The sequence below is a fragment of the Lygodium microphyllum genome, chromosome 29 (assembly GCF_053477565.2).
Source record: "Lygodium microphyllum isolate KBCC chromosome 29, Lygodium_microphyllum_v1.1.10, whole genome shotgun sequence".
Classification (NCBI taxonomy): domain Eukaryota; kingdom Viridiplantae; phylum Streptophyta; class Polypodiopsida; order Schizaeales; family Lygodiaceae; genus Lygodium; species Lygodium microphyllum.
Genome location: NC_141163.1, coordinates 12,711,107 through 12,855,285, shown reverse-complemented (window position 1 = coordinate 12,855,285; position 144,179 = coordinate 12,711,107). Strand labels below are relative to the sequence as shown.

The following is a 144,179-nucleotide window of genomic DNA, read 5'->3' as shown; positions in this document are numbered from 1 at the left end:
ACGAAAAGGAAAAGAGAAGGTTGATCAGCCCATGTTTGATGTGAATGCAGGTCACTCTTATGTGGATGGTGAATCCAGTGGCTCAGAACAGAGCATTGATGATGAATTGGGTATTCCTTCTATTGTTACACTTGGAGTAAGGAAGACCAGGGATGTTTTGAGAGTACCTAGGAGTGAACCTACTTTGCGCAGGTCTACGAGAGCTAGGTATCCTGTGGATAGGCTGAAATATGATGGATTTACTGCCATTCACTATGCATATATGGTCAAAGTGATACAGGAACCAGAACCCACTTCTTTTGAGGAAGCCATGGGAAAAGAAAAATGGGAGAAAGCCATGGATGAAGAAATGGATGCCTTGGAAGCTAATGCTACATGGGAATTTGTACCTTTGCCTAAAGGTAAAAATGCAATTGGCTGTAAGTGGGTTTATAAGGTGAAGCACAATGCAGATGGTTCTGTGAACATATACAAGGCAAGATTAGTAGTCAAGGGGTATGCACAAACATATGGTATTGACTATGAAGAAACATTCAGTCCGGTTGCAAGGATGGCAACCGTAAGAGCGGTCATTGCGATGGCTGCATCAAAGGGATGGTCTTTACATCAGATGGATGTAAAGAATGCCTTCTTGCATGGTGATTTGCAAGAAGAGGTCTATATGGAGCAGCCACCAGGTTATGTGCATGCTGTTCATCCTGAGTTTGTTTGCAGGTTGAAGAAAGCTTTGTATGGCTTGAAGCAAGCACCTAGAGCATGGTCTGACAAGATAGGACAGTATCTTGTCACTATTGGCTTTCAGATTTCCAAGGCAGATTTCTCACTTTTTGTGAGAAAAACAGAGAAAGGTATTATGCTACTTGTCATTTATGTTGATGATTTGATTATGACAGGTGACAGTGATGAAGATATCCTTCATGTGAAAATGCTATTGAAGCAGAAGTTTGAGATGAAGGATTTGGGAAAGCTGCGTTATTTCTTGGGCATTGAGGTGATTAGATCACCAAGTGGGATACAGCTCTTGCAGAGGCAGTATGGATTGGACATGCTGTCCAAATATGGGATGACAGGCTGTAAGCCTATTTCAGTTCCTTTGGAGCAGAATATGAAGCTGAGCATAGATGTAGGTGAGCTTCTAGAAGACCCTACTATGTACAGACGCATAGTAGGAAGTTTGATTTATATGACTATTACCAGGCCAGATTTGAGCTATGCTGTTGGATTGGTAAGTCAGTTTATGCAGGCTCCAAGGAAACCACATTTGGATGCGGCTAGACGCATACTCAGGTATGTGAAGTCCACATTGCAGTATGGACTATTTTATGAGACTGGGATTCAGATACAGTTGCATGGATACACTGATGCTGATTGGGCTGGTAGTATTCATGATAGACGATCTACCAGTGGATATGTGTTCTCTTTTGGGAGTGCTGCAGTCACTTGGAGCAGCAAGAAACAGCCTACAGTTGCCTTGTCGAGCACAGAGGCTGAGTACAGGGGTGCAGCAATGGCTGCATGTGAGGTAGCTTGGTTGCATAAGCTACTTTATGATATGCATCAGTCTATAGATGGGCCAGTTGTCATTTATTGTGACAACATGAGTAGTATACACTTGGCAAATAACCCAGTCTATCATGCTAGAACAAAGCACATTGAGGTGCATTATCACTATGTGCGAGAGAGGGTTTTACTAGGTCTTATTGATCTAGTTTATGTCAGCACAGAGGATCAGGTAGCTGACATATTCACGAAGGCATTGGGCGCAGAGAAACTGCGCAAGTTCAGAGACCTGCTTGGTGTGCAGGAATTGGGATTGAGCTCGAGGGGGAGTGTTGAGATATCGAGCTCCACTCGTGATACGCCAGGGTGACCGTTGTGTATTTATGTTACCGGCTTGTCAGTTGCAGATGCGGTTGGTACACCGCCCCTGAATAATAGCTACATGATAGCTATCCTTATCTACTCTAGTTCGTGGCTCAGTTAGTATGCCACCTTAGTTAGTTGAGTTTGGTTTGAGACCCATATCTAGGGTTCTTCTATTTCTTTGTACTTGAGTTCTTTTGGCTTACACAACTAAGAAGAGGAAAACTGTTTTCAGCCTCCACCCTTGTGTGTTTTCCCCCATTGTGCAAGCAAGAAAGCTTCAAGCGAGACTCCTTCCTTCTCTCCCACAATCTTGACAACTCCACCAACAACATAACTTGTATTAACAAATCAAGAGTGGATATAACATTGTCACAATAGGGAGAAAAATCTATACCAGTCGCATCCAAGGAGAACCATGATGCAATAACAACAAAGCCTTAGGAGAAACATGGAAACCCCGAGGACATAAGCAATCCTAGAGTTGACCAATCTTGCTCATCTAGTCCTGAGCCCCCAGCTATGCTAAAGCCTAGGGAAACTCCTAAAACCTTGCATGAGATAGCAATCGAGCAAGCCCTCATTGAACATAGAAGTGTTGCAGAATGCTTAATTGAGTTGGATGCTAAGCTCAAAGTGATCGCACATGTCTATATCCTTGGAGACATGGGAGCATTCCCTAGGGAGGAGCTTGAAGAATACTTGCCATTTCCCCTAACTTGGGAAGAGCAAGAACATCTTGATGAGCACTATAATAGGCTCCTGTGTGAACGCATGTGACTCATCTTTGACGAGGAAGCCAACAAACTACGCTTAACTGTGACATTCAATGATGTGCTTTGCCAACCAAATCTCTTAGAGATAGAGCAATTAAAGCGACAATCAGAGGGTCGAAGTCAATTTGAAAAATGTTGGTTTGAAAACCGCGTTACAATGACCAAATTGTGAGCCCAGATTATGACAGTCTTAGAGGAGCGATTGGCCAAATGGTGATCTCAAAGAGACCCAACCTATGTGGCGCCAACTTCCTTTCGAGTGTGCTAATTACCATTCGGGGTATGGACTTAGCCAAAACTAGCCAAGAAAACTCTCTAATTGATAAGGTTCTCACTCAGGAGGAGCTACATGTTCCGAGTAGGCTCGGACAAGGTACCATGCTACTTGATGTTGCAAAATATCTATTGTTGTTGAGTAAGCTGCCATGAGTACTGGATGCGCGTGCCACATTCCAGGATAATCCTGAGTTCTACAATTGGTTTTTATCCTCATGAAGTGACAGGGATGCATGAATTATACATAAATGAACAATATGTTTTATGACTGTGAATAAATAATACCCAAGCAAGCACACACACAAGCAATGATAGTTGAGAGGAGAGAGAAAAGTTTGGGGGTTTGACAGGCTGAGCTCCTAGGGTCCTCCTCTCACTACACATCTAGAAGTCATGTGACCGTTCCTGCCTCCACATGGAAGGCATGCAGCCCTCATTGCCACCATAGGAAGCCTTGATCAACACCTTCCTTTGAGGGTGTACACGGGGCACTGTCCCTTTCTATGGGCTCTCCCTCTGCTTTCGATCTCCCCTTCTAGAAATGAGTTCTACCCCATCTCATCACAACTAGTCCATGTGATTTGGGGTGAGTAAAGATCTACTACTAGCTGGAATACGCCCCGTGGTTGAAGCAAGACAAATATTATCATGAGGGCCATCCCTCTACAACAACCATTGCATGCCTCACCACACCCTTTGTCATATATGCTTGATAATCCACTGTTTAATCTCTTTCATGTGAATAATTCTATCCTGCCTCAGGGCCTAACCCTTGGTTCACATTTTGTAGGTTCCCCCATAGTAGTTGTCATGGATCATGTAGTGTAGTTGGCGTGCAAGGAAGCCCTCCGCCGTCCGAGGGAGCATAAGGCACTGGCGCCTCCACCAGAATGCTACGTACCTACTCTAAAGAGGTACGCACCAAAAAGAGGCCCGAAGTGACACCGCCCATGACGCAGATCGAAAAGTCCCCAAGCCAAGAGGACGAAGGCTCAAGGGAGCACCCAAGGTGTAGTGACACCGGCTGTGTAGGCCCTCACTAGACACTCGGGCACCAAGTGCTCGAAAGAGGATAAGGTAGCTAGAAACAAGAGGGAATTCGATGAATTATTTAAAAGTATTCTTGAAAGAGTTGTGGCCAAGGATTGTACCATTTGGGTCCCAGCCAATATCTTCCTTGCCCAGCCTGATGGGAGCCCCTCACTAGCACAGCCCTAGTCGCCCGACCACCCGAACTCACCCCGCCTCATATAGATAGAATAGCCCCTATGTTGTACAAGTTGCTTAACAAAGGCCATCTTGCCATAACTTTTTGTCCTTAAGTGGTTAAAGGGGCAGGCTTCCCAGCTGTACAAACCTCCCTTACCTACAACTAATACATGACATGCCTTTAACAAGTGCCGATGATATGCATCACAGTCAGCATCATAGGATTTTGATAAAGTGATATCTTTTTGTGTTGCATCTGTTCATTATAATTGATGCATGTGACTTGCATATACTCTCACGAAGTGTTGAGTGGATGCAAGACGACACATGTCTTTGTATGAAAGTGTTCTCAAGGCCCAAGTCATTGCAAGACCACCAACCTCACAAAGAGCCATGATAAAGCCTCACTGCCAAAAGTGAAAATCACCCTTGCCGATCGCCCATATCGCGTGGCCCAAAGCACGATCATGGCCACTCTCTCTTTCTGGGTCAAACTCTACACCTAGCACTCACGGCAACTGTTATCTCAATTGTACCAATATCACACGTGACAAAGAGGTTTTGCAAAATCTCTAGTGTATCTCCTTATCTCAACAACTATTCCTCTAAGCAATGAGTCTAGGACACAACCATTGCTGTAATATCCATTTTCATAGCCTTTGAATCTCCACATTTCCCAATCCAATTGAAAGGTTGACAGCCTCAATATATTGCAACGGTTGTACTCATGTTATTCTTTATTTTTTTTAAAAAAGGGGAAAGAAAATGAAAGAAGAAAAAGAGAAAGAAAAAAGAAAAAACAAAAACTAAAAGAAAATAAAGAAAGAAAGAAAGAAAGAAAGAAGCACTCACAATCACAACACGATACCTAGAGGTCCTCAAATTAGGTACACCCAATGACCTTGGTTGGCTGGCTCCATCCCTAGTTCCCTAGCCCTCTACACATCCCCCACAATTGTTCAGGGCACATCAAGGGCATGACATACTTAGGGATCTTGTCTCGCCTATGGTTAGACCTGTCACCTTGACCCAATTGCACAATTCCTTTTTGCACTCTGCCTTAATGTCATTGCAATCGATCATGGTAAGCACTACACGAATGGCCATGAAAAATACACTGTACTCGTCGAGCAAAGCCCAATAGCTACCAGCACATTGACACCAAAATTTTGGTGTCAATGTGTTCAATTATGTTATATCGTGATGTCACAACGCAAAGGATGTCTCATACACCTTCATGTGTACTTCTCCTCAACATGGACAACTTTGCTTCATCCACACATTGTTACGAGGAACTAGACCCGCAGACTTCTAACTACGTAATATCTAAGTATGTACAAGCATTAACATTATATCTACACCAAAATATATACACAGTTTGGGTTCTCAAGTGTAGGACAATACTCTCAGCTTGCTTAGAGTTCGACATGTCTCCCAAACTAATCAAACTACGTCTTGTGCATGATAAAAAGACTAGCACTACCCCGAGGGAGAGACCACATATGAGAGGTTTTCAATTGCAGGTATTGAAGACTCCAACGAAAGTGTCGTTTTCCCTTCATCAATACTCAACTTTGAATTCTTATTCTTTATCATCATGCAAGCCCACAAAGAATCGTCGGTTGTAGAATCCCCAGAACATCAACACCTGTGCCCCCTATCACCAACCACATGCCCCCAATGACCTTCATCCACACCACCACCAAAACTCCTCCATGGCAAACCACAGCTGTCCCTTCCACCCACATCTTCAGTGCATGCCAAAGCTTGCTACCTACGACAATGAGTGCCATGGGACTGGCACTCGTTTAGGAGGGGGGTAATGTTAACCCTCAAACAAACAAGGTGGAAAATCCAAAAAATCTAAAGCAAAAGATAAGACCAAGGAAAAAGTGAAACAGAAGACGAAGGCACGCCAAGAAGAATCTGGAAACACAAGAAGTGTAAAAAATTCCTAAATCAAGGAAAAAGGCACACGAGAAAAAGTGCAAGTCTATACTTTTGTAAAAAAGCACAAGCCACACCATGATTTATTTTTAAGAGTGCCAGGCTCTCACCCGTGCAATTTGTAAAGGTGGATGGGTGGTAGGAAGGAAGCTAGGAAGATAGAAGGACAATGGAAAAAAGGGCCTAAGCCACGGCCAACCATGTAAAAAAGGGGATAAGGGAATGACCACCCAAAAGGGATTTAGGGTTTTGTATATAAAGTTGAAAAGTGAATGAGAAGCTCATTCTTGTGTGTGGCCAAAAGTAGCTCTCTTCTTCTTCTTCTTGTTCTTGCTTGCTTGAGCTTGTGCTTGACAGAGGGAGTGTGAAAGTGTGAGGGAGTGAGTGTGTGAGGGTGAGGGACCGTGGTGGAGAAGCTCTCCTTCTTCTCCTCCCTTCTTCTCTTCTTTTCTCTTCTCTTGTCTTGCTTGCGGCAATGGAGCTTGGAGCGTGGAGCTTGAGGATCGAGCTTGCTTGAAGCTTGCAATTGGATCGTGGAGCTACCGGAGTGCTTGGGAGAGGAGGCAACTCGATCGGGCATGGAGGTAAGCTCACTACACCTGTAGAGATGGATGGTGTGTCGGCTATGTGAGAGGCAGCCATTAGTGCTCGGCTTGGAATGCTTGAAGCAATAAGCGGTCCGCGTATTTCTTGGGCAAGTCATTGACAATGATAACAAGTGCTTTATATTCAAAATTCAACAACTAGGCCAGCCTTAGGGGTTGACTTAGTGAATTGTATGCGAAGGAATGGCACTAGGGACCTATGCAATAGTTGGATATGCTTCGACCACCTACAATGATTGGACCACCATGGCAGTACATGTGTATGACCTAAGGTAGTTTCTCTTACACATAGTTACCATCACAACACGAACTTAATGAACATAGTTCTCCTTAAACTTTGATTCTTGTCTTGTGTTTTTGTAGTGTATAAGAGTTGATAACTCTAGAAATATGCGAGATGAAGGAGGAGAATACAAATGCACAAGTATTTTCTGGACAAAGATGAATCAAGTGAGGACAAGTGTGGCCATCCAAGTACTAATTTTTGAGGATTCATGGCAAATGAGGCATCCACCAGAACTGGAAGGCCATCCACACAATGTTTAATGGTGGTTTGGACAACATAATGCAAGGAAGGGAGAGATCTTGCTTATTTCATTAGGAACAAAGTCTCCAAATACACGCATCATAGTATGTGCACAAGAGTTTTTGAGATGAGCATAAGCATTTGTGTTGTAGGTGGAGGTGTGCAGCCATGGAAGATTATGCAACAGCCAATGCATACAAGCTGGTTGGTCAAGAAGGGATTCAAAGAATCTATTAAATTATATGATGCATGTGTGAGGGATTTTGCTAATGCTTTACTACAGAGCATAAAATGTCATGCATTCATTAGTGAAAAGTTTCATGGTGCAGGATCCAATGTGTAGAGAAGCTTTTGATTCAACTATAGCAAGGACTTATGTTGACACCTTGGCAACAACAATGATAGTTGAGGAGGTGGCAATAGTAACTGAATTGCATCAATATCTAATTTTAGAGGGGACAATGTGACTGTAGCAAGGAAACGAAAGGTTGATGGGAAAGTGGGGTTAGAAAGCAAACGCCTCTCACAAGCTTGAGTATGTGGTTGAAAACATACCTAGAAGAAAGGGTACATGAAAACTAAACTTTGAGGACTCTTTTCCTTCCAACTAGTCAAGGGAAGTATCACCAAATTCTTCGAAGGAAATGGTGGTGGAGGTAGTTCTTCACGACACCATTTGGTCTTCATTTTGGGGCATCATGGAGTGGTTCGGCTCAAGAGGAGAAGCTAGCAATTAACATGGAATGCAGCACCAGTTCATGTGGTTATGTAATGATAGTGTGGATCATACATGGAGCATTTGTTTTTCCATTCATTACGCACCACCCAAAGTTCCACAAGTATGACCAGTGGCACAAGGCACAAATTTGCCAGTAGACGAAATCCATATGTTGGAGAGTGGTGGGTTAGTTTTTATAATAGCTGGTACATGAAGTGGATTCTAATGAGGGTTTATGTAGATACTGGAGAGGTGTTTCACAAGTAGTAAGAAAAAACATAGACTCCACATTAGCTCTAAATGCAAATGTGAAGGGCCACACATTGGCGAAGCCCTTGAAGCATGAGGTTTTCAAACTAAAGCCACCTAGCTCAAGTGTCTTGCAAGAGTGTTATGATGTGTACATTGCAAAGAACTCAAGATGTAATTGTTGAGATTTCATGGACCATGTAATAGAAGAAAAAACATTTTGGCATGCAAGCACATGTACTATGTGTATCTCTGAGTTTGGAATGGATGCAAATGTAAACATGTTTATACACCAACCCATGCTTATGGAAGAAAACTTACACCTCATATTTGGAAGTAGAAAACTTTTCCAGCACCATCAATACTGTGACCAAGAAAGCAACACCAATGCTGCCTCTTAGCACAACCACCTTTTATTTTATCGAGAAAATAGTGTCATACAATTCACTCAGTTAGCTTATGTCAAAATTTTGACAAGATTTTGGTGACATTCTCTCTCTTCGTTTGTCAAGCAATAGCAATATTGCCAAGATTTAAAGCAATATAAATGTACATTTGAATTATTTTTATGAATTGTATTGTATCAAATTCATTGGGGGGGAAGGGGAGGGATCTATCAATCCATTGCAATTAAAGTTCCAATAATACAGAGTGGTTGCACGGGTGTTCACATTATGATAGCGAGAGAGAGAGAGAGAGAGAGAGAGAGAGAGAGAGAGAGAGAGAGAGAGAGAGAGAGAGAGAGAGAGAGAGAGAGAGAGTGTGTGTGTGTGTGTGTATGTGAAGATAGTGGTGGCCATGGTGATGGTGGCGAGGGGCATAGAGAAAGAGAGATAGATAGTGTGAAGGTAGTGGTGGTGGTGAAGATAGTGATAGTGGTGGTGGAGGCAGAGGTGGTGGTGGTGGTGGAGATAGCTATGGTGGTGTTGGTAGAGGTGGAAATATCTAGGGGTAGAATAAGTGGACTATGTGGAACAAAAAACAGTAGTTGCCTATAAAAGCTTGCTTCTTGTCCTCCCCCTTGAGAAAAATGAATGGAAGCTTATTCTAGTGTGTGTCAACTTATGTGGCTTTATCTTGCTCTTGCTTCTTAGCTATTTGCATGCTATTGAGAGAGCATGAGAGAGTGTGTCTTAGAGACAAAGAGTGAGTGTTGGTTTGAGAGTGTGATAGACAAGAGATGAAGCAATCCAATGAGTTAACCTCCTTCTCCTTCTCCTTCTCTTCTTCTTCTCTTACAATGGTGGCCCAAGCTTAAAGAAGGTTCATGAGTGTGGATAGAAGGTATGGAGCAAAGGAGGCAACACATGGATCATGAGGCCATCTACAAATTTGGATCAAGACTGCAATGAGAGAGGAAGGAACAAGGTGTATCCACTACAATCTCAAAGTCATTCATTTTCTTTTGCATTCATGTGAGAGTGAGCTCAATGGTTTAGAGAGGGGAAGCAAACAACTAGGTGAGAGGCAATCCAACATAGAGGGTCAAACTCTTAAAGGGATAAGAGTTTTGATCATGTCCAGTTGTTGGAAGTGCATAAAAGACTCAACACTTTTGGTTCCTTGGCTAAGACACAAGCGCAATCAACCAACTCAGTGCTCAACTTCTTCATCATTGCATAAGATCAGGAAGCTTGTAGATTCATGTGAGTGTGCATATGATTAGGAAGCTTTTGGAAGAATGTGAGTGAGAGATCATCGGGAAGTCTATTTTCATGTGCTTGCTAGTTATTTCTAGAAGATGCATGGTTGGATTAGAAAATATGGTGGTTTTTAAATATTGCTTGTTAAAGGTATGACTAACCAACATTGTTTTGCTAATTTTGTTGAACCTCATGGATCTGTAAGAGCATAAAGAAAATCAAAATATGCATTTGAAGAGAGGTAGAAGGAGTTGAGGTTCTCTGGTCCATAGTGCTAAATGGATTTTTTGGGTTGAGTACCATGCGAGCCTTTAGACCCCATCTTGTCAGTGGTACTCAAAGTGCAACCTTGCACACTTGGGTGCACTAAAGTACATAAATGGAGGGAAGAAGAAGGAATGAAACTCTTTTTAGCACTTGAATGTGACTTCAAAGGTGGGAAGAAAGAGATAACATTGTTGAATAAAGACACACATAGAAAGGAGAATATTTTAAATACATTTTTGCAAAGGAATAACTATCTTTTCAGGGTATAAATGCCCCATCACCTTTCACAAGAGTGAATAAAAATAAAATTAAGAGAAAAATGGTGCCATTAAGATGGCCCCACTAGAGTTGGGGAGAGATGGTCACTTGAGTGGCTATTGCTCTCAATCAAAGCATGTTAAGTTGAAATCAATTGTTTCATGATAGAAAGGCACTCAAAAGCACTTGTTGGAAAGCATTGGAATGCTTAACCATAAGGGGCACTTGAATTTAGGGAGCATTCGATAGCAAGCAATGATTGAAGCACTCAAGGACACATGTTTAGCCCTCCAAATCAAATTAGTTTTGGGATACTTTGCTCAAGGAAAGGAGGCATGAAGCAGGACCAAGTGGGGAAGCTCCAATTGCAAGAGAAATGGGGGTGGTAATAAGTGGTCGAGTGCAACTAGGGCCACTTTACATTTGAGAGTTTGAGGGCCAATAGGCTTGAGACCTCAAAATGAAAATAAAGATTAGGGTTGCTAATCATACTTGAGGGGGAAATGAAAAAGTGTTGTATTTTTGGTATATCCACACATGTTCATGAGCTTCATAACATAGCTATGGAGGACGGTACCTTAGAGTGCTCATGGTTGTGTGAAAGAGAGAATGTGTGTATGGAGAGAAGAGAAAGCAAGACACAAACTAAAAGAAAAGTAGAATTGTATTCATATTGATAAAGAATGTCAAGAATGATTACAATATGGGATAGAGTCTCTTTTATAGGCATAAAGAAGTTACTCTTATTTACAGCACAAGTGACCTCATTATCACATGGGAGTCCAATTAGGACCACACATAGGTGTGTTTGTATCTTCTCTCATGGATTCAATAGATCTCCCCTTTTTTCACCAAATAGAGAAGGATTCATATGTGAAAATAGACACGAGGGGAGAGAGGTGAAGCACCAAGAGCACACACAATTAATTTGCTTGTGTATGGAACTTTATTTAGTACTTCTAAGCAATATGACTATCGATTGTTAGTACGCAATATGATACACACAAAAGCAATGGAGACTTGATGAGAACATTGAGAAACACGACTGAAATCTTCTTTTCTTCTTCTTTCTTCTTTTTCTAAACAATTAAGTAAGTCTACAACATGATAAAAGACTAATATGAAAGTACTGCAATAACTGTGGAAACTGTGAACTTGCTAGGAAAGAAGAGGTGGCACAATGAATGTGCCATAACCAAGAATGGACTACATATGTATAGTCAGATTTAGAATCACTAGCATATCCTCATGTCAATCACCTGACACGCTCATGAATAATACCATGCCACATCACCAAGGCACATAGTGGATGCTAGCTCATGTAGAGCTTGACATCTCAACACTCCTCTTGAAGCTCAATATGAGCTCATGAACTCCAAGCATAGTCCTAAAGCTTTGAAGCTCCTCAGCTCCCAAGATCTTGTGAAAATGCCAGCATCTTAATCCTATGTGTTGACATAAACCAAGTCAATATCATTTGGTAGAACCTGCTCTTGAATGAATGGTAATGGACCTCTATGTTTTTGGCATGTGCATGACACATTAGATTTCTAGCCAATTGAATGCTATTAAGGTTATCATAGTAGATGCTAACCTTCTTATTAACTAGCACTATAATTATGTCAACTGTGGGTAGGTGTAACAAACTAAATATAAAAAGTGATAAGTCAGTGGGGGGCATGTCAGGATCGTAATGACCACCAATGTGGTAAGTGTAAATGTGCAAATCCATCTAACATGTTGATTCATCATCATCAATGTTTGCATATGTTGAGCTTGGCATCTAAACACTCCCCCTAAATCTCAATTGTATCTTTGCAACGCTAAGTAAGCTTCAAAAATTTTGAAGCTTCTTTGCACCCAATACCTTTGTGAAAATGTTAGCTATCTAATTCTATGTATTGACATATACTAATTCAATCTCTCTTACAAGTACATTCTTTCTCAAAAGTGGTAATATACCTCAATGTGTTTTGTCCTAGCATGGAACATTGGACTCCTAGCTAATTGTATGTTGCTCATGTTATCACAATGAATGAAAACTTAACCATCTCCATGTACATCCAAATCACCTAACAACTTTTGCAGCCATATCATCTCACATATTGTCATAGCAACACCTCTATTCTTAGCCTTTGTACTCGATAAAGCTGTTAGAATATCAAGCTCCCATTACTCTTAAGTTATTCTATCTTTATGTGTGTGATCGACATTAGCTGGATACAGATATACACATGTGTGACATTCAATAAGTTGATGTAGTCAGTGACTTAACCACAATTAGTCTTGGTTAGTCATACCTATGTGGGTAAGTCTCTTTCAGTTAGTATGATGGAAGAATAATGGAAGGAACAAAACAATGAGCTGAGGCTCATCTTCCACTCCACTCTGTCTCTCTCCCTCTCTTCCAATATGGTATCATATCTCGAATGCCTAAAGCCTGAAGGCTTGGCAGTGGCCATTTGACATCAAGACATCAGATCTGAAAAAAACGTCATCAAAGGAGACTGTGCCTGTAGTCTGTTTTTTTTAATAGAAGCTATATCTTGCTACAAAAATGGTTTTTGGAGAAATGGCCCACCACGCCTAACCGTTTCAATGTGATCTACAACTTTGCAAAAGAATTTTTTTTCAAATTCCTCACAGATTTTGAGATATTCAACATAGACCTGTGCAGACTGGCTGTTTATTGTAGTAAATAGCAGGTGATTCCAGGGCACTGGTGGCTTTCATCCTAACAATGTATGTGCCCTTATTATCATGGATTTGAGCATGATATTGGAATGTTAAATACTCAGTTTTGGAGCTTATTTGCAGGCTGGAAATAGTGAACTGGTTGTTGTCCTGAAATTGGAAACAATATACCTACAGGGTTGAAGTATCTACGATGCTTATTTCCTACTGACAAATGCTTGGATCATACCACTTGAGTGGTAGATGATTTTTGGGATATTGTGAGTGCTGAAATTCCAAAGTTTGGACTGATTTTTTGCTGTTTATACCAGGTTATTGACTAGTTATTTTCTGTAGGAAGGATACCTATCATCTTCACTTGACATACATGCAATATATTCTGAGCAGTTGGACATGTATCAACTCTTGCATAGAGTGGCAACTGAATGAGATGTTTTGGGGCTATTTTGAGGTCTAAATACTCTTGTTTTAATAGAGAAAATACTGTTGGTTATAGCATTGGGATGGTTGTATTTGGTATTGCTACTTGCATACAGTACAAACATTGATACTTGTATGGACATAGTTTGTTTTGCTTGGATGTTTTGCCACTACCATAGAATGTTTTGAACAAATTTGAGCTTGGCTTATGCTCAATTGACTATGTTTTTTCATATTTGGAATACAGTTTATAGCAAGCAGGTTTTCAGGAAAACTGTCATGAATAGCAGGAAATTGGTCTTGAACTGTAGGAAAATGAGTCAGATACTTACAGGTTGTAAACATCATTGAATACCTAAGCTACAACTATGGTAAATGCTCAAGGCACTGACAATATCACTCAAATTGTGTGAGAAAAGATGGACAACAAAAATTTTGATTTATGGAAGTTTCGTATGAATAATTTTTTGGTTGGCAGGGTTTATTGGGTCTTATGTACAGGTGATGACGCTGAACTTGAAATACATGAAAGGAATCCAAAAAATGATTAGAAAGGGGCTCATAAGCTATGGACTGCGAGAGCATGCAATGTGTAACATTGGTTTTCCTTATGTATATCAGCCTATGGTTATATAGATTACTGGATGCAATTCCCCAAAGGATGCATGGGACATACTCATGAAGAATTATGGAAATGTAACACATGCAAGAAAGATTTAGCTGAAGCAATAGTTCAATAACATGTCTAGGAATGGTAGAAGCATTCAAGCCTACACTACAGAGATCAAGAACATAGTGGATCAGCTTGCCACCATTGGATCTTCAGTGTCTAAGGATGATATGATTGCAGTGACATTGAATGGACTTGGCAAAGAGTATCAAAATTTGATACGTCTATTTTTGTAAGAGTTGAATCCCTTGATTGGGATGATGGGCTTCAAATCATAGACACCCCATGGAGAATGGTTTGATGAGATGGTTGCAAGTTCACATGGTTATCTGTGTACTGGGGATGACACCTAACATGACATTTAGCACATAGGAATTTTTCTGTTGCTAATGCCTGATGGCAAGAAAAAGAGCATGCATGATGTACTATATGTACCTACAATAACCAAGAATCTTTTGTCAATTGGATAGATGGCAGAATAGAAATTCCAGGTGAGATTTAATAGAGATGGATGCTTTGTTGAAGTATATGGTAATGGCTGCAAATTGATTGCTAGAGGCCGAAGAGATGGCAGAATGTTTACTCTTGATGCATCAATTCCAAAATTAAAAGCAGCCATGTGTGCACATGATGATGGTGCTATACGGGATGTTGAGATATGGCATAAGTGGATTGGCCATGTGAATGTACAAAAGGTGAAATCTATGGAGTAGAAGGAGATTATGCTTGGACTGCCTAAGTTCAAGTATCATGACTTTGGACATGTATGTGATGCATGTCAGTTTGAAAAGCAGGCAGGGTTTCCATTTATGAGACATGTATAGAATAGCTCATGACCCTTGCAGTTGGCACATTCACATGTATAGGGTCTGTCTCATAATGCTTCGTTTGGTGGTGCTCATTACTATGTATCCTTCATTGATGATTTCAACAGGTATACTTGGCTTTACATACTGAAACATAAGGATGATGTGTTTGATGCATTTAAGGACTTCAAGAAGCATGTTGAAAATGAGTTGAGCTATAAAATTTCATGTCTTAGATCAGATGGAGGTGGAGAATATGTCTCTAATTACTTTGACAAGTACCTTGCCAAATATGGGATCAGAAGACAGTTAACTTGCAGCTATACACCGCAACAAAATGGTGTAGTAGAAAGGAAAAATAGGGTACTGATGGAATCGGCAAGAGCTATGCTAAATGAGAAAATTTTGCCAAATGGTTATTGGGATGAAGCAGTAATGGCTGCTGTCTATGTGCTGAGTAGAACCCCTACAGCAGGGATTCATGATGTAACTCCATATGAGAGGTTATATGGTCATAAGCATGACATTTTACACTTGAAGTATTTGGCAACATTGCATATGTGCATTTCCTGATGAAAAGAGGAAGAAATTGGATCCTAAAGCTGTCAAGAGCGTGTTCCTTGGTTATGCATAAGATCGGAAAGCTTACAAGTGTTATGTACCACCTACACATGAGACATTGATTAGTAGAGATGTTGTTTTTTATGAGTTGGCATTGTGGTATGGTAATCCTATTGCAGTGGCTACTACTGATGGATTAGCCAGCACTAGTAATGTTGAAGACACACCTATAGTGAGTACATCTATGAGTGGTCCTACAAGTGATGGGTCACCTATAGTAAGTCCTTGGTCAGGCCGCTTGCGGAGTCGTACTCCTACATCCACTGACACATATATGTCAGTGAGGGGGAGATTGGATAAGGGAAAAGAAAATATGCTTGAGGATGCGACAAGTCCACTTACAGCAGGTTATGAGTCGTCCAACAGTGATAGCTTGGATAGTAAGTTGGGCATTTCGTCTATTATGACACTTGGAGCAAGGCAAAGTCGTTATGTACCGCCTCATGAGAGGTAAAGCTCAGAGTGAGCCATAGTTACGGAGATTTGAGAGAGACAAAAAACCAGTTGACAGGTTTAATACATTGGTTATTCAGCCCGCCATTATGCATATATGGCGAGTGTGACAAGTTACAAAAAGAACCTACAAAGTTTGATGATGTAGTTAGAGATGATAAATGGTGTGCTGCCATGGAGGAATATGCAGCCCTGGCTGAAAATGAGACATGGAAATTGGTTGTGTTTCCTGAAGGGAAAGTCCCCACTGGCTGCAAATGGGTGTACAAGGTTAAGTGCAAGTCAGATGGTTCGTTAAAACTCTATAAGGCCAGGCTGGTTACAGAAGGGTATGCACAACAATATGGCCTTAACTATGAGGAGACTTTCAGTCTGGTGGCTAAAATGGCAATAATCAAAGCTGTCATTGCTTTGGTAGCATGCAAAGGTTGGAAATTATGGCAAATGGATATGTCAAGAATGCTTTTTTGAATGGTGATTTGGTTGAGGAAGTATATATGGAGCATCCTGAAGGCTATGTTCACACGGACTTTCCTACATGTATGTAAGCTGAAAAAGGCTTTATATGGACTGAAATAGGCACCTAGAGCATGGAATGATCAGATCAATAGTTATTTACAGCAACATGGATTTAGATTGGGTGATGCAAATCACAGTCTGTTCACGAAGAAGACAGATCATAGATATGTGTTTCTAGTGGTTTATGTAGATGATCTTATCATCACTAGAGATGATGAAGAGGGCATTGCTGGAATTAAATCATGTTTACATGCTGAATTCAAAGTCAAAGACCTTCGTGAACTAAAGTATTTTCTTGGGATTGAAGTAGTCTCTACGCCTCAAGGTATATAGCTGCTACAGAAGCAGTATGCTCATGACATATTACAGAAGTATGGTATGGCTGAATGCAAGCCTATGGAGACACCTCTTAATCAAAATGTCAAGCTATAGATTGATGTTGGGAATGACATAGAGAATGTGACAATGTATTGACAGATGGTGGGCAGCTTGATATACTTAATTATTACCTGTCCTGACTTATGTTATGCAGTGGGGCTGATTAGTCAGTTCATGTAGAAGCCTTGCAAACCACATTTAGATACATTCAGGAGGATCATGAGATATGTAAAGGCTACTACAAGTTATGGGTTGTTTTATGCATATGGAAAATCCCTTGACTTGATAGGGTTTACTGATGCTAATTGGGATGGTTGTGCCTATGATAGGAGGTCAACCAGTGGTTGTGCATTTGGATTGGGCAGCAGTATTATTGGGGGTAAAGGCGCCTCCAAATAGCCACCCGTGTATTACTACACTGACAGTACCTGCCACTGCACACTGCACATGGCGGGCACTCGTCACAGTCACTTATTCTTTATTCTTTTGGTGACATTTTGAATAAAGGAAGGCCCGGCCACACATTGTGGTTGTTGGAGTTCCCACTTTTGAGTCTCTCTCTCTCTTGGCTCTTGCTCTCCATCCGCCATAGCTCTCATTGCCAAGCTTCTTCCTCCTAGGTTCCACTTCCCTTTCAATTGGTATCAAAGCAAAGGCATTGGAGCTTGCCTAGCATTCTCTTCAACCTAAATTTGAAGAGCCTCAACCCGAGCTTCAATGGCAGCCATGGCATCTTCATTTGCAAATATGTTTTGATCTCTCGTCTCCTCTTCGAGCTTTCAGACCTTCATCGGCTTCTTCCTGGGCTGCATTAGAGCCCCCTCGACATTGCCAAGTGCCTCGAAGGCCTGTTGAAGACCACCCAGCCCCCAAGAACAACCATCACAAATTTTGGCATATTTTTAGGTGGCTAGGCTGACTTACCCCTGGCATTTCCCTGCTCTTCCTCAGCTTCCCAGCACTCTTGGCAACCTTCCCGAGCATTGATTGACTCCCCGACATTAGTGCTTGGCTCATGGTGATCGATTCGAGTGCTTCCCCCTTCAGCCCTTTGTTGTATACACAATCCCATGACTGTCAATACAGGGCATCACTTGATATTTACTATTTGATGCTTCTTGGCATTGCCCGTTTGATGCCTATTGATGCCCGGTGATGCATGGATGTTATGGGATGCTATGTCTATGCTTTGGGCTTGATTTGGAGTAGATTTGAGCATCGTTTGAGCTTCATTTAACAGTAAATTTCTTACTGTAATACAGTGGACTGAAGCTCATTTACTTGGTGCATGTATTGGTTCATGGACACGGGGTGCTTACTGGAGGTTTGAATGATCATACCGATGTATTTGGAGGTTGTCAAGTGCTTCTTCTTGGTTACGGAATGCTTTTGAGCTTGGATTAGGTTGGTCATCATCACTGGCATTTGGCTTCAGTTGGCATACTTTGAAAATATTTTATGCCTATTGTCACTGCTTGACATTTAGGCTTCTTGCATTTATGCTTTAATCAGACATGGATGCACTAGATATGGATGCCACTTGGTTTGCCCATGCTTGACAGTTACTTGGAGCTTCATCTTCAGATGTATTTGAGCATTTTGGATCTATTGAGCATTACATTTTGTTGTCAGTTACATGCTCTTTGAATGCTTTCAGGCTTATGCCTTACGGGTTTGAGATAGCTTGGGATTTATGCTCAGGATGTACCCTACTAGGATTTGGCATGTCTGATGCTATGTATTCGATGTATTAGAGGTTTTCTTGCTCTCTTTGCATCTGACTTCACTTCCAATGGGAGCCTCTTGGTATATTTGGATGTACATAGAGTCTTATTTATACTTGAGCTTGAGCTTGTGGGACAATTACATGCATTTGCTCTCTTGAGAGCTTTATATATGCAATTAGTCTGTAGTGGGATAATTTGATATGCCTATTGGGGAAGGCACCTATCTCTATCACAAGTTTGTCAATTTTGTATGCATCTTGCATGGTTACGCATTGAGCTTCTTGCTCTATCAGTTGTGCTTGTGCTTGGTCTCTTCTCTTACCCCAAGACCCATTACATGCATGACTTCTAGACCTATGAGATGTCTCTTGCCTAACAGGTGATTGGTTTGACAGTTCTTGGTACCTTCTTGACCCTGGACACACTGTTGGATGTATCTTGCTACCTAGCAGTTGCAGTGACATATGTATCAGTGATTGCTTCATTTTGGGATAATTTTACATACTGTTGTCACTTATTACAACAAGCTAAAATCTACAGATTTTGAGCACTTCTATGAGGGTAATGCTTACTATTTGATGTTATCTTGATCATATTTGGTGGACAGGTGCTTCTCTTGGTGAAATCCACTCTTTCAACCAGTTTTAGCAGTGGTTTTATGCATTTTCTGCTAATTACAGCAACCTGCAATTTTATGTTTTTGCTTTGATTTAGGATAGTATGGCTAGTCATCTGAAAGATATAGCTCTCTTTAACATTGCCAAGTTGGATGATACCAACTATGGGTATTGAAAGTCCCAAATATGGCAGGTTTTGGTACATAAGTTGCAGATTAAACCCTTACGTTTCAAGGGTGTTAAACCTGAGGATATGGATGATGATGTTTGGATGGAAGTTGATGAGCTATACAAGTCTACCATTATTTTGTCACTCTCAGAAGAGGTCCATCATAATGTTATTGAAGATGAAAATCAGAGTGCATGGGATTTATGGGAGAAGACTTAGGAGCTCTATATGCAGTAGAGTCCTGCGTATGTATTGGCTGAAGTAGTAACGGACCTTCGCATGAAGGAGGGGACCTCCCTTTCATCTCATTTCAGCTAGTTCCATGCTATCATGAAGAGTCTGTTGTCACAGGGAATTGAGTTCAAAGACAACTTGCACCCGTTGTTTCTGCTTGGCACCTTGCCTGAATCATGGGATGTCTTCCGTACTGCCATATACACAAACAAGCTTGATGGGCTGAAAATCAAAGATGTTGAGAGTGCTTTATTGACTGAGGAAATCAATAGAAGAGACAATGATGCTTCATCCACTTCACATGCATTGATCGTTAGAGGTGGCAGGCATGGCAGACATGATAATGACTCTCAGAAGTCCATGTCCAAGTCACGTGGTCACAATAAGTCCTGTGGACGGAAGTCTAATCTTACCTATCATTATTGTGGGAAAGCAGGACATATTAGGCTGTAGTGCCATAAAATGCGTAATGATAAGTGCAAGGAAAAGGGAAAAGAAAAAGTGTAGGAAAAGTCTTCTGAGCACAATATTGTACCTGCAAAGTCCAGTGTGAAGATAGAAGAGGTTAATGTCATGTAGGCCATTGATTCAGATGATGATTATATACTTGCAGCTTTTTCATGCAATGCCTTATAGGCTTTTGAGATACATTCTATGTATACGCAGTGCTGGCTCTTGGATTTGGGTGCATCATTTCATGTGACACCCTATAGAGATTGGTTTCATACCTATCGTACCATGTCTGGTTTTAGGCGTCTTGGTGATGACAAGTATCTTGACATTGTGGGCATTGGAGATGTTAGGCTGCAGTTTTCTTTTGGCAGTTCTTTTGTTTTGCATGATGTATTTCATGTACTGCGTTGACTCTAGCCTTATGTCACTTGGGTAACTTGATGATGCAGGGTATTTTGTGTCTTTTGGAGACTCTGCATGGAAGATTACTCGTGGCAAGCTTGTGCTTGCAAGAGGTGCCAAGTCTGGTAGCCTCTATCCCTTGTATCTAGAGCTACATTAGATCATGTTTTGTTTGTGGGATCTATTCCCCATGTATCCCTTTGGCATGCTCGTTTGGGGCATATGTCTCTTAAAGGAATGAAAATGCTCTGTGCTTTGCAGTATCTTCCACCTTTTGACTCTTCGCATTTTGATTCTTGTAATCACTATTTGTATGGCAAGAAGACTAGAAATACACATAAAATTTTTGGTAAGAAATGCATGGGTGAGCCCTTGGCTCTTGTGCACTCAAATGTATATGTGCCCATGCCGTGTCAGTCACTTGGTGGAGCAAAGTACTTTGTTACTTTCATAGATGATTACTCACGTAAGTTTGGGCTTATCCCATAAAGAGAAAATCCAATGTCTTAGACACATTTCAACATTGGCTTGCATTGGCAGAGAACCAATCTGGGAAAAGGCTAAAATGCTTAAGGTTAGATGGGGATGAGTATGTATCACATGCTTTTGAGTAGTTTTCTGATGGGCGGGGTATTAAGCATCAGTTGACCACCCCTTACACCCCTCTCCAGAATGGTATAGCTGAATGCATGAATATGACCATTCAGGAAAGGGTCCATAGCATGCTTAGCTAGGCTGGCTTACTGCAACACTTTTCGACTGAGGCAGTTACTACTGCAGTGCATCTCGTTAAAAGGTTGCCTAGGAGTGGCATTGACTTTCAAGTTGCAGAAGGCAAGCCCCCCTCTTATGATCATTTGCGTGTCTTTGGATGTGAGGCATTCTGCCATGTGCCCAAGGAAAAACGTAATAAGTTGGATCCTAAAAGTGTCAAATGCATTTTTATTGGCTATGGAGATGCAAGCAAGATGGGTTATCGTCTATGGGATCCGCAGGTGCGGAAAGTGATCCATAGCCATGATGTCATCTTTCATGAGGACAAAATGCATATGCAACCTGAGAAAGTGGTTGAGGTACGTAGAGTTATCTTTCAAGAGGAGCCACCTGCTCCCATTCAGCCTGTTGCTCCATGGCCAACTAGACAGCGTGCAGCATCACCTGATGCTCATGGCCCAGATACTAGACATGCTGATCTTAGACAAGATGTCGGTCAGGCAGCAAAGCCTAGGTTGAGGTGTTCTACTAGAGATAGATGACCTCCTCATTGTTTTGCGCCCTCTATGGATTATGTACTGGTTACAGATGCAGGAGAGCCTCTCACTTATGATGAGGCTATGCACAGGGGTGATTGTCACTCTTGGGAGAGGGCTATGTAGTCTGAGCTTGACTCATTGCATAAGAATCAGACTTGGGGTTTGGCTTCCTTGCCTTAGGGTAAGAAGTATTTGCCATGCAAGTGGGTGTACAAGCTGAAAAGTACCCCTGGACACTCCAAGTCGACATACAAGGCTCGATTGGTTGCTAAGGTTTTAAGCAGGAGCATGGTGTTGACTTTGATGAAGTCTTTTCTCTTGTGGTCAAGATGACCACCCTACGCTTAGTCTTGGCCTTGGTTACATAGCTTGACCTAGACTTGTACCAGATGGATGTCAAGACGGTTTTTTTACACGGGGACTTGTATGATGAGATTTACATGGAGCAGCCTAAGGGCTTTGCAGACCTTGGCAGGGAACAGCTAGTGTCCAAGCTAAATAAGAGTCTATAAGGCTTGAAGCAGGCACCTAGGGAATGGTACCATAAGTTTGATGCATTCATGCAGTCACACAGGGCTACATCTGTAGTGCTATGGATCCGTGCTTGTACATGAAGAAAGCCTGTGATGGTTCTTTACTGATTTTGGTACTCTATGTGGATGACATGCTTTTAGCAAGGACAGCTCATGAGGAGCTAGATGCTCTTAAGTCTTAGCTCAAGAAGATCTTTGAGATGAAAGATCTGGGACATGCCTCTCATATACTTGGTATGCACATTACGCACGATAGATCTCAGGGGCTACTCTATCTGCCACAGAGGGAGTACATTCATAAAGCCCTTGAGTGCTTCTGCATATAGGATGTTAAGCCTATTGGTTATCCATAACCTTCTCATGTGAAGGTTTCACAGGCCGATTGTCTGTAGATAGATGAGCAGAGGGCCAAGATGGCCAAGTTTTTCTATGCATCAGCCCCATGGGTAGTCTTATATATGCCATGATAGCCACCCATCCAAATATAGTTTTTGCAATTGGGGTTGTGGCACGTTATATGGCTACACATGGCAAGAAACATTGGGATGCCGTGAAGGGTATCATGAGGTACCTGAAGGGCACAACAGTTATGTGTCTTTGTTATGGCAGCTAGGATACAGAAGTCGTGGGATACACTGACTCTGATTATGCAGGACATGTAGATAGTAAGAAGTCCACTTCTGGCTATGTGTTCACTTATGCTAGAAGGGCTATCTCTTGGATTTCCAAGGTGCGGAAGTGTATGGTCCTTTCTACTACAAAGGCTAAGTATATTGCAGCCACAAAGGCTTGTAAGAAGGCTCTCTGGTTAGGCCGCTTGATTGCTGACCTTGGTATGACAGATGCTATGCCTACAGTGCATTCGGATTCTATGACTACCATTCAGTTGGCCAAGAATCCAGTCTTCCATGCAAAGACGAAACATATTGAGGTGAGGTATCCCTTCATTCACGAGATTGTTGACGATATGCCTGTTGACCTTGTCAAGATTCCAATTGAGCAGAATCCTCAAGAGATTGATGGGCATTGGATGAGATGACGCCTTTTTCTGCATCGTGTTGTACATGTGTACATGTTGCACTGTCTTTTCTTTTTTCTCTCTCATTGGGGCAGATTCACATTTAAATGGGAGGTTGTTGGGGATAAAGGTGCTTCTGCCTAGCCGCTCATGTATTACTACACTGACAATACCCGCCACTGCACACTGCAGAAAAGGTGGCAGGCGCCCATCACAGTTACTTATTCTTTATTATTTTAGTGAGAGTTTGAATAAAGGAAGGCCCGACCACACTTTGTGGTTGTTGGAGTTCCCACGTTTGAGTCTCTCTCTCTCTTGGCTCTTGCTCTCCATCCGTCATAGCTCTCACTACCAAGCTTCTTCCTCCTGGGTTCCACTTCCCTTTCAAGTATGACCAATTGGCAAAGCAAGAAACAACCTATTGTTGCATTGTCGAGAACTGAAGCTGAGTAGAGAGGAGTTGCCTTAGCGGCTTGCGAAGCAGTTTGGTTGATGAAACTGTTGAAAGACTTGGAAATACAGCTGGAAAGCAGAGTGAGATTTGCATTGTGATAACCTCAGTAGTGTTATGTTGGCTAGCAATCCTGTCTACCATGTTAGGTCCGAACATATTGAGGTTCACTACCATTTTATCATAGAAATGGTTCTTACAGGGCAGATTGACTGTGAAGACTGAAGACCAGTAGCATACATATTTACCAAGTCTCTTGATAAAGAAAAGTTCATATACTTCAGACAGCTACTTGGAGTTTATCAGATGGTTTGAGCTTGAGGGGGAGTGTTAGAATATCAAGCTCACGTTACTTTTTAGTCGGTTTATCTTTATGTGTGTGACCGACATTAGCTGGATACAGCTCTACACATGTGTGACATTCAGTAAGCCGATGTAGTCAGTGACTTAACCACTCTTTCAGTTAGTATGATGGAAGAATAATGGAAGAACAACAACAATGAGCTGAGGCTCATCTTCTGCTCCACTCTATCATACCTATGTGTATAATTCTCTTTTAGTTAGTATGATGGAAGAATAATGGAAGAAGAACAACAATGAGCTAAGGCTCATCTTCCGCTCCACTCTGTCTCTCTCCCTCTCTTCCAACAAAAGCAACAATAGGTTGCTTTTTGTTGCTCCATGTAACTCCTACACTACCAATGAAAAACATGAATTTGCTAGTAGATCTTCTATTAGATATGCTACTAGCCCAATTTGCATTTGTGTATCCAAGCAAATGTATATCCTTAGCTATATCATTAAAAAGTCCATAATGCAAAGTGAACTTGATATACCTCAATATGTGTCTAACTACATCCAAATGAGGCCTTCTAAGCATCTACATAAGTTGATTGACAAGGCCAACAATACAATTCAAGTTTAGCCCTGTGATAGTTATGTAAATCAGGCTCCCTACTATTCGCTTGAATATAGTAGGGTCTTCTATACCATCTCTAATATCCACACTCAACTTCACATTTTACTCCAATGGCACTGAAAGAACACCATATTGGGGAATATGGGAATTTTTCATAAGTTTGGGATGTGTGGTCAATTATTTGGATTTGTCATAACTTGAAAACTATAACTCCAAATTGAGTGCTCTATAGCTCAAGAGATTCCATTTTTCAAGTGCTTTCCAATGATAGGCCACATCATATGGTTTTAAGAAACTTATGGGAATGTTATCAAAGTGCCATCTTTTTAGTATTCAAAAAATGAAAATTGGGAGATTCCCAATGTAACGTGTTCGGTTATCCACTTGTGGGACACGTCTTAGCAGCCCATCAGGAGGGGAATCTAAAAAGCGCCACCTGGCACTCGCAAGGAATGTCACAAGGTTTGCGATCTAGGTCTTCTCGAGTCTGCCCCGAAGCGGAAGTATCGGGCCGTTCCCACTTAGGACTGACGTGAAGTCAGGGGCTTCCCTATCAGCCAAGTCTCTAGGAAGTAGCTAGCGCCGAGAACCACTTTCCGTAGGAACAGCCGAGTCAAAGCGGATTTATGATGCACTTGGTTCATGGAGAATGGGAAACGAGAGGGATGCGAGGCTCAACCTCTCTGCCCATAAGGCATAGTCTCATTCCACTCCCCTAAAGCAGCATAAACTGGGATTCTAACTCTATTGACTCTAGGTCTTCACAGTTTCATTATCACGTCTTTTGAGAAAAGTTCCCAGCTAACAGGGACCACCCTTCCATAGGACAGACCCAAGTTACGTCCACCGTAGTTTCCTCAGTTTGATTAGTTATCTAATTACCTACCATATTATGTTTGACATGCAAAAGCAGCTTCCCTTAATTAATCAATTTAAACACAGATTCCTTCATGCAACTTACGCATTGACATTAAAAAACAATATCAAGCAAGTTCCTTTTCCTAATATTTGACCTTTATTTATCATAGCCTTGGAATACATCAAGTATCATGCCCGAAGGCTATCCAAGCACAATCAACATGATTGCTGCTCCAAGTTTCGCCCGTAGACTAGTACACGGGCCTTGAGATCGCATCTCGAGTCATGTCGGCCTCTTGTACAAGATTCGGAGGCAAGGAATTTACGGCCAGAGTCTCCCCTAGCACCCAAGCATCCTCCCGCTCCAAGCAGCACCCACAAAGAGACCTCTCGCAGCGGGTTCGGTCCATGTACCCGGCACGGTTAACAACCCTCTTGGATAGGGCCAGGCAGGCAGTCGAAGGTAACTGAACCTGCCTCTCCCTCCAGACTATTAACCTGAAGCATTAAGTGTTTGGCCTTGAATTAGTTCCTTGAGCAAAGAAGTTCGACAATATACCTAAGAGTACAATCATGATCATTTTTGTGGTCGTTCGTACGACCAACTGTGCTAAGGTGTGATTCCTTTTTTTTGAATACTCTCAGCATTCGATCCTGGATAGTTCGCAACTTGGTGAGATTCCAAGGGCTTGGCAAGCTAGGTTGGTTGTTTCCCCTTTTTCTTTGGGTTAGGGTTTGTACCCTACCAACCCTAATTATCCTTACCTTAGGTCTCCTTGTAAAATAGATTTTGGACGACCCTGTCGCCCTCAGTTGATTAATTTGCTTCTTGGCAATTCACAATTTTCCTAAGTTTGACAAATCAGTCCCCAAGAGAGAGAGTTGTAGTAGGGCGAATACTCGACTTCTTAACGAATCTAGCTTGTAATTAGATCTCACCTCCCTTGGTGTAAGACGTAGTAGTAGCATCTTATGATTTAGTTGCAATAGCATCTGACCTTGCAGACTAGTTGCACGAGATAGGTAGCAATGCCTATATTGAGGAATTACATCCCTTTGTCGATATTACTAGTATTCGTGTCCTAAGGCCTTGTACCCTCTCTTACTCGCAACATAGAATGATCTAAGTACGAGAATGCTAGATTAATTCTGCAAGCGCAATACTAACCAATATTTTAACTTAACTTAACCTATCTTTCATATTGAATGTAACTGTCATTTCATGCGTATTATATGCTTTTCATCAAATGAAATATAACCCCTTTCTCTTTTCATACATCTACTTATGCATGCAAGTTATGCTACGTAAATTTATAATGTTATAAAAACATAATCTTTTTTTTTCCATGCAAGTCACGCCAAGTCACACAAATAAGAATGCAGTTGATTATGCAAATTCTAAATAAAATATAACTCTTTTACTCCTCTTCCCTTGCAACTATCTATTCTTTAATTAAACATCCTTCTATGAATTAACCTATTTACGGTCGTCACAAGGGATTTTTATTGCACAAATGCATAATTCATTTCTTCCAACCTAAATTACCCAATGCAAACCTTCCAATGCACAAAAACATCGCAATTTATATTTAACCTATATGCGAGATGCAACTAGGACATTATTGCATAAGTGCATCTTTTAACACTTGAACCATATATTCAAAAATGCAACAACCTTTCATCATGATGGTGCGAGGAATATAAGTGCCTTGTCATGCAATTTAAAACTTTTTCGAACATTCCTAAGACCCTTTTTTAAAACAAAGCATTCTAATAATGCAATTAAGTTTTCCCTATGCGAATTTATACTTAATGTACCCATATCATGCGGGAACAAAAAGGGTGAATTTGATGGAACTTGAACTTCCACAAGAGGGGTATTATCAGCTCTCACGCTTCGGGTGGGGACTCCTACATGCGCCCCTCTTGCTCCCGCGTGTGCTTCTTTTGTGTGGCACTTTGGGGCCATCGCAATTGGGACTTGGAAATAAGTCGGGCGGGTGGAGGGTGTGCTGAAATTCTCATCAAACTGGCAGTCCTTCCCTCCCGCAAGAGAACTCTCTCCCGCAAGGGAACTCCCTTCACAGACGAGTTGCATGCTTCCGTGGTCTGCGGGTGAAACACCCCCTAGGAAGCTTTTTTGTGGAAGCTTCTCAAGAAGCTTCTTTATTTTTTTAAAAAAATATAGCTATCTTCTCAACCATTGCTACATCCCAATGATGAGCGTGACCAACAACATTCTCAAAATAAGTAGGCTCAACATTCTCAACCACCTTTACCATATAAGCATAATGGTGAGCTATATAATCTTTAAAATCAAATATTTTAACACAGTATTTAACCTCGCTAAACCTATGTACCACTAGATCACTGAGTGGAGCTTTTACATTACCATGTGTTATTTATACACCTAGTGTTCTAACTAAAGTAATACCAAGCTTATCATCCAAAATCTCTAAACCACTAGAATCTCCATCAAATCCCAAACGACTAGTAGATGCCTCATTACCATCTAATAATTTTTTCTTTTATTTTTATTTATTTGTAACACTTGTAGATGCATGCAAAGATGTGGGGCTACTCCTTAGTCTCCTAGACCAAGGACTACTGTAGATGGAGTACTAGATGATGTTTCTAGTCCACTAAGACTCCATGATTCTTGCTTTTCTTTTTTATATAACTATCATAATAATAATCATGATCATCATCTAATACATCACCACTAGATACATACTAACTATTCATCTCATCAAAAATAACATACTTGCTCACTTTGAACTCACGTGTGTGAGAGTTATAATAGTGATATCCTTTTTGCTCTAAAAAGTATCCAACGAAAATACTTTTTTCAACCTTTGGATCAAGCTTCTTTTGTAGCTCATCAAGCATATTAACATAAGCAATATAACCAAACACTTTCAAGTGTGACACATTTCAGTTCATGGAATGACTCCCAAAGAATACTTTACAAGCAAGAAACCAAATGTGTCACACTTGGAAGTGTTTGGTTATATTGCTTATGTTCATGTGGTTGATGAGCTACATAAGAAGCTTGATCCAAAGGTTGAAAAAAGTATTTTCATTGGATAATCTTTAGAGCAAAAAGGATATCACTATTATAACTGTCTCACAAGTGAGTTTAGAGTGATCATATATGTTATTCTTGATGAGATGAACAGTTGGTATGTATCTAGTGGTGCTATATTAGATGACGATCATGATCATGATTATATAATTATATTTTTTTAATAAAAGAATCATGGAGCCTTAGTGGACCAAAAACATCATCTAATACTACATTTATAGTTAGCCCTTGGTTTAGGAGAGTAAGGAGCAACCCCACATCTTCAAGTACATCTATAAGTGTTACAAATAAATAAAAAGAAAAAAAGAAAGTGTTAGATGGTAATGATGCATCTACTAGTCATTTGGGATTTGATGGAGATTCTAGTAGTTTAGAGATTTTGGATGATAAACTTGGTATTCCTTCAGTTAGAACACTAGGTATACAAAGAGCACATGGTAATTAAAAGCTCCACTAAGTGATCTAGTGATACGCAGGTCTAGCGAGGTCAAATACTCTATTAAAATATTTGATTTAAAGATTATGTATCTCACCATTATGCTTATATGGCAAAGGTAGTTGAGGATGTTGAGCCTGCTTATTTTGAAAATATTGTTGGTCATGCTCATCAGGATGTAGCAATGGTTGAGAAGATAGCTACATTAAAAGCCAATAAGACTTGGGATCTAGTACCAATACCTAAGGGTAAGAAAGCTATTGGCTATAAGTGGATCTACAAAATTAAGCATAATGCAAATGGTTCTATTAGTAGGTATAAGGCTAGGCTTGTTGCAAAAGGCTATGCTCAAACATATGGCATAGATTATGAAGAGACATTTAGTCTAGTTGCTAGGATGGTAATTATTAGATATGTGATTGCTTTGGCAACAGCAGCCAAAGGTTGGAGTTTGCAACCAATGAATGTAAAGAATGCATTCTTGCATGGTGAATTGCAAGAAGAGGTGTATATGAAGCAGCCAATAGGTTATGAGGATTTAGGGCACCCACATATGTGCGCAGGTTAAAGAAGATGCTCTATGGACTGAAGCAAGCACCTAGAGCAATCTCACAAGATCAAATTAAAAGGTGATAGGGCAATTACACCCTAAAAAGATAGATATTCCTTTCCAAAAATGTATTTAAAATATTCTCCTTTCTATGCATGTCTTTATTCATGAATGTTATCTCTTTCTTCCCACTCTTAAGTCACACTTGAGTGCCAAAAAGAGTCTCATGCCTTCTTCTTCCCTCCACTTATGCACTTAAGTGCACCCAAGTGTGCAAGGTTGCACTCCAGTACCACTGACAAGATGGTGTCTAAAGGCTAGCATGGTACTCAACCCAAAAAATCCATATAGCACTATGGACTAGAGAACCTCAACTCCCTCTACCTCTCTTCAAATGCATATTTTGATTTTCTTTATGCTCTTACAAACAAAATCAGCAAAACAATGTTGGTTAGTCATACCTTTAACAAGAAATATTTAACAACCACCATATTTCCTAATCTAATCATGCATGTTTGGTTGATTGCGCCTGTGTCTTGGCCAAGGAACCAAAAGTGTTGAGTTTTTTGTGCACTTCCAACAACCGGACATGATCAAAACTCTTATCCCTATTCCTTCCTCTCATTGTAGTCTTGATCCAAAGTTGTAGATGGCCTCACAATCCATGTGCCGCCTCCTTCGCTTCGTGCCTTCTATCCATGCTCTTGAACCTTCTTTAAGCTTGGGCCACCATTGCAAGAGTATGGAGGAGAAGAAGAAGAGGAGGAGGAGGAAGAGGAGGAGAAGGAGGAGGAAGGAAGGAAGGAAGGAAGGAAGGAAGGAGAAGGAGAAGGAGGTTAAGGCATTGGATTGCTTCACCTCTTGTCTATCACACTCTTAAACCAACACTCACTCTCTGTCTCCAGGACACAATCTCTCTTACTCTCTCAATAGCATGCAATAGCTAAGAAGAAAGAGCAAGACAAAGCCACATAAGTTGACACACTCTAGAATAATCTTTCATTCATTTTTTTCAGGGGGAGGACAAGAAACAAGTTTTTTGAGCGAGTACTTGAGTGACCTTTTATAGGCAACTACTATTTTTTATTCCTCATAGCCCGCTTATTCCACCCCTAGTTATTTTCACCTCCACCACCACCACCACCAATGCTACCTCCACCACCACCACCACTACTGCCACCACTACCTTCACCCTGTCTATCTCTCTTTCTCTATGCCCCTCGTCATCACAATCACCATGGCCACCACTATCTTCACATACACACACACACACACACACACACACACACACTCTCTCTCTCTCTCTCTCTCTCTCTCTCTCTCTCTCTCTCTCTCTCTCTCTCTCTCTCTCTCTCTCTCTCTCTCTCTCTCTCTCTCTCTCAAATTGTTCCATCTATTCACTCTCTCTCATGCACAAGATCAATCCACATTATATAGTAATTCCTCACATTGAATTATGACATGTGTTGTAATAAACACTTCTCTTAAATCATATATATATATATCTCTCTCTCTCTCAAATTGCTCCATCTCTTCACTCTCTTTCATGCACGAGATCAATCCACATTGTATAGTAATTCCTCACATTGAATTATGACATGTGTTGTAATAAACACTTCTCTTAAATCATAAATCTCTCTCTCTCTCTCTCTCTCTCTCTCTCTCTCTCTCTCTCTCTCTCTCTCTCTCTCTCTCTCTCTCTCTCTCTCTCTCTCTCTCTCTCTCTCTCTCTCTCTCTCTCTCTCTCTCTCTCTCTCTCTCTCTCTCTCTCTCTCTCTCTCTCTCTCTCTCTCTCTCTCTCTCTCTCTCTCTCTCTCGTCATCATAATGTGAACACTTGTGTGGCCACTTTGTATTATTAGAACTTTAATTGCAATGGATTGATAGCTCCCTCCCCTCCCCCCCCCCCCCCCCAATGAATTGCAATGGATTGATAGCTCCCTCCCCTTCCCCCACCCCCCCAATGAATTTGGTACAATATAATTCATACAAACAATCCAAATGTACATTTATATTGCTTTAAATTTTGGTAATATTGCTATTGCTTGACAAACAAAGAGAGAGAAGGTCACCAAAAGCTTGTCAAAATTTTGACATAAGCTAGCCAAGTGAATTGTATGACAGTATTTTCTCGATAAAATAAAAGGCAGTTGTGTTAAGAGGTAGAGTTGGTGTTGTTTTGTCGGTCATAGTATAGGAGGTGATGGAAAATTTGTCTACTTCCAAATATGAGATGCAAGTTTTCTTCCATAAGCATGGGTTGGTGTATAAACATGTTTACATTTGCATCCATTCAAACACTCAAAGGTACACATAGTACACGTGCTTGCATACCAAATATGCTTTTTCTTCTGCTACACAGTCCATGAAATCTAAGCAATTACATGTTGAGTTATTTGCAATTTACACATCATAAAACTCTTGCAAGACACTTGAGTTAGGTGTCTCTAGTTTGAAAATATCATGCTTCAAGGGCTTTATCAATGTGTGGCCCTTCAGAGTTGCATTTAGAGCTAATGTGGAGTTTATGCTTTTTCTTGCTGCCTATGAAACACCTCTTCAATATCTACATGAGCCCTCATTAGCATCCACTTCGTGTTTTGCCTTTTGTAAAAACAAACTAGCCACTCTCCAACATGTGGAATTCTTCTATTGTCAAATTTGTGCCTTATGTCACTGGCCATACTTGTGGAACTTTGGGTGGTGCATGATGAATGGAAAAACAAATGCTCCATGTATGATCCACACTATCATCACATAACCACATGAACCGTGCCACATGCTATGTTAATTGCTAGCTTCTCCTCTTAAGCTAGACCACTCCATGATGCCCCAAAATGAACGTGTAGGCATCTCGTGTGTTGTGTTTTTGATTGGTTTTTTGCATGTTCTGTGCCTAGCTCCTAATCATCCTTGACATTGCATGCGACTGCGAGCTAGAATTCTTTTTATAGCCCAAATGGTGTCATGAAGGACTACCTCCACCACCATTTCCTTCAAAGAATTTGGTGATACTGCCCTTGACTAGTTCGAAGGAAAAGGGTCCTCAAAGTTTAGTTTTCTTGTATCCTTTTTTCTTGGTGTAGATACATGTGTGCATGTGAATGTATATGTGCACAGTGGATTAAGTAACAATGAGGTAATATTGTTGTCTCAATATTAAGTATTTGAACAATTTGAAAAATAATAAATATTGTACGTTTTTGTAGTAAGTATAACAAATAGCTTGACATCATACCCCCTTGTAGTAAGTTCACACAACAATGCTCAATTGAGTGTAGCAAAAACATCTCTGATGTAGGTTTGCTTATGTGTACACAATGGAAGTGATGGTATGAAGGGATGCAATTCTAAATCACACACATAAAAGAGAGAGGTATGTGAATGTAAATATGCATGTGGAAGTAACAATGTGATATTCTTTTTGCCCCGATGTTAACTACTAAAAGTTTCTAAGATAATGGATCTCATGTTGATGTCAGGAGGCATATTCCACGATGGATTCCATGAGGTTTTTTAGTGGATTCCGTAAAACTGTTTATTTGCCAGGGCTCATACACAAGAAGGATTCCTTGTGTGAGAAGTTGATGGGGAGAGGATTCCTTGTGCGAGAAGTTAATGGGGATGCCTATCCTTTTCGTGCATCAGATTAATTTAATGTGCATGTGGGTGATTCAATAAAGGGTGATTTCGTAAAATACATATTAAATTAATGGACGTTTACGAGTTTAGAGTGCGTACTTGAATAAAATTAAGGTTAAGACAGAGTTCCAACACCTATTTAATTATTTTGTAGCTGAAGATTGCTAGGTATTCACTTTTTTGGGTTTTATTTAATTATTTTCTAACAATTATGAATGCTTCAGTTGATGTGTAGAGCAGGCAGCGGTGACATTGGATAGCACCGAGTGATGGCATGAATCCAAATGCCTAGAAGAATTACTATTTTTATGGGTGTGCGCATTGGCATGGCGCCAATATTTATTTAAGTATGCTTATTTATTAAAGTGCTTAACAAAACATTTATTATCTTGTATGTGCATATGCGCTCGGTTAAATATTTCATTATTTGATATTTGTATTTGCGCACAATCCAACTTTTGGATGCCCAAACACCTTACTTTATATTTGGAAAAACACAAATGCAAAAGAAAAAGCATGCTATTTGTAAAGTGGGCTATTTTTGAGCTTGAAGATAAATAAAGCTATAAATACATGCCTTGTGAAGCGCTCATACAAGGCATGGGGGAAGATTGCACCCAATTTGTGTTCAAAGAGGAGAGAGAGACAGGGAAAGACAAAGACCATACTGTTGCGCATACCCTTTTGCAACCAGCCTGGCCTTATATCTTTCCAATGATCCATATGATTTACATTTTACCTTATACACCCACTTACATCCAATAGGTGTTTTGCCCTCAGGCAACTGTACCAAATCCCATGTACCATTTTCAGCCAAAGCTGAATATTCCTCATCCATAGCAGCACGCCAATTCTCATCTGCAACTGCCTCATCAAACTTACTTGGTTCTCTAAAACATGTTACTTTCGTCATATAAGCATAATGACGGGCTGAATATCTAGTGTAAGTATACATGTCAACAAGTCGTCTGACCCTCTCTGATCTCCTGAGCTGTGGCTCACTGTGGGCTTGCCTCTCATGAGGCGGCACATAACGGCTCTAGCTAGCACCTAGCGTCATAACAAACGGAATCCCTAATTCACTGTCTAAGCTGTCATTGCTAGATGAATCATAACTTGCAGTGAGTGGACCTGTTACATCTTCAAAAACCTTTTCTTTTCCCTTATCTGTTATCCCCCTCACTGACATATCCGTGTCAGTGGATGCAGTAGTGCGACTCCGTAATCGTCCTGTCCAAGGACTCACTGTAGATTATATATCACCTGTCTGACTACTCATGGAAGTACTCTCTACAGGAGTATTTTCAACATGACTCATACTGGGTCAACCATCAGTAGGCACTGCAACAAGATTCCCATACCAGGATGCTAACTCATCAAATACCACAACTTTGCTTATGAGTGTCTCATGCGTAGAAGGTACATAACACTTATAAGCTTTCCGTTCCTGTGCATATCCTATAAACACACTTTTCACTGCCTTAGGATCCAATTTCTTCCTCTTCTCATCCGGTATGTGCACATATGCAATGCTGCCAAATACCTTCAAGTGTGAAATGTCAGGTTTATGACCATACAACAGTTCATACGGAGTGACATCATGAATCCCTGCTGTAGGGGTTCGATTCAGCACATAGACAGCAGTCACCACTTCTTCAGCCCAATAACCATTTGGCAGACATTTTTCATTCAGCATAGCTTTAGTTGACTCCATCAAAACCCTGTTTTTCCTCTCTGCAACACCGTTTTGCTACGGTATATAACTGCATGTGAGCTGTCTCCTGATCCCATGTTTAGCAAGATACCTGTCAAAGTAGTTTGAGACATATTCACCTCCTCCATCTAATCTCAAACATGATATGTAACAGCCCAATTCATTTTCAGCATGTTTCTTGAAGTCTTTGAATGCATCAAACACATCATCCTTATGCTTCAAGATATAAAGCCAAGTGTACCTGCTGAAATCATCAATAAATGAGACATAATACCGTGCACCGCCAAAAGAAGCATTATGTGAAGGACCCCAGACATCAGAGTGCACCAACTGTAAAGGTCTAGTGCTGTTTTTTACATGTCTCATGAAAGGAAACCGTGTCTGCTTCCCAAACTGACATGCAGAGCATACATGACCAAAATCATTATACTTGAATTTAGGTAATCCAAGTACTACTTCTTTCTAATGCATGGATTTTAGCTTTTGTACATTGACATGTCCGATCCGCTTGTGCCAAATCTCTACATCCCGAATGGCACTCTCATCATGTGCAAACATGGCTGCCTTGAGTCCCGAAATGGTCGCATCCAATGTAAACATCCTGCCATCCCATCTGCCCTTGGCAATTAACTTGCAGCCATTTTCATACTCCTCAATGAAACACCCATCTTTGTTGAACCTCACTTGCAAATTCTGTTTTGCCATTTGACCCACAAACAACAGATTCTTTGTTATGGTTGGTACATGTAATACATCATGCAAGCCTTTCTTCTTGCCATCAGGCATCATAAGAGGAACAATCCCTTTATGCTTTATGTCATGTTGGGTGTCATCCCCAGTACATACATGACCATGTGTACCTGCAACCATCTCATCAAACCACTCTCCATGCGGGGTCATATGGTTTGACGCTCCAAAGTCAATGTACCATCTGTCATCTCTATCATGTCTCGATGCATTTTTAGATACATGTTGCATGCAAAAGAGTCTATCAACTGGCTCATCATGAGCACCATTGGAAGATGCATAGTGCCCATGTTGTTTGCCCTTTGCCTTCATATCTCCCTGCTTCTTGTAACAATCCTTTGCAATATGCCCATACCGGCCACAATAATGGTAGTCCTTGTCCCTGTTGGACTGATCAGACGACTGCTATGAACCAGATCCACCACCTCTACCTCGGGGTGATCTCCCCCTGCCTCTAAACCCACCAGATCCACGCTGGCCTTGTGTATTTGCACCATGCCAATTACTTTGCTGCTGCTGCTGCTGTCCATAAGTATTACGAGTGTCACCACGACCTCAAAATGAACCACGACCTCTAGATCCTCTACCACGCTAGCTAGAGTATAACACAGTGTCTCTACTCTGAGATGCACTAGAACCTGTATTCAAACCAAGTTTGACTTCCTCATGCAGCAACAAGGCAACTAGCTCTTCCCAGCTAGGGAGCTCTTCTCTAACAGAAATGGAAGTGTCAAAAGCTTTGTGCTCTTTGCCTAAGCCATTCAAGGCAACAGCAATCATATCATCTTCTGATACACTTGAGCCAATAGTAGCAACTTGATCAGCTATGGTCTTAATCTCCGTGGTATATGTCTGGATGCTCTTGCCATTCCTAGACATGTTGTTAAACTGTTGTTTCAACTGAATCTTTCTTGCATGTGTCATGGTTCCATAATTTTTCATTAGTATGTCCCAAGCATCCTTCGGAGTCTCACATCCAGTGATTTGAATTACCATAGCATCAGATATACATAAGGAAAACCAATGCAGCACCTTGCATGCTCTTTCATTCCATAGCCTGTAGGCTCTTTTCTGTTCATTTTTTGGATTGTGTGCAGGCAACTCAGGAGCAACTTCATCTCCAGTACATAAATCCCAATAACCTTTGCCAACCAGAAAGTTTTTCATTCTGAATTTCCATAATGCAAAGTTCTTATTATCCAACTTCTCTCCAACTATCTGAGTGATATTGTCAGTTCCATGTGCATTAGCCATTATGCAATAGACTGTCTATCAAGTGCCTGACTCCCTGCAGTCCAATAAGTATGATTGACTAAGTTCAGTCCATTAACAGTTCATGACAGCTTTCTGCACTAAATTGCAGAAAAAAAACCAGGGTATTTCAGCCCACTGACACCCCAAAACAACCCACAAACAAGTGATCTCAACTGTAGATATAACTGTCAATACATAAGCTATGTGCTTGCTTCAGCTTAAGCTTCTGTAACCTCACTGCCAGGGTACATACATGCAGTCTGAAAACTGTAAACTGTGAGTAACCAACAGCAATTTCAAGTCCAAAACTGAGTGGTAATCATGTCATACATGTTCCAAAATATCCCAGGTAGCTGCTAGTACATTTGGCAGTCAAGACATGAGCATAAAGGCACAGAACAGTGCATAACCAGCACATACAAGTGTCAACAAATTCAGTTGCAGGTTGCAGTCAACCAGAATTCAGCATAACAAGCTCCAAACCACTTCAAAGTGTCTTCAATCCAAATCATACATTTGCTCCAGTATGACAAGGTCAATGCATGACTATGTAGTGACCATAGACTGTCTATCTCTAATGAGCAAAGTCATACATTATTTCTGCAATTTGTACTCAGCCAACAAGACAAGATTTCATTTGCTTCAACTCCAAAAATTTCAGCATTCAGTAGCACTTAATGCTTTTCTCAACCCATAAACATTCTGACATACACATGTCAGTACATACATCTCATAGATGTCACCAAATATCACACTATGCTTCAGTAAGGAACAAATGCTTGATGTCCATATTAAATGACAGTTTTTAGCCTGTCTGAAATGCTCCAGATCTGAGTATTTCAATTACAAAAATCAGCTTGCAATGGATCACAACAAGTACATATGATCTACAGCATATATTTATGCTCCAAGAGTGCTTCTGGGCTTGTCAGAGAGCTTCCAAAGCTCTTCAATGTGTTGCATATACCATGTATACTATGTATACAGTAGTGCTGCCCTATTTTCTAGATCTGCCCACTCTGATCTCAGCTCATGTCAGAGCTTAAGGTCAAGCATTTGCCTCTTGCCATCTTAAAACACTTCATACCTGTCATAATCAAGCATTTGATGAAGTGCAGCCCAACAACTGAGAGTAGGAAACATGCGCAGTTCACACAGATCTGTCCTTTGCTCCAGCATCTCTGTTTGCTAAGTTTGATGCTGATGGAGCACACACTAGTGCTCAATACACCCTTCACAAGGCTCTGAACAAGCCACAACCTGCAGCTTGACCCATAGAGTAGGTAATCACTCAGTGCATACCTTCCTCTTACAATGGCATTCAGCCTGTTTGAGAAAATGACACAAGTCTTCAACTGTAGATCATCTTCACTCCCTCTTGCTCCAAGAGGTCCACCAAGTAAGGCTCTGATACCATGTTCAAAGAGGACAGAGAGACAGGGAAAAACACCATATCCATGAGCCTTCAGGCTCTCAAGCTCATTTCTTCATGTTCCACACACTAAACTGAAAAGCAAACACTTAACAAGATAAAGTGACCTAGTGTAAATGTAGACTAGACGGACTAACTCTAGTCAGGTCACTAACTAACTACTAACCCGACTTATTTAATGTAGTCACATGTAGACAGCTGTACACACTAGCTGTCATAGATGTCGGTCATAGATGAAGACACACTGGCGGTGAGCTTGATTTCTAACAATTTGCCTCTTTTGTCTCATGTCATGCAAATCTACTTTTACTTTGTACTTGAAATAATGAAGGTTTGTAGACTTCTTTGTTCTTAGGGACCTTCTCGCATTCACTACGCACGTGTACAGCAATCGATCTGTGCACCAATGGTATCAGAGCGGAGGTGAGATCAAGAGCTTCCAATCGCTTGCCATCTCACGCGAAAGCAAATCTCCTAGAACGAACAGGCTCTACAGACTGTCTCACGACGAACTGACAACACAAGCATGTTCTTGGCAATGAACCCCCTCGTTATACCCTCTGATCACGAAGAAGGACCTCTCATAGTAGGTGGAGGACCACTGGGAAAGTCTCTTCTACAAGTCATTTTTCTCATAGAGAAAGCAATTTATTTTAATGCAATGCTAAGCTTATTGTTTAAGCTTAGAGAGAGCTTAAGCTCAAACACTCCTCACACTAGGACTTTGGCATGTACTCGCTAACATTGATTCGATCAAAGGAATGCCGTCGTTCCGCGCAAATCATTCCAAACCATTTAATCTTTTTAAAATCTTTAAGCTATTAAGCTTAACTTGAGCTAAAGCTTAACTACCAATATTTTACAATAGTAGGTGTTCATATTGTGGTACAATTTTCAGTTAATGGTAACTTTGATACAAAGCAATTCAATTCTAACTTCTAAAAATTCAATTAGAATCGTTTTGTTCCTTCTTCTTTTCGTAAACCCTAAACTCGACCTCTTGCTTTAGAAACTACTAATTCAAACCCTAAGCCTTCCCTCCAGCCAAATCCCAATATACCCAAACTTCCAATCCTTACCAACAATGTCTCCAAAGCAAAGGTTATGTTTTGCTACAAGTGTCATCAGCTTGGACACTTAGCAGCGAATTGTCAATCCAAGAAGCAAGCTATTCAAATCAATCATTTGGGAGCAACTGATAATGAGGACCATGAAGATATGCCAGAATTCACTGAAGATGATGATGATATCAGTGATGCTTTAAATACTTTACCAAGTATGCCAAATCATCATTCATTATCAAAAATGTTTTGTGCATGGTCAAGAAAAGATTTTTTTGCATGATGATGGAAGCACACATGATTTTATTTGTGCAAAGTTGATAAAAGAATTGAATTTATCTATTGTTCCAACTCATTATCACATAAAGGCTGCATTCTTAGGCACTAGATACAATGGTACATAAGACGTGCATGATTTAGAGATTAAAATCGGTGATTATGTTGAGCGCATAAATTTCTTGGTTGTGCCTTTGCAAGCTAGTGATATTATTTTAGGAATGCCTTAGCGTCACAAATATAACCCTAATATAGATTATTCCATACAATGAAAATGTCAAGATTGTGGGAGAGAAGGAAGGAGTCTCACTTGTAGCTTTCCTCCTTGCACAATGGGGGAATGCACACAAAGGTGGAGGCTGAAAACAGTTTTCCTCTTCTTAGTTGTGTAAGCCAAAAGAACTCAAGTACATAGAAATAGAAGAACCCTATATATGGGTCTCAAACCAAACTCAACTAACTAAGGTGGCATACTAACTGAGCCACGAACTAGAGTAGATAAGGATAGCTGTCATCTAGCTATTATTCATGGGCGGTGTACCAACCGCATCTGCGAACTGACAAGTCGGTGACATAAATGCACAATGGTCATCCTGGCATATCACGAGTGGAGCTCGATATCTCAACACTCCCCCTCAAGCTCAATCCCAATTCCTGCACACCAAGCAGGTCTCTGAACTTGTGCAGCTTCTCTGCGCGCACCCAATGCCTTCGTGAATATGTCAGCTACCTAATCCTCTGTGCTAACATAAACTAGATCAATAAAACCTAGTAAAACCCTCTCCCGCACATAGTGATAACGCACCTCAATGTGCTTTGTTCTAGCATGATAGACTGGGTTATTTTCCAAGTGTATACTACTCATGTTGTCACAATAAATGACAACTGGCCCATCTGTAGACTGATGCATATCATAAAGTAGCTTATGCAACCAAGCTACCTCACATGCAGCCATTGTTGCGCCCCTGTACTCAGCCTATGTGCTTGATAAGGCAACTGTAGGTTGTTTCTTGCTGCTCCAAGTGACTGCAGCACTCCCAAAAGAGAACACATATCCACTGGTAGATCGTCTATCAGAAATACTACTAGCCTAATCAGCATCAGTATATCCATGCAATTGTATCTGAACCCCAGTCTCATAAAATAGTCCATACTGCAATGTGAACTTCACATACCTGATTATGCGTCTAGCCGCATCCAAATGCGGTTTCCTTGGAGCCTGCATAAACTGACTTACCAATCCAACAGCATAGCTCAAATCTGTCCTGGTAATAGTCATATAAATCAAACTTCCTACTATGCATCTGTACATAGTAGGTCTTCGAGAAGCTCACCTGCATCTTCACTCAACTTCCCATTCTGCTCCAAAGGAACTGAAATAGGCTTACAACCTATCATCCCATATTTGGACAGCGTGTCCAATCCATACTACCTCTGCAAGAGCCATATCCCACTTGGTGATCTAATCACCTCAATGCCCAAGAAATAACACAGCTCTCCCAAATCCTTCATCTCAAACTTCTACTTCAATAGCATTTTCACATAAAGGATATCTTCATCACTATCACCTGTGATAATCAAATCATCAACATAAATGACAAGCAGCATAATACCTTTCTCTGTTTTTCTCACATAAAGTGAGAAATCTGCCTTGGAAATCTGAAAGCCAATAGTGACAAGATACTGTCCTATCTTGTCAGACCATGCTCTAGGTGCTTGCTTCAAGCCATACAAGGCTTTCTTCAACCTGCAAACAAACTCAGGATGAACAGCATGCACATAACCTGGTGGCTGCTCTATATAGACCTCTTCTTGCAAATCACCATGCAAGAAGACATTCTTTACATCCATCTGATGTAAAGACCATCCCTTTGATGCATCCATAGCAATGATTGCTCTTACGGTTGCCATCCTTGCAACCGGACTGAATGTTTCTTCATAATCAATGCCATATGTTTGTGCATACCCCTTGACTACTAATCTTGCCTTGTATCTGTTCACAAAACCATCTGCATTGTGCTTCACCTTATAAACCCACTTACAACCAATTGCATTCTTATCTTTAGGCAAAGGTACCAATTCCCACGTAGCATTTGCTTCCAAAGCATCCATTTCTTCATCCATGGCTTTCTCCCAATTTTCTTTTCCCATGGCTTGCTCAAAAGAAGTGGGCTTTGGTTCATGTATCACTTTGACCATATATGCATAGTGAATGGCTGTAAATCCATCATATTTCAGCCTATCCACAGGATACCTAGCTCTGGTAGACCTGCGCAAAGTAGGTTCACTCCCAGGTGCTCTCAAAACATCCCTGGTCTTCCTTACTCCATGTGTAACAATAGAAGGAATACCCAACTCATCATCAATGCTCTGTTCTAAGCCACTCGATTCACCATCCACATAAGAGTGACCTGCATTCACATCAAACATGCGCTGATCTACCTTCTCTTTTCCTTTTCGTGATACCTGCATACCACCATCTGCATTGCTTTGAGAAGATTCTCCTTATCTCAATCTGCCTGTCCATGGCGAAGAATGTGAACCACTGCTAGAGGACGCTCCATATCCACTAATATCTTGTGACTGCTGCTATGAATTCTGTGCAGCATTACCATTTTGTGCATCTACATTATCAATTACATTTACTGGTTTATACTAGCTACTCATCTCATCAAAAACAACATCTCTGCTCAGTGTAAACTTACGAGTAGAAGGGTTATAGCATCTATACCCTTTCTGCTGCAAAGAGTAACCAATAAAGATGCACTTCTCAGATTTTGGATCCAACTTGGATCTCAACTCATCTGGCACATGAACATAGGCAATGTAACCAAAAATTCTCAAATGAGAAATATCTAGTTTCCTACCAGTATACCTCTCCTCTGGAGTCATGCCATGTATTGCTGTAGTGGGAGTCCTATTCATTATGTAGACTGCTGTAGCAACTGCCTCAGCCCAATAAAAAACTGGCAGGTCTTTTTCATTGAGCATGGCACAAGATGCCTCTCCAATATGCCTATTTTTCCTTTCTACAATTCCATTTTGTTGTGGGGTATGACTGTATGAATATTGTTGCTTTATGCCATGCTCCTGCAGGAACCTTGCAAACTCATTTGAGAGGTACTCTCCCCCTCCATCTGACCTTAGGCATTTTATTTGCAGGCCTGTTTCTTTTTCAACCATAGCTTTAAGAGTTTTGAAATGTCCAAAAACTTCACTTTTCTTTTTCATAAAATACACCCAAACTTTTATGCTATAGTCATCAATGAAAGTGACAAAATAATGACAGCCTCCAAGAGATGCAGCTTTGGTAGTCTACACATCAGAGTGGATTAATTCCAATGGCTTGTTACTCTCTTGAACATGTCTAGGAAATGGTTTCCTTGCCTGTTTTCCAAACTGATAGGCTTCACATACCTTATGTATTTCTGCAACCTTGAATTTTGGCAATCCTGCAACAATATTTTGGGCCTGCATTGATTTAAGTCACTGTACATTAACATGACCAATGCGTTTATGCCAGATATCAATATCTGCAACTACACCGGTCCCATGTGCAAACATTGCTGCACTCAATTCAGGCATGTCTGTATCCAATGTAAACATTCTGCCCTTCTTATTTCCTTTTGCTATCAAGAAACCTTTATTTTTCATATCCTCAACAAAGCATCCATGGGAATTAAATCTGACCTGCAAGCCCTGCTCAACCATTTGACCAACAGAAACTAGGTTCTTGGTGATATTCGGGACATGAAATACATCCGACAGGTATTTCTTTTTTCCATCCTGTATAGATAAAGGAATTTTTCCAATCTGCACAATAAGATGTGCAGTATCATCACCAGTCTCCACAAATCCTGGTTTTTCCATTTTCCTTGCATCCTGCATCCATTCTGCATGACCTGTCATGTGGTTTGATGCACCTGAGTCAACATACCACACATCGTTGCTTTCTTCTGCACTTGTCACAGAATTGGTCATGTGCTGCACTATAAAAACAAATGTTCATTTCTGTCATCACCCTGTCTACTAGAAGATGCATAATTTCCTTGTTGCAATTTTTCATGCATGATGTCATTCTGCTTTTTATAGCAGTCTTTAGCCATATGACCCATTTTACCACAGTAGTAGCATTCAACATTACTGTTTGCATTTTGGCCTCTTTGCCATCCACCACGACCTCTTTGGCTCCCCCTACCTCTAGAGTTACCACGTCCTCCTCCATAGGACTGGTTTTCTTAAGTTTGTTGCATATTCTGATTTCTACCACGGCCTCCTCTACCTCTGCCTCTACCTCTTCTAGCATTTCAGTAGAAGACAGCTTCTTTTGAAGTTCCTCCTGAAGAAGATGCACCACCATTCTATGCTCCTCAGAAATTAGAAGAGCAATCAACTCCTCAAAATCAGGAAATCTTTCACGGACGGAAATGGATGTTCGGAACTGTGCATAATCCTTTCCTAGACCATTCAAGGTCACAGAAACTAAATCATCATCTTCCACTCTGGCGACCCAATGGAAGCAAGTGCATCTGCAATCTTCTTCACCTTCATGTGGTAGTCATTGATCCTCATACTTTCTCTTTGCACATTGTGCAACTCTTGCTTAAGTTGCATTTTCCTGGCTTGCATATTTGTGCTATACATTTTTGACAAAGTATCCCATGCCTCCTTTGGCGTACTTGCATCTTGAATATGCACAATCATAGAGTCTGAAATGCTGATAGATAGCTAGTACATAACTTTCCTGGCTCTCTCATGCCATGCTTTAAATGCCTGCATTTGCTGTTGATTGGGAACATCAGGAAGAACTGGTTCTTCTTCATTTCATGCAACAAATTCCCAATATCCTTTTCCCATAAGGAAATTCGTCATTCTGAAGTTCCATGCTTGGAAGTTGTTCTTGTCAAGCTTTTCAATGACAATCTATGAAAGAGAATCAGACGCCATTACAGAACACTGCAAAAAATTCTGTCACTGCAAAGAACACAACTTCAGCCTCACAAGGGCAAATTCGCAAAACTGACGAAAGTGGTATTTGATCACACAGTCACTTCCTAGTGACGATTTTGCATCAACGGGCAATAAGGATGATTTTGTAACTCCCAATGTCTCTGCGCATAGGTATACGATGCAATTTCTACAGTAACTTTTCACTGACCTGTAGAACAGTGGTCACATAGCATAAAACATGGCCTTTTCCTGAGTGCGTGCAAAAAACTTTCGCCTCCAAAACAGGCCCCAAAATGGCCTCAAATCAAAAAAACAGAGCAACCGAGGGCTAAAGCCTCTTCCCACAACATATACTGTCCTGTTGCTACACCGCGAAGGACATCTCAATCTGAGACAATGCACTCTTGCACTTTCCAGCTGTGCTACCTCTGCAGAGACTTGCTCCCAAAACAAAAAAATGAAAGCAACACTGGTCCTCTTACCAGAACACCGCGAACTTGGCTTGCTTTCTTAAGCTCCTTACCACGAACAAGGCTCTGATACCATGTCAAGATTATGGGAGAGAAGGAAGGAGTCTCACTTGTAGCTTTCCTCCTTGCACAATGGGGGAATACACACAAAGGTGGAGGCTGAAAACAATTTTCCTCTTCTTAGTTGTGTAAGCCAAAAGAACTCAAGTACATAGAAATAGAAGAACCCTATATATGGGTCTCAAACCAAACTCAACTAACTAAGGTGGCATACTAACTGAGCCACGAACTAGAGTAGATAAGGATAGCTGTCATCTAGCTATTATTCATGGGCGGTGTACCAACCGCATCTGCGAACTAACGAGTCGGTGACATAAATGCATAACGATCACCCTGGCATATCACGAGTGGAGCTCGATATCTCAATAAAAAATTCATTTTCATGGAAACCAAATCACATTACATGGATTGCACACCTTTGATAATTTTTCACTGCTTAGTCATCACACACAAGTTAAGTGTGCATTGAGAAAAGGTAGTAAATCATATTTTGTATGGATGAATGAAATTGAAGCTAAGAAAAATCAGATGCATCCTGGGTATGCACAATTTCTTTCACAATTTAAAGAATGTTTTGATGCTAACTTACTGCCTGGTTTAGCACCTACACGTCCTAAAGACCATAAAATAGATTTAATCCTAGGTTCTCAACCACCATGTAAAGCACCTTATAGACACAATCAGATTGAGCAAAATGAAATCCAAACACAAGTTGAACCGAGGACTCATTAGGCCCAGTAGTTCTCATTTTGGTGCAGTTGTCCTATTAGTTAAGAAGAAAAATAATACCTATAAGATGTGCATTGACTATCGTGCCCTAAATAAAATCATGGTTAAGAATAAATATCCGATCCCTAGGGTAAACGACCTCATAGATAAACTACAAGGGGCCATTGTTTTTAGCAAGATAGATCTCAAGTTTGGATATCATCAAGTACGCATGGATACGCCTAACATTTTTAAGACTGCATTTAGAACTCAGTTTGATCATTTTGAATTTTTTGTTATGCATTTTGGTTTGATCAATGCACCAACTAGATTTAGTCATATGATGAATCATATATTTTTGAAGTATCAGAATTGTGTGATTGTTTTCTTTGATGATATTTTGGTTTTCAGTAAGCATGAGAATGAGCATTGTGAACATCTATCTTTAGTTTTCAAATTATTGAAAGAGAATCAATTATATGCTAACCTTGACAATAGTGAATTTTTCCAAACCCAGATTGAATACTTAGGCCACATTGTTTCTTCTAATGGTATTTGCATTGATCCTGAAAAGATAGAGGCAATTTTGAATTGGCCAATCCCTAAAAATGTGCATGAGTTACATTCTTTCTTAGGCCTTGTCAGCTTTAATGGAAAATTTGTGAAAAAAATTTCATTGCTTGCATTGCCTTTGACGAAATTGTTAAAGAAAGTTGTTGTGTATCGTTGGTCTGACAACCAACAAAAGTCTTTTGATTTGTTGAAACGTGCTTTAACATATGCACCTGCCTTGCAATTACCTGATCACTGATGCTAGCGGATCAGGAATAAGAGCTGTCCTCATGCAAGATTCACATCCCATAGCCTGTTCTAGTTACAAACTTAAACCTTCTGAGTTGACCACCTTTGATAAAAAATTATTCACTATAGTTCAAGCCTTGCACCAATGGAAACACTATATGATGGGATTCAAATTTATGATTAAAATTGACCAGCAAAGTATCAAACATCTCCTTAGTCAGCCACAAATTTTTGACTGCCATATTAAATGGGCAACTTTCATTCAAAGTTTTCATCCACTTATCCAATATTAGCCAGGAAGAGAAAATATTGTTGTCGATGCATTGAGTAGAAGACCAAGTATCAATAATATTTCCATTCTATCCTTTGACTCCCTTACTCCTATAAAGAATACCTATAAAAGCTGATTAGAACAAATTAGTTGCTAATAATTGGATTCCAATTGATTCTTTGTCTTATTCTAATGGATTTATGTTTTATGAGAAAAGATCGTGTGTCACTGTTCGATTTAGATCACTTGTGTTGCACGAAATTCATTGTCCTCCATATCAAGGTCATAGATGTATTATTCCCACTTTAAGAACATTGATTGAAGATTTTTACTGACCGAAAATGGAATCTGATGTTTCTAACTTTGTTTCTAAGTATTTAATTTGCCAAAGAGTCAAATGGTACCATGGTAAGCAATATGGTTTGTTAGTGCCTTTACCAATTCCTGATTGTCCATGGGAACATATTTCAATGGATTTTATAACTGGTTTGCCTAATAGACAAGCTAATCATGATATGATTTGGACTATAGTAGATGGATTTAGTAAACAAGCATATTTTCTACCATGCAAGAAAACATTAAACTACATCCCAAGCTGCACAAATTTTTTTTAAGATTATTTTCACTAATCATGGTTTACCAAAAGTTATTATTTTTTATCATGATTTTAGATTTTGTGATAATTTTTTGAGTAATTTATTTGCTAATTCGGGTACTAAGATTGATTTCTCATTTACATTCCATCCTAAAACCAATGGGCAAACATAAGCTACTAATAGTACAATTCTCAATCTTTTGCGTGCATACACAATTTCAAAACCACAAACATGGGACACACATTTGCATCTACTTCAATTTGCATACAATAATATACCACACAGCTACTCATCAAGCACCTTTTGAAATCATTTATGGATATAGATTACCTACACATGTCACATCATTGTCGAATAAAGTTAAAGATGCTGATGATATTGCCATTATGCATGCTATTATTTTTTCTCAAGTTAAAGATATAATTGTGAAAGCCCAGCAATCATACACTAAACAAGCTAATAAGAAAAGACAAGCCATGAGTTTCAATGTTGGTGATTATGTTTAGTTATGCATTGAAAAGAGAAGATTGAAAAGTGTTGAGAAACACTATGTTGTTAAATTAGCACCAAGGTTTTATGAACCTTTCAAAATAATTCACAAGATCAATGGCAATGCATTTAAATTAGAACTACCCAAACATTGGAAGATCCATAATACTTTTCATATCAGTTTGTTACGACCGTTCAAAGGCCAATTACCTGTCCACCCTGTCTATAAAACCCCTCATTTATTAGAAGAAGAAACTCAAATCCTTGAACTTGAAATTATTCTAGACACTGACTTTATAACCACCAGAACTGGCCAAAGATATTATAGATATTTGGTTAAGTTTAAAAATCATCATGTTGAAGAGGCCCAATGGATGCACGCTTGTGATCTACGTCCTTACCCCTCACTGCTAACTTCACATTGAGCTAATAGCAATCAAGGACAATTGTTATCCCACCCCGAGGGTATGATGCCATGAGGTATATTCCACAGTGGATTTTGTGAGGTTTTTCGGTGGATTCCATAAAACTATTTATTTGTTGGGGCTTGTACACAAGGAGGATTCCTTGTCTGAGTGGGGAGAGATTTCCTTGTGCAAGAAGTTGACAGGGACACCTATCCTTTTCAAGTGTCAGATTAATTTAATGTGTACGTGAATGATTCCATAGCGGGTGATTTCGTAAAATATATATTAAATTAATGAACATTTACGAGTTTAGAGTGCGCACTCGAATTAAATTAAGGTTAGGACAAAGTTCCAACACCTATTTAATTGTTTTGTAGTTGAAGACTGCTAGATTTTCACTTTTGTTGGGTTTTATTTAATTATTTTCTAACAATTGTGAATGCTTTAGTTGATATGTAGAGCAAGCAACGGTGACATTGGGTAGCACTGGGCGATGGCGTGAATCCAAATGCCTAGAAGAATTACTATTTTTTATGGGTGCGTGCCTTGGCATGGCACCAATATTTATTTATCCGCGCTTATTTTTAAAAGCGCATGACAAAACATGTATTATCTTGTATGCACATATGCGCTTGGTTAAAAATATTTCATTATTTGATATTTGTATTTGGGTATAGTTTGAATTTTGGATGCCCAAATGCCTTATTTTATATTTGGACAAATGCAAACGCAAAAACAAAAGCATGCTATTTGTAAAGTGGGCTATTTTTTAGCTTGAAGATAAATAAATCTATAAATGCATGCTTATGAAGCGCTCACACAAGGCAGGGGGGAGATTACACCCAATTTAGGGGATACCTACAGAGGAATAGTACTTATAATTTCAACAAAGACTTGGTATTGATAACATGGGGTATGAAGAGAAATTGAAGTCTCCATTAGAGGAGAAACCAAAAAGTTCTATAAATCTATATGATGATAGTCTTCTTGAAGAAGATGAGAACCCCAAGGTATGAAAGATAATTCTAAGATATCCATTGTGATTTATACTAGAGTATGTTATACATTATACAAAAATATTTTTGGATATTTATATACTAACAACTTATACTATTGTGGTTTATTGTGTAAATAGAAATTGAAGATGCAAATAACTTTCTTGGAAGAGTCAAGGGCTCAAGGCCATTGAAGCTTGGCAAAAGTCAAGGCCTTGGTCATATTGGAAGCTTAAATAATCAAACATTTGCAATTTGTCATAGCAAGTTGTCAAGCTCTCCAAGCTTACCAATAATTGACTCTCTATCTTGCAAATCTGTTTTTGCTTTGTACTTGAAATTATGAAGGCTTGTAGAGTTCTTTGTTCTTGGGGACTTGTAGAGTTCTTTGTTCTTGGGGACCTTCCAGCATTCACTACGCACGCGTACAACAACCGATCTGCACACCACATGCAAACTCTTGACCCTTACAAAATTAAGAGAATTGTGAAAAACTAATGCATAACATGAATTTGTGTTGGAGGCTAAGCAAATGAGGATAACACACACACACACACAGAAGTTGCTAATTGAGCAAGAGAGAGAGAGAGAGAGAGAGAGAGAGAGAGAGAGAGAGGGAGGGAGGGAGGGAGGGAGAAAGTGAAAAGTTGCTAATTATGAGAGAGAGAGAGAGAGAGAGAGAGAGAGAGAGAGAGAGTGTGTGTGTGTGTGTGTGTGTGTGTAATAACCTCCAATTTCTACACCAAAAAGGCTAAAAGAATGTGGTTCTTCATCAACGACAAAATATTTCCTTTTATCCAAAAGTTATGGCATACACATCTTTGTAGAATGCTTAATGTCATATTTTGTAAGTCGTGGCATATTTTAGAGGGTCCGCAAGTTGTAAATGCCATTCACAATTTAAACATCCTTTTGCAAGTCAAACTTAAGAAGTAGGAGTTTCTTTTCTTTTGTAGGCATTGAAATAAAGGTCTCTTGAGCCTTACATATGAAGCAATGTATGAACCTTAGTTTATAAATAAATTGAAGTGGTTGCTTTTTGAGGTTCACAGGAAAAAGTGGTGGTAGGAAGTGCATGGCTCTTCTCTGCTTTGGGGGGAGTTGTGTATCTTATTGCATCTTGTTTTCTTCCTCTTCTTGGAGCAAAGCACTTCCCTTTTCACTCTATCCATGTGTCTTCTTGCTGCAATTTCCATAGCTTTTGCACTTCTTATGTGTCCTCCCTCGGGTGCTTTTGGGTGAGTTTTACCTCTTCTTAAGTGTCCTCTACTAGGTTGCATTCTTGGTTCCATTTCCCGGATAGGAGGAAGTCATGGCTGTTGCAATGGAAGATGGAGAAGGAGAAGAATATGATGATCAAATCTAGTTACAAATATGAGATTTTGTGTGTGCTAATTTTGTAGAGAGGTGGCCTGATTTTTGTGTTGTGAGTGACTATTTTGGTAGAGAGATCAATCGCAAATGGAAAGTGAAGAAGACGTTGCAAAATACAAAGGAATAGAATAAGAAGACAGAAGCCATCCAAAGCAACAATGGAAACCCCCATAAGCAGGATCTTAATTTGCAGTTGCCCATATACAATTTGTGGCTAAGCCGCCCGCAATCGAAAGCCATGCATGCGCTGCTAATGCCGGGTATGTGATCGTTGTAGGCAGACTAATATATGTGCAGGGAATCATATAAGGACCCAAGATAATATTATATCAGGCGGGGACAATGGGCATAGACTACTACGGAGTCCTCAAGGTTTCCAAGGCAGCTTCTGCAGATGATTGTAGGAAAGCCTACCGCAGGCTAGCCATGAAGTGGCACCCTGACAATATTCACCATCACATGGAAGAGGAGGAGAAGGAGGAGGAGCAGGGCGAGCAGATCGAGAAACGTAAACTAGCAGACACAAGAACCATGTCACATGGCGATACCATACCCTTGTATGCTTCCTCCCAATCAGACATCGGTGAAATCGTTCCATGTTAGCGCATAGCCCAAGTTTGCATGCAGCATGAGGGCCTTGCAAACATTGGTGTTTTCCTTCATCAACACAGCAACTCAATCCAAGAGTAAGAAGAAGTCGAAATAACAGTAACATAGGCGCCTCTCCACCACATGTTTTAAAAAAAATAAAAGGCATTATATCTTTATATGTGGAAGATAATCTTTAGGTTTTCTTCCTTTTAATCTAAAGACTTTCAAGATACAAACAAAGCAAAGTCTCCTCTCTTAACAAATTAGCTCCACAAGTTCTCCTACATGTGGGCCTCTAAATAAAGCTCAAGAGTCCCCGTTTAATCCTTCTCATCGACAATAAAATGTCTTCATCGTTTGATTTGTATATGGATGATGTGGGTGGAGGTCTTCAAGTCAAAGATCTTAAGTTGAGGGTGCACAAAAATGTATATTCTAATGATGGGCTTACATTTGGTGTTGAAGGTGGAGTTGTCATTTTCTTTCATGGGTGAGAAGTGGGTATCCTTGTGTTTCATTGATGAGTTGAAATTCCATGGTCAATGGTGGGGTATTAAGAGTAATAGATGGAAGAAGAGAATAAAATTGGTGATGAAGTTTAGAGATGGGAAAATATAAATAAAAAGAGTGAAGTGAGATAAATATGATTGGTATTTAGTGGTTCACATTGATGATGGAGTTCAATGCTCTTCTTTGGTTCACGGGGACGCTTCACCATTGTTCGTGGGAGGAAGGATAGCCTCCAATTTCTACACCAAAAAGGCTAAAAGAATGTGGTTCTTCATCGACAAAATATTTCCTTTTAACCAAAATTTATGGCATACACATCTTTGTAGAATGCTTAATGTCATATTTTGTAAGTCATGGCATATTTTAGCGGGTCCGCAAATTGTAAATTCCATTCACAATTTAAACATCATTTTGCAAGTCAAAGAGAAATAGGAGTTTCTTTTCTTTTGTAGGCATTGAAATAAAGGTCTCTTGAGCCTTACATATGAAGCAATGTATGAACCTTAGTTTATAAATAAATTGAAGTGGTTGCTTTTGAAGGTTCATAGGAAAAGTGGTTGTAGGAAGTGCACCGTTCTTCTCTCTTTTGGGGGGAGTTGTGTGTCTTCTTGCATCTTGTCTTCTTCCTCTTCTTGGAGCAAAGCACTTCCCTTTTCACTCTTTCTCTGTGTCTTCTTGCTGCAATTTCCATGGCTTTTGCACTTCTTATGTGTCCTCCATCAGGTGCTTTTGGGTGAGTTGTACCTCTTCTTGAGTGTCCTCTCCTAGGCTGCACATAGATATATATATATATATATATATATATATATATATATATATATATATATATAGGAAAATTACTATATGGGACTAGAAGAGAGAGAGAGAGAGAGTTGTACTTAAGGTACTAAATATGGGGAGAGAAACATTGGTGGGAATGGTGGTGGTGGAAGCGGTGGAGGTGGTGACTGTGGAGGTGGTATTGGTAACACAGCAATGGAGGCATTGGTGGTGGTGGTGGTGGTGGTAGTAGTGGAGGAGCAGTAGTAGTGCTTGATATATGCCTAGGAGAAGAGGGGGAATAAGTGGACTATGTGGAACAAGAAATGGAGGTTGCCCAAAGAAAATCGCTCAAAAAACTCACTTCTCGCATGTACTCTTTTTTCAACTTCTATAAAAGAACCAATTCTTAAGGTTTTCTTAGTGAATGTACTGCTACTTCAATTGTTATGTATACTTCTTGATATTCTATGGCATACTTTTGAGCTAAGATTTGGCCTTGTTACATTGATCTTGGTTGTGGTTACATGCCTTGGTTACTTTAGTGGCTTATATAGTTCCAATCTTGAAGAATCTGTTAGGTTTTATGCTCCCAGCTTACACTTCATGTATCTTGGATGCTCAAATGTCATGTACTTGATGTCTTGAGCTTGTATTGCTCATTTGGCACTTGATTTTGTTCTAGTGGAAGTTACTTAAACTACTTTGGATGTTACATAGAGCTTTGGATTTATGCAATTGAGCTTGATCTTTATTTTACTGAGATCGTTGGACACTTGAAATCAGCATAGTATTGAAAGCATGCCATGATGAACCATGTGGTGGACACTTCGCAGGAGAAGCGACAACCAGGAAGGCTCTATTAGCAGGATACTGGTGGCCAACCCTCCACAAGGATGCATGCTTGTCAGCGAATGGGAAAACCCACCAAAACAAGGGCCATGCCACTACAACCCATTCTTTCCCTAAAGCCGTTCGAGAAGTGGGGGATTGATTTTGTGGGTCCCATTGATCCACCTACCAGACGGAAGCAGAATAGATACATCCTAGTATGTACGGATTAGTTCACAAAGTGGAATGAAGCTAAAGCCCTGAAGCGGGACAATGGTAACAGCGCAGCCCTGTTCATGTACGAGAATATTATCACCAATTTTGGAAGTCCCCTGGAGTTGGTAAGTGACAAAGGTACTCATTTCCTTAACAAAATCATGGAGGAGTTGACGGAACTGTATAAGATATGCCATCGCAAGTCCACTCCTTATTACCCGAGAGCCAATGGCCAAGTTGAAGTCACCAATCGCATCCTTTGCTCAATCCTGACAAGAACATACTCTCTTGATATGTATTGGATGTAGTTACCCTACAATGGGCTAATTTGATCACTTACTTTGGACCTAGCACTTATATATTTTAATGTGTTGTCAATGATATTTATATAATGGGTTCTGTATTGAGCTTGCCTCAGTGGGTTATGCATTTGGTAGTTATCTTCTCTTTACCTTGAGATCTCCTATGTGCTCAATAGAATTTTGGCATTAGCATGCCATGTCATAGACCAAACTGTAAGTTGAAGTATATAAAAAAGGAAGTACTTAATGTTGAGATATCGAGCTCCACTCGTGATACGCCAGGGTGACCGTTGTGTATTTATGTCACCGACGTGTCAGTTGCAGACGCGGTTGGTACACCGCCCATGAATAATAGCTACATGATAGCTATCCTTATCTACTCTAGTTTGTGGCTCAGTTAGTATGCCACCATAGTTAGTAGAGTTTGGTTTGAGACCCATATATAGGGTTCTTCTATTTCTTTGTACAAGAGTTCTTTTGGCTTACATAACTAAGAAGAGGAAAACTGTTTTCAGCCTCCACCCTTGTGTGTATTCCCCCATTGTGCAAGCAAGAAAGCTTCAAGTGAGACTCCTTCCTTCTCTCCCACAATCTTGACATGGTATCAGAGCCTTGTTCGTGGTAAGGAGCTCAAGAAAGCAAGCCAAGCTCGCGGTGTTCTGGTAAGAGGAGTAGTGTTGCTTTCATTTTCTGTTTTGGGAGCAGATCTCTGCAGGTAGCACAGCCGGAAAGTGCAACAGTGCATTGTCTCAGGTTGAGACGCCCTTCGCGGTAAAGCAAGAGGGCACTATATGCTGCGGGAGAGGCCTTTAGCCCTTGGCAACCTTATTTTTTTTATTTGAGGCCATTTCGGGGCCTGTTTTGGAGGCGGAAGTTTTCTGCACACACTCAGGAAAAGGCCCAGTTTTATGCTGTGCAGCCACCGTTCTACAGGTCGGTGAAAAGTTACTGTAGAAATTACATCGTATGCTTGTGCGCAGAGACATTGGGAGTTTCAGAATCATCCTTGGTTCCTATTTATGCAAAATCGTCACTAGGAAGTGACTGTGTGGTCAAATACCACTTTCGCCAATTTTGCAGATTTGCCCTTGTGAGGGTGAAGCTGTGTTTTTTGCAGTCACAGAATTTTTTGCAGTATTCTGTAATGGCATCTGATTCTCTTTCACAGATTGTCACTGAAAAGCTTGACAAGAACAACTTCCAGGCATGGAAGTTTAGAATGACGAATTTCCTTATGGGAAAAGGATATTGGGAATTTGTTGCAGGAAATAAAGAAGAACCAGTTCTTCCTGATGTTCCCAATCAACAGCAAATGCAAGCATTCAAAGCATGGCATGAGAGAGCCAGGAAAGTTATGTATTGGCTGTCTATCAGTATTTCAGACTCTATGATTGTGCATATTCAAGATGCAAGTTCGCCAAAGGAGGCATGGGATACTTTATCAAAAATGTATAGCACAAATACGCAAGCCAGGAAAATGCAGCTCAAGCAAGAGTTGCATAATGTGCAAAGAGAAAGTATGAGCATCAATGACTACCACATGAAGGTGAAGAAGATTGCAGATGTACTTGCTTCCATTGGGTCGCCAGTGGAAGATGATGATTTAGTTTCTGTGACCTTGAATGGTCTAGGAAAGGATTATGCACAGTTTCGGACATCCATTTCAGTTTGTGAAAGATTTCCTGATTTTGAGGAGTTGATTGCTCTTCTAATTTCTGAGGAGCAGAGAAATGGTGGTGCATCTTCTTCAGGAGGAACTTCAAAAGAAGCTGTCTTCTACTCAAATGCTGGAAGAGGTAGAGGCAGAGGTAGAGGAGGCTGATTTGGAGGCCGTGGCAGAAATCAGAATATGCAGCAAACTCAAGAAAACCAGTCCTATGGAGGAGGACGTGGTAACTCTAGAGGCAGGGGGAGCCAAAGAGGTCATGGTGGATGGCAACGAGGCCAAAATGCAAACAGTAATGTTGAATGCTACTACTGTGGTAAAATGGGTCATATGGCTAAAGACTGCTATAAAAAGCAGAATGACATCATGAATGGAAAACTGCAACAAGGGAATTATGCATCTTCTAGTAGACAGGGTGATGACAGAAATGAGCACTTGTTTATGGTGCAGCACATGAACAATTCTGTGACAAGTGCAGAAGAAAGCAATGATGTATGGTATGTTGACTCAGGTGCATCAAACCACATGACAGGTCATGCAGAATGGATGGAGGATGCAAGAAAAATGAAAAAACCAGGATTTGTGGAGACTAGTGATGATACTGCACATCCTATTGTGCAGATTGGAAAAATTCCTTTGTCTATGCAGGATGGGAAAAAGAAATACTTGTCCGATGTATTTCATGTCCCGAATATCACCAAGAATCTGGTTTCAGTTGGTCAAATGGTTGAGCAGGGCTTGCAGGTCAGATTTAATCCTCATGGATGCTTTGTTGAGGATATGAAAAATAAAGGTCGCTTGATAGCAAAAGAAAAGAAGAAGGGCAGAATGTTTACATTGGATGCAGACATGTCTGAATTGAGTGCAGCAATGTTTGCACATGGGACTGGTGTAGTTGTAGATATTGATATCTGGCATAAATGCATTGGTCATGTTAATGTACAGCGACTTAAATCAATGCAGGCCCAAAATATTGTTGCAGGATTGCCTAGATTCAAGGTTGCAGAAATGCATAAGGTATGTGAAGCCTGTCAATTTGGAAAACAGGCAAGGAAACCATTTCCTAGACATGTTCAAGAGAGTAAGAAGCCATTGGAATTAATCCACTCTGATGTGTGGACTACTAAAGCTGCATCTCTTGGAGGCTGTCATTATTTTGTCACTTTTATTGATGACTATAGCAGAAAAGTTTGGGTGTATTTTATGAAAAAGAAAAGTGAAGTTTTTGGGCATTTCAAAACTCTTAAAGCTATGGTTGAAAAAGAAACAGGTTTGTAAATAAAATGCCTAAGGTCAGATGGAGGGGGAGAGTACCTCTCAAATGAGTTTGCAAGGTTCCTACAGGAGCATGGCATAAAGCAACAATATTCATGCAGTCATACCCCACAACAAAATGGAGTTGCAGAAAGGAAAAACAGGCATATTGGAGAGGTATCTCGTGCCATGCTCAATGAAAAAGACTTGCCAGATTTTTATTGGGCTGAAGCAATTACTACAGCAGTCTACATAATGAACAGGACTCCCACTGCAGCAATACATGGAATGACTCTAGAGGAGAGGTATACTAGTAGGAAACCAGATATTTCTCATTTGAAAATTTTTTGTTGCATTGCCTATGTACATGTGCCAGATGAGTTGAGATCCAAGTTGGATCCAAAAGCTGAGAAGTGCATCTTTATTGGTTACTCTCTGCAGCAAAAAGGGTATAGATGCTATAACCCTTCTACTCGTAAGTTTACAGTGAGCAGAGATGTTGTTTTTGATGAGATGAGTAGCTGGTATAAACCAGTAAATGTGATTGATGATGTAGATGCACAAAATGGTAATGCTGCACAGAATTCACAGCAGCAGTCACAAAATATTAGTGGACCTGGAGCGTCCTCTAGCAGTGGTTCACATTCTTCGCCGTGGACAGGCAGATTGAGATCAGGAGAATCTTCTCAAAGTAATGCAGATAGTGGTATGCAGGTATCACGAAAAGGAAAAGAGAAGGTTGATCAGCCCATGTTTGATGTGAATGCAGGTCACTCTTATGTGGATGGTGAATCCAGTGGCTCAGAACAGAGCATTGATGATGAGTTGGGTATTCCTTCTATTGTTACACCTGGAGTAAGGAAGACCAGGGATGTTTTGAGAGCACCTGGGAGTGAACCTACTTTGCGCAGGTCTACGAGAGCTAGGTATCCTGTGGATAGGCTGAAATATGATGGATTTACAGCCATTCACTATGCATATATGGTCAAACTGATACAGGAACCAAAACCCACTTCTTTTGAGCAAGCCATGGGAAAAGAAAAATGGGAGAAAGCCATGGATGAAGAAATGGATGCCTTGGAAGTAAATGCTACATGGGAATTGGTACCTTTGCCTAAAGGTAAAAATGCAATTGGCTGTAAGTGGGTTTATAAGGTGAAGCACAATGCAGATGGTTCTGTGAACAGATACAAGGCAAGATTAGTAGTCAAGGGGTATGCACAAACATATGGCATTGACTATGAAGAAACATTCAGTCCGGTTGCAAGGATGGCAACCGTAAGAGCAGTCATTGCTATGGCTGCATCAAAGGGATGATCTTTACATCAGATGGATGTAAAGAATGTCTTCTTGCATAGTGATTTGCAAGAAGAGGTCTATATGGAGCAGCCACCAGGTTATGTGCATGCTGTTCATCCTGAGTTTGTTTGCAGGTTGAAGAAAGCCTTGTATGGCTTGAAGCAAGCACCTAGAGCATGGTCTGACAAGATAGGACAGTATCTTGTCACTATTGGCTTTCAGATTTTCAAGGCAGATTTCTCACTTTATGTGAGAAAAACAGAGAAAGGTATTATGCTACTTGTCATTTATGTTGATGATTTGATTATGACAGGTGACAGTGATGAAGATATCCTTCATGTGAAAATGCTATTGAAGCAAAAGTTTGAGATGAAGGATTTGGGAGAGCTGCGTTATTTCTTGGGCATTGAGGTGATTAGATCACCAAGTGGGATACAGCTCTTGCAGAGGCAGTATGGATTGGACATGCTGTCCAAATATGGGATGATAGGCTGTAAGCCTATTTTAGTTCCTTTGGAGCAGAATGTGAAGCTGAGCACAGATGCATGTGAGCTTCTAGAAGACCCTACTATGTACAGACGCATAGTAGGAAGTTTGATTTATATGACTATTACCAGGCCAGATTTGAGCTATGCTGTTGGATTGGTAAGTCAGTTTATGCAGGCTCCAAGGAAACCACATTTGGATGCGGCTAGACGCATACTCAGGTATGTGAAGTCCACATTGCAGTATGGACTATTTTATGAGACTGGGGTTCAAATACAGTTGCATGGATACACTGATGCTGATTGGGCTGGTAGTATTTCTGATAGACGATCTACCAGTGGATACATGTTCTCTTTGGGAGTGCTGCAGTCACTTGGAGCAGCAAGAAACAGCCTACAGTTGCCTTGTCGAGCACAGAGGCTGAGTACAGGGGTGCAGCAATGGCTGCATGTGAGGTAGCTTGGTTGCATAAGCTACTTTATGATATGCATCAGTCTACAGATGGGCCAGTTGTCATTTATTGTGACAACATGAGTAGTATACACTTGGCAAATAACCCAGTCTATCATTCTAAAACAAAGCACATTGAGGTGCATTATCACTATGTGCGAGAGAGGGTTTTACTAGGTCTTATTGATCTAGTTTATGTCAGCACAAAGGATCAAGTAGCTGACATATTCACGAAGGCATTGGGCGCAGAGAAGCTGCGCAAGTTCAGAGACCTGCTTGGTGTGCAGGAATTGGGATTGAGCTCGAGGGGGAGTGTTGAGATATCGAGCTCCACTCGTGATACACCAGGGTGACCGTTGTGTATTTATGTCACCGACGTGTCAGTTGCAGACGCGGTTGGTACACCGCCCATGAATAATAGCTACATGATAGCTATCCTTATCTACTCTAGTTTGTGGCTCAGTTAGTATGCCACCTTAGTTAGTTGAGTTTGGTTTGAGACCCATATATAGGGTTCTTCTATTTCTTTGTACAAGAGTTCTTTTGGCTTACATAACTAAGAAGAGGAAAACTGTTTTCAGCCTCCACACTTGTGTGTATTCCCCCATTGTGCAAGCAAGAAAGCTTCAAGTGAGACTCCTTCCTTCTCTCCCACAATCTTGACACTTAACATACATAGACCGTGAAAATCAATATTGTCACTATTGTGGGAAGCATGGTCATATTTTACCACAGTGCCATAAAATATGTGATGACAAGCACAAGGAAAAGGGAAAGGATAAAGTGTAGGAAGAGAATGATGATCACAGCATTGTCCCTAGAAAGACAAGCCCATTGTCAAGATTGAAGAGATTAATATCATCAAACTGTATCTGATTATGACTACATACTTGCAGCTTCTTCTCTTAATGTTTCGTGGTTGATTGATGTCTTGTCTACCTATGCTCTTAGTGTTGGCTACTTGATTAAGAGGCTTCATTTCATGTCACCCCTCATTTGCGAGTGGTTCCACTCCTATCCCAACATGACAGGATATGTCAAATTAGGTAATGACCTAGCATTGGATATTGTTGGTATTGGAGATGTCTAACTACAGTTTTTTTTTTAGGTATTATATTTACTCTACATCATATACGCCAGGTGCCACCTTTCACTAAAAGCCTACTTTCCACAAGACAGTTGGATGATGTAGGTTATGATGTCTCTTTTGGTGATTACTCATGGAAGCTTATCCATGGGAATCTTGTCCTAGCATGAGATGCCAAATCTAGCACTCTTATCCCTTACTTGTATATGGGTCTATCAACCATTTGAAGTGTCTTCTGTCGCTTAACTATAAGTGTTTTGACTATTGTGATCATTGTCTTTATGGCAGGCAAACTTGTAATTCACATAAAAATTCTGGCATTACATGCATGGGTGAGGCTCTTTCTCTTGTTTATTCTTATGTTTGTGGACATATGCCCTACAAGTCTTTAGGTGGCACGAAGTCTTGGCTACCTTTCAATGTTAGCTTGCTTTTGTTGAGAACTGGTCTAGGTATAGGATTTGGGTATATATTGAAATTCATATGATCTCACAATGGGGGGGAGTATGTATCTAAAGCCTTTGAGCAATTTTGTGATGACAGGGGTATTAAGCATCAATTGACCATTTCATACACCCCACCCTAGAATGGTATGGATGAGCACATGAATAGGATGATTCAGGAGTGAGTTTATAGTATGCTTAGCCACACATGCTTACCGCAACACTTTTGGGTTGAGGTAGTCACTACTTCCATACATTTGATTAATCAATCCCTATGCACTACCCTTGACTATCAAGTTGCAGAGAAGGTATAGTCTAGAAAATCTCCATCATACACTCATTTTGTGTGTCTTTGGTTGTGAGGCTTTTTGCCATGTTCCCAAGGACAAGGGCAATAAGAGGGATATTATTTTCCAGGAGGAGATAATGCATAAGTAGCCTAAGCATGTTCTTAAGATACAGAGAGTGATATATAGGGAGGAGCCTCCTGTTACTCTATAGTTTACAGCAGTTAATGCTCCAGTGGCCTAGGACCATGATATTAGAAAGAAGGTACATGTCCCATATCCTATTTTGCAACAGTCTACTAGAGATAGACATCATCTTGATTGGTTTGTGCCCTCTATGGATTATATTTCGGTAACAAATACTGGTGAGCCTCTCACTTATGATGAGGCCATGTGCAGAGGTGATAGTCACTCTTGGAAAAGTGCCATGTAGCTAGAGTATACTTCACTGTAGAAAAATCATACATGGCATTTGGTTCCCTTGGCTAGTGAGAAATGTGCTTTGCAATACAAGTGGGTATACAAGTTGAAGAGTAACCTTGGATGCCCCAAACTAGCCTATTAGGCCAGATCAGTTGCTAAATGTTTTAAGTAGGAGAATGGTGTTGACTTTGATGAAGTCTTCTCTCCTATCATCAAGATGACTACCCTATGCTTGGTTTTGACTTTGGTTCCATTGGCTTGATCTAGACCTCTACCAAATGGATATCAAGACAACTTTCTTACATGGGGACTTGCATAATGAGATTTACATGCAATAGCCTAAGGGCTTTGAGGAAAAAGGAAGGAAACACCTAGTGTGCAAGTTGAAAAAGAGCCTTTATGGCCCTAAGCAAGCACCTAGGGAATGGTACCACAAGGTCGATGCTTTCATGCATTCCCAAGGATATACCCCCAATGATATGGATCCATGTTTATGTACGAAGAAGGCTTGTGATGGTAGCCTTATGATTTTGGTACTTTATGTTAATGATAAATTGATTGCTACGAGTGCTCATGATGAGTCGGATGCCATGTCAGCTCCATAAGAGCTTTGAGATGAAGGACATGGAACAAGCCTCACATATACTTAGGATATGCATCATGTGCAATTGCTCTAAGGGCTCCTTTACTTGTCACGCAGAAGGAGTACATCTAGAAGGTTCTTGATCGGTTTCATATGCAAGATGTTAAGCCTATTGGCTCTCCTTTACCTTCTCATATGAAGGTTAATCAAGTCGATTGTCTACAGTCTAATGAGTGGAAGGCTAAGATGGCCAAGATCCCTTATGCATTAGTAGTGGGGAGTCACTCGTCCTGACATAGCATTTGTAGTGGGAGTTGTGACACATTATATGGCTATACCTGGCAGGTTGCATTGGCATGCTATGAAGGGTATCATGAGGTAGTTTAAGGGCACTGTAGATATGTGTATATGTTATGGTGACCAGGATACATGAGTCGTGGGGTACATAACTCTGATTATCTACAACATGCAAATAGTAGGAAGCTCACCTATGGCTATGTCTTCACCTTTGCAAGAGGCGTTATTTCTTGGACGTCCATGGTGCAAAAAATTACAGCCTTATCTACTACAGAGGTAGAGCACGTTGCAGCCATTGAGGCTTTCAAGGAGCCTCTCTCATGAGGTTGTCTGGTTGCAGGCCTTACTATTATTGATGTGTTCCCTACATTGCATTCGGATTCTATGAGTGCCATTCAGTTGTCCAAGAATTAAATCTTCCATATGAAGACAAAGCACATTGAGGTGTACTATCACTTCATCAAGGAGGTGGTAGAGGACAAATCTATTGAGCTTGTCAAGATGTCGATTGACGAGAATCCCGCAGGTCTGCTCACTAAAAGTCCCTCAACAAAATGTTTTGTCTTCCTTATGGAAGATGATGGACGTAGGATGACATTACATCTATTCCTCATCTTGCTATACTTTATGTACATCTATACTTTGCCACTTTCTTTCTTGTTCTCTCCTCACGAACAAGGGCACATTCATCTTTAAGTGGGAGGTGTCTGGGGGTAAAGTGGCCTATGCCTAGCCACCCATGTATTCATTAAACTGACAATACCCATACACCTATACATTGCAGGTGGTGGGCGCTCATCACTATCACTTCATTCTTCATTCTTTCAATGACATTTGAATAAGGGAAGGCCAGTCACACATTGTGATTGTTGGAGTTCCCACATATGATGTCTCTCTCTCGCTTGATCTCTTGATCCATCTACCATAGCTCTTGCTTTCACTTGTGTGCTTCCACTCGAGCTCTACTTTTCAGCTATTGAGAAGGTCAAATCTGCTTGAGAGAAATTTATTACTACTTTCTAGATTTTCACAAAATTTTTGATACATTTCCAAGAGCTACTTTGATCCACAAGCTATAGGATATGTGAGTACATATGAAGCTCATTTATGGAATTCTAGCATTACATGAAAGGTGACACCAAAGTAAGGACGTTTGAGGGCTTATTAACTCTCTTGAATCCACCATTGGGGTGAAGTAGGGATGTCCTCTTTCATAATCACTATTTGGACTATACATTGATGAGATCTCTATGTCCAAGGAACAAGACAATGGAGCTCAACTAGTAGAGAGCTAAGTACACCTCATGTTATATTCAAATTATATTGTGTTGATAGTCGAGTCTCTAGAAAGTTCATATTTATAGGATATTGGATTCTCAATCAATCTTGGTGAAACCCAGATATATGGCATTTAATGCCACGGTGGGTCAAGAAACCACCATCGATATTTAATTACAACTAGGAGGATGCATATATGCATTATTATAATATCTATGAGTCTTATCCACCACAAGGGCCACTTACTCTACGAGGAAAGTCATAGAGACTAAATTAACATTGGGATATACATGACAGGGTATCTTGAGAGGATGTGCTCGCACATGCAATTTTAGAATCCATGGGCCAAGTCATGGTGATTTGATATAATGGTCACACTCATATTATTATCTAGAACATAAATATGGAGGCCCAATATTGAGCATCATAGTTAATCAAGTTGGACATGTGATGGCTTATGAAGAGACCCTTGGTACCCATGATTTCTAGGATGATCAAATGTAAGTCTTCTGTCCCATATGAGATCCTAAGAGTTGAGTTAGGGTCTCTTCAAGTGTGGTAGGGGCTCATACCATATCAGTATCATTCATATATGGCTTGTGGAAGAATATACATGGTTGTCCATGAAGTGGTCAACATAGCTTGTGGAATGTGACACTTCATGTTGGAATCCTCATATGTCATCCTTGTTTGAGTTACGTAGATTTAGCATGGATGCACTACCCACCTTTCAGTACTCATTTGATGAATTGTTTCTCAATTTGAGCCACCCAAAGATTGGCAAGATTAATAGATAGGCTCTTGCTCAAGTGGACAAGAGGGCATGGCTGACATTGGTGTATGAGTTAGAGACACTGAGGCCTTTTTATCAAGAGTGTCTCCTCCAAACTAGAGATGGCGGCTTTATTTATCACCCAAGATATATCAACCATCTTTCTCATGGGATTAGATGTGTTATCGTCCAATTGTGCACTTCTTCATGGTAGCTAGAGATTGACATTGGCAATTATGCATATATACCTCCTAAGGAGGATATATGTTGAATTTGATAGCAAGAGCCAAAGATAAATAAGATTCATTGGCACTTTTATTCTTTGTTTGGAAATGGTTCTTTGCACTATAATCAAGAGTCATAAACTATGTAGATCAAAGATGTCTCGACCTCTTTCTCTCCCTCAAAGATAGGAGGGCTTAGAGACACTCTCTACAAAGTTAGGGCACTAATAACCAAGGGTCTTATCAAAATGGACATTGATTTAAAGCCCAGATCCACCACCATAGGACGAGAATTCCTAAGAGCTTTATGGAAGACATTCTAACAGAGAATGACTTGTGGATAGAGGGAGTTCATGAGTACTTAATTAGGGCCAAAAGAAATTCTCATATAAGACCCTAACACAAATGTCACTAAACCAAAGGTAAGAGTAATTAGTTTTGGGGGTGTACTCACTAGGGTTATCAATGTAGCATTGAGACTCCACAAAAGCACCACCTACCCATGGAATCATTGCATTGCTAGGAAGGGTCACTAGCAACATACACATTTCTTTATAAGGATTACATAAGCAACCTCATGGTAGTCTCACACTACATCCAAGAGGAGCCAAAGCACATCTCTAATCTTCATTAAAGAAAGCAATATTGATTGGTGAAGTAGTCTAGCTTGGACAATCAACACATCATAGAGCTCAATTGAGGCATCATCAATACACATGTAGATGATACATGAGATTATTACTTGAGGTAGAACTATAGCAAGGCCCCCAAATTCTTCTTAGTCTACGACAACATCAAGGCTATGTGAGAGAAATTAATAAGGGATTTCTTGGAATGCTATTTATCTTCATGGCATCCACAAGCTCAATCCATGTCTCTTTATCTTCATCTCTAAGAACCTTGATAGTTTTTATCACTTGTGATTGGATTGTCCAAATTTTGTTTTAAGGTTTAAGCTTTTACTTGCTTTTTCTTTTCCAAAAAATTGCATTATCTTACACATGGTCATAGATCATTTTTATCTTCAAGCACTAATGAATCATTTCGTGTGTGTGTGTGTGTGTGTGTGTGTGTGTGTGTGTGTGTGTGTGTGTGTGTGTGTCCCTAAAAAACTACATTGTCATGATCAAGGGCATCAATTAAGCAATGCCAACTTAGTTCACAAATGTTGTTGAATGCATTGCATAAGCTAGGTTTAAAATGCCATTGTTTATGTGATGCACTTAGCAACAGTTTGAGCAACTACCCAATGCTTATGAGGTGATTTCCCCAAAAAATTGAACTTTGAATATTTCATCACTTATGCTAAGGCAATATTATTTTAAGCAATGGTTTCAAAATTTCAAGGCAAGTTTACATTATCACTAAACAACCCTTTCCCTTATTATTCATATTGTTGTGCATTGTACCTTCACCATTACAATATTGTAGATCCAATGCATATAATATTTCATTTGTTTCCCAACTTATAAAAACCTAGAAGCCGCATACCTACCATCGACCCTCCACATCATATATGTTAAATGTGTCAACTATGGAATGCACCAACCTACACCCAGAGCTATATACGAGTGAAACTAGCATTATCTCGTGTTGAAATATGAATAAACATCTTTGAAAACCGTGGAGCATCCAACAAACAAAGGGATCCATGAAATTTACTCAATCCACTAGGATAATGCACAAGTGATATTACATAAACAAGCTATAGCTGAAAAATTTTGTATCAAAGCACTAACACTCCAAGTGTAAAAGTGTACCATTGAGAATGAGCGGTACTAACAGTAGCCAACATTGTGATCTTTTTGTACAACAAATATCAAAGTTGAGTTGAGGTCCTTGACATTAGATTTAGACTTGGGGATTAACCACCATTTGAACTTGACTACCATATTTGCTTTTCTCCACTAAATAAAGAGTGCTATTGTTCTCTCCATATTGTGATTATTTTGTTGATTGTTAATTCTATTAACTTTCCCCCCATATTCTATCAAGCAATACATGGTGTATGGACTTTCTTTTCAAGCTCCACTATTTTACATTTTTGTGCTCTTTGGTGGCCTCTTGAAAGATTGGTTAATGTAATATTACTAGTCGAATCCACCATTCAAAGTTATCAATGGGTAGCAATCCACTCAATTTGCCTACCACAAATCAAAACTAACAGTGAATGTTACAATATAAGATAGTTAAGACATTGTCCATATGGTGCTTTTTTGGTTTTTGTCAAATGGACCTTAAAAATGTGTCTAATGAGATTTCAATCAAATTCCTCCATAAAACAAAGCTGGACAAAATCTACTAAGAAACACTCCTGCAATTCTAGCTCGTGACAACCATTCTTAGGATCACAAGTAGCACCCATATGTCCAATGAGATAAAACTGCCACCACGATTAATCAAATGAAATGAAAAAGTTTCACCTCATACTATTTCACAAGGAAATCTAAACAATAATCTTGGATGTGAATAGATTTGTGCTCCCCAAAAAGTCTAACCCAAGGCTTGAACTCACACCCCCAATACTCAACAAACTCCAAGTCACTCTACTATGACCCCATTGGCTAACATAATCTTTATGCAAATAAAAAATCAATCCGTAGAAGTATGTACATTAAATTTTTATTAAACAATTCAAGAATTTATTGAGCAAGAAGACATTGGTCTACTCAACAAGGTTAAAACGCAAGTGGAGACAAAATACAATAACATGAATAAAAAAGTCAAACCTGTGGCAATCCCACTGCCTCCTGAAAGTGAAGAACTGACTAATAAGACATCAAATCAGCCAAGTCTTCGTGACCCTTCACATTGGTCACAAGTTCACATATGAAAGTATAAAAGAGCTCAAAATAGATGAAAATTCTTTCATTTCGCCAGCTGAAAAACATTGTTTTATACAAATGCTAATGAAACATAAAAAAGCTTTTACGACACAAGTGCTAAAAATTTACAGCTCATGGTATAATTTCAACAAGCAATTTTTGGCAACTTCAAGACAAATGTCTCGTACGACATCAAATGCACAACCCAACACGCATTAATGACACATGAATCTAAATGGCCCAATAAAGATTACTTAATTTTAAAGGCAAACTACTCACTTATTTTCCTCTCCTTTGAGAGAGAGTTTGTCATATAGAAGGCTCAGAACTGAGGTGCGTGTAGGGCCAGCCCAACTGTTTACAGATAATCCCAACTATGGAAACATCTAAATATTCATGGGTTTGTCAGTCAAGTATTGTGTCACCATGGATGTTTAATACTACTATGAGGAATTGTAATGCCTTGTGTTGCTTTTACCGAACTAAACCAGGAAAACCTACTTTCTAACACATCTAGAGGGCAAAATATCATGTCTAACACATCGACGCTATTTCAATTCATAGCAAGATGAGGGCAAAATATCATGTCTAACACATCGACGCTATTTCAATTCATAGCAAGATGAAAATCCAGTTGAGGGATGAGAGATGTGCTTTGACATGCTTGGAGATTGTATGTCTCTATTCTTGCTTTCAGTCCTTTAACACAAAAGAGTGTACACTCTACAATAAGGACACTCTAACCTGCATGCCAAATTAAGCCCTTAATTGTCAATTCAACATCTTAGCTCAAGCATACTTTCAGAAATCTCTCTGAGTATTGTTTGATAGGTTCGACAGATTTAAATTCATTTTACAAAACTTTCTCAGAGCAATGAACCACCAGAGAGATGTAAAACCAAAATAACTTCAGACAAAACCCCCATTCTCCTCCAGCAATTTTCATAGCAATTCATCTGCCCATAAGCCCAATATAAAACCATAGATCATACACACACATCGCCTCTCATCTTTTTGGAAAATTTTGTAGCTTCAAAAATCATGCCTCTTTACAGAAATGAGGGAGAATCCTTTGGCCTTTACTCCTGCTTCACTGCTAACACCACTAGTAAGCCAAGGGATACAACTGATTTCATTGCAGTTTTGAGACACTTCATCAAATAAGATGAATCCAATTTCTCAAAGCAAAGCTACCAAATTCAGTTCAACTACAGCTCTTGACATTAAATCAAATATGATGAATCCAATTTCTCAATGCAGTTCAAGTACAGCTCTCAAAATGCATCTTCATTTATAGAAGAGCAACATGAGACTCCCATATCAAAAGCATGATGACAACTTTACATTGTTCAAGCAGAAAACTGTCATACTTGACAAGCAAACATAATTCCACATCCAAGCGGGAGAAATGAATTCTCTCATTGCATTAAATGGAAGGACACATTAATATGTTAAGACAAATATCTGTCATATTCATCCTTTTGTATGTGACAAAAGTCAATTAACTTGTCTGCTGAAACAGTCAAGAAAGGCCCTGTACAGCACAAGGGGAGGCATATGATACTTTCATGCTGCATGGCACATGTAGATCAAAAGACACATGGCACAAATTGCATTCACTACAATATATTACAATCATTAAACAGATACAACTCTCCCAATTGCCCAAATTCTCCTTGTTCCTGTCACCTTTCAACCACATTTAGATACCATTCTCAGAGAACATACCTTTGCTGAACAAGGAACAAAATGCATATACCGATCAGGTCATACCACCTACACCGGGAATATGTATCAATCCACCAGCCTAACCTTCCTGAGATATAGGAGCTACTGAGTTCTCAAAGCATCCTTTATCCACTCATGCCACATCCCTTTTCTCTCTCCAGACTTCACCTCAGATCCTAGCCTCTTCTAGGGCCTGCTCTCTGTTCTGTCCTTACCTTCCATGGGAGCCCTCCACGCTGCTGGACTTGCATTGCTTGGGGCCTCGAGACCTGCAGCAACTTTGGCATCATTCCCCTCCACCTTTGATCTCACTTTATCAGCAGCAGCAGAAGATACCGACTCAGGTGAAGGCATTTGCTGTACTGGTTGATTTGTTGATCCTTCCTTCTCATCCTTGTTGTCTGCAACAGGTGGTTCTGAAACAGTCTTGCTAGGGGACTGAAGTTCCAGATCACAAGTTTGAGATGTCAAAATGTTCAGTGCAGTCACAACATCAGCAATGGAGGGCCTTGATGCAGCCTGCTCATGAAGACACATTGCTGCCACAGCTAAGGCCTGGAACAAGCCCCTGACAGGGAAGAGACCCTTTAACTTTGGGTCAGCCATCTGTCTAAACTTCGTTCTGTCTTTAAACAAAGGCCGTGCCTGCAAATCGCCATTAACCAGCATTATGCCAAGTAAACCAAGCATTATCTTTCTGAAAACAGAAAAAAGTTGCTAAATCCTGATTTCATGCTAAATTAACCAAAACAATAAGTAACATGTTGAACTCTGACTATATAATGGACTTTGCTGAGCCCAGAATTTGATAGGATTGGCACACATTCAAAGAGTACACATAAGTACTGTTGTGAATCCTCACCTGAGAGTTTGTTGGTTCTTGAGCCAAATGAAAATACACAATCCCATAAAGTGAACAAAAATACACACAGATATCCTGTGCTCAGTAAAAGAGCCATAGAGGACTAGCTATATCTCAAAGATATGAAGTACCACTGCTTAAATCAATGGTCTTCCAGCCAGACAGCAAGAGGCCAAGAGGGTAAAAGTTGGCCACATTAGAGCACATTCACACCAAAGCAACAACAAGATGAAACATAGGTGGAACACTCGCCCCTTGGAGTGAATGACAGTCAGTGGATAAAGGGTCAGTAGATCAGCCCCAAAAGAAAGTAATCCACAATTACTCCACACACATTCTAAAGTGGTGCGACTGCTGCCCTGTTATCAGGCTCACAGCTCAACATTTGAAGCCATCCTTGAGGCCTCTATTGCTCCATTTGGAAGAACAAGGCATCTTTTGACTATGATGTCTATGCCGTGACTAAGTGATGGTCTCCATGTGAGGAGGATGAGAATACAATTGTAGGGAGAAAGGTGTAAGTTGAGCCTTGGTGGGAGATATCACAGAAGGAAGGCACCTAGCATGGAAGGCAGGGGTGTAGAAGGCTGAGAAAGAAAGGTGGTGGTGGGAAGCAGCTGGTTGCAAGGATCTCATCAACCAAACCAACGAACCCATCCTTTCATATCATCCACTTCATAATGGAGGCATGTGTATAGAAAGCTTAAACATTTGTGACAATGTGCAAAATGCCTGGAAGCGAGAAAACACAAAGCATTAAAACTAACGCATCAAACAGTCACAGAAGAACACAACTCAAAAACTAGATAATGAATGGGCAATGAAATCCAAAAAGAGAGGCATGAGATGTTCAGTACGGTACCGCCCAGGTACAAGCACTTGTGACAACCAGCCATGCCTCTGGTCTTCCTCTCCAAGTGAGGACCTGAGATAAATCCTGGGCAATAGGTCAAAATGAGCCGCCTAGCTGCCCATTAAGGCACCCCACTAAAGAGCTAGATAAAGTGCCCAAAAACCCATGAAATATACCCTGCTAGCACCCTCCCGCACATCATGGATGCTCACTACGATAAAATATACAATTACAGGGACATACAAGCCCCCAAGAAGCAAAACCATCTTTTATACCACAATAATGAGTATCCTAGAAACATGTAACATGATACATCGTTCCTCCTCGCCATCGACTCCCCCCCCCCGCCCCCCAAAACCTCCAATTGCTCCAATGGTTTGACTCACCTCTGCGGACACAGCTTGTGAGTTAGTAGAGAGCTTGCCCTATGCCTCCACGAAGAGAGTCATTTACATGGTTCCTTGGTATAGCGGCTTCACAGTGGAGTCATTTGCGCTCCACAACAAATTTCTCAAACACCCAATCACCTTACTTTTCCTCGGACTAGCTGTAGAGTACCGCCAATTAGTGGAGGACTTTGGACGGCCCTTCGGCACAGTTCTTCTTGCCTCCTTCGCGGATGCAGTGACAGCTGCAAGAGTCCCAAAGGTACAAGTGGTCGTGAAAGACACAAAGAATATACTAAAGTTCCTGGAGATTGAGGCAAGAGGTCACTCCTTTAGGCAGCAAGTCATTGTGACTAGGCAACCAGGGCAGTGCCTGCATTGTCACGACTTTGGGCATCATCTAACAAATTATACGTGTTTCGGAGCCAAGGCGGCTCTGCCAACAGGCCCGCAGATGAACGCTGACGACTTCACACAAGTCCAGAGACAATAGAGAGGGAGACGGCAAGGGAGGCCACAGCCAGCTCCTCAGACGCAACCCTGACAGCAAGGAGCAGGAGGGCGGCGACACCCCCTCAGCAAAGCACTCCACAGCCCCCACCTGCCCGCCCCACCCGACAGGACCGTAGTCCCCCACAGCCACCACCCGCGCCATAGACTACCCCACCTGAGATCCCACAACCACCACACCCACCCCCCCCCCCCAACTGACCCTAGCTCACAGCCCCCCCCCCAACCACCCGCCACGTACCTCTGACAATCCCACCATCCCTCGATCCTCTTCCCCCCCACCACCTCCCCTGCTGAGCACCCCCCTGATCCGCACCCGGTTCAAGTGATCCCCCCCAAATCCACCCGCCCTCCTCCCACGGGAGGTGATGAGCCACACACGCCTACATCCTTCTCGCACCAGCAGTTTTCCCTCTCCCACACAGCCTCTAGCTCATCTGCCCCTTGCCGCTTGTCACACTTTCCCGAGAGAAGCACAATTGTTGCCACAGGAGTTCTTCCACAATGGCCCATGGTCCTACCTAAGAGTTGTGGAGCGCGGAGAGTTCCCACTACCTATAGAAGTGGGGATCTTCGTGGTTCGTAAGTCAAGGAGGGGCAAGGTCCATCTACTAGCACCATCGGATGAACCAAACTACGTTTTTTTCCTTCGGTCCTCACTCAGGGGATTGGACGACAACACAGATAGAGGAGTTGAAGAGTCAGGTGACGGACCACATCTCCCAGTGGATGGAAGAAGAAAAACTAGCACTGTTTGCACAGCAGTGGCCTAGTTGCATGATGGACATTAAATAGTGGGCTGGTGCCGAGGTCCCCCATGGCACATCAGCAACTTTCTTGGCACAAAAGAGGGACACGATGTGCAGGGAGTTTTTCCAAGTGCACCAACCTCGCACCTCACGAGAGCAGATACGCAGCTTTCAAGATCAGTATGGGAGGACTCATTCTAGCCCAAACGAGGTGATGGAGATTGCCACCGACTACTACAGTCACCTCTTCCAATAAGAGAGCCTCAGCTAGAGGAGAGCAATGTAGATAGCAGGTCTAGGATCACATCCTGTCCCTCGTTACAGAGGAGATGGGACGCTCCCTCCTAGCCCCCTTCACAGGGAAGAAACTAGAGAAGGCTTTCCATACACCGGACGGACAGAAATGACCGAGAGAGGATGGCCTCTCTAAGATCACCTTCATTACCCACTTGGAAGTGGTAAAGGACCCCCTACTGATGACCTTCCAGGATATTTTCACATTTCAGGACAAATGCCAAGGAGTCTTTCGGCAGACCTTATCAGTCTTCTCCCCAAAGCGGGAGACCAGTTGGAGCTTTCCCAGTGGAGACCAATCACCTTATTGTCAGTGGCCCAGAAGGCACTAGCAAAGATGATTGGTAGGCGACTACTCCCCATGCTTCCAAACATCATCCATGACACACAGACAGGCTTTGTCCAGGATAGGAGCATCCTAGACAATGTATTCACCTTCTTTGAGGAGACAGAGTGGACTCAGCACAGTGGGCAAAGACTGGCCGTACTACTCTTGGATTTCGAGAAAGCTTATGACAGGGTAGACTAGGATTTCCTAGAGGGCACCATGGTGAGGTTGGGTTTCCTCGAGGCTTGGATTCACAGGGTCTCCGCACTTTATAGATCAGCCACCAACAGGGTTTTCATAGGTGGTAGATGAGGGGAGGAGTTTCGGCTAGAGAGATCGGTCCGGCAGGGCTGCCCCCAGGCCCTGTACCTGTTCCTACTCTTTGCAGAGGTGATGTCTCACTTCCTCAAGTCACATGTGAGCGGATTACGCGGCCTCCGACTTCCAGTGAAAGAGAAGATTGAGTTGTTAGACTCAGAGTATGCAGATGATACAACACTCTACATAGAGGACGATGAGTTGTTGCTGAAGAGAGTGAAGCTGGCTCTTGAGGTATTCTGTTTTACAGCGGAAGCAAAAATCAACTGGCAAAAGTCGGTTGGTTTCCTCACAGAACCGGACTCTAGCATGGAGTGGGGCGTCCACCTGGGATTTAGATGGGTGAGCAGAGGGCAGACCATCCGATACCTAGGATTCCAAGTGGGACTTGACATCACTCCTCCCCAACAGTTTCTTCCAATCCTCGATTCTATTCGGAGGAAGCTGACCTACTGGAGCACAGCTCGCCTCTCATTAGTTGGCCGAGCCCTAGTGGTTAACCAGGTCCTCCTAGCGACGGCCTGATACATCACCTCGTGTTGGTGCTTCTCCTCATCTTGCATAGTACAACTTCGCCGCCTAGTGTGGAACTTCCTTTGGTTTGGGTCAAACGGCTCCAGGGATTCCAGGGCCAAGGTGGCATGGGCGACCGTCGTACGGCATCGGTCAGAGGGAGGGCTTGGGATCATAGACCCAGAGCATCAAAGCATGGCCCTCTTGGGCAAGCTAGTTGTCCGCAACCTCACACTCGGAGGGCAGACCTCGAAGGTCCTGTCGCAAAAGGGTATTCAGGATTGTAGACCAAGGCTTGGCGGTGAGTGGAGGCCGTCCCTAAGATAGATCTTCACGTCAGCCCAGATCAACCACCTCCCCAGATCACCTTTCCTATGCAACTTGGTCCACGTGTAGCAGGGCCTCCGTAAGGCCCTAATCCAAAGCCCCTCAGGCTACCAAGAGGAGATAGACCGTTACCCGATGATCTTGAACCTCCAGGTCAGGGATCGAAGGCACAGATTGGCAAGCGCCCCCACATCCAATGGGGAGGTTGGGAGGCTTGCCTGACTCGTACCATTAGGACATGGCGAGAGGTGTACAGGATGGTGGACCAAGAGGTGCTACAGCGAGTATCAGGCTGCCAGAGAGGAGTGGAGTTGAGGAGAAGAGAGATAGACGCAGCAATACCTTAGGAGTAGCTTGCTCCCCCGATACGAGAGCCAATAAAGCCCGGGGAGGTATGAGCCGCTAGTAGAGTGGGCGACGCTCTTCTTCACCATACAAGAGGGGGGGCATCTGGCTCTTGACAAAGGACAGCAGGATAAGGGGATAGCTGTCCTTTTATGGAAGAGGATCCAGGTGATTGGCCTTCAGGGGAAGACATGGCGGCTGGGACCCTTTTGTTTTTTGACAAGAGCTCAGAGAGTGGCGCCTCTGGATCTAGGAGGGCATGCCACTTGATGAGCTGAAGTGAAATCTGGGAAAGTGGCTATGGCTCACCACTGCGGTCGCCAAAAAGTCACCGAGGTTCCTGGAGTACACCGCCAGGATTGGCAGACACGTACTAATGCAGGAGGATATGGATTGGGTGCCGTCACATAGCAAGCACTGGGCGGAACACAGCATCACAAAGCCTTTCTGACGGACCTTCTGGCGCCGCCTATGGAATAGCTGAAAATCGAGGAGGGTATCGTATTTTTTATGGCTGGTGGCACATGGAGGCTTGGTGATGGAAAGCTGGCTTGCCCAAATGTAAAAGGAGGGAGGTTATAAGCGCTGTCCTCTGGAAACCCCAAAGCACTACCTTTGGTCGTATGAGGCGGCACAGCTCGTGTGGAGAGGAGCATACCGCATCCTTCGTCATATAGCACCCAACCTTGGATGTATCTCATGGGAAGCTTTCTGCTGGCACGCGGTCAACCAGGGCTGTCACCTTCTATATGAGATTGGAATGCAGGACATGATATTCATTATCGAGGCAAGGTCGTGCGCAGTGGTCGGTTTAGAGACTCTACCCATCTGCCAGGTACTAGAGCCCACAGCAGACCACTCCAAGGTATGGGAGATCATAGGGAGCCTTATTGGTTGGCATATCTGAAAGGTGTGGTGTCAGGAGGCTTTCATCGGAGAGAGACTTTCAATAAGGTGACCTTAGCAAAGCTCTTGATCTCTATCATCCACTCCCTTCACGGCCAATGGGATCAGGTGCAAGGCGAGTCCAGGGCTCGTCAGGAGCTTCGATGTCATTTCATACACACTTGGGGCAGCTAGGACCTGTTTTTCGTGATGCAGGCAGGCAGCCCCAGATGGCGATACACCCCCTCCATGGCTTCTTGCCCCCATCCCCCCAAGAGCGCCTTGAGAGGCTTGTATACATGATGTATTTGTGACTTTCATCAGCTCCAACTAGTCTGTTGAGCATGAGCACTCCGTTGTAATCAATTTTTTTAAGTAATATAATCAGCCACATTTTACTTGCAAAAAAAAAAGATACATCGTTGTGCACACAATGACGACAAAGAGTGCACCATAGATATTCCAGCACTATGCCCAATGCTCCCAATGTGGGAACATCAATACCCCACTCACTATCAAACCATCCCATCATAGACCTAGAAGTCAAACCAACTCCTGGATTTGAACTACCAAACTAATCAATGTAGAAAGCTTCCCTCAAGGTCCACCACATCATATGAACATATGGTAGGCAGCAACATGCCCTACCTCTGCCCTCTCGCAATCATCCCCCTCTAGCCTAAGATATATGAGTAGTAGTACTCTAGTACTACAGCATCTGCATAGATCGCTGTTGAAGCTCATAGGAATGCATGCACCTTGACATTAAAATATGTTTGATGATTCTCATATTTTGTTGCTTATACTAATTTTTCATGCTATGTTGCATCATGTTGTATTCTCTTCGACAGTGAGAGCACAAGGTGCTTTGAGTAATTGCTGGAGTATGACAAGAGCATCCTCCCACCATGCAAAGGTATGCATCAAAGGAGAAACATAGTCCTAGAAAAGGATATTAGAGAATGCCCCAACTCTCATGTGCAAAGCCGCCAAGCCTTGGTCCAGCCCAGCCATCTCGTAGGAGAATTTAGCTTCCCTCCCTGACATGGAACCACCCTCTGAGTCAGTCCAAGGTGTCAAGGATCCATGTAGCAGCCATTTGTCCACCATCTAAACAAAATCGGGCTGCCACCAAAGAACCTAGTGACCTTCTTTACATCAGTCACCCCCATAGATCAATTTGCAGGACCACCACAACAGCAGCATAACACCATGTCATGTGCACGGCAAAGAGATGTGGCCACCAATACAACCAGAAAGAAGCCACCAAGAAAACTCGATGAAACACGCTAGGACTATCCTCGGGAGAAGCCTTTAAAAGCAACAGAGATGTGGATCAACTTTGCAAAGCTCCCAAATTGGTCAAAGAAAAAGGTAAAGAACTAGTGGCTAACAACCAAAATCCAAGCATCTTCCGAGGCCTCAGAGAATAAAGGTTAGGTAATGGTGACAAAATCTCAAAGCCAATCAAATAGAATAGTAATTAGGAGTAATGTGACATGCAAGACAAAAACGGAATATCGAGATAGAGATACTCCAGGCACTTGTGGTCAATCAGCCAGAACAACACGAGAGTTCAACAATTAACTCACAATTCAATCTCACACAAGAAGTCAAAAAACACAAAACCAGCATAGAAGTGAAGTGGGTATAGTGAGAGATTGCAACCACCAACACACAAGACCCTCCCTTAAGCAGAAAAAGCAAAACAAGTGCAAGTATGATTAGTTAGTAAAAATGCATGTTATCACATTGTGGAAGCAGATTCAACCAAAAACACCTCCAAAATGGTCAAGAACAGTACCTAACACTTGTAACAAACTTGGCAACAGCAGTACTCAATCTCAAACTGGTGTGAAGAGGTACATAGCTGACCAATAGCACATCTAATCCCATGTGACAAGTGGGTGTTTATATATCTCAAGCATATAATAAATCCATCACCTGTAATATGGAGAAGATGATCTCTATAGAAAGCCATCTTCGTCCCTAGCTCAATTACTAGTGCCAGCCAATGTCCTCCTAGTCTCTAGCTAGGTGAGATCCATCCTAATACCCCTACCGATCTTAGTGGCTATAGGTAAGAGATGGTACATGAAGAGGGTACTGAAAGGGGGGTAGCATGTCCATGCTGAAGCCATGTAATTCAAACCATGCTAACATCTGTGCATTCGAACACAAAGTATCACCCTCTTTGGCAAGCTCCCAAGAGGATTCAAGGGCCAACCATACATATCTATGACTAGGTAGATCCCACAAGTTGTGTACATATGTGATTGATCTAGTGAGCACCTCTACTACGATTGGTGTGGCCACTAGCTCAGCTGTGATGATATCATGTAGGACCGATGCCTTGCATCTAAGCATCCTAGAAAACATGGATGCAATGGTCTCTCCATAGACCTCCATCCATCATAAGTGCAACCTGATCACTTGCAATGATCAAGACTAGGCCCCCATAATACCTGTACTCCATAGAGTAATGTGAACGTGACCAATGTATCAAAGAGCCACATCCTAGTGCAAGGCTCCTAAAATTGTACATGTGAGCACATCCTCTCCAAACCACCTAGTGCTATGTGTCTTCAAGTCAATCTATTGTCTCCTACTACCTCTCTCATAGAGAAGGTGGGGCCTATAAATAATCCTCCTAGATATGTATAGGAATCCACATAATCCATCTCCTCTTGCCCATATGTGAGCTTAGGTGCTAATCTCCTAACCCACTCAGGTGTAGTATTAAACGTCATCACCTTAGTTTTACCAAGATTCACTGAGAATCCACTATCTAATGCATAAGGAGGTAGTGCATCAAAATATCTCTCTAGTCCCCATGGAGAATCAACTATCAATACAATGCCATCTGCATATAATAGAAGAGGTATCCAAGTGCCAACTAGTGGAGCTCATCTATGTCCTCCCTAAGATATGGAATCAGCAATGCCATCAATGTAGAGGCCAAATAACCTCAGAGAGAGGGGCCATTCTTGCTTCACCCTGATGGTGGAGTGAACAGGTGCTGAAAGGCCCTCAAGTGTACGCACTCTGCCAACAACCCTCTCATAGAATGCAAGAATCCCCCAACAAAGCTCCTTACGTACCCCCATCGTATATTATCTACATATTAGCCTGTCTCTCGACACTGTATCAAAGGCTTTGCAAAAATCCACAAAGCACTAGTAGATCCGTCGACCATGAGCTCTACCCTCCTCAATGATCACTCTTGTAAGGATGTGATACAATGTAGAGAAGTCTCTCCTAAAGCCAACTTGTCCTTCTGCTCTTTGACCCCATCTCTCCGCCCAACTGCTCAACTCCTACTCCTACTCAAGAATGGATGCATATAACTTAGCCAATGTGTGTTTCTTCTCTCTTGTGTCACACAATTTGTTACAGCAATTTTCTATGGTTCCGTCTCTACCTCCACTTCTGACATGGTTTTATATTTCAGGTTGGGTCCTGCTCTTGCCTCGTATCAGCCATTTCAGGTGTGTGGGTCTGTGTTTTCATCTATCAGCTGATGTTCTGACCTGTCTTGACTGCTACAACTGCTGGTCCAGCCTGCTGGTGACTAGTTTCTGATGAACTTTGGTCTGATTCTATTCCCCTGTTACCTATTGTTTTTACTCAGCAGTTTGCGCCTTGTGTCTGTCGGCTGAGGCGACCTGTCTTCCCTCAAGAACAACTGCATTTACTGCGATTTCTGCCTGCATTTTGGTTATTAGCATATGTGTTAACTGTTTCTGCTTCTGTGCAGGCTGGGCAACTGTGTTTTCACACTGGATTCAATGTCTTGTAGCTGCAAACTTTGTGTTTTGCCTTTTCCTGGCTGTCTTCTGATCTGTTCTCTTGATTCCTCTCTACGCAACAATCGTATTTTTTTCTGCTCAGTTTCTCTATGCAGATCTAACAAGTCCCCTAGCATGTGTGGAGTGTGGAAAGCTCTAGAGGGCAGCTAAGTGTAGGATGGAGGTGAGATGAGAGGTGTGTGTCCCTAAGGTAGGGATGTGCTTGACCTGTGTAAGCCCATTATAGACATTATGATTGTATATGTCAGCTAGCTCACGTGTAAAGTAGAAGGTCGTGAGCTGGATGTAGGCGGTGGCTGGAGACCATATTGAGTGCTATCCCCTCCAATATCAATTGATGCCCTGTCTGTATACCTATTTCCCTCACATCCATCACCTGCAACCACCCTAGTTAAAATCTCCTATCAAGAGGACCTCTCCTAGCCCTATGTAGCATGTGTAATCTCATCTAATAGTGTGAACAGTGACCCCCCTCCTCTACTCCTCCATCTCCCTCTTGCTCCTGCTGTTGAGCCTCCCCCATGGCACATCTCAATCCCCAATGGAAAGTAGCAGAGAGCAATGTAAAGCATCCTGTCTCAAGAGACTTCCACTCTAATCCACATGTATCACGCCTTCAGGTCTTGCGCCATAATGTGGACTCTATCCTTGGAACTCCCATTTCTTCAGTGCTTCTTAGATAGCCATGTACGCTAGGTAGACCCGTCTCAAGGCTCTCATGTGTCTCTCTTATCATAATCAAAGAGACATGGCACTATCATAATCAAGTCACGGCTCTCCATCACCTCCTCCATCCTCCCTCATTGTGTCCAAAGTGAACGATTACAATTCCACATTGGCATTTGTATCTCTGAGATGTCTATCTCATAGATGGCGTACCCCTATTCAACTGCCTTGACATCAATGATGACTTGTTCATCTCTGTATACTACCTTCTTGCCTCCTTGGCTTGGATAAATTTTGAGCATGCACAACCGTCTATGCTCCACCTTCACCCTCGTGAGATCTGTGGAGAATAAAGGCTCACCGTGCCTTTTACCATGTTCAAGTGTGAGCACACCCTTACACTTTGTACTTTATATATATTCAAAACCTAAAATGTGGTACATTCATTATTGTACAGTATACCAATTTTATCGTGCTCAGTCTCTCACTCTACTGCTCTCAACTCTCTGTACCTTCACTCTCAGCTCAGCTCACGCACAGACTCCACAACAACAAACAGCAGATACATGGCATATCCTAGCAAAAAGCATTGGGAAGCAATGAAGGGTATCATGAGATGCCTTAAGGGCACAAAGGATTTGTGTATCTGCCTTGGTATGTAGTAGTCATCTGTTGTTGGTTTCACGGATGCAGACTATGCTGGCCATCCTAACTGCAAGAAGTCTACTTCAAGATATGTGTTTATGTTCACAGGAGGAGCAATCTCTTGGATATCTAGGCTGCAAAAGTGTGTTGCACTGTCTACTATAGAGGCAGAATATGTAGCTGCCACAGAGGCATACAAAGAGGCTTTATGGCTTTCACTTGTTACTCATTGTTGTTTATCATTATATACATAATTTCTTTGCTACTATTGTTTTTATTGTTGTTTATTAACATCTGTGTTTATAAAGACCAATGTGCACCATGAGGGTCTAGAAAATAATGAAAAGATGAGTGGTGATAATGCTCAAGGGGAGGCCAAGGATGGAAAACAACAAAAGCACTCAAGGCACTTGGGTAAGCAAGTCTCTCTAGGATTGATGAAGAACGTACTGAGCCAGTTTTATGTCAAGTAGAGGACATTGCCTCCTACCATGCCTGTTTGTAGATTGGTGGCTGGTGAGGCAGTTAGATTTGCCCTAGAAGATGCTCAGTGGTTGATTCCTTCCTTTGATTCCACTGGTTATCTTGAGACAATGAGACGCTTCCTTGTGTCAGTTGTTGTGGGTCATAGATGGGAGACCATACCTATGATAGCCAATCTACATGGCTAGGGTCTAATTTGGCGTCAAATAAATGCGGAATTTGAGAGGGCTAGTGAGAGAGCTTAGGATTACAAAGGTTCCTATCCTCCACTGCAACAATCAAACTGCTATCATGCTAGCACAGAATCCTGTCTTTCACACAAAGACAAAGCACATACACGTGAAGTATCACTTTATCAGGGATGTACTTGACAGCAAAGGCATTGAGCTTGTCAAGGTACGGATGATAATCCTGCAAACCTTTTCACGATAGGTCTTCCAGCTGAGCGGTTTGCTCATTGCCGCTAGATGATGGGGGTTGGATAGTATATGTGTCTTTCAACTTTGTACATACATACACTTAGTTGATTCTTTCCTCTACATTCAAGCACGTTGCCTTTAGGTGGGAGGTTGTTGGGAATAAAGGCTCACGGTGCCATTTACCATGTTTGAGTGTGAATGCACCCTTATCCTTTGTACTTTGTATATATTCAAAACCTAAAATGTGGTACATTCATTATTGTACCGTATACCAATTGTGTCGTACTCACTCTACTGCTCTCAACTCTCTATACCTTCACTCTCAGCTCAGCTCACGCACAGATTCCACAACAACAAGATCGCCATCTGTGTAGATGGGATTCCCTAGGAACCCACGTAGTACAGCCTTCTTCTTCGTGAAGGCTACTCTCTCCAGCTTTAGCACATTTCAAAACTTCTCCATTTTCTTGGAGCTTGAGGGTTCTTGCGATCCCTACCAGCATTGAGGGTGAATACTCAATGCCCACCATAGCAAGATATGGATTACTTGTAGTAGACTCTCATGCATGATTCTCATTCTACCTTTGATTCAACTTAGCTATGGTTTCATTGTGATAAAGTTTTAATTCATTTTCAATTATTGCATGGTTCCGGCCAGTTGTCTCCATTGTTGTTTCTTGACTTTTTTGTTATTTTAGTTCAGTCTAGGCTAAGTTCATTTCAATGGTTGATAGTGTTACCAAATCATCCCATTTTATACCCACTAAAGTCCAGTATTCAGCCAAACAAGTGTGAGATCAATTTATGAAAGGAGTTTTTAGACTTCATGGTTTACCTATGAAGATTGTTTCTGATAGAGATAAAAAAATTCATGGAAAAGCGTTTTCACTTTGATGGAAGCAAAGTTCACTCCATGGGAAATGCTGAAGTAGCCTTGTAGAAGCATCATCAACAAGTGGTTGGAAGTCTAGTTGCCATGACACAACCAAGGCATGTGCATAGTTTATTATCATCTTTTTTAGGTGATGAACCCTCTAACTAGGATGTCTATATTAACCAAGCTCGACAGCTCTATCAATTAATACCGCCTATCTCTGTGTGAATTGTGTCAGGGTCTCCTATGCGGATTGGGATTGTGGCTGCACTAAGGCCTCCTAGGTCTCCCTTGCAAACAAGTCTATGAGTTGCCTCTAAGTGAGGCCATGGTTTCTTGGAGCTACTGTACTCCTAAGGAGCATGTCACGAAGCCGTTGTATCTCAAGAAGAAAGAGGCCAAGACATTGTTGATTAGTGAAATCTATGACTCTAGACAATGGTCCAAATCTCTTTCTAAATAGACAGTGGAATCGGCTCCGGATCTCATAGTATGTTGGGCAATCACACATGTCCGCATCTCATACTATGTTGGGCAATAGCACATGTAGTGCTCCTTTTGTCTATGGCTCTATCTGACATATCTAGCATATACACTCCTCTTGTGGAATGGATCTATTTCTGCCGAACTCAATATCTGGCTGATGTGAAGAAGTGCACAACCGACAAATAGTACATTTGATCCCATGTGAGAGGCGGGTATCTATATATCTAAGACGGATAATAAATCCATCGTTTGTAGTATGGAGAAGATGCTCTAGATAGAAAACCATCTTTGTTCCCAACTTCTACACTAGAGTCAACCATGTCCGTTTGGTATCAAACTAGGTGAGATCCATCCTGATGACCATGCGAATCTCTGATCTACTTAAAGTAAGGGATGGTGCATCGAGGGAATCTTGGAAGGAAAGTAACATGTCCATGCTAAAGCCACATAGCTCAAACTATGCCGACATCTATGTATACAACATGATGCATCACCCTCTCTGGCAAGCTCCCTTGAGGAATCAAGGGTCAATAAACTAAGGGATGCTACATCAAGGGGATACTGGACGGGGAATAACTTGTCCATGTCAAAGCCATTTAGCTCAAACCATGCCAACATCTGTGCATACCAACATGACCTATCACCCTCCCTAGCAAGCTTTCTGGAGGAATCAAGAGCCAATCGTGCATATCTACATTTAGATAAGTCCCATAGGCTATGGAAGTATATGATTGATTTAGTGAAGGCCTCTACCACAATAGGCATAGCTCCTAGTGTCAACTGTGAGGATCTCATGTGGGACTGAGGCCTTACATCTAATCATCTTAGATATCATGGACACCAACAATATCTCTATCGATCTCTATCCATCATAAGTACCACACACATGATCGGCTATGGTGGTCGGGCCCTCATATCTATATTCCATGAGAGTAATGTGGATGTGACTAGTGCAAGAGGCAAATGGCTACGCAAGGGCAAGTGAGTCACGAGGACGTGAAACTTTTATGCTTTGCTTAGCATTTGAGTAAAATTTAATCAAATGTGCAAATGTCACTTCCACACGTGAGGTACAAGTTAATTGTTTCACAATGTGCAACTCAAAACCTGGAGATACCAATTGGTGCCAATGGCAAAAGTTATAATAAGTTATGGCTAACAAGTACTAGGTGATATCCAGTGTCCAAACTTAGCCTAGAACATTTAATTTGCCATTAGTGTCAGTGGTGACACTAGGAAATTGGAATGAATTAACTAATTTGTTAGGTTAGGGTTCAGCAGCATGCACACACACACACTCACAGTGAACAAGTGAATAGCAAGAGAGAAGAGAGTGCTAGAATATCACATCCACTATGTGAGAATGATATGAAAGTACAATCCCTAAGATACTAAGTATCACACCCATTGACAAGTGTTCATATGGGAAAAAAAGCTTGATCCAAGTAGAAGGTAAAAAATGCCATTGGATAGCGAGTGTTCACACCACAACTTAGAAGGAACACGATAAGTGTAACAAACCCCCCTCAAGTGAATGATGTGAACATATACATGGAATAGACAGATCAATCCCCAAATGATATCAAGCCTAGAGCCTTGTGAAAGGCTTCAAACTTCTTTCTAGAGAGAGCTTTTATAAACACATCTGCCAGGACATAAACCAAGTCAATCTCCAGACCATGGAGCCTTTCTCTGACATAATGATAATATACCTCAATGTGCTTATTTGGAGCATGAAAAACTAGATTCCTTGCAACTGCCATGGCACTCTGACTATCAACATAGATAGGAGTGGGTGATTGTTGTCCCTCGACCAAAAGGCATTTGAGCCATACACATTTCAATATAGCTGTAAATGCTACCCTGTATTCAGCTTCACAACTAGATATGGCCATTTTAGACTGCTTCTTGCTTAACCAAGAAATACATGAATCACCAAGCATGAAACAATTACCACTAGTGGACACCCTCATGTCAAAACAACCAACCCCATCACTGTCTGTGAATGCACGCAAGCAAAGAGAAGTGCCTTTAGGATAAAAAGGCCCAATGTCTAAGTGCCTTTGAAATAACAAAAGACACGTTTAAGTGCTTACCAATGTGTAATACCAAGGCCGTGCATAAAGCGTGTCAACTAAGAGACGACAAACTGAATATCTGGTAGTGTATTACACAAATACAATAAACACCCAACAGCCTGCTAATAAAGAGAAATATCAAATGGTTCCCCTTCATCCTTAAGTTAAAATTGTGGCCCGTCTCAATGGGAGTAGAGATAGGCTTGTAGTCTTGCATTTGAAAACGCTCAAGGAATTGCAAAATGTACTTAGATTGTTGCAAAATAATGCCCCCCTCAATTGCAATAAACGGTATGCCAAGATAATAGTGCAAGTGGCCAAGATTTGTCACATCAAAAGCATGCTGTAATTCAGTTTTTAAGGCTGAATTCTATGTATCATGAGGTCCAATCAACAACATGTCATTCATAAAAAGAATGAGAATCAAAAGGTTATTCCCATTCTTTTGGGCATAAAATGTGCCTCCAATGTGTGAATTACTGAAGCCAAGAGCCATCAAGTATGCATGTATCTTTTCATACCATGCCCTAGATTCCTATTTCAAACCATAGAGAGCCTAATGCAAATGGCACACTTTGCTTTCTGACCCTTTCTGAACAAAGCCAAGAGATTAAGTGACATAAACCTCCTCATGAAGATCACCATTGAGAAATGCAGTCTTCACACCCAACTGATGCATATGCCAATCATAATGAGCAGCCAAAGCAATGACACTACAAATGGTGGTCATACGTGAAGTGAGTGCAAACGTCTCATCATAGTCAATCTCATGATTTTGGGCATACCCTTTGGCAACATGACATGCTGTGTAGCGATCAATGCTACCATCAAATCTATGCTTTAATTTGTAAACCCACTTTGTGCCTATAGCACGCTTGCTCACAAGTCACATAGCTCCCATGTGCCATTTTTATGAATAGAGTCCATTTCTAATTGCATAGTTGTCATCCAATGTTTATTTTGTAAAGAAGCATATAGTCGCTACAAGTTACCGTGTGTCACCAAGTTACATTGTGCATGGCAAGTGGCTGCTCTAAGTTCTACCAAGAAGTGGAACAGACTATTTGCTGTCCTGTAATGTATCTAGCTGCCATCTAGGAACTATCTTAGCTTCCCCAATAGTAGCCCTCTCATCAGCTACTTCATAATCACCAATGCCTTGATCAATGGGCTGAAAACCAAGCTGTTGTTCAACATGTGTTTGCCGCAGATTTTGCTACTATAAACCCTCTAAGATGTTGCTAAAATTGGCAAATATCAAGTGCACCTTGCTGAAACAATGGCAACAAACTGTCAAACATGTCCACATGCCCCACATTGAGCTGATTTTTGCAGTCCATGAAGGGATGACAAGCATATTCTGCAAATACCACATCTCTACTAACAAAGATCTTGTTGTCAAAGGGTTGGTACAAGCAATACCCTTCACTTTTTGCATTGTAACCAATAAAAATGCATTTGGTAGTCTTCTCTTGGCAAACAACCGAAGACATGAATAAGTGACACCACTAGTTTCCGGCCATTCCAAGCCTCATAAGGCATACATTCAGCCAATAATTTAGTGGGGCTGCAATTCAGCACATACACTACACACATAATAGCATCAAGCCAAAACTTTGAGGGCAGCTTATTGTGTGTGACAGCATATAATGTGCCATTTCCATCAAAGTGCGATTCTTTCTTCTAGCCACACCATTTTGTTGAGTTGTATAAGGCGTAGTGCACAAATGTATAATGCCCCTTTCAGCCAAAAAGGAGTTGAACTCCTGTGACATGTATCCTGCCCCCCCTCGATAGGTACATAGTGTAATCAACTTGCATCCACTGACATTTTCAGCCAAGGCCAAGAAGGTTTTAAAGCATATAAACACTTCTCATTTGTGCCTCAAAGCATATCCCCCACAATGCCGAGTTATGTCGTCACTAAAGGTAACAAAGTATAGGTATCCTTCAGATGGATTTGCCATGCATGGGTCCACAAACATCACTATACACAGGCTGTAATTTTTTATCAGCACACACAGATCCACCTTTGGGAACAAAGCATGATGCATTTTGCCAAGTACACAACTTACACATACATTGTGAGTAGGTGCTTTTAACGGAGGAAGATCAAGCACCATATTTTAGCTTTATAGGCAAAGCAAATTGCCATGATGAAGATTACCAAACCGGGCATGCCATAACTCAATGTCATCCACAATGGTAGTATCAACCCGTAACGCATCCTCTAATACTGTCCTCTAAAATAAATCAAGCTCATAGAATCCATTGCAAGGTTGTCACATCCGATGGCATCCAATTAGTACCGTCCAATACTAGTACGATACTAATCAAACTCATAAATCTTGGACCTACGCATAATGCTACATCCAATGAAAAAAAAAATTACATGCAATTTAAAGGCTATACTTAATGTCCGGACTTAAAATATAAATTCAAAGACTTTACTCAAAAGTAAGTGCAAAAGAAAGCGTAGGAAGCTCAAGAGTCAAGTGAGTAGATACTAGAGGTTTTTATAGAGGGAGAGTGTTTTAGGGTTTAGATTTGGTGAGATGAGAGAGAGAGAGAGAGGAAGACAAAGAAAGAAAGAAAGAGGAAGAGAGAGAGAGATCAAATTGGGATATATGTGTGTGGATGAGAGAGAGAAGGTGGCTGCATTGGGGTTTTGCGGAAAGAGACTTTGTGTCTGTGAGAGAAGAGGAGAGAGCTATTGGAGGAGACTAGCTAGTAGAGAACAAAGATCCATTGGAGAAACCCAAGAGGAAAAAGTGTAGAAAACAGTCACCAAACAATTATTTTGACCTCACACAAGATACAATTGACTGGTGTAGTGAAGCCATCAAACGCCTTTGGACAAGTCGGATTGGACGAACCAAACAGGTCAGACTGGATGGATCAAACGGGTCGACCCAGCTAGTAGAGAACAAAGAGCCCTTGGAGAAACCCAAGAGGAAAAAGTGCAGAAAACAGTCACCAAACAATTATTTTGACCTCAGACAGGATGCAATTGACCGGCGCAGTGAAGCTATCAAACGCCTTTGGACGGGTCGGACTGAACGGATCAAACAAGTCAACCCGTCTGTCGGACGTGGACAACTGTGGCCCATTGTACAATGTGCCTGTGACAATGAGGGCATCTCCATCACTACAACCATAGAGACTGCATTGACCCATGCGGACTTTAACCACAAAACTATCACATGCAATGGCTGAAACTGAAAGCAAATTTTCCCAACGAATCCCCCCTTTTCTACATTTGCATATGACACAAACAAGTCACAAAAGGACCTTATGTGCTTAGAAGCTCCACTATCAAAATACCATGTGCTGCAATTTTCAGCCAATGAAAGACCATATTCGTCTAAAGAAGGATCATACGAACAACGCACAACAAAAGCATAAGACTAGTAACCAGCATCCAAGCTTGCTAAATGTGTGGTTGCATCCTTCGTTTTTGCTGAATTTTCAGCAACACTCATACCCAATTATTTCTTCTTTTCACTTGCCATCATCTTTTTGCATTCTTCAATAAGATGCCCCTTTCTTCTACAATAATTGCATCTCTTTTTCTTAGCACATTATCCTTCGGTGCTTGAACAGACCATAGAAAAAGTTGCTTTGCCTTTATCCTTTGAGTTTGAGAATAGTTGCCTTCGTATGTCGAATGGTATTGCTCATACTGTATGATTTGTGCTATACCATCTGGTATGTGTTTATATGGATCCATACAATAAAACTGCTTGCTTTTTGCCACCGCCTCTAGCGCATTCCTATGTGGCATAAACGTGTTTCGGCTATGCTTGGATGCTCCGTGTTGTCTTGCATGGCACTTTAGGGGATGGGAAGCCTTGGATACTTCAAGAGGCCAAAGCCATGCAACACTTGTGCCTCAATGCGTAGTTTTGGTAGAAAGCCGATGCCATTGTCATTGTTGTGACTTTCTTTTATAGAGTGCTAAATATGAGTGATTGTGAGGGGTACATGGACCTTCTTGCTCACTTTTTTAGAGTGGCATTGGTGGAAGCACATGCTTGCATAGTGATCACAAAGACGCAACATGCACATATTTTAGAGATAATAGAGAGGAGATGGGCATGGATGCATAAGCCCATCCATGGTTTTGCAACATTGATATATCCAACTTACAAGTCACCAATGGTCATGAACGATAGAGAGCTTCGTTTGGACCAGCTTGCATATTTGACACGTATGGTTCCCATGGATAACCACAATGCAGTACTAGAGAAGCTAGGATGCTATGTAGACCCTTATTGAAGGAGAGAGTTACTTGTGAAGCCTCCATTTTGGTGGCAAATCTTTGGATACATGATGGAAACCCTTCAACCCTTAGCCATGAGAGTCCTTGCTCACAATTGCTCTTCGGCTATATGTGAGAGAAATTGAAGTGCCTATTCTCTCATTTAAACGAAGACTTGCAATCGGCTTAGCACACGACAATTAGAGGATCTAGTTTATTACCGCACAAACTTACGCATGATGAGAGCTATGATGAGCATGGGTAGTCCAAATTCCAATGCAAGTAAACACTTCACCATAAAATTTAAATTTTGTTGTTTTAAACTTTAAAGTTTATTCTTTGCAATTTAGACTTTAGTATTTACAATCTTATGTGCATTGTCTAGGTGAATGTTGATACATTAAAGTTGATAAGCAGCGCTCTTCCAAGTGTATATCACGAGGTGGATAAGGAGAAGGAGATGATCTTTACAAAGCCCTATAGAGAGCTTATAGCACTAGATACTCCTGACACTCATAGTCAACGTGCTCGTGGTGAGGAGTTCAAGTAGGTGGCAGCAAGCGCATGGTCCCTTAACACCCTCCAACATAGAGGAGGCCTAGTTCGAGTGGCTTGAAAAAATACATGAAGTGGGGCTCTAGTAGCTCCCATCCCATGCCTCATGATGAAATCTCCCTCTACCTACACAATCAACACCTAGGGAGCCATCATTTGATGATGATGGTAACCTCAACCTAGATGCTTTTGATGATGATCATGATGATAATAGTGATCCTTCATCATAGGTCTCTCTCTTTTTTGTATCTACTATCATTGTATCAACTACGATTCATCATCCATGGATGTACTAAACTCTAGTTGTACCACATATTGCGCAGTACCACAACGCGTGCAACCATAAGGGCCACCCTCATGTATTAAACTTATTTTGTAATGACATGGCTATTTTCACTTTAAACATGTGTTCTATCATTTAATGATTTATAGTTTTGTTTTAAATCAAGTTTTTTTAATATTAATATCGTATCGTACCTTATAAAACCATAAGGTATCATTTAGTGCTTTATTTTATCATACCGTCCCGTATCCTACCTTTCATACCTAACAACACTATGAGTTTGAAAGCTACCATGACTTCCCTTTATTTCAATGGTCGGTTGCAAATGCTTGATTGTCCATACTTATAGTAGAGTGATTCACTCTTGATTGCTCTTCCTGCAATAACAATGATACCACCACATCAAATGTATATGCATTGGTATCCCCTTTGTATGTTGGGTAAAACATGGGATTTAGTGACCTTGCCTGTTGGGAAGAAACCCATTGGTACAAAGTGGGTCTATAAGCTGAAAAGGAATGCAAATGGATCCATTGATAAACATAACGCCAGGCTTGTGGCTAAAGACTACACACAAAAGAAAGGCATTGACTATGAGGAGACATTTGCTCCTACATCCCGCATGGCTACCATTAGGTCTATGGTTGCTTTGGCTGACCATTATGAATGGACTGTGCACCAGCTTGATATAAAGACTACATTTTTACATGGGGAGCTTCAAGAAGACGTGTATATACACCAGCCCATTGGTTTTGCCATTGTGGGATCCGAACACTTGGTGTGTAAGTTGAAAAACGCTTTGTATGGTTTGAAGCAAGCTCTCCGAGCTTGGTATGCAAAGATTGATGCTTTTTTACTCAACCAAGGGTTCATAAACAGCTCTTCAAAGTCTACACTTTACGTATGTAAAGAGGGGGGATCCTTGTTGGTTATATGTCTTTATGTTGATGATCTTCTACTAACAGGGACAAATGCTGATCAGATTTCATCATTCAAACAAAATTTGTAGCAAACTTTTGAGATGTCAGATTTGGGGCCTTTGCACTATTATTTGGGCATTCAGTTCATTCATGATGCTAAAGGCATTGGATTGTCACAGTCCAGAAACATTGATAGACTTCTTGAGAGGTTTGGCTTACAAGATTGCAAGCCAATTTGTACACCAATGGAACCTAGACTCAAGCTCTCTTTGCATGATGATAGTGATTTGTTTAATATCCATACCTATGCTCCAACTGTTGGATGTCTCATTTACTTATGCAACACAAGGTCAAGCATTCAGCTTACAGTTTCAGCCCTGAGCAGATATATGCACCAGCCACGCATGTCACATTGGCAAGCTGTCAAGTGTGTTTTTCGTTACTTGCAAGGTACTAAGACTCTTGGATTGCTTTATGCCAAGGGGAGAACAGTACAAATACATGCTTACCGTGATTGAAATTGGACTGGTGACTTTGATTCTCATCACTCCACTAGTGGTAATTGTTTCTTTCTTGGCTCATCTTGCATCTCTTGGCTTAGCAAGAAACAATCCATTGTTGCCACATCGTCATGTCAAGCTGAATACAAGGCAACTTTCACTACCACAATTGAATGCATATGCCATATGGCTTGGACGCTTGTTGGCTGATTTAGATGTATCTGTCACAGAGCCTACTTCTTTGTTCACTGACAGTAAAAGTGCCATTGCAGTGGCATGGAACCTAATGTTTCATGCACGCACGAAACACATAGAGATCCACTATCACTTTGTCACAGAGAGGCTACATGCAAGTGATATCAACCTTGTCTATTGTCCTACCACTAGTAATGTGACAGACATCTTCACCAAAGCTCTTCCTCGTGACAAATTTGAAGCATTCCGCAAATTTGATCTCCTTTGGTGGATGACCCTTGTATATTGATCACTCTTCACTCCAAGGGGGGTTTGTTGGGTTTGACTCACGCCTACGCTCACAGAGGAGTATCGGGGATCCTTGATAGGACACTAGGGCACTTTTTACTCTCCTTACGAGAGGTTTTTTCTCCCAAATTTATTCTCTTTTATTTTATGTGCCTATGTTACACAATTTCGGCACTTATCGTGTTTTACACCTTTCAAATGTGAACATACTCTAGCAACCTTGAGGTTTAAGGTTGTACTTTGTACTTGCATCTTACACTCTTCAAATTATCACTCACACACTCTCTTCATTGTCTACTGTATTCTCAGCTCAACTTGAGCTTTGATCTCTGTGCATTCTCTCACCTCTCACAGTGTAGTGACAAACCTATAATAAGTATCGAGTAGACCAGCCAAGACTATAGATACAAGAGAGGCATCAAGAATTATTTCATCAATATTAGCAAGTTGCTCTATGATGCCCTTGATACATGTAATGTATGCATCCACAGAATCACTCTCTATCATGTACTCCATCTCAAGCTACTTACGCAAATAGGCTACACAAGCCTCATTGCACACTTGATACAGCAAAGCAAGCTTATCCCAAGAATCCTTGGCCTTTGTGCACGACCAAATATGTGGAATAACTTGTGTCTTGCACGAGAGTGCAATCAAAGCATAAGCTTAGGCATTGTGCCCATCCCATCTCAATTGATTTGTTGTGGGCGATGCAAGAGGAGCTCGAGCGAAAGATCCACTACTGACCATGGATGAGCTAGAAGAAATTGTAGCATTTTATGTAGCCAAGCTTGTAGGCCTAACTTCCACCCACATACATAACCCTAAAGTTGCTTGGCAACAAGAACATGCTTCATCATGTATGCTCACATGGGATAATTTGTGCCATCATATTTATCAGTGTCCCCAAACATATTGAGCAAATCATTTTGTTCCTACCATTGCTTGCTACAAATTTCTGGCTTTTGTGACCAGCTACTACTCAAAGTGCAAATGCAAGGGCAACACAAAAATGATATAAAGTAAAGAAAATACCAAAAACTTACATTCTTTCGCAAAATCAATGATGGCGATAAAGATTTTGCAAATGAAACAGCTCTAATATGTGCAAATGTTGATGGAGAAGATGTAATTGGCCTCAATGTCGATGAATTTAGAAAAAATTCACAAAAGTCCCAAATTTAGTTGCTGAAATTTTGTGAAATTTGAGCTCAAATGTGAAAAGCCCCAAATTTATGGCGCATAATCGATCAATTTTTTAGCCCCTAATGCAATATGCCCAAAATTTTAGTGAGATTTTTGGTTTTGAATAAAAGCCCCAAAAGTTTTGAAGAAATTTGGGAAAAACTGATATTTGCTGTAAAATCCCCAAATTTTGTGCTTGATAGGGCATTGCCCCCAAATAGGAGCTACTATATGTCGATAAATGCTGATTAAGGATGTGGACCGTAAATATTTTAATATTTTATTGACCGTCACACAAAAACACAGCACGTGTATTAAATCGGTGCTTGATGGAACACGTGCTATTAGGTCTATGCTAGCAAGCTAACGGCATGTTTCACTTGGACAATTGGAGCTGTTGGGGACAAGGCCATATATGTGTGGTGACACGAGCTATTGGTGACATCAACAGGCATGCATGGTGAGACAAGCTATTGAGGTATTACCTCAACTGCTACATGCATAGGCAATGTGTGAGCGGATGTTGTCTAAGCGTCAGCTAGCTGGACATGTTGACTCAGCATAAGACTCTCGAGGGCAGCGTGAAGCAAAGTCACACGTGTGATTGTCAATGCACATTAGAGAACATAGCCCGCAACCGCGCATTGATGACGAGCAAGGCAAAGAGCAACCAAGCGCAAGGCTCAATGATGGCTTAGGCAATGATGGCGGTGGCTAAAAGATATGCTCTAATACCACTGTTAGGTTAGGGTTCAACACCACACACACACGTGTGCGCACACGCGCACACAAACTCTCTTACACTGAACCAATGAACAAAGAGAAAGGAGAGTGTTGGAATGTCACATGATGTGAAAGTACAATCCCTAAGATTACTAAGTACCACACCCAATGACGAGTATTCACATTGAAACAAACCCTTCTCAAGCTAGAAGGTAAAAAGTGCCCATGGATAAGGGAGCATTCACAACAAAACTTCAGAGGAACATGGTAAGTGTAACATAATTAGTGCTAGTTCCACGCTAACGAGTGCTCAGGATCACTTGGGTGATGAATTGGCCTAGCCAATTTAATTGTTGGTAATCAGATTATTTTTCTGAGCCAAAAATTATCATTAGACTAATTTTCAAAATTAATAGTGTGCTGAAAATTTAAAGGCAAACCAAGGGCAAACTCGTTTTAAGGCTTGTTGGTCATTTATGATAGCAAGAGGCAATAGCAAAGCAAAGGAGATTCAGAGAATCTCATTGTATTTCATCCAAAATGCAATTCAAGATAAAGAAATACCGCAAGGGGTACCAATTTTGGGGCCAACAAGCTATCCATTGTCCAAGATTAAGCGGTAACATTTGCATTTTCAATTTACGTGAATTTTATGCTTGCTGTAATTGTTGATCAATCAGGCCATTACCATTCTCTCCGAGAAGGACGACTAGTATCGGGGGGGTAGCTATGAGCTAATGGTCGCCGGGGGGGGGGGGGGGGGGGGGGGGGATATACACGCCGTGTGTGTGTGTGTGTGTGTGTGTGTGTGTGTGTGTGTGTGTGTGTGTGTGTGTGCACGAGTGAAAATGCCACATGTCATGTAACTAGCCTGGTAAGCATATGGAACATGATGAGTTTAACAGGAGGGCACAATTCAGATTGAGAATTGTATGAAATGTTGTCATCCTTGGTCATTCTTTCTATCGTATCCATTAACACCTTTGGGCCCCTTCAGGTTGCAGGCTGATTTGGTCACACGGGAGGAACAACTTAAACAGCATTCCCTTTGCCTACACGTTAACCTTCATCCCTATGGTTGGACTAGGCTTTTGTGCACTCAAACAATTTCTCAAAACGATCAACCAATCAATTTGCATAAGATGGTTGAGAATAAGAGATGGGTATTTAGAAATCAAATAAATTTTAGTCTACTAGAGATAGTAAGGCTAAGTGGTGTAATTGTTTGCTTCAATTGTGGAGGTCTAAGGTTCCTCACTAGGGGAAAGTTTTCATATGGAGCTTCTTGTTGGGGGTTTTCCCACACAGGACATGCTGCACAATCGCAAGTTCTCTAGTGGTAGATGTGTTTCTTGAGTCTCGTAGTACATGTGATGGGACTCATGTTCATCTTTTTATTTCTAACCTAGTTACTAGACAGGTTTGGCTTTCATTTCCCAAGTATGAGCTTCAATGAAATGTCAATATATGATCGTCTATTCTTGGGCTTTGGGTAAGATCTCATTCACAGCCACTTTGCAACCGAGTCATTCTTGTGTTTTTCATTTTCTATGCTGAATTGATCCTTGGCAAATCAGGCAGACACACAATGCATTTATGTCTAATTCAGCCTCAAATATCGTGGGCATGTGGGTTGAGTTCGAGGATTGTCTTTATCGCAAGTTAGTTCCATGTTTTCAGTTGATGTGATTCTTAGAGAGGTGGCTACTCCCTAGATGGATATCCACACCACCCCGTTCATGCTTTGCTTCACAATCCCCTTCTTCTATCCTCACACGGCTGTGTTTTCCATAGCATCTCGGTTCCATATGTGTTTTCCATCTGTCTATAAGCCTGCTTGGTTGGCCAGAAAGCACTTTTTCTTTATTTCAATTCATTATTTTAAACATCTTCATGAAAACACAATAGAGAGAGAGAGAGAGAGAGAGAGAGAGAGAGGTTTCAATTGTTTTGATCCTTAGAGAGGTGAATGCTCCATTGATGGATATCACCCACACCAACCCAATTGTGCCCACTTTGTGATCTCCTTCTTTCAAATTTCTAGCCAAGTGTGTTTTGTAGCCTTTCTGACTCCATGTGTTGTTTTGTACATGCCGTGTTGTTTTGTACATGTCACTGAGTCTGCTTGGTTGACCAAAAGGCCCTTTGTAAATATTTCAATTCATTATTTCAAACTTCTTTACGACAGAGAGAGAGAGACAGAGAGATTAATGTTTAAGGCTAGCTACATACTTCATATTTCAAGAGATGTAATAGGTGTGGCTAGACAATGCTCTTTAAGGAGCCTCCAAGCCTCCAAAGTCCTAGTTCAAGAACAATGATCGGATCTAAATCCTATTCGTATCCGTACATTCTCTAATCAAGGATGTATAACATATTATACAACGATCTTGACCGTATGAAGCTAGATAGGATGGCATCGCATGATGTCATTGTATCATTTCTTCGTCACATAGCTGGGCATGTAGTGCTCCATCCATACACCCGCTACTCTTCCCCACCACCCACACCCACACCCACACACCACCCCCTTGGGAGGCTTTGGAGGTAGTTCTGTGGTGTATCCCTATATGGCGGTAAGATTTTGTGTTCCAACATTATGTCTTTGCCAATACCTTGCATCTTAACATTATATTTCTAATTATCAAGTGTTGCTCTATCATCAACGGATCTCCAACATCTTTCTAGTGTAGTCCCTATGTTTGGTACCCCACCACCCCCTTGGTAGGCTTTGGAGGTAGTTCTGTGGTGTATCCCTATATGGCAGTAAGATTTTTTGTACCAACATTATGTATTTGCCAATACCTTACATCTTAACATTACATTTCTAATTATCAAGTGTTGCTCTATCATCAACGAATCTCCAACATCTTTCTAGTGTAGTCCCTATGTTTGGTACCCTTCCACCCTCAGTCAACATGCGACTCTAATCTCCTCAACTCTCTAGACTGTCGCCCCTCTTTGTAGGTCCCAATGTGTGGTCACTGATTGGAAAAAGTCACTAAGTTGTGACTATTTGCTCCCTCTCTGCAGGGTGCTTGACCAAAGTAATGATGTGCAGAGCCTTTGAATCTCCAGCATGAACTAGCCAAAGCGTCGTCGATATAACGACTCCATTTATCTCAGAGAAGTGTCACCTCTGAATAGAGTGCAATGTGCAGTATCTCACTTGGACTATGCTATAGACACTATATCTACAAATGTAGTACTCTGCACTTTCCATCTCCTCGCAGTATATAATCTGCAAATCCTCTCGACTTTAGGGATGTGGACTACTCTCCATATCTTGATCTCGAGCTAATGAGAAGAGACCCTAAGCTCATCGATGGCTACTCACCTCTCGTGTAGCATATATAGTGTAGGTATCCGGGTCTTTAAATGAACCAACTATCGTGGTCCTCATGAAGTGGTCTACTTAGTATCACATCTTCTAGGGAAGGGGCTGTTGGGGTGAGTTCCATATATACTTTATGTGCAATTGATAGCAATCCTATCGCATGACCAAGTTTCTCTCTACGCAAGAGGGGGAGTTAGGGTCATACTGGAAGGGGGAGAGGTGCTCCAAGTTGATCCCATTTTGCTATCAGCCACTGCTCTACTTGTGCATACCACGAGTCTCTACCCTTTGGGTAAGGTGGTCTATACTGCGGTTCATATCCGTAATAGATCTCCGACAGTGGCATTAAAGGATATGACTCCATACCAGGTTTACCTTGGCAAGAAGCCTTCAATCTCACACTTTCGCATCTTTGGATGCAATGCATATGTCCATGTGGACAAGAAGAACAAGGGACAGCTTGATGCAAAGTCCAAGAAAGTCATCTTCGTTGGTTAGAGTCAAATAACCAAAGGATACTAGCCCTACAATAAGACCAAAAGAAAGATTGTGGTGAGTTGATATGTAATCTTTGATGAGGTTGTAGCCTCTAATCCTCCTCTTGATGGTGTCTCTACTATCACTGGTTCTTGTTGGAGTCCACATCTCCCACCATCTACTTGCCCACTCCCTTCCACATTCCTCTAGTTACCACTTCCTCATCTTTGACTCCTTTCCCTCCCCCTCCTCTTTTTGCTCCTCCTCCACCCTTTCCAACTCCTCCTCCAAGTATTCCTACTCCTTTCCCATTCCCTAAGGTTTCTCCAAGGCACGTTGAGCCACCAAAGTGAAAGCCTTATTTCTCTGATGAGGGGAAACCATTTTTGCCTAGTGAGGGGAAGTCCCTTACCTAGATAGGTATTTTACAGGACCACGAGGCTCCTAGCTCTCTGTGAAGAAAACTGCTAGGGTTTGCGCTAAGGAAACATAGAGTGTACAACCATGACAGAAACACAAAGAGAGAGACAGACACAGAGAGCAAAACTCAAACCCTAAACGCAAAACTCAAAACTCAAACACAAACAGAAGCAGGGGGAGAGTGAACACAACTCTAAAGCGAATGAATGTTGTAAATGAATGTAAGAGTGTACAGTGTGCTCAAGGGTAGAGCAATGTCGGAGTGTGACGTCCACCGAAGACGGATCCCAAGTTAGTGATTACCAGTCAAAGTGTGAAGAGAGAGAAAACTGCAAAACACTGACACCAAGGGCTGCCAAAGACAGAGGCGACATCTATAGAAGGGAGAGATGATACCAGGCAGCTCTAGCAAGGTGCAAACGCAAGCTGTAGGATGTTGCCTAAGGGTGGAGATGCTGGCGATAGCAGCTTCAGGCCAAACGAAGCCTAGGAGATGGCACCAGATAGTAGGCCACAGCAAGAAGACGGACACTACGAGGCTGGAGGGAGAGGTGGCAGCAGTTGCGAAGGCTAGACAGCCACGTCTCCGTAGACTGATGGCTGCAATCTGCACTGGAGAGTATGAAACCTGCATAGACGGAATAAGGCTGAATGGAGGCAACTTGTCTATTTATACATGAAGAAGGGTGCCCCAAAAATTAGTGTTTTTAGGAGACCATTGAAACTCTCTCGAACCGCTTCCCGTTTTAGGGTTTTTCATTAATTAAGTGTGTTTTGGAGCTGTTTAAAAATGCTAATCAGCTGAAAAGTGTGTTTTATCTCAACACACCCTCTCACGCCCAAAACTGAGCCGAAAGGTTAGGCCAACCACTGTGATGTTTACTTACCCCAAGGCGACCCACACCAAAGCAACCAGGGCATTGGACAAAGGATGCACATTGGCTGCCCAGTGGCCTACCAAGATTACAAAGGTAATGGTTATCTTACCAAGGGAATCCAAGTAGTCACCCCGAAGAGGACAAGGCATTGGACAAAGGGTGCACAATGGCTGCCCAGTGGCCTACCAATCCCTACAAAGGCGAACGGAACCACCTTGATTTTTTTTTTTTTTGAATAAGTGAGTTAAATTTTATGGAATGCCGTCGATTGAGTAAGAGTGACCCAAAAGACGAGAGTAGGGACTCGGAAGGGTACACCCAACACATCACAAAACAGTATAAGCTTACCCATCCACTCAGTGTGTCGATGACAAGGAAAAACAAGTGATGAGGTATCCATGTGATAAAGGAGCATGGTGGTGTAGTAACAACAGCCCCCGATGGAAACAGCTTGGGATCCGCTAAAGTGGTGTTCTACACAATGAGATGCAAAGTATGCTAGATGCTGAAGAATGTTGATGTAGCAGGGGCCACTTAGACAGTGTCCCTCGTGGAAAAATTGTTCACTTGCCTAATCGCCCTAGTACAAGGATGATGAAATCATGCAAAGGAAAGGGTAAGGTATAACAAGGAAAAGTAACCGATGTCGAAGACAAAGTGCTGAAGCTTGTAGAATACCAAGAAGGGTAGGAACCCCCTCTCAACCTGGATGTAGATGCCAAAGAAGGAAGAGGAGCCTAAGGTTGGTCTTCATATGGTGCCAAGAACCATAAGGAATGAAAGAAGATGAAGTGGATGAAGCACCCCACTAGAAGAGCAAGGTAGAAGTCACCGCCATGATAACATCGAGAGAGACGTTGCACGATCCACCTCGAGAGGGAAAACCGCCATGCTGGAAGAAGAGCAAGCACTCCTAGGATGATGAAACCATGAAAGGAATGGTGCGCATCCCCACGTCTCTAGCCTAGGTAGGACTAAAGCAATCTGCAAGTTAGCCCTACACTAAAAGACAAAACACTACAAAAGAGATGAGAAGCTGCAAACACAAAGGTCAGTGGTGAGATGCTCCAAAGCAAAACATAATAGAAAGAAAATCTAACTCAAAATAAATGCAATGAATGTGCATGTGTGTGAGTAAATGCAACAAAGACAAAATAATGGAAAAGCTAAGAACAATGAATCCTATGGGCCCAACTCTAAGAGTGCGAAAAATAAATGCTAGACTGACCTAGGGTATCCGAAAGAACCTACAGACATGCTAGTCTAAGAAGATGGCCACCATCGTGTACGTCCAATAGTAGAGCTCTGCCAAGGGAACGCCTGACGAGATGGAGAGGAAGGAAAGATGGATGCATGAAGTACAACGAGATCGAAACCTGCAGACCAATCAGCCAGTCCCCCAAGGGTCGTGAAAGAGACTGTCTACTGAGGCTATGCTCAGGCCACATATCCAGCAGCAACAACGGGTGTTGAAGGAGCAGATGAAGCAGGAGCGAAAGGCGTAGCCCCACTGGATTGTGCTGTCGCAGTGGTCTATTGAGATTTTTGGGTGGAAGACCTTGGGCCTTGGGGTAACACTCCTCGTCCACAGGGTCTGCTCTCTGGCAGTGTGTACAAAACCAGTTTCTCTTACGAAGTTGCTGCCAAATAAGTCTAGATTCTTTGGTTCCATCTGAGGAAGAGGAGTCACCCTTTGATTGGCTTGCCTTCGCATCTTGCGAGTTCTTGCCACTGGTGGATTTCCCTCCCGAAGAAGAGGCAACCAACCCCCTCTGCTCTGAATAAGGCTAGGTGGAAGACCTTGGGCTTTGGAGCAACACTCCTCGTCCACATGGTCTGGTCTCTAGCAATGTGTGCAAAACTGGTTTTTCTTATGAAGTTGCTGCCAAATAGGTCTAGATTCTTTGGTTCCATCTGAGGAAGAGGAGTCACCCTTTGATTGGCTTATCTTCGCATCTTGCAAGTTCCTGCCACTAGTGGGTTTCCCTCTCGAAGAAGAGGCAACCAACCCCCTCTGCTCTGAATAAGGCTATGATGAGAATTTCTTGTGGACTTGATCATGCAACCTCGCAAAACGCAAGAACCGGCACTCAAACTCGTAGAAGGTTGGCAATCGAGGTTGGGAGATGATGTGTTGAATGAAATTGAAATAGACAACTTCTTCAAGAAGAATGTAACCCGATCATTATCTGACTTTGGAGAGCCAGTAGTGGCGAACTTGGTAAGTAACCGCCTATATTAAGCCAGCTTGACTTTCAAATCATCCCCTTCCTTAATAGACAACTCTTGAAGCTCAAAGTCGAGATTGATGCGCCAAGTACGATCTAGAGCCGCATAGCAATCAAGAAGGTGACTCCAACGCTCTGACGTGAGTGAGAAGTGTTGCAACTGAGAGTGAAACTCAGGAAGCAATCCTTGCATCGGCTCAACATTGACTGTGGCATTGCATGCTCTCCATTGACGGATGTAGTCAGGGTGAGCTAGTCGAGGGTCCGACATACGCTCTAGACCAATGAAGAGATTCCAAAGACCTTGAAACTCAAGCACTTCTTGCATGAAATTCAACCAAGTGGTGAAATTTGACCCGTTAAAACGTGTCTTGTCTATGAAGGTATTCTTGGCCGTTGCAACAGAAGTAGTAGTGCTCGAAGATTAATAGTGTGAAAAAGTGTAGAATGGACAGGATGGGGCAATGGAGTACACTTGGAAATGGGCCCAAAGTGCCCACTAGGTATGCGGATAGTGTGCAAGGTGGATCCATAGGTAGGGATAGGCTCACTAGGCATGGGTATGGTAGCCACATGAGTAACCCAAGGAGGTGGAATGGGAACATGCGGAGCAGACGATGGAAATCCCTACGTAGGTGTAACCCAAGGAGAGTGTGAAGACGCACCATAACCTGAGGATGGAAACCCTTGCGTTTGAGTGGTCATATGAGATGTGAAGCTGAGGATAGTGAGGGGGATACCCATCAGAGTCGACCTAGAAGAGCTATGGGTGTGCTCATTTACTGACAGGTGAGAGTCATTGTGTTAAAGGGTGGCATTCTCCCTAAAAGTACCATGGTGCAAAGAGGTAGAGAATGGGATAGAGAGGAGAAGGTGCTAGGAGCAAAGATGGAAGATCCAACCCCTAGGGTGTGTGATACAGATGTGGAGTGTAATCCAAGGTTTTCGAAAGATTATGAGAAGTGATCAAAGTGTGATATAGAAGAGGGTGGAACGGGAGGAAAGTGAGAAGTGTGTGACATGCTCAAATGAAACAGAAGTTGTAGATGTACCTGAATTCCGCTTGCTTCATGAGTCCCCCTCTATTAAAGTTCACATACGCAAAGTCATCCGGATCCTGTACCTCAAAAGAAGAAACAAGCGAGGGTTTTAATTCATGCAACTCAAAAGGATTGTACAAACCTAACATTGGACCTGACTGAGATGATGAAGATGGATCGCAAAACGTTCTGAATGCCGTGTGTCCTCCATGATCGGAGAGGTGGCCAACCTCACCAACCGGTCCGAATGTGGAAGCAAAACTCGTAGGAGAGGTGTAAACATCAACGTACTTGTTGCGATAGTACTCCTCAAAGTCCTCCTTTGTCATGTTAGTAAAATCTGAAATAGGAGTAGAAAAAAAAGGTGAAGGTGAAAGTGGAGTGTCATCCTCCTCACCGAGTCCATAATGTTATCTCAAGGTCTCCAATGATGGAGAAGCCTAATAGGACATCATAGAAACTGGATAGTAAGGTGTATATGACATTGTGATTCGATTACAAGTCATATTGTGTGCCTCGCACAAAGACTAGCTCTCCACAATACCCACAAGATACTCTTTACAAGAGCACCGGTTCTAATACCATGTGAAGAAAACTACTAGGGTTTGCACTAAGGAAACACAAAGTGTACGACCACGACAAAAACACAAAGGAACATTGTGATTCGGTTACTAGTCGTATTGTGTGCCTCGCACAAAGACTAGCTCTCCACAACACCCTTAGGATACTATTTACAAGAGCACAATCTATGATACCATGTGAACAAAACTGCTAGGGTTTAAACTGAAGAAACACAAAGTGTACGACCATGATAGAAACACAAAGAGACAAACACAGACACAGAGAGCAAAACCCAAATCCTAAATGCAAAACTCAAAACTCAAACGCTAAACACAAAACTTAAAATTCAAACATAGAAACTTAAACACAAACAGATGAAGGGAGAGAGTGAACAAAACTCTGAAGCAAATGAATGTTGTAAATGAATGTAAAAGTGTACAGTGTGCTCAAGGGTAGAGCAATGTCAGAGTGTGACATCCACTGAAGACGGATCCCAAGTCTGTGATCACCAGTCAGAGTGTGAAGAGAGAGGAAACTGCAAAATACTGATACCAAGGGCTATTAGAGACAAAGGCGATGGCCGCAGAAGGGAGAGATGATGCCAATGTTGGGATATAAAGGCCTCGTAACCTCCGTGTATAGTACACGTACATTGTACATGTGAACGCACCCTTTACGTGCCCTAAGTATAAATACATTTTATTCTTTGTGTACCAATACATTGTTGGTACACTCTGATCGTCTCGTACTTTTCACTCTACTCAGACTCTCTTCAACCGTCACACACACACGGTCACTCGTACTCAATCTCCATGGAACCAGCTAACGGGACTGACAACAGGGAGAAGATGTAACAGTTGGGCAACTGTTTACAACTGGGTAGCGGACGTGAACCAGGCGCCTGCTATTACGCGCGGGCAGGACCCGAGTAGCAGCCGTGTCGTGATGAAGGGGACCAGGGACCATTGTGGCGAGCTGCAAAAAAGCGGCGATTGCACGACAGGCGAGTGGGAGGGCGACTGGTGGACACGTGGGCGACAGGTGGATGACAACTTCAAACATGATGGGCACGCGTGGGACGGTCAATGGTCAACGACCTCCCGTCAATCTCCCAAAATTAAAAGTTTCTTTTAATTATACAATTACAATCTTTTTTTTTACGGTAGTTCACACGCTAGAAGCACAGATCATTGATCTGTGAGGATTCGAGCCAAGAAATATGGGGCTTTTCCCTGATTTGACATAATTCATGCTTGTCAATGACTATCGAGTCAAAAATTGTAAACATTGCGAGCGGTGACCCAAATTAATTTGGAAATTTTGCCAAAATTAGTCAAAATTTTACCCCTTTGAGCAAAATTTCCTAACATTGAACCCCAGAAACTTGGGGCTTTTCATGTATTGGCAAAGCTTTACTCAGCTGGGTCAGATTGACTAACATTTATGCAATTTTGGACTTGAAATTTTGGGAATTTGCGCAGAATTTGATAAATTTCTGATCTTTTGCCCGTTTGGTGGCTATTTCATGTACAAACAGCAAACATTTATTTCTGGTTGAGAAAGAACAACAGTGTATTTTGCTAGTTCAGCTTGTGCTTCCGCAGATTAGCGCATTTACTCCTGTGTTCGTGATAAAGTGGCTGCAACTTCTACCTGTTCAGACATCAAGAGTTTGATGGTCATGGCTTTGACCTTTGGAAAGACCGACCGTATACAAGGCATTTTGATCCTAAAGGATTGTGAGGATGCTTTGTATAAAGATAAACCCACATTAATGTCTGATGCAAATTGGGCCAGAGTGAATAAAAAGGCTATGGCCTACAAAAAAATGGGTGTCACTGATGACATTTTGACAGACATTAAGGGTTTAGATACAGGTTATGCAATATGAGAGAAGCTGAAAACTACTTATGAAATCACCACACATGTTAATCAGGTGCATTTAATGCGCAAGTTGGTGAATATGCGACTAGATGAGTCAAAGCCTGCAACTGAGCACTTGAGTGCATTTACAGGGATTCTAAATCAGCTCAAAGATGCAAATTTGGACTTTGATGATAAGTTGAGGGCGATCTTTTTGATCATGACACAACCTGACTCTTAGGAGACCTTGGTGGTTTCACTCAGCAATAACTCCAATCTCTCATATGATGGGATGAGGGGTTCTATCTTGAATGAAGAAATTAGATGTATGTCTAGTGGAGAAGGCAGCAACTCAGCTTATAATGTAAGAGACAAGGCTAAAAAGAAAAATGCAAATGCAAGGCAGAGAAACAGGAGCAAGAGCAAAGGAAAGGAAAAGAGTGACATTATTTGCTATCACTGTGGTCGGAAGGGCCACAAGAAACTTGATTGCAGGTATTACAAGAAGGAATAAGAGAGAAAGAAGAATGCAGGAGATAAAAAGAATAAGGAAGAAAAGACAGATGCATTAGAGACAACCAAAGGCAAAGAGAAGGCCAATGTAGCCTCTAGCGTAGTCATAGAAGAGCTTTCAAATACAGAGACTGATGTATTATGTGCAGTTGATTATGATGCCCTTGTATGTCACATGCAAGATATGCAGATTACCAAGGCTGATGTGATTGATGCACTCTTGTCAGTTAATGATGGTGTCACTCACACTTGGATTGTAGACTTTGGTGCCTCTTTCCATGTGACTCCTTGCTTGGAGTCTTTTGCTATGTTTAATGCAGGCAGTTATGGAAAGGTGTATCTTGGAAATAACCATGCTTGCAGCATTGATGAGATTGGCACAGTACACTTGTCTTTAGACAATGGTCAAGAGCTTGTGCTAAAAGATGTCAGATATGTACTTGGCATTAAAAAGAGTTTACTATCTATTGGTGAGCTTGACTTATATGGCTACACCACATTGTTTGGTGATGGTTTGTGGAAAGTGCAAAAGGGTTCCATGCTGATTGCAAAAGAAACCAAGAAGGACACTTTGTATTGTTTGCGCTGCAAAGCCTTGAATGGCAAGTTTCTTGCAGTTGCTGAAATTTGCAGCCACTTGGAGTTATGGCATAAGAGATTAGGCCATATGAGCCAAAAAGGACTTGATGTCCTTACCTCTTTGAAGAAGGTTGATGGAAAAGGCTCTAAACTTTACTTTTGTAATGAGTGTCAGTTTGAAAAGCAAATAAAAATTTCATTTTACTCTGGTGTCTCACGTAAGTCCAATGTCTTGGACTTAGTGCATTCAGATGTATGTAGTATGCCCATGAAATCATTGGGTAGTGCTGCATATTTTGTCTCCTTTATTGATGACTGTTCCAAGAAGATTTGGGTGTATTTGCTGAAAAAAAAAAGTGAAGTGTTTGTTGTTTTTAAAACTTTTCATGCATTTGTGACCACTTAGACAAGTAGAAAGCTAAAATGCTTGAAAACTGATAATGGGGGTGAGTTTACATCGACTGAATTCAAGTCCTTTTGTGACTTGCATGGTATTAAGAGGGAGCTTACAGCCCCTCAAGTCCTTTTGTGACTTGCATGGTATTAAGAGGGAGCTTACAACCCCTTACAACCCTTCTTCAAATGGGATGGCTGAAAGATATAACTGGACTTTATGTGAAAGTGCAGTGCATGCTATCCACTGCTAATCTCCCTTGTGCATTTTGGGGAGAGGCACTCAAAACCGTCGTTCACATTTGCAACCGCTCTCCAAACAGGTCCTTAAATAATGGCATCCTTGAGGAGGTTTAGTCTGGCAAATCGACCTCATATAACCATATACGCATATTTGGCTATGATGCTTTTGTGCATGTTAGGAATGAGCTGAGGAACAAGCTTGACCCAAAATCCACCAAAGGCATCTTCATGGGCTATGGTGATGAGGGTGAATTTGGCCACAGAGTGCGGTTACCTCAGTCCAAGAAAATTATTCGCAGTCGTAATGTTGTGTTCAATGAGGCAAAATTGTTGAAAGACACCTTAGCTCCTAATGAAGATCTAAAAAATGTGAAATTTCAGAGTTTGCAGCCACCCATTACTTCAGAAAATGAGCCTCAAGGTGTTGTACCACAAGCTGAAACTGATAATCAGCCGGTTATTTTTAAGCCAGATGATGATGGACAGCAAATAGAAGCACAAGGAGGTCATGGACAGCAAGATAAGCTTGTTGATTATGAAAATGCAAGTGCTGGAAATGAAGGTGCTGTACAACATGAACAGCATGCTGAAAATAGTTTACAGCAGCAAATAAATACTAAGAATAATATACCTCTAGATGTAGACCCAATTCCTAAAAATGTTGATTATCATTAGGTACGCAAGTCTACATGCGTAAGAAGGCAACCACAAAGATTTGACCCCTCCTTGCATTATGTGGTGCTTACAGATGAGGGTGAGCCTCTTACATACAAAGAGGCCAAGTCATGTGAGATCAGCAGTAAGTAGGAGCTAGCTATGCAGGAAGAGATTAAATCTCTATATGCAAATAATACTTGGGATCTTGTATCACTACCCAAGGGAAGGAAGCCACTTCCAAACAAATGGGTGTACAAAGTAAAGACAGTTGATGGGAAACCCAAGTACAAGGCAAGGCTAGTTGCCAAAGGGTATGCACAAAAGGAAGGGATTGACTTCCAAGAGGTCTTCTCACCTGTTGTGAAGATGACCACTTTACGTGTGCTTTTTGCTCTTACTGCTGTTTTGGATTTAGAGCTTTATCAAATGGATGTAAAAACAGCTTTCTTGCATGGTGACATTGATGAGGAAATATACATGAAACAGCCTGAGGGCTTTGTAGTTCCCCGAAAAGAGCAGATGGTGTGTAAGCTAACACACAGCCTGTATGGGCTGAAACAAGCACCACGGCAATGGTACAAAAAGTTTGACACTTTTATGCTATCTCATGAGTTTACACGCAGCCATGCAGATCATTGATTGTACATGAAAAAGGATACAGATGGCAGCCCCATTTTTTGTATATGGATGATATGTTACTAGCTGAGAAAAAAAAGACTAGCTTGGATGCTTTCAAAAATCAGCTGAAATCAGCTTTCTCCATGAAAGATTTGGGGAATGCAGAGCATATTTTGGGTATGAGGATTCTTAGAGATAGAATGCAGAAATTGTTGTTTTTATCTCAAGAAAAGTACATTGGCAAGGTACTGGACAGATTTAACATGGCTGAAGCTAAGCCTTTTGGGGTACCCTTACCTCCTTATCTCAAGCTTAGCAAAGCCAACAGCCCGAAAGATGCTATGAAGGGAGTTCCTTATGCATCAGCTTGTGGCTCTCTTATGTATGCTATGGTTGCTACTCATCCATACATTGCTTGTGTAGTGGAAGTTGTTAGCAAGTTTATGTCAAATCCTGGCAAAGCACATTGGGAGGCTGTCAAGTGTATTCTTCAATACCTTAAGGATACACAAAGAAAAAGTATTTGCTATGGGCAGGGTGCACTTAGTTTGCAGGGTTATTGTGATGCAGACATGGCAGGTGACTTGGACACTCCTAGGTCCACCGGCGGGTATGTCTTTACAGTTGCTGGTGAAGCCCTTTCTGTTGAGCTAAAATATACATTACTTGCTGATTAGCCTCTTCAACAGCCCCAAAACACACTAAAAATGCTCTTTTAGAGTAAAACCCTAAAACAAGGAGCGGTTCAAGAGAGTTCAATGAAAACCCTAAAATGGGGAGCGGTTCGAGAAAGTTTAGTGGAAACCCTAATTTTTAGGGCGCCCTTCCACATCTATAAATAGACAGGCTGCCCCCGTTCAGCAATGATCCTTGTTTTGTAGGTTACACCAGCCCACACACCCTCTGCTGCTGTTGGCGCCCAGTTTTCAGCTTGCAGCCCGCCTCCATTTGCTGTCCAGCCATCATCGATTGCAGCCACATCATCTTCAGCCTGTCCATTGCTGTAGGCGACAACTCTCAGCTGCTGGCAACCGCTCCAAACTGTCCCAAACTGATGTTCAGCCTACTGTCCATCATCTCCAAGGTCAGCCAGCCTGCATTTTCAGCATTGCAAGCCCTGACACTCTCAGACACTGTTTCAGCCTACTTTTTACAACAAACTGTGCACAGTTTCCAACCCCTGATCGGTTGTACACTGCTGTGTTTACCAGTTTCCAACCTCCAGACTACTGCGTTTTGGTGAGCAGCCTGCTGCCATTCACTATTCAGCACTCCTACACTCCGATTGGTGGTCACACACTTGGGATCCGTCTTCGGTGGACGTCACACTCTGACATTGCTCTACCCTTGAGCACACTGTACACTCTTACATTCATTTACAGCATTCATTCACTTCAAAGTTGTGTTCTCTCTCTCGCCCTTCTTCCGTTTGTGTTTGAGTTTTGAGTTTTGCGTTTAAGGTTTGAGTTTTGCCCTCTGTGTCTGTGTCTGTGTCTTTGTATTTCTGTCGTGGTCGTACACTCTGTGTATCCTCAGTGCAAACCCTAGCAGTCTTCTTAACAGTTTCTTGGTGTTCCAAGTTGCAGAACATTGTTGCACTGAGTACCACTGAAGCTGAATACCTATCAGCTACTGAAGCTCCTAAGGAAGCTATGTGGTTAAGCAGACTTGCAGATGATATCGGCATGTCTATGGGTACTGCAATTTTGGGATGTGATAGCTAGAGTGCTGTGTATCTTGCTAAGAATGCCATGTATCATTCACGCACAAAGCATATAGATGTGCGATATCACTACATCAGACAAATTTTGAAAGATGGTCAAATCACATTGACTAAGATTAAAACACAAGATAACCTTGCAAATGTTCTCACTAAAAGTCTGAGCAAAGCTCAACACAAGCATTGCTATACTATGCTGCTTTGGCACAAGATGTTCGGTGCTATACTATGCAGGCGGAGCTCAATTCCATCAAGGAAGTTGGTTTCAAATCCAAGCAAGCGTAAGGTGATAGGTGTGAACTAGGTCTATAAGACCAAATACCTAGCTGATGGCACCTTGGCACTATTGTCTTCTTTCATGAAGACTCCTTTGTAGGAGCACTCGAGCGCTGCCTTACCACGTGTTGTGCAATTTACATGGGACCAAGTCCTATGGGATCATGTAGGGAGGAGGAATCACTCTATAGCCGGATGAAGTGACTCAAATTGGGCTGGACATGTCCACTCTCAACATTTCACTACACACTTTGCTTGCTCCCTAGGATTGAGAGCCATCTCATGAAGCAACAAGAAGTAGCCTACCATGGCATTATCTTCTACAAAGGTTGAGTACAGTGCCCTCTACTCTCTTTTTTGCAAGTAAAATGTGGATAATTATATTATTCAAAAAGCTAATTACAATGGAGTGCTCATGCTCAATACACTAGCTGGAGCTAATGCAAAGTCACAAATAATATCATGTATACAAGCCTCTCAAGGCCGTCTGGGGGAGATGGGGACAAGAAGCCATGGAGGGGGGGTGTATCGCCATCTAGGGTTATATGCCTGCATCATGAAGAACAGGTCCTAGCCGCCCCAAGTGCGCAGAAAGTGAAAACGGAGCTCCTGACGAGCTTGAGACACGCCTTGCACCTAGTCCCACCGGCCACGGAGGGAGTGGATGATGGAAGTCCAAAGCTCTACCAAAGTCGCCTGTACTAAAAGGCACTCCCCGCCAAAAACCTAAAGCTCTACCAAAGTCGCCTGTACTAAAAGGCACTCCCCGCCAAAAACCTCTTGACAACGTGCCTTTCAAATGTGCCATCCTGTAAGACTCCCTACAATCTCCCACACCTCAGAGCAGTCTGCTGTGAACTCTAGTACTTGGCGGCTAGGTAAAGCATCCAAGCCGACCATTGCACAAAACCCAGCCTCAATGATGAAAATCATGTCCTGCATCCCGGCCTCATACAAAAGGTGACGAGTGCCCTCTACTCTACTACACAGGAGGCAATTTAGCTCCACCAAATGTTGGGACAAATTGGCTTTTCACAAGCAGCACCCACTAAACTGGCCATGGATGACCAAAGCACCCTGACTCTAGCAAAGAACCCCGTGTTTCATGCCCACGTGAATCACAATGAGGTTCAGTACTATTATGTTCAGGAGTGGATCGTGGATTTCAAGAAACAGTGCCATAAGCAAACCCAAGGTTTCTCAGCCCATAAATGCTGTGCTTCCTCATCCTTTCACACTCCTCCAATGGAAAACCTAGTCAAGATGACCAAATGCAACTCCTCCCCAGCTCCTTACTCTTCTTTGAATGCCAACTCCTCTAGGATATGGAGTCCCACCTTCTCATGACTCTGATATGTCTATCTATTCCTGCCAAATGAACATCTTGCTGGGCTTTGAAGATATCTGGAGGGTTTTGGAAAACATAAGGAGAAGTGCAAGGGGGACTGGAAGTTTGGGCTGCAAGCTGTAGCTTGGCAGGGAGTCACCCTTTATCAATCCAATTATCTGGACAGTTTCCTGGCTTCAGGTCTGGCATCCATAAATATAACCTCTCTTGCACCGCTTATATGATAAGTAGGATAAGCTTGTGCTAATTTACCAATCACACTTGACTCCTGCAAGGAGGAAATCAAAAGAAAATAAAAGAAACCAAGTAGCAATAATGTATATAAGTCCAAAAAGCGGTGCATGACAAAGTTTGTGTCTGACATGAATGAATGAAAGTTGAAACAACATGCCAATGTAAATAATCTCATGGCCCAATAACCCCAAAGTTCAAGGACAAGCAATCCAAAATTAACGTTGATAAAGAAATGGTGGCCTCCTAACTTCATGTAGCCTGCCAGTAAATAAACTCATTTTTATAACACGTAAAATCAAAAATGTTAGCAATCATGACAGCTTAAACTTTTACAGCACCCAAATAGACAAGATTAGCTCTAATAGCATTAGATCTTACCCAAGCTACAAGATTGTCCTCGCCTGAGGGCCTTGTTTGATCAATGGCCCTTCTACCTGTTATCAACTCCAGTAATACTACACCAAAACTGTATACATCTGACTTCAGACTCAGTTGACCAGTCATTGCATACTCAGGTGCAACATATCCATATGTTCCCATCACACGAGTAGAGACATGGGTCTTATCACCAACTGGTCCCAGTTTTGCCAAGCCAAAATCAGACAACTTGGGGGAAAACCCCTCCCCTAGAAGAATATTTGAGGATTTTAGATTACGATGGATGACTGGTGGATTCGCAACGTCATGTAAGTACTCCAAACCTTTTGCAGCACCAGCAGCAATTTTCATGCGTGTGGTCCAATCTAAAGGCTCTTTATCAGGTGGTAGATCTGCAATCAATCCAATCCAAATCCAGAATGTTGGCTAGAAATGAGTCCTTGATCACTTCCTAGATTTCACATTAGAACAACCCAGAGTATAGCAACCAAAATAGCAACACAGAAGATAATATCCTCACATGGGCATCATACCATGTAGATGATCCTCCAAAGATCCTAGGGGCACGAACTCGTATACAAGAAGCCTTTGATCACCATCAGCACAGTATCCTATGAGGTTCACAAGATTTTCATGATGTAGCACATTGAGAATTAAGACTTCAACTAAAAATACTCAATTCCCTTGCAATCCATTTCGATCCAGTTGTTTAATTGCAACAACCTGCACAGACACAATTGAATTGGTCACAAAATCAAAGTAATGCTTACAATGACAATTTTACATTACCTTAAAGTGTTCTGACCTGATCATCCTCTAGCCTGCCTTTATATACACATCCAAATCCACCCTCACCAATCAGACACTCTGGCCTGAAATTGTCGGTCGCAACAGCTAGATCCCAAAATGTGAAAGTCTGTGCACGAATGTTTGGAGCAGGTGAGGTTAGCCCGGGATTGTCCTCTGCAGAAGTGTTTGCATGGCCATTCTTTGGCGCAACTTTTGTTGCATCAACTTGAGGTGCGGCTTTCAAGTTACCTATTCCAAAAAACATAAATTCAATAATCCTTTTTCACATATAACACAGTTCACAAGGCTATTAGAATAGACAATACAATGCAGCTTTCACATAGTCTATTCTTTGAAAAGGGACTATTGGCTGGTAATAAATGCAAAGACTTTCAGTATATACAATGACCTCTAAGTCAAACTCTAAACATAGTAGAAGCTTAGCAACCAAACACCATAACCTGCATCGAGACAACAGGGACCAAGGGCCAAGTTGCAAGGGATGGTGGCTCAATGACAAAGAAAAGAGGTCAAAATAGAAAAAAAAAAGGCCCAAACAGGACTATAGTCATTGAAGAAACTCCTCAAGATCCTAGGAAAACCCGTTTGAAACACAAGTGGCCAAGAAATCTACAACCGCATCACTAATATCATCCCCGTTTGAAAGGGATGGGAGGTACAAGGAAACAGCCAGAGGCAAACGTGGGGGATGGAATGAAACCTATGGGAGAGATGGTGCACAACCAAGAGCAAGTGCAGCAATGGAAATCTGCCTTGGAGGACCCTCAACCATGCAAGGGGAATATATCATGTATAGCCCCTTCTCCTGCCAACCCGTCACAAGAGTGGCCCTTGTAGAAGAATCCTCAACAGAAACGAGATGCTCAGTGACGACAACTCAAGTCCCAAGTCTAGTAATGCCATAAACTAAGAGGAGATGGAAGAACAAGACCGAAACATGTAAGGCCTTTGTAACAAAGCTTAATGGACGGCCACATAATAGAGCCAAAGTGCCAAGACCACTAGCAACCACCAATGAGATGTCACCAACAGTGATTGTACCCTTAGATGGACAAAGATCATGTACCAAATCTCCTTGAGAAGTCATATGACTCAAAGCACCGCTATTGATGAGCCAAAGTTGTTAAGATGATGAGACAACCAAAGAAGGCTCCTCCACTTGATGAATGAAGAAACACTAACTCGGTGATAATAGCTAGTGACGAAGTAGAGGTAGATGGAGGCTCTAATGTAGATCCAATCTTCGCTCCCAGATGAAGATGAGGGTATTTCTTCTAACACTTCCCCTCAGGATGCAAGCCCTTCCCACAACAAGGACACATGGGATAACAAAATCTATATCAAAGTCGAAAGATAGCTCCAACTTCTTGCTCTTCCCTTTTTTCTACTTTGCTTGTCTTGTACCTGTGGATAAGGCTGCAAGAGCATAACTCTGTGCACGGGCTCCACTAGAATCTCTCTCCTTGTGACACACATCCTGCTCAAGCACCAATGGGACTAGCTCCTCCCAAGTGATATTCTATTGTATATAGCAGGTGAAAAGACTGGTGTAGAACAAATCATAAGTCCGTGATGGAAGATGTGAGACAACTAGGTCCTCCGAATGAATGTCCTGACCAAGGGATGCCAGCTCATCTCAAATTTCCTCCATCCTGTGGATGTGATCCCTCATTGTAGGAAAATCTACGACAAAGAACTATTGTAGCTTCAAGTCAAGAGATAGACAATGCCCAAATGTTTGGATCCAGTAGAGAGTTACCAATCTCATCCAAACCTCTATAGGGGTGTAGATACATCTTACATGCAATAGCACAAAATCTACACAACTCAAAAAGAGAAGGGCAGGCTCTAATATTCAACCGATCCCACAAAGCTACCGAGTCTGAGGTCACACCATCACAAGGATCCAATCATCCATGGTAGGTCAAGATATAGCGATTGCAACGAAATCCCAAAGGTCATAGGTGTTGAGGATACACTTGACTTTACAAGACCATAGAGGGTAGTTTGTCCCATCCAGCTTCTCGAATGCAAATAGAGAGGGTAGAACAGGTGTCAAAAATAACAAGTATACTCTGATACCATGTCAAAATAAGAGGTATGCTCTAATACCATATCAAAACAAATGTGTGTGCAAAGAGGCAACAGGTTTTGCGGGGAGTAATACAGAGTGTGTATGGCAAGCACAAAGAGAAGAGAAACTCAAATGACAAAGACACAAGAAGAACACGTTGATAATGAATTGAATCATGCTATGAGAAAAAAAGATGATACGGCGGAGCCGAAGCTTAGAAGATAACTGCATTGTCTTGTCTAAACCATGCGGTAGCACCTGTGGGAAACCTGCACAGTGAAGGGAGCGAAACGCAATCCTCTGAGCAATGGGCTATTGAAGTAATCACTAGAAGGTAAAAGACAATTGTCAAGAAAGCGAACCAGAGTCCTCTCATGCTGTGAAAGATGTGAAAGATAATCACCAACTATCAAGGGAGCGAACCGCAACCCTTTGGTGCAGAGGAGTGACCTGGGCAACAAAACGCAAATCCCAGAGTGTCAAAGCCATCAAACAAAAACACAAATCCCAACAGCCTCCTGATGACAGACAAGTGATGCCATGTGATGGAGGAGAAGCCAAACTGCAAAAACGCAAGTGCCAACAGCCCTGTGACAAACGAGTGATACTAAGTGATGAAGAAGGAGCCAAGTAGCAAAAACGCAAACCCCAACAGCCCCTGTGATAGACGAGTGACACCACGTGATGGAGAAGAAGATAGGTTGCAAAAACATAGGTCCCAACAGTCCATGTGATAGACGAGTGATGAAATCACTGATGCTTAATGATCCAGACTGTCGTCAGAGGCTAGGTTGCTGACGCCAACGAGTTGGAGACGATGATGCCAAGCAAGGAGAAGATCTCCACACTGAAAAACGCAAGTAAAGGTGGAGCCCAATGAAAAAGGGTGCTAACGCCAAGCAAATGATGGTGACACCAGGTGGAAGATGCTCCAAACACAAGGTTTCATACTAGAACAAGGCGCCTAAAGCAAAAGAGGAAGGGTGAAGATAGCCACCGGCCACGAACCACAATGTCCTCCTAAAGGAGTGTGAGGGCATGAAAGGAGCCGGTGAAGGGAAGAGGAAGAGGGGTGAAAAATGATTGAAGAGTGGTCGTAGGAGTGAAGAATGAATGAAGTGACTATCTATTTATAGGCATAAGTTGTCTAGGGTGGCGCACCACTGTGTGGGAGTCCACTAAAAAAGAGGCCAAAATGTGGACACCAGCCCTTATTGGGGCTGTCAATGCAAAACCCTAAATGAAGTGTGTAAACTGAAGAAGTGGTTTCTCAACAATAAGCACCTAAAGAGGGAGTGCCATCACTACCAATCAGGGATTAGAAACCTCAAAAGAATATGAAGGGAGAGAATGATAGGATAGTGGTCAATCTACACATAGGGATTAGAATACCTACAAGAAAACAAAAGAAAATAGGTGCTCCACTAGGTGTTCTCCGCTTGTGTAGGGCCTATCAATCTGCTCATCAAAAAGGCTGATGTAAAATCAATCAAGATTGGGAGTATCTGAGGTAGGAGAGGCGACAATTTGATGCCGAGAAGTGGCAGCAAGCTCACCAAATGATGGCATTAGCACCCAAAAGAGGTTCCCAGCTCAAAACACAGGTGTATCCAGTAAAAGCAGCAATAGGAGGGTCTGTCCACCTAAGTATTCTACTTAAGAAATGCAAGTCTGCACAAAAACACAGATCTAGGAGTCATCAGCCGAGGAAAACAAGGCACCCAGACTGGTTGGATGCCGCCCTGGTCAGGAAGATTCATCCAGGCCTGATATGAGCCTGACCACATCAGATGACTATCACCCAGGTAGAAGAAAGTTGAACAGGCCCAAAACACAGCATACAGAACTGGCTGGTGCAAAACGCGGAGGATTAGGGGTGTGTTCCTACAGAAATAATAGTCTTCAAGTTGAAGTTGATACTGCCTAGCAAAGAGGAGATTTCCTCAGCCTGAAACGCAGGGTACAGAAGTGGGTGCAGCTCCAAATGCAACAGGGAGGAGTGACAAAAACAGGCCACCGTGCTCTGCAGCACAGTAAACGCAGGTTTGCAGCAATGTTGTAGACCCCGCCTTGTTGGAATTGCAGATAGGTTGCTCCTCTTCGAAGAAACTCCGGCTCCCATGCGTGGCTCTGATACCATGTGAGACTGCGCAGTGAAAAGGAAAGCAAACATGGAGAGGAGGAGATAGAAAGAGAACACAACTGAGAAATGGAACAATCTGCATGCAATCGCTGAAGGATACAAGGTTGCAACACTCATCCCCAACAAGCAGCTCTATGCGTCAGCATGGGGGCTAAAAGGTAGCAAAAGGTAGCAAGGGGAAGAGAGAATGAGGAGGGCTGGCTGATCAAAAAGGATCAATGATCGAAATAAGAGTGAGAGGACAAGGCACCTATATACAAACAAACTAGGGCCACAACTGATAATAAAGTGGTTAGGCCCATAATGTGTGTGCCAAGGACAGCCTACGTTGCCCATAAAGAAATGCACTAATATACCCTCCATCTAAAGTGCCTAAAGCATATAAAATGACAAACAAAAACAATGTCAGAGCTCCTAATGTCCCTGTCTAACTCAGACAAAGGCTCACAAGCAAGAGATGATACAAGACACATGTTTGCTAACAAGGTTCACTAGCTATTGGCAAGCAGCTATGACAACATGCACATAGGGTTACTCGCTATGGCCAGACACCTTTGACTATCTATCCTGAAGAATTTTTATTTGTGTCACACGATGATGCACATGATCCCGAGGTAAAACAAAAACATATAGTATCTATGAGTGTATATCACTCGCCCAATCTAAATCCCTCCAACATAACACTAACACCCCTTCTCCATGCATAAGCCCATGTGCGCAAGTGGCCTATAAGTACCACAATACCCACAATGTAGGCTTCCAATGAGAATACAGCTGCCTATGCAAGTAGCACAATCAAGATAGAAATTATGTAGATGAGTCAAATCAATGGCTAGACTACACTCTTGTATCTAACATCTGACAATGCACTCGGCATACATTATGACAAGGTGGATCCCAAGTCCATGGAGCGAGAAAGAGCCCTACACGTAGTCTGCAAAAGGTTGATAGCAACTTGACCACACATTTCTTTTCACTTTTGTTATCCTCAAAACCTCTAGCCCAAGAAAGAAATGATGTATGAGCAATGAGCTTGTTGTGACTCCTAGTAATGATCAAAACATCCATATGCAAGATACTAAGCCATCAAATCATGTGCATATCTACAATAGAGGTCAGGATTATAATCCAACCTCCAAAATCCATGCTAAAAGAAAAAGCAGTCAATCCATCGATACCAAGCTCAAGGTACCTATTTCAAGCCATAAAGAGTTTTCACTTAGTGCTAGGCACACCCTTTGAGCTTGGAATACTACAAACAATAGTTGCTCCATATAAAGATCTCCTCTTGAAGAACACCATTCCAGAAATCTTAAGTACATCCATCTAGTAAACAAGCCACCTATGATTGACAAGTAGCCCAGGCTATGATCATTTGAATGGTAGTCATTCGAGCTCTTGGCACAAATATCCGTGCATAGTCCAATCCATTCTTTTGGGGCAGTCCTTGTCAACAAGCCTAGCCTTGTGCTTGTCCAAGTTCCCATCAATCCCATATTTGGTGTTCTAGATCCATTTGATCCCAATCACACTTCTCTAAGAAGACAAGGAACTAGATGTTACCAATCATGTCTTTTCCCACCTCATTTGATGTCCATCTCCTGGCTGTTAGCCTGAATTTGAGCCAAACAAGGACGTTTGGAGCCTTGGCATTATCTATGGTGACCACCCCTTGCATATGTCAGGATTGTTCACCCTACTCACATCAAATGAACTTAAGGGCTTCTCAAATCTACCCATGGATTTTGAAAGATAGATCCACATTGACTTTTCAATCTCCCCCTCTCTTTTTCACCACCTAGGTGGTCCTATTTCATTAGGCAACGTCATGTCTTACATATTCATGCCACTTCAAGGTGAGCAGTTGTAAGAAGCTGGGAATACATGTGTTAGTGAGAGAGAGTTATTAATAATATCTTGTCACACTCACATACGTATAAAAGGTATGAGACATGTAATTTTTAGCATCCTTTATCAATATACAATTATTGTCTCTCATCTCACCTGCTTGCACTCAACTTTCATAGCTTCTCTCTTTTCTTTTCTATCTTTCTAGTTTTTCTCTCTTCTCGTCACTCTTTCTCTCTCTTATTTTCTCTCTCTCTTGCTCTTCTTTCTCTCAACTCTCAGCCTTCTCCTTGACAAGCGGTATCAAAGCATTGGTCTCTAATGTATTTGATACAATCCTTTCTTGGATTTCTTTCTTGGTTACTCAAGGACAGGAAGTTAGTTGGGAAAATGGACAAGTGCAATGACCAAGGAGACCGAGGCATCTTGGATAAAAAGGCAGATCATGCATCCATAACAGGCTATTTCAGAGGTAAAATGGTTAAAAACAGGATGAATAGAGCTAGTCTTGGTTAGAAGTCGAGTTACTTTTCAAGACAAGCTTTCTCTTTTCTCTCTCTTTCAAGCTTTTGGTTGAAACTCTCATAATGGACAGCAAAGATATCCTCCTCTTCATCAATAAGCCTCTTACGTTCTCCTAGAAGCATCGTGCAATGATTCTTCATCCTCCGCTGATCATTTCAACAACCATGGTGCTTGAGGCATTGAGTAGCAAGAGCACTCTAGTCCAGCCCGAAATTTGTGCTGTAGTTTGCATTGAATTCTCGTCATCTTCTCCAACTCATATTAGTCAATCATCACTCCTCTCCAACTTGCCTACTCATTGGACTAGTACTTGACATTGTATTCAGCACGGATTAGCCTTTTGAACCTTTGATCAAAGGTCAACATGAAAATAAGCTTTACTCTCGCTCCATCATTTGAGTATTTGATGAAGTGGAAGTGTTTAACACTTTAGGAAGCTTCTTAGAGGCCAAATTCTATTTTGGATGAGTTTCCCTATCTACGGGATGCATTGGTGGTTAAGACATAGTCATGTATGAGCCAGTTGCATTGTAAACACGATTTGGACAACAATCTGTTTTAGAACAGATTTTATTTCGCCTAATTTTCAGAATTCTGCCCCCTATATAGGGTCAAAATATTCTTCAATAGCTACGTTTTAATATGTAGCACATATTTCTATCAAAAGTTATGGTAGTTTTCTTCAACATGCCCTATTTTTTAGGGCAAGCTGTCTATTCTTTACAGAGTCTATTTCTTAAAGATTTGAAGGTTCCGATTCCTTTTGAAGACATCCAAATTATGTATACAGCAAAAGCTTTTCTTTATGTCTTCATTTCAGTAAATAACTCTTCATTACTTGATTCATTTCTCATCTTTTGTTTACCTGAATTCAAAGGAGTGCTCTCTTTCATCCCTCCTTCGCCATTGTAAATTTGTTTTTGTGGGTAAAAACCTTTAGGCAAGGATGGATTGTAAGAAGTTGGATATATATATATATATGTTAGTGAGAGAGAGTTATTAATAATACCTTGTCACACTAACATAGATATAAAAGGTATAAGACATAATTTTTGGCATCTTTTATCAATATACAATCACTATCTCTCATCTCACCTGCTTGCACTCAGTTTTCATAGCTTCTCTCTCTTCTTTTCTATCTTTCTAGTCTTTCTCTCTCCTCTTTTCTTTCTCTTGTACTCTTCTTTCTCTCACCTCTCGGCCCTCTCTTTGATTACATCCCTCTCCTAGGTAAGGCATACACCTTTTCCAACAAGATAGTCCAAGCATTGTTGAGCTACAAAAACTTGCCTCCAATTTATCTTCTTCCTTTTTTTTGGCAAATTTATGCTCATTATAACAGCCCCAAAAAGGTATTCTTCGTGGCCATCTTTCCTACATAGCAAGAGATTTGAAATCTCAATGAATAAGATAGAAAGTGAAGCCCTCTTATATAGTGCTTAAACTTTAAGACTCATTCACATACACACACTCTCTCTTTCTCTCTTAAATAATGAATTGCATTCACACTAAACACATTCTTCATCTTACTATCTTAGCTATTTTTGAACCCATTTACTACATTCTCAAAGACTTGTTTCTAGATACTTGGGATGGTTTTCTTTGACACTTAAGGCATCAAACGCGCTCTTTTAGTAACACAAAGTGATTTAATCATGTCTGTAGCCAATACATCAACACTTTTATTGGCGATCGTGGACAAGAAAGTGCCTGTCCTACTGGCTCTTCCATCGGATCAAAAGCTTGATGGTGACAATTACCGCATCTGGCGGGTGATGATGTTGGCCATTTTGGAGTCTTATGATTTGGCGGAACTAGTGATGGAGGAGATTAACAGGCCCTCGGTCAGGGATGAATCCAAACTCTCTTCCAATGCTCGTGAGAAGTTGACCAAGGCCCAGTCTCATTGGGACAAACTAAATGCAAGGATTCCATCTTTTCTATTTCTGTCTTGCACTATAGCCGTAATAGCTCACATCGAGCACTTGACGGTGGCTCGAGAGATATGGCTAGAGCTCGATCAGATGTACAGCCGGATGACCTTGATGAAAAGGGTTTCTAATAGATGGCTTCAAGAAAAACAGAGAGAAAAACCATGAAGACCTTGAGCACGAGTCATTCTTCTCCTCCCAACCACGCCTAGATAAGTGCTGGCCCCTCTCATCCGTATTCCTTTGCCAACCGTCCACTTCTCTGGAGTCCTACTATTCTTGGACTCTCTTACTCTCTAGGCTCCCCTTAACCCCGTTCGGGCGCCCAAGAGCCCGGACGGTCATTCTCGTGCATGTTCCCCTAGATTTACCTTAATGTCACATTAAATGTCACTTTTAATGTCACATTCCATATTTATGACCTTAACGTGACATTAAATATCACTTTTAATGTCACATTAATGTCACATTTCCTTCCCCTTAAGAATCGGTTTCGTCCTCGAAAACGATACTTGGAAGGTCTAACTGTAAATCGGGAAACCTTTTCTTTAAAGTACTTACTCGCTCCCATGTTGAGCTTTCTTCTAAACAATCTTTCCACTTAACCAAACATTCCTCATAAATAGTATTCCTTGTTCGTCTATTACGAACATTTAATATTTTTTCTGCCTCATGTGGATTAGATTGGTCATTGAATAGCTCCTCAATATCATCATTTAAGATTAGATTATCCAAATCACCCAGCTTCTTCCTTAATTTACTTACATGAAAAACTGGATGTATTTTACTACCAGCAGGTAGTTGGAGCTTGTAAGCCAATTCTCCCACCCTTTTAAGTATTATGAAAGGACCACAATACCTTGGTGAAAGCTTTGGACATTGTCCCTTTTTCATAGTTTTAGTTTGTTCAGGCACCTTAAGATAGACCAATTCTCCTTCTTCAAAGGAGATGTCTCTTCGGTGAGGATCTGCATATGCTCTAGCTCGATTTTGAGCTTTTTTAATATTTTCTTGAGCAAATTTCAACATACTATTCATATCCTCCAAAAAGTCTTTAGCTGCCTGAACCTTTTCCTTATGCAGTCCTACTGCAAAAGGAGCTCTGGGCTGAAACCCATACATTAACATAAATGGACTATATCCAGTGGAAGAGTGCTTGGCACTATTATATGCAAACTCTGCTATCCGTAAATACTCTTCCCAATTAGTTTGCCTTTTACTTACATATGCCCTAAGCATATCTTCAAGAATTTGGTTAACCCTTTCAGTTTGCCCATCAGTTTGCGAATGATCCGCCGTACTCATGCTAAGTTTAGTATCCAATTTCCTAAATACCGCACGCCAAAAATGGCTATCAAATTTTCTATCCCGATCAGAAACTATATTTGCCGAAAGGCCATACAATCGGTATATGTTCTCTACGAACAATCTAGCCAATTCTGGTGTTTTAACATCAGATGAAGTTGGAATAAACCTAGCCATTTTGGTTAACCTATCCACAATCACTCACACAGAGTCGTGCCCCCTCTATGTTCTAGGTAAAGCAACAATAAAGTCCATGGAGATACTCTCCCATTTTCCCGAAGGAATTTCTAATGGATGGAGAAGTCCTCCCATTTTTAATCTTTCAGCTTTATTAACCTGGCATTTATTACATTTCACCACATAGTCAAGGACGTCCTTATTCATTCCAAGCCAATAGAACTGCCTTTTAATAAGACTATAAGTCTTATTAACTCCTGGAGGTCCCGCACTAGGGGTATCATGACACTCAAAGAGTATCTGGCGCCTTATTTCTATATCTTTCGAGACACATACCCTACCCTTGTAGAGTAAATAACCATTATCAATGGTAAAATTCTTCCACTTGAATCCAGTTTGAGCAACCCCTGATGCTCCATTTCCTTGTTGAACATCCTCAGATATTCCTTCCTCAGTAGAAGCACTTTCATTTGGATCCCCATTTTTTATTGCTTCCCATATGTTGGAATATGCCGGATCAACCTGGCATTTCCCTTTTAAAGATTCAAGCAAGTTGGAAGTGAACTGAGTAAAACTCAATTCATTAATGATGGGCATTCTGCTGAGTGCATCAGCTACTATATTATACTTTCCTTTTCTATATCTTATCTCATAGTCGAACTCTTGGAGGAGTTCGGCCCATCTGGCTTTACGCCCATGTAAATCCGGTTGATCATTAAGCCACTTAATGCTTTCATGATCTGATAAAATCAAAAGTTTGGCACCATACAAATAGTGCCTCCATTTCCTCATTGCATGTACTATTGCATACAGCTCCCTCTCATAAACAGAATAGTTCTGTTTTGCACGATCTAATTTCTTGCTTTCAAAAGCCACTGGTCGACCTTCTTGTAATAAGACCGCGCCTATCGCCTTATCACTGGCATCAGCTTCAACCACAAATGGTTTATTGGGATCCACTATTAATAATACTGGAGCTGTAGCAATAGCTACCTTAAGTTTTTGAAAACTTTCATTTTGATCTGTTCCCCAATTAAAACTTTTCCCTTTCCCTTTTAGTTGGTCTGTCATTGGAACAGCTATTTTGGCATAATCTTGAATGAATCTACAATAAAATCCAGATAAGCCTAGGAAGATCTGCAGCTCTTCCAGGTTCCTTGGAGGTGGCCATTCAATAATTGCCCTTACTTTTTCCGGATCCATGTTGATTCCCTCTTTCGAGATAATATGCCCCAAATATTTGACCTCTTGTGCAAAGAATTCACATTTAGTTTTCTTTGCATAAACGGAATGCGTTCTTAACAGTTGGAATACTAATTGTAAGTGTTCCAAATGTTCTTCTCTTGATTTACTAAAGATCAAGATATCATCCAAGAAGACTGCTACAAAATGTCCTAGATAGGGCCGTAAAACACTATTCATCAGCTTCATAAAGGTAGCTGGTGCATTAGTGAGACCAAAAGGCATCACCAAAAAATCATAATGCCCATATCTAGTACGAAAGGCCGTCTTGGAAATATCTTGTGCCTTAATTCTTATTTGGTGATAGCCTGATCTTAAATCTATCTTTGTGAAGAATTTTTCCCCTTGCAATTGATCAAAAAGATCTTCCATTCTCGGCATAGGAAATTTATTCTTCACCGTTATTTTATTAAGTGCTCTAGAGTCAACACAAAGTCGCATAGAACCATCTTTTTTCTTTACCAATAAAATTGGTGAAGCCCAAGGTGAATTACTGGGTTGAATAAACCATTTATCCAGGTAATCCTTAATTTGTCTTTCAACTTCTTGATTCTGTGTTTCACTTAACCTATACGGTGGTTTTGAAATTGGGTGTGTATCCTTATTTATATCAATTGGGTGATTTATATCACCTCTATCTGGTGGAAGGCCACTTGGTAAATCAGAAGGAATCACATCTTTAAAATCATCTAACAAACTATTCAATTCATTATTAACATTCAACTCACAAACATAAGAAAATTGTTGATTAATATTACAGGAAGTAAAAGTATTATGTACAGGAAGAGACCATAACATATATACCTCACAGACCTCCTTCTTTATCAGCTTCTGAACTTCAGTAGAACACAGCAAAGGATTATCAAATACTTCAAGTTCACCTTGAATGACAAAAGTCTTACCATCCCTTTCAAATTCCAGTGTATTATGGTGATAGCTACGTCTTAAGGATGGTTCCAATCCCCGTAGCCACTCCCTCCCTAGAGCAATATCAGCTCTTTCCATGTTCATTATTTGGAAATCAAGCTTATCTTTATATCCTTGAATCTCAATTTCCAAATTGGATACCATTGTATCCCATATTTTATTGTCTTGGCCTTGCATCATACGAACAACATATTGATGCTCACTGTTTTGTTGGGGAAGTTTCAATTTTTTGACAAGTGCATAATTTATAAAATTATGTGTGGCAAAGTCATCAATCATAACTCTAACCCTTTTTCCAGCTATCAATCCATGTACTCTAAGTAAATCATGTGGCCCAAAAGTAGGCTGCCACATAGAAGTTGACATACAACACTTATGTTGTACATCCATGTGCAAGACCTCTAAAGATTCATACTTTTCATGGCCCTTTAATTCTAAGGTCTGCACTACATGGATTTGTTTTTCTTTTCCCTTGCCCTTGTCCTTATCCTTTCCTTTGTCTTCCCCCTTTTTCTTTTGAGGGCAATTCCAAGCAGCATGGTTAGGGGATAGGCAATTAAAACACAACTTTTCTTTTTTGGCCTTATCAAAGTCATCAGGTATTAACTTTGGCCTCATATATGGTTTCTTTTCAAAAGGTTGTTTTTCACCCTTGAAAAATGGCATTTTCCTTTTAAATTTGCCCACAAATTTTGAGGTTTCCAATTCCTTAGACTTGGGCTCCGTATCAGTGAGACTAGTGAGTGTACCTGGACGCATACTATCTTCATAAATTAATGCAAATTTAATTGCCTCTTCCAGCGTCTTAGGTAAACTCCGTTTTACTTCCTTTTTACAGGCTTTATCTAGTCCCCTAATGAATCCTCTTGTTTTTTGGAATTCATCTATTCCTTCCAGTTTGAGGATTATCTCACGATATTCCTCCAGATATGTCAACAGGGGTCTTCCCTTTTGTCTGACATAATCCCAATCTTCCCAATTTCTTTCCATTTCATTTTCAGGACGAAATTTTTTCAAAAAGACGGATTCAAATTGAGCCCAAGTTTCAGGTATTTTATTCGCCTCCTTTAAAGTTCACCACCACTTATATGCTTTGGGCCCCAAAGTTAAACTAGCCTCCAATGCTTGGAGATGTAGTGGGGTATTTTTTAATTTATGTAAATCTTCCCATTTTTTGAGGAAATTAAAGATTATGTCTTTATTCCTATCTTTTTCGTCCCCGTAAAATTGAGGTGGTTTCATATCCTTTAGAACTGGGTTATCCCTCAATTTATGGTAAGATTGGGGTTCCTTAGGATCTCGCATAGTCACATCTAAATCTTTCGATGAAGATGGGACATCCGAGGTTTCGATTTTATTTTTATCTCTTTCCAACAATAAAGTTAATTGAGATTTTATTTCAGTGAGTGTTTGAGTTAAAAATTCCATTTGAACCCCCTGAGCTTGCACACGAGCAGTAAGATCATCAAATTGCTCTCGTGTAGCAAAAAATTATTCCCATTGTTCTTCTTGTACTTCTGGTTCATGGGGATCTACCATAGGTTGGTCCCCAGAACTAGAACCTTCCATTATTTTCTCTTTCCCTCTTTCTGCCATTAATACACTGGAATTGGAAAGCAAAGATAAGAAATTTGCATACAAAGTAAAGTACTTCCCTGATTTTAATGGCAGGCAATGGTTGCTGGTTTGGAAAGAAATCCGAAAAGTAAGGAACAAATTTTATCACCCAAAGAAAGTCGGTCACGCAGAAAATGGAGCTTCTTTGCAGAACGACTAGTATTCAGCCCCATTCTTTAATAATCACGCTGGTCATTAATGTCGCTTTCCTGAATTTGCTTCCTGCTGAACATGTACTTATGATATAAATACAGTCGAGGCTGAAAATGCATGTCTTATTGGTGTGTTCATGGAGGAGCATTCACAGTCAGGCGTGGGCAAGATTCGATGGCCCACGATCAGCTTTTTAAAAAACGCGTAAAAAAGAATGGCTGCCCCTTTCGATATGTTTCGTGGCCAAAATTACACATCACGTTAACTTTCGTGACGTGTCACGTCACGTCTAACCAGTGACTTACGGGTCGTTACAAGTCCGTCGATTGTTGTCGACGTCTCGTCTGACCAACGACTTATTTTCGTGACGTGTCACGTCACTACTGACCAACGAATTTACGGTCCATCGATTATCGACTGAACAGATTGCGGGCGAATCCGTCACTGCCCTTTCGTTGAAGACCTCCAGGAATCCTCACGGCTCTGATACCAATGATAGATGGCTTCGAGAAAAAAAAAAAAAAACCATGAAGACCTTGAGCACGAGTCATTCTTCTCCTCCCAACCACGCCTAGATAAGTGCTGGCCCCTCTCATCCGTATTCCTTTGCCAGCCGTCCACTTCTCTGGAGTCCTACTATTCTTGGACTCTCTTACTCTCTAGGCTCCCCTTAACCCCATTCAGGCGCCCAAGAGCCCGGACGGTCATTCTCGTGCGTGTTCCCCTAGATTTACCTTAATGTCACATTAAATGTCACTTTTAATGTCACATTCCATATTTATGACCTTAACGTGACATTAAATATCACTTTTAATGTCACATTAATGTCACAGTTTCTTTGGAGCTACAGATGCGGACCTTGTTCGTGAACAAGTCTTCATCGCTTCAAGAACACATCAACAAGCTTCGGCAACTTCAAATGCAGGTTAAAAATGCGGGGAAGACTATTTCCTCCAAAGACATGGCGATCACTTTACTATCCCAGTTGCCGCCACAATTTGGTGCTTTTTATTCCGCTCTTATTGCATCAGGGTGGGAGTCAACTCTTCGAGGGGAAGAGTTGGTTCCTATGGTCTTGGACCAAGAGGAACAGCTGAAGGGACAGAATGCTTCCAAATTGAAGGCTTTGGTTGGTCAAGCCTCTCAGAAGAAGGGGAAGGACCAAAAGAAAAAGAAGGAGAACAACAAATCCAAGAAGGACAAGGAGAAGGAATCGACTTGCCATATTTGTGGTAAGACCAATCATTGAAAGAAGGATTGCCCGACAAAGACAAGAAGAACACCAAGAAGAAGGACACGAAGGATTCTGGAGCGGTGGTTGCACCCTCATCAACTGCTTTTCTACAGTTAGCAGTCATTGAGGACTCTACACCGAAGACTTCTGATGTTGCAATGGCAGCTCCCCAGGCTCGTGAGTGGAACGTGGACAATGGTGCCTCCCGGCACATGACGACTCCTCTCCTTGGTGTCGCCCATTTGCAACCTTCGCGTGGGCAGATTCTCATTGGAGACAGCTCTTCTATGTCTATTGCTGCGCGGGGTGAGATGCAGCTTATTCCAAATGGACGTGGTGGTACCCACACTTCTGAGGTGTTGCACGTGCCAGGTTTGGGGTATCATTTACTTTCGGTCCATAAGATTAGTGCTCTTGACCTCTTGGTGGAGTTTGACAGTGATACTGTTCGAGTCCTTGATCGTGGATCGAGAAAGGTTCTCTCTGCAGGATATGAGGAGAATGGCGTCTACGAATTGAAGTCCTCTTCAGCTCTTACTTCTCTTCTTTTTACTTCTCAGATACAGTCCGAGTTATGGCATGCTCGGTTTGGCCACCTGAACTACGAGTACCTTCGGAAGGCGTCGCGAGGGTCGTTTGTCCAAGGATTGCCAAACATAGTGGTGAGCTATCAGCCATGTGTCTCCTGCATTCGTGGGAAACTGCATCAAGATGCGATTCCCAGCCAAGCTTCTAGGCGGTCTACTTCACCCATGGAGCTTGTATCTATGGATCTTTGTGGCCCGAAAGACCAAGTCCCTGAAGGGAAGCTTGTACTTCATGTTGATCGTAGATGACTACAGCAAGATGACTTGGGCCTATTTCTTGACTTTAAAGTTGGAGGCTTTCTCTCACTTCAAGGATTGGCTTCTCTTTGAAGAGAACCGTTTTGGCTGGCGACTGAAGGCCTTGCGTTCAGACAAGGGAGGCGAATTTATGTCTAATGAGTTTGCTCGTTTTTTAGCACATAGGGGTATTCACCAAGAGTTTGCTAAAACCAACACTCCCCAAGAAAATGGCATTTTGGAGCGGAAAAACTGAAGTGTGATCGAGATGGCATGCACCATGATGGAGCATCGACAGACACCTTAATTTCTGTGGGCCGAAGCAGTGACTACCACAGTTCACATCCTCAATCGATCTCCCACTTCGGCCGTTGACAGGATGACACATTTTAAGGCTTACTTCGGGACTAAGCTTGATGTCTCTTATTTCAAGATCTTTGGGTGTGACGCTTATGTACACATTCCGAAGACGCAATGTGATAAGTTCGAGGCGGCTTCTCAATGACAGGTTTTTGTTGGCTACAGCTCCCAGTCCCAAGGTTATCGTTTTTTTGATCCCGTCAAGCGAGATATCTACACAAGCCGAGACATGTGGTTCGTGGAAGTTCCGACCACAAAGGGAGGTGAGAAGCACCCTATCCTTGGAGCTCCAAGGGAGAGTTGGGCTCCCGAGGCAGTTCCTTTGGAGCCAAAGTCTTTTGATGGAGATTTTTCTTCTGATTCTGAGTCTTCACTTCCAACGGCCACCCCCGAGGAGATTCCGCGGGTGGATGTTCCCGAGTCTTTAGCAAATGGAGAGCAACGAGGAGAGGTTCATCCTCCTCCTCGTCGGGCCTATGACACACTCCGAGATTCAGGGATCGAGGGGGTCCTTGAGAAGTGGGAACCGTAGGATGAACCGCGGAGGTCACGGCAGACATTCTTCGGAGCTTGTTTGCTCCAACTATTGTTTGCTGACTCGTGTTATGCAGAATCGAGAGCCCACCTCAATGAAGAAGGCTTTGCAGTCTCATCATTGACGGAAGGCCATGGAAGCCGAGTTGGAGACTATTGACAGGAATGGCACTTGGTCTCTTGTGCCTCGTCCCTCTCACAAGAAGATGATTGGTGTCAAGTGGGTCTTCAAGACCAAGTACCTTAGCGATGGTTCTTTGGACAAGCACAAGGCTCGCCTTGTTGCTAAAGGTTTTGCTCAATGCCCAGGCATTGATTTCCATGATACTTTTGCCCCCACTGCTCGTATGGCGACTATTCGAGCTGTTCTTGTCTTGGCTGGCCATCGAAGATGGCCTGTCTATCAGTTGTGGAGTGAAGTCGGCCTTTCTGAATGGTGGCTCGCAGGAGGAGATCTACGTTGAGCAACCTCCTAGCTTTGGATCCTCGGATGGAAAAGTTTGCACGTTGAAGCAGGCATTATATGGCCTCAAGCAAGCTTCGCGTGCATGGAACGAGAAGATTGACTTGTTTCTTCAATCGAAGTTGGGATATCGACGCTCTAAGGCCGATCCACAGCTTTATGTGCACGCTTCCGAGGTTGGTCGTCTGTTGTTTGTCTTATATGTTGACGATTTGATTTTGACAGGGAGTCATGCACAAAAGGTCCGAGAGATCAAGACAGCTTTACATTAAGTATTCGAGATGACGGATTTGGGGCTTTTTCATCGCTTCTTGGGTTACGAGATTTATCAATCTCAGAGAGGGATTTTCATCTCTCAACAGAGGTACATTCAGGAGCTCTTGGTGACTTTTGAGATGGAGACTTGTCGGCCCATTACTACTCCTATGGATCCGAATTGGAAGGCCACTTCACACTCAGATTCTCCCGTGATGGATGCTTCACACTACCATCAGTTGATTGGATCCTTGATTTGGCTTCTCAACACTCGTATTGATCTTTGTTTTGCTATGGGTCTTTTGGCAGGGTTCATGACTGAACCCAAAGAGGTGCATTGGCACGCTGCCCTAAGGATTCTTCAGTATTTTAGGGGGACCTCTGACTTAGGGATTTCTTATCCCGCAAGTACAGATGCTTCAGATCTGGTTCTTGCAGGTTGGAGTGACTCGGATTGGGCTAGCGATATGGACCGCCAACGGTCTACTACAGACTATTGTTTTACCTTGGGTACAGGTGTTATCTCTTGGAGTAGCAAGAAGCATTCCACAATAGCCCTTTCTTCTACAGAGACACAGTATCGAGCTGCGTCTTCCACCACATGTGAGGTTGTGTGGCTTCGAAGATTGTTGGAGAAGCTTGGCTGCCCCCAAACTCATCCTACTCTTCAGCGGTGCGACAATGAGAGTTGCATTGCCTTGGTACGGAATCCTGTATTCCATGCCCAGATGAAGCACATTGAGATCCAATATCACTTCATTCGGGCAAAGCTTCTGGATGGGACCATTGATGTGGAGTATTGCAAGACGGAGGATAATCTTGCAGATTTGTTTACGAAGGCACTTCCCCAAGCTCTTCTTCTGCCACATTCCAGATCCCTCAATCTTTTGACCTGTCCAGGATCTGAGAGGAGGTGTTAAACAATCATTTCCTGGACGGTTGGTGGACAGCGGAGTACAGCAGTGCCACGTCAGCAACCACATCAGCAAACTGCGCAGGTGCCACGTGGCAACCTGCAATCGAACAATGCAGTCGGACAATTATTTGGGCATTATTATATAACAATCAGTTGCATATAATGCTGCTGACCTGGTCATTTTTATGCCTTTTCTTTTTGGCTATTTATAGCCAGTTTGTGGCACACTCCAGCAGTCATTCATTTCAGATTCTGATCTTGAGATCTGTTGGCTAAGACAGACCGTGCTCGGGCTGACGGAGATCGAGGTCATCAAGTCAAAAACACACGCAGATATTTCCTCTGCCCCCGAGTATTTCTGCACTCTTATACAGCATACTACACCGCAGATTTTCTGCATTTACACTGTCTCCTTTTCTCTCTCTCTCTCTGTGTTCACTCTCTCTCAGTCTTTGTCCTACGTTTCCGCATCGCTGCACTTTGACACTTGCCACCCAGCATCCTCAGCTACATGTGATTGTTGCCAGCTATCACAACTTGCTTTGTTGCCATTCAAAGGCTCTCCTTCCCTATTGCAACTCTATGAGACTTATTTGAGATAACGCATTGCACATCCATTATTGACTCATGTCAAAGTTTAGTCTTTGGAAAAGCTTTAAACGAGCTATACTATGATTCATACATATCACACAAAAAGAACTGAAATAATGAACAAAAGAGGTGGCAGCTTAGAGGAGGAGGCTGCTACTTAAAGGCCTAGTGGGCTAAGAAGCATCTACTATCCAGGCATGATAAAGCAATTACAAAGATGGGAGAAGGGAGGAAGAAGGAAAAAAAGGCCTGGATTAACGTCTTGTAGCATCATGTAACATTTTCCTAACGTCAAGCTTCACTTCTTTTTTTGTCAAAAAAACATCAAATTTTTTGCTCATAGAAGCGTTTCAAAACTTCCAAACCTAGAGCAATCTAACATACAATGCATGTGCATGCATGATAGAGCAATTAGAGTGATGGGAGGAGGGTGAAAGAAAAAACTAAATGATACCTTAACTCAAACACCTTCCTAAAATGTCACATAAAATTCTAAAACATACATTAGCAATGCAAGTTGAAAAATAGTTAAAAACGGTGAATACTCAAATTGAAGAGTAGAAGTAATAATTCCAAATTGTGATTGCAAAATGCCATATGATATAAAAACTACAATCCAACAATAAACATTGAATAATGAGTACTTGGACCAAAGACTAAAAGAAACAGTACAAACTAAGAAATTTAGTAAAGCCAATGGACTAGGACCTACGAACAGCAAAATGTCAAAAGGAGTATATAATGTACACTCAGCAGTTACGTCTCAGCTGAAGACTCCCACGTGCCCTAAAGGCTAAATAGCACATACTCATGCTTGAAGCTTGATACATGATTGCATCATTTAAATCCTGATCATCAACCAATAGGAGAATGCTTCACGTCATGCATAATATAATCATCCTTCTCAAGATCTCCCTGCTGGGTATGCTCAATTTAGTGCTCATGCAATGCAAAAAAAAGAGGTGAAAACTCCCATAGGCAAGCCCAAAATACAGATTGCAATGAGTCACAGGATGTGGATAATTGTGCTGATCACGCTATTGTAAATTCTAAGAAGGATATAAAAGACATGGAATCTCATGTGATGCTTGCATGGGGCAACAATGTGTGCAAAAGATAGCTTTGTATTGATATTGATCATGCTCAATTGTTGGAAAAAGAACTCTGGGCAGAGGGTAGGGTACATTGTGAGTCTCCACGACCATGACATAGTCGAGCTTAGCAGCCACAACTACAAAGGGCACAATCATATGATGATGATCAGATTGCTGTTGAGCGCAACCTACTCATCCTTCTTTCCTACCACAAATGGATCTGCACATGCAATCGTGCTCTTCCCCAACATGCTTAAATTGGCAGCATAGTTGCAGGAAACCGGGAAATGGGAAAACAGGGAACAGGAACAAGAACGGGAATGGAAACATCAAATTTCGAGGGGGAAACGAAAACACCACATCATCCAAGGCAAGTGGGGAGAGGCTAGCTTAGAGTCTAGGTGCTTAGAAGCTAAATCTTAGAATACAAGTTTCATACTCAAAATTAAAGCTTTCCAATTTCCAAGCTTTAAAATAATTGTACAAAAGGCGTAAGCTCAAAGGAGCTGTCTGATGCATACAAGGATTTTGGAACATAATTAATATGCTGATTGCAAAGAAAGAACACTTGTAAAAAAGTGCAAAACCATACAAGAGAGTGAGTGATAACTAATTATCATCTCTTAGTTCCTCTTCCTTTCTATCTCCCTCTTCCTCATCTATGTCATAGTCCCTATCATCCTCCTCATTAATGCAGATAGTTGAAACAAATAGAAACAACTCTAAGCTTAATCATTCTAAATAATTAACATTAAACATTTTATGATTTAAGCTTAATTAATGATACATTTTACAATTAAATATTAAGTATTAAATGACTATTTAATATTATGAGCTTAAAAGAAAATGCTACATTTCACCAACACCAGGGACTATCATTAATTAATTAATTAATGTCAATCTAAGGGTTAACAAAGGTTGGGGACCACTAAGTTGCAAATAGCCTAGCCAATTTAATTATAGATGAGGACACTTAATTTTGGGCAAGGTCACAAGTGCTAAAAATTAATTAATGGCTGGATAATGCTAACAATTGGGTTTAGAAGGCTATCGAAGACTATCACTTGGCAAAAATACCAATGCAAATTGAGAAAACGTTTTTGGGGCTTGGTCTCAACCATTCAGATCAGTTATCATCTAGAGGAGGAGTAAGAAAGGCTGTTGGTCCATTTTCTTAGCAAAAAAACAGCAAATTGCAATAGCTAACAACCATCTGGAGCCATCAACAGGCAAGCCACAACAAGAGAAGGCCCATCAGCTAGCTGTCATGAGGACATGTATTTTTGAAACCTCACTGAACATGTGGATTAATTTTTAATCACATGGTTAAGTAAATGTTACACATGTGGGCTGTAATTGGGGTTAGAGTAAATTTTACAAGCCCGGGACCCAAGGAAATCACGGGATGTCAAAGACAAAAGTTGATATAAGTTATCCGCATACGTACTTAATGCTAAAAAAAACCATTTGGAAAGGCTGCCACTTGTCAAAAATGCCCATGCAAGACTGAAAAACGTCTTTAAAGGCTAGAGAGAGGCATTTTTAGTGTATTCAACCTGCCAAGAGAGATGCAGGAGAGGCTGCTGGTCTAACTTGCAACCATTGGAGGACCTTTTGAGGCAATCAGGGGTAGGAGAAGACCAATCAACAACAAGTGAAAGCATCTACATGCTATTGAGACAGGGCAGCAGCAGTAAATGGCTGATTTTCTTCAGTTCTTTGCATCTACAACCTGTTGAGATAGGCTAGCAACAATAAATGACAGATTTTCTTCAATTCTTTGCGTAGAAAGTTTGGATTTTCTCTCTCCTCAACATTCTCTCTCATCTCCCAACCTTTCTACAGCCTTGCTCCAAAGATTGCAGCATTGAGTTTACTAGAGACTGAGAAATTTCAGATTCCTCTGCTGAAAACCCTAATTAGCAGCAAAAAGTAGGGTTTAGCAACAGCCTCAAGAAGAGTGCCAAAAATTGGAAGCTCCAAGACTTGGATCTTTCAGCATTGAAGAAGAATTTCAGCTAAATTTAGGTGGAGGACTAGCCAGCCATTGAATTTGGGGCATTTCCATCGTCTATGAAGTGGGTGAAGGCCCATTAAGTGCCGAATCAAGGGGCAAAACAGATTGAAGACTTGCTGGTCACTTTGGACACTAAGGGGAGTTTGGATTGCGTAGGGGATCGGGAGAATCCCCTTGTAAATCAACTTCTTCTTCAATAAAGCTAAAGAAAGACTAAAAGGGGCACCAATTTTGGGGCCAATTGGGTATGCATTGTCCAAGATCAATAGGTAAATTTGTATTTTCAGATTTGCATTTATTGTTTGTTGCTGTAATTAAGTTGTAATCAGGGATTTACCACCCATCCACGAAAGGAAGGCTAGTTTCACTAGCCACATCATCAACTGGCTGGCAAGAGCAATTCTAGTACTCCTAGGATACAATAGATTACTTTTCTTGTTGGTTGAAACAAATAAAGTGTGCAGTTCAGTTTATGTTTATGTATTGATTGTTGTAATTAAGGGCTTGATCAAGGAATTACCGCCCCTTCATAGAAGGAAGGCTGGTTTCAAATAACACTACACTTAACAAGTATAAAGAACATGATGATTAATAATGCCACATTTAAAGTGTAAAGAATTTAGTACATTTTACTAAAAATGTTATGGCCTTCTTGGGAAACGGAGCGAACTGAAATATTTCCACAAGTGAAAATGCCATCGAACAAAGAAACCTTTCAGGTCATCCTCCATGCATTTCGGCGTTTTGGGTCCTATAAAGGGGTGTTTCCCGCTTCTACAACTAGCAATGACAAATACCACGTTATTTACTTTTTACATACCCAAAAATTTCTGCTTTTTGAAGCAATATGTGAATAGGAGCTCGATAACTACTCCAAACAAGAGAAGCTCACAACAAAACTCAAAATATGAATAGCCAATGACTGCAACTCATGTCCATCGGATCCATAATCCTCCTACCATAAGGCAGCCCAACAGCCCAATCTCTATGTCTATCATCCTGAAATCAGCCTTCCTTCTTGAATAGGGTGGTAAAACCTGATCAAGCACTTAATTACAGCAATTAAAAACCGAGCATAAATTGAAACGCACAACCTTAACAATCTTGGATAATAGACACCTGATTGTCAGAAGTGGTGCAACAATGGAAGCATAAACATGTGCTGAAATAAACTCTTGAACACAAGACAAAAGAAAAGAAAGAGATAACACAATTCAGATGAGAACTCAAATGTATACTCGGGAAATGGAATCCATATACCAAGACATGAGACAGTACAGATACAATGCGAGTCACCGGCTATGGAGACGCTGGCACCTGCTCCCTCTCTCCAAGAACTGTCCAGTGATGAATGAATGTGGAGGAGGGAGGTTGACAATAAATAGGCCACAATAAATGCCTAAAATATAACAAGTACTGGCCGACTGGCTGCAAATAATGCCAATCCACAATAAACAAAGGCAAATAAAATGCCTAAAATGTCTCTGTGCGCCCAGCCTGCTGAACCACAAGTCTAGACTCAACCATGAGCTGACTAATCTGCTAACACCCTCTCTCAGATCATGGGTGATCTAATACAACACGATATACAATGATAAGGTCACATCATAGTACACACAACAATGTCCATCATAGTAGAACCATGGATACCCAAGTAGCGGGTGCGCAAACCACCACCAAGGTGCCTCGGAGAGAACCTGATATTGATGTCGATCATACCAGCTCCTGAAGATAGAGATGATCATAGTAGCTCTCAATGTCTGTCAACAATGCTACTGAAGTAGCACATATGACCATCCTGTCACCAATGCCGCAGCGCATAAATGACCATGGATTTCCCATCTTTGGCCAGACCGCCAAAATGTCCCCTCATGTGAGCTCCAGACGAAAGCCACCCACTCTATGTCAAGTAACTAACCCATCATGAACCTAGATGTCAATCCCAGCTCCAGGATTTGTACCTGCCAAACTTCAGTTGATGCGTCAGGAATGTCCCTCTCTCGATCCTGTGCATTTGTATAGAAATATAGATGAGGCGCGGCTGCCCCATCTCACCACCCTCTCACACTCCCTCTCTAGCACTGGAGTCTTGAGGGATGACCTCATCACCACCACTAGAAAGCACCTGAGGAAGGGGCCACTAAGCCCTTCCCACAATCCGAAGATGAGGATCCCTTCCGCACCTTGGACTTCACCTTGGCCGGAGGATTTGAGTCAGAATCTAAGGTAAGAGGATGACTCGTTGAAGGAGTCCGCATCCTTCTTCGTCTTTTGATCCTTTTTCTTCTTGGAAGCCGCTAACTCTTTACAGTCCTTCCTTAAATGACATTTCGTACCACAGTGGTAATACTGGGCCTTCGACTTCTTCATCTTCGAACCCCTCTTTGAAGCTACAAAAGCCTCATGGGAATCTCCATGTAGCGTATCATCAGTGGATGTGCATGGAGCAACCATCTGCAGAGGATTTAGAAAAGAAGTAGAGAAAAGAGGGTATTTGGAGAGGGAATGTCACAAGGACGTGAAAATTTTATGCTTTGCTTATGCTTAATTGACATTTGATTAAAGGATTAATCAAATGTGCAATTAAAAGATGCACATGTGTTGTACATGTGGGGTACAAGCTACTTTTTCACAGTTGAAGGCCGAAGGACCCAGTGAAAAAGATGGGTGTCAAAGGCAAAAGTTGTTACAAGTTACACTTGTTAGATTCTAGGTGAATTTTGGTGTCAGTTTGCCCCTATGACCATTAATTGGCCATTAAGTGTTAGTAGTGACACTAGGGACTAGGCATTAATTAATGGATTAATGCTTGTCCAAGGGTCAATTAATGCATGGGACCACTGGGTTGCAAATGGCCTAGCCAATTAATTTTTGGATGGGCAAGGTCAATTTTTTGGGCATGGATTAAGGGCTGAATTAATTTTATGGCTGGAAATTGCTGAAAATGGATTAAGAAAGCTGCCACTTGGCAAAACTTTTTTCATTTTGGAGCTATTGGAAAGAGGTGTCGGATTGTGGCTACCAGCTTTTGGGGCCATTTCCCAGCCATTGGAGACCATTTTGGTGATGGAGATTGCATATTCTTGACCTTGGGAAGCCGGCAATTGATGCTGATGCATTTTCTCCTAAAGAACACAGTCTCTGATGCTCCTATTGTTGTTGGTGTATCCGTTTGGGGCTGGTACAGCAGGGCAGCAGCAGATTTTGATCAGTTATTCGCGACCAATCTCGGAATTTTCTCTCTCTACAGCATTCTCTCAACTCCTTCAGCCTATGCTCAGCCATTCTCAGCAATTCTTAGCCATTCGGAGGAGATCTCGGTAATTTTTGGTGGACTGATCTATAATTTCTACAGTAAACCCTAATTTACAGCAAAAATTAGGGTTTAGCAGCCACCTTGGGATCCGTGCCATAGATTGAAGGCTCAAGGGACTGAAATCAGCAGCTGATAATTGAAGATTATCAAGGGATTTCAGGAGCCAACCCATCCCGAATTGATTTGGGGCAACATTTGGCCAACCAAAAGTCAAATTGGAGAATAAGTCCTGGGTGAATCAAGGGGCAAATGACCCAAAAGGCTTGCTGGTCATTTATGACAGCAAGAGCAATTGGTTAGCAGGAGGAGATTGAAGAATCTCAAGTTGTACTCCTTCCAATTGAATGAAAGCTAAAGAAATACCGCAAGGGGCGCCAATTTTGGGGCCAACAGGGAGTCTACTGTCCAAGAATGTTATGGTAAAGTGTGTATCTCATTTTATGTGCATTTATTTATTGTTGTAATTAACTCTTAAATCAAGTTATCACCACCCATTCCAAGAAGGAAGGCTGGTTTCAGGGAACACAACCAAAACACGAGCACAGACTACAAAAAACAAGAGTTCATATATAGTATAACCCAAAATCTAATCAAAATAAGACAAAAGCTGCAGGAAGAAATCTAAAAATCAGTCAAAAACTGTCAAAAACAGTAAAAACGACCTGATAATGTAAGCACCCAGCCAGTAGGAGATGTTGAAACATCAAAACACAGGCTGAAACAGATGCGTAGGCTGTATGGATGCTGCCATTAGCAAAAAACGTAGGCAAAATAGGGCGCCTAGTAGGAGTAGCAGCTGCCTAATCAGCAAGAGGGGAAACAGTCCTGAAATCAGCAAGAAAACACAGCACAAACACGAATCCCGAAATCTGATACCATGTCAGAAGTGGTGCAGCAATGGAAGCATAAGCATGTCCTGAAATAAACTGCTGAACACAAGACAAAAGAAAAGAAAGAGATAACACAATACAGATGAGAACTCAAATGTATACTCAAGAAATGAAATCCATATACCAAGACATGAGACAGTACAGATAAAATGTGAGTCACCGGCTATGGAGGCACTAGCACCTACTCCCTCTCTCCAAGAACTATCCAGTGATGAATGAATGTGGAGGAGGGAGGCTGAGAATACATAGGCCAAAATAAATGCCTAAAATATGACGGGTCACTAGCTGCAAATAATATCAATCCACAATAAACAATGGCAAATAAAATGCCTAAAATGTCTTTGTGCCCAGCCTGCTGAACCACAAGTCCAGACTCAACCATGAGCTGACTAATTTGCTAACACCGATTGGCCCCAAAACTAGCTTATTTGAGACCATAACGAGCTTTGTATCGCTTGTATACCATGTGCTCTTTCCCCTTAACCACAAACCCTGGAGGTTGTGACACATAAACATCCTCGTGCAAATGACATTTTCATTTCCCGAGCCCCTACAGCAAGGCGAGTCTGCGTAGGAAATAACTCCTTGGTCAAGATTCACGCCCATCAGTACTCCCATTGACCAAGTCCAGATCTAGCTTCATTGGATGATATCTATCATGCCCCCAGCTTGGGGTAAACTTGTTGTCCGTTCAACAACTTTGCCAATTGGGGCAAGCAATTTTCTTCACTGTGACTGCAATTGAGGTCCTAGACTCTCAAACTCGTTTAGTGATTGCTCATGACAAGACGCAACCTAATGGCCTTTACCACATGACCCATTTTCTTACGAGACAACTGCCAATGATTCAGAGTTCCATCACTTCCAAGCCTTGGCCACCACATAGGAGCCCATGGCCTCTAAGCATCTCTGGCATTTTCACTTAGGACATCTTGGCTATGACTCTCTTTATGAGTTGTCACGTCAGGGGATGGTTGAGGCCCTTCCATGCCTAAAACTATCTCAAAAGGTCTATAAAGCATGTCAACTAGGTAAGCAACATCGTACACCCTTTCCTCAGCAATCTACTACCCGTACTTAGGAACCCCTTAGGCTCAATCATGTAGATCTTTGTGGTCCCGAATATCTTGGATCTCAAGGATCTTCAGCTCTTCTTCCTTAGCTCTCTTCTTTTCTCTTTCTTCATACCTTTTTGGGCTTGAGAGGGAGTGTTGAGAAACCACTTATTCAATATAATTCCTTCATTTAGGGTTTCACATTGGCAATCCCAAAAAGGGCTGGGCGCCAAAATTCTAGGCACTTTTTCAGAGGGACAAGGCCCTCATATAGTGGGGAGCTACCCTAGATTAACCGAGGCCTATTTATAGGCCACCTCTCCCCTCATTCATCAATCATCCCTTATTCTCAAACATTCCATCGCTCTTCTCTCCTAACCACTAGTGCTCAAACCCCTACTAGAGGACATTGCAATTCGAGGTCATCTTCAACCTCTCCCACATCCGACGTCAACTCCCATCCATCTGGCATCATGCTACAAGCTTACATTTGCACTCCAAGAGGATCTCCATCATCAAGTGTCTCCTCTCCCACACCTAGTGTCATCCTAGTTTTTGTGTTTAGCAAATTCAAGAGTTCCTCTACTACTAATGTCATCATACAAACTGTTGGTACTTGCATTTCCAGTCCACCATCACTCCTCATAGCTAGCATCTTCATCCACCTCCAATCGTTAGCATCCGGGCCGCTCTCATCTACGTTTGGCAGCTCAAATACCTCAAGTATTTGCATTTGCAGCCATTCTACTCCCTCGACAATCAGCTATCCTTCACCTTCTAGTGATTACTTCGATAGCCCACTACCCGGAGAACTTCATTTCACTGCCTTCGCTATGTGATTTCCCTTCAACTATTGTTGCCTAATTTAGAAAGGACAATGCCATCATCTTCTGAGCTTCGACTCCGTTGTATCAGCTTTTCTTCGCTTAGCATAATTCAGTGCTTCGTCATCTTCTTCTTTTGTATTCTCTGAGTTTCACTTCTCTCTCAGTGTTTTGCCTTGCATACTCTGTGATTCTCCCCATAAACCCTGCTCTCTCTTTACTTTGTCACATATTTTGACAATTGTCGCAAACAAAAAGTAACCACGAGACAATTTGGGCCATGGTAGACCAATTGGCTAGCATGACTCCATTTATCTAACAAAACACACTCTCAAAAGACACAAAATGGCGAGTTTCTTTGTCGAACATCTTTATAAGTTATATGGTTTGCTCGATGAAATAGTCAATAACTGCCATCCCTTATCCTAAGTTCTATAGCCATTTTTCGCCAACATATCCACTCTTAATTGGTTAATGCGAGTTCTGTTGATCTTCCAAAAACTGGAGACCATCATTCTCAAAACTAATGGACAAGGTAGAAAGAACCAACCAAACCGTGGAGAATACCTTGTGTGCATGTCTCCCATCGTCAATCCAGATGGGAGTACTATCTTTCACAAATTGAGTTCACATAGAACAATGCTCAAAATTTGACTACTAATGTACCCTATTCATGCTAGCATGCACTTATGAGGCAAAACATAGAGCTCAGAGGAGTAAGAATGCAATCAATGGTTAACTTCGTTCATGATATGGAAAAGATGTTCACATTTGCAAAGGAAATCATTAAAACAGCCCAAGCTCATGTTGCACCTTAGCCAGAATTGGAGCTCTTAGAAGGCATGTTAGTGTATTTGAGGGTACAAAAAGAATCTACCAGCAAATGTTATAAATTACCTTTGAGATACTAGGAACCATCTCAAATTACCAAGAAGATAATTAGCTAAAAGATAAGTAGTCCTGCAAGATAAAGCATTGATACGTTCAACTCAAACCAGAATTCATCTTGACTATATGGCAAAAAGATCCTATTAGACCGTTTATCCCAACTATTTAGTCCAATGGAAACACTCGCCGGAGCTGTAAGCAACATGGGAGTCATATACTTACTAAAAAGTTGTTTTCCTAACTTCATCCACTGCTTGTGACATAAGAGTACCCCGTTATGCTACTAATACCAAGCTCAAGGGTGATCCCACTCGGCTCTATGGCTATGAGGTTAGTCTCATGTTTGTTTACTTATGATTGTGTCTTGAGTGCAGGTTGGATCCTCAAAAGACGTTTTAGGTGGGGTAACTATCCTCTGGAGGAGGTAAATAGTTCTGCAACAACCACAACTTGGTGCCCTTCAGTTTGTTACCTTGTCTCAAAATTTTGACTTTACTATCGAGCTCACAAAACACAAGGATGACTTGATGCTCCCCTTGTTAATGGATCTCCTCCCATAGCTATGGAAGGCACAAGAAGCCATACAAAGAGAGAATGTGTGTGTTTCTTGAACACTCTGAAATTTTGTCTGCTACAGTGTGCAAGCACAGTTCTGAGCCTTGGACTCTTATGGTCCTTTGCTGCACCTCTAAAGGAAGCCGTCCTTACTTAATATCATGTCCCTTATTTGCCAGAACAAAAAGGCATTTCAATCGACTTCTGGAAAATAAAATAAACAACACTCAAATTTTGCAAATGGCGTGCAGGCATCTTACCAGACTGGGCCATAAGGGGTGGTGTTTTGGCAGGGTCTGATGCAGGGAGGGCCAGTTGCTGCTGCTGCTGACGACGGGGACCTTTCTTCTCTTTCGTTCGAGATCCTCCGTAGCAGCTGAACCAGCTCGTTCCTCTGTTTCACCTGCTCTTTCTTTGTGTCAATGCGGCAGCAGGAGGAAGGAGAAGAAACTGGGGGCGATGTCCTACGCTGCGTTACTAGCATCGAAAATCGCCCTCTGTGTCATGTGCAGAGAGGGTTGTAACGGGCAGAAGATTCGGGAGGTGGGCGATCGGCTGAGTCTGTGTGTGAGCGTTTTTGGGCGCCGCGGGGGGGAAGAAGGCGGGAGAGATGGTTCGTGAATCAGCGGAGAACCACAAAAGGTCAGGTGGGTGGGCAGCAGAGCACTGCAGACTGCAGACTCCAGAGGAATGGAAATCGGGTCTCTGTCTCTCTCTCTCTCTCTCGTATGTAGACAAATGTCCAGACTCCAGAGTACACATATGTATGTATATGTATCACAGTTTATGGGGGGTTGGGGTGAGATTACACCCTCTTCCTTGCCTCCCCCAACCCGCCATCTCACCCCCTCGTGTCTATGGTAAGGGGGGGTCTTCAAGGAGGGGAGAGTGGTGATCGACGGCCCCCTTTTTGCCCCCATCACATCCGATCATCTGGGCCGTCGATCACCGTTGACTGCGAAATCTGATCGTGAGAATGTCTTGTCGCCCAAGTGCCCGGCTCCGCGCGTGCCCTGCTTCGAATTTGCCCGGCCCCGAAAATGTCCAACCTCGCACATGGCCTCCTCCGAATGTGCCCGGCTTTGGAAGTGCCCGGCCCAAAATGTGCCCGGCCTCGAAAGTGCCCGGTTCCGAATGTGCCCAGATCCTGGGGTGCCCGGCCTTGGGCGTGCCGCTGCCGCGAGCTTTGCATGTGGCAAAAAAGCCAGCCATTCTCATGGTTTGGAGAGCGTCGCGCGTATGGAAGATCGAGGGGATTTTGCAGGGAATTGGAAGGACGTTGTGAAAGGGGGAAAGCATCATCGAGATGCCAATTCTGGGATTAGAGGTGGTGCAAGCACGAATTCTCCTATATCATGGACATTGACAATGGAGTAGCAGCAGAAGGGTGGTGCGCGCAAACTCTGGAGCAAGGAGTGTCGACCCTCAGTATCGACGGCCTGCGAGACGAGAATTTGCTCAGGTGAGTTCCTCTACAGCTCTGCGATATGTGTTGCACCGTAGCTAATCAAATATCATGCATCATGGATGTGAAAGCTAGCTTCCTGGCATAGAATAAAGAATCCCACGTAATTGCAGTTATTGCAGGGTATGTCATCCATGCCCGTAGTCGATAGCGTAGCCGCACAACATGGTTTAGGGCTTTTGTGTCCAGGTGTGTTGTGGAGTTCGTCCAAGTGCATATTTCAAATTAAACGTGTGTTTGCTGGCTCCAATAGAATGAAGCCAGACCAAAGACCCAGATCACAAGGGCAGCAAGCCATGCACGTGGCATCAGCACCCCCCAAACACCCCGAGCACGCTCGCCAATGAAGCTCTAATCACAAGGGCAGCAATCACCATCTCCTAAGCAAGCCATGCATGTGGCCTCACCATCTCCTGACGTACCCCAAGTCCCCTCACCAAGGAAGCTCCGATCGCAAGGGCAGCAATCACCATCTCCTAAGCA

At 41.7% G+C, this 144,179-nt stretch overlaps 1 protein-coding gene across 2 annotated transcripts; it reads right to left on the bottom strand.

The window, feature by feature from the left end:
• Positions 1–68,842: 68,842 nt before the first annotated feature.
• Positions 68,843–143,090, bottom strand: LOC148010391 (receptor-like cytoplasmic kinase 185). 2 transcript variants are annotated; one of them, XR_015689464.1, is made up of 5 exons: positions 142,492–143,090; positions 112,469–112,701; positions 112,197–112,386; positions 111,664–112,055; positions 68,843–69,805 (listed from the first exon to the last, which is right to left on the bottom strand). XR_015689464.1 is itself a non-coding variant. In XM_087671367.1 (4 exons), the coding sequence occupies exons 3-4, from the start codon at positions 112,012–112,014 to the stop codon at positions 69,347–69,349; spliced, it is 810 nt and encodes a 269-aa protein (XP_087527493.1). In that variant the 5' UTR covers positions 112,015–112,055; positions 112,197–112,386; positions 112,453–112,571; the 3' UTR covers positions 68,843–69,346. The 2 variants fall into 2 exon arrangements, 1 of the variants encoding a protein (XP_087527493.1); XM_087671367.1 differs by lacking the exon at positions 142,492–143,090 and having other exon boundaries at positions 112,453–112,571.
• Between the last annotated feature and the right edge of the window lie 1,089 nt (positions 143,091–144,179).

What these genes read in the sequence shown, in the direction of transcription:
- LOC148010391 (XM_087671367.1), bottom strand. Translation starts at nt 112,014, where the DNA reads ATGAAAATTGCTGCTGGTGCTGCAAAAGGTTTGGAGTACTTACATGAC. An exon ending in AGGACAATCTTGTAGCTTGG is followed by an intron (nt 69,806 to 111,663) that starts GTAAGATCTAAT and finishes GGCGATTTGCAG; the next exon opens with GCACGGCCTTTGTTTAAAGA.